General features: G+C 48.4%; 2 protein-coding genes across 2 annotated transcripts; one reads left to right on the top strand and one right to left on the bottom strand.

The window, feature by feature from the left end:
• Window positions 1–57,584: 57,584 nt before the first annotated feature.
• On the top strand, window positions 57,585–83,437 carry LOC149325510 (uncharacterized). Its single transcript, XM_089564315.1, has 5 exons — window positions 57,585–57,704; window positions 65,057–65,196; window positions 76,881–76,948; window positions 82,181–82,264; window positions 83,192–83,437. Exons 1-5 carry the CDS (start codon window positions 57,585–57,587, stop codon window positions 83,326–83,328), a joined length of 549 nt encoding a protein of 182 aa, XP_089420441.1. The 3' UTR covers window positions 83,329–83,437.
• Window positions 83,438–93,021: 9,584 nt separating this feature from the next.
• LOC149325509 (uncharacterized) lies at window positions 93,022–96,987 on the bottom strand. The gene is made up of 4 exons (XM_089564314.1): window positions 95,323–96,987; window positions 94,111–94,215; window positions 93,559–93,644; window positions 93,022–93,355 (listed from the first exon to the last, which is right to left on the bottom strand). Exons 1-4 carry the CDS (start codon window positions 96,709–96,711, stop codon window positions 93,022–93,024), a joined length of 1,914 nt encoding a protein of 637 aa, XP_089420440.1. The 5' UTR covers window positions 96,712–96,987.
• Window positions 96,988–139,072: the final 42,085 nt, after the last annotated feature.

The following is a 139,072-nucleotide window of genomic DNA, read 5'->3' as shown; positions in this document are numbered from 1 at the left end:
TTGGAATAACTTGGTTGTGTCACTCTCAGAATCCTAGCATTAACTTCCCGTGGCAACCTGTTTACTCATCCAGATCCTCAATGTGGCTATTCATGTCACCCAACAAAATAATATCGGCACCGTCTCTAAACTGTTTTTATCTTCATTGGACACTTCACTAGATACTTGTTTTCTTGTCAGCATTTCTACCCGGTCCCTAAATAAACTACCTCTAGCCATGTGTTTTTCCGGCTATCGGTGGTGATACCCAGACATGTTCTTTGCTAGTAGATTTTATTCTTTGCGAATTTTTTCCTCGGTATATCGTCATGCCTCCTCCCCATTCTTCTTCGTTGGTGTTCTCGTGTACCCTTCCCAGACGCCCCATCGATAAATAGTAGATATTCTAGGTTCCTAGGAATTGTCTCGAACAGAGTGTACGCACGTATTTCGTCTTCCTTTAACTGCTCAGATCTCTCCTCAAATCCATGTACTAATCTTTCGCTTTTACTGCTGTTCTATTCGTAACAATTTCGCTCTCTTCTCACCCCCTTGCAATTCTATGTACCCAATCCAAGTTATAAACTTCTTTTGTAATGATCTTCCTGGATCTCCTACTGGCCATTTCACTCAGAGAAACTGCATCCCCTAGTGACAGGTGTTGTTCCTGTGTCGGCGTGGAATGAAACAATGCGGAGACGCCGATAAACTAGAACGCACAGAATAGCTGGCAATATACGTGCCTTCAGCTTGACAGCTGTCATGTCAAATACGGCCGCTGTTTAATTAATTCAGCCGCATGGCTCCCACTATCCGGTGAACGAGCAACAGAATATCACAGCATATTGCAGTGATCCAGCGGAACGCAGCTGCCTCCCGCTTGTCAGGCCATTGCCTCCGAGGCTTTAGAAGCCGAATTCACTATGACACGCGCAGTGCTCAGCAGGACAATACTACATGATTGCAAACTAGGTCCTGTAAGTGCTTTCAATAACAAACGCACAACTCCCTCTGATTGCTTCAAATAAAATAAAACTTTTTGTTCGGTCGCATTTATTATTTTGCAGGCCTGGCAAGTGTGTACGCTCAGTGTCTATATTATTTTATCTTTTTTTGTACCTAAAACACACGTATGTATCAGGGTATACGCGTTGTAATGCCTGCTTTCTGCAGCTTGCCCACGGAAACTACAGCACTCCTTTCTTCCTCCAAAATTTCCTATTGGGTGTCTGCAATCGATACCGCACTTGCTTTCGGTCAGTAAAACGCTCCTTAAGGCAACAAGGGCTGCTGTTTAACTGTTATTTTTATTTTGAAGAAATTGAGTTTACGTACGTGTCAGGAATGAAGTCGTTTTCCACTTCACTTCTTTGCACATGTTTTAGGCTAAAACAATCATTGAATAGAATTTGATTGCTTTCACTGTACGTATATAAACCATGGCTGTTCTTTTTTTTTCCCTCATTTTTTCCGTATTGTTCTAGTAAACTAGAACACTATATTAACTTTGCAGCACGTTTGGAGTCACATTTTTAATTTGGAGTTTTAGGAAGAGCCATCTGCTGAATTTAAAAAAAAATATAAGCGTTGATTGTTTTAAATAAACTAATACGGTGCAACGTCCCAATTGAAGTAGAGAATAAGGCATAAGTAATGCGCCAATTAATCATCCTTTACACTGCACTTCACTTAGACAAACACCAAAGCTCTTCGAATATGTCGCCAGAGTGGAATAAACGATAGATCGCAGATTAAAACGGGACAGAGCAAATTAAAATGAGCGAGAGAAAAATACAAGAGATAAGTAATACAAGAATACCATCAGGCTTAAACACCTCTGCGTGTTTTGACAAAAACATGTGTCAGTCATCCATCAAATTCAACGCACTCGATGTGAGTAACTACTACATGCGGTGGCTCAGTGGTTACGGCGCTCGGCTGCTGGCCCGAAAGACGCGGATTCGATCCCGGTCGCGGCGGCCTAATTTCGATGAAGGTGAAATTCTGGAGGCCCGTGTGCTGTGCGATGTCAGTGCGCGTTAAAGAACCCCAAGTGGTCGAAATTTCCGGAGCCCTCCACTACGGTGTCCCCATAGCCTGAGTCGCTTTGGGACGTTAAACCCCATTAAACATAAACATAAACTGCATGCAATGCGGTACCAATTCAAAAAGGATTCATGAACTGTTTGGTCTAACAATTTATTCCAGCTCTACTGCGTCCCGACCTCACGCAGTATGCAAAGATACCGTCATCGCACATTAAAATTTGAAGCTGACTGCTCGATGTACGCAAGCACCACATGGGTGGCCTAGTTGTTCCAGCATCCGTCGAGCATCATGGTTCCAGCATCAAGGTTCGTGGATTTATCCTCAGATACGGCGGGTACACTGTGGTGATAAAGTGTGTGGAAGCTTTTCCTGGGCCTGGTGCTCGTCTTATCTGAGATGAAATGCTTGGAAAATGAGTGTTCGGCCTTACTTGTGCCTAGAACAGCAGTTTGTGCAATAGAGTTCTCTGGCCAAAGCTGTCCTTGCGCAATAAAAATTCAATGTCAGCATGATTGTAGAAGGAATGGATGGCTGTCACAGTGGTACAATTTTGTTTTCATTTAGTGTTGCTGGTGACCACAGAAGAGTTAACGCAGAAGGACAGGTAGGTTACTGGCCTCAAGCGGTTGTAGCCTACCGGCAAAATGATCAATACATGTTCTGGCTAACGACGCCTACGAAAAAGAAGTGAATGTATAATGAGTGAAAATCTCGGCATACCTAAATTGCGTCATACTCGAAAAGCAGAGGACAAACGCCGTCGCACGCATGAAGGACACTCATAACTTCTTAGCAGTGTTAACTCTTCCCTCAATTCAGAAAGGTATGTTTTAGGTGGAAAGATTATAATTTTTCTTGCGCATTGGTAAGTTTCATCACCTTCTTTGCATTCGATGGTTTCCAGCTCTTACTGAGAAGTACAAAACGCAGATTGAATAATTCATATACTGGACAGTAAGTAAATTCTTACCTGCTGAAAAAATTTGGTGAGGATTTACATTCTCGTATTCAAGACGTTATGCTGTGCAGCGCAATACTCAACAGACTGCGTGTGCCCTGCCTTAGAGCCCTGATTGCCTGCAATAGCTGTAGCACTCCTGACCCCAAAGGTGTTCCGGGAGAGGTCAGCTAAAAGAGTAAGACAAATTAATGCCTGTGTTTATGCTTTGCGTTTCGAATGGCAGTGTAATATCGGACGCATTGAAATCGCAGTTCCTTTGTAGTCCATGACAAAAACAAAAGCAAATTTTTCTTCAGGGCACTATGCTGCCTCGAAGCGGCGTTGCGGAGAGATATCTAAAGCTACTCTATTGATCTGGCGTGTGAGTGCCCTCACAGCGGGTGGACTTTAGAGAGCGTTGCGCCGACAGCACGACGAAAGTAGTTCCAAACTGTATTCTACCAATTCAATATGCGCTTGGGTATTTTCATAAAACACCCGAAGGCAGCACCACAGCACTCCGGGACGAAAATTCCTCCTAGTTTTTGCTTGCTTTCAACCATAGCAGTGATGAAACTATTGTTAAGGTTTGTTGTCCGTTTTCAAGTGGACACTGGATGCGAGAGAGATGATGAGAAATATATCTGTGCTTAGTAATCATCGGAAAAGTGTTGCATAGTGTACGCGTCGCCTAAAGACGCCTTGAAAAAGAAGAGTGACGCGTCAGTAAACCACGTGGCCAGTTGTAATTTCATAGAGGTTCCGTTGAAAAACACTCCCTATAGTTCTATGCACGCTGAGAGCTATTACTATCTCGACTGCCACTATTCCGGCGCTGTTAGGCAGTGATAGGTAATTGGAGAGATGCAGCGAAGGCTCACAGGATATAAAATGTAAAGTCGCGAGAAATAAGGGACGGAGAGTGCAGTAAGCGAGGAGTAAGGCATACGATTCACAATGAGCAAGTGAGGAAGTGCTAAGAGGGAACCGTGAAAAAAAAAGGTGCAGCCTATCGGGCAGCGCGAGTTAATATTGGCCTGATATGCATTTCAAGGAAGCATCGCGTGTTCTAGGACGACTCCATGATGGTCTTTCCCGTACACTGATATGGCACTGCCGGCTGCAGGACATGAGGCGCGTTCACCCGTTTCCTCGACGATCTCTGTTAAGATATTTCATTGGATAGACCGGGAAGAAGCTTTTCCTGTTACGGCGGAGGTGGATCGGCGTTTTTAGGGGGAGGGGGCGTTCTCAAGGGACAGATCGAGAGCGAAAGTCGACTGTGTGATCCTCGAGGATGATAAGAGATTAAATGGTTTGGACACTGTCATTGCGTTCGCGATGACGCAAAACGGTAGGGGAAAAAATTGTCTTTTGAAACCAACAGTATGCAGAGGCCGGGTATTTAGCGAGTGAAGCGCATGTCAGTGCCAGGCACTTCCGTCACAGAAAAGTGTGAGTTGTTGTAAAGAGCTTGCAAGGGTGGAGGAGCGGGCTAGTTGGTAGTTCATCTTGGGGGAAAAAGCACAGCGCACTCCTGAGACACGGACAAAGAAAGGCAAGACGATACAGCGCTGACTTCAACTGATTATTTTATTGTGGAGCAACATATATATATACGTTCGAAAAGTGGGCGGGAGGACATAGGTAACAGCTGCTGTGTTTGCACGCGACCGAAAGATACCAAACTAAAATTGCAAAGACACATGAGGACAAGGGTGGCCCTTGGAGGCAACGAAAAATGAAAACTAAACAAGATAAAAAGACAAGTGGAGGGGCGATTAAACGGATTACGCTTAAAAGGATGACGCTTAAAAGGATGACGCGAACAGGCAGTACAAGAGACAAAAAAATACTATGAGACGACAACAAGTGAACAAAATGCACTAAAAGGCCAAAAAGACCATTAAGAAAAAGAAAAGTTTTAAAAGCGATAAAAGAACCAAAAGGGGCGTTAAAAGCAGAAGACAGAAAACAACCTTGTCCAAAAGGTAAAAAAGGCTAACAGAGGTATTTCGGAACCCTACACATTTCAGTTGCTCTGTGCCTGGCTCAAATAATCTAACTCATGTTCCGTTAGCGCTATCGAGGGTGTGCTAACACACTCTTCACCTAGCTTTAGAATGTGGGCGGCTTTTAGTTTGGTATCTTTCGGTCGCGTGCAAACACAGCAGCTGTTACCTATGTCATCCCGCCCACTTTTCGAACGTATATATATGTTGCTCCACAGTAAAATAATCAGTTGAAGTCAGCGCTGTATCGTCTTGCCTTTCTTCGTCCGTGTCTCATTAGTATGCTGTTTTTTCCCTCAAGTTGTAAAGAGGGCAGTTTTGTCGCTGAGAGTGACAAGAGAGTTGTACAAGGAAGGAAGGACATTGAGGACGGTGAATATCTTCGCCCGTGAGGGCTTTAACACTAAGAACAGAAGAAGCAGCGTCCATTAACGAACTGGGCAGCGCCGAGAACCCGACTTTAGCCGAAGCACCATCGGTTATATTGGTATGGAGTGCCGGGAAATCCCAGCCCAAGATTATAGCATCAGACCAGGACGGCAGAACGTCAGACTAATCACATAGAAGTACTGGATCTCGACTCCAGCAGTGCGCGCTGCTACGCCGTTAATGTGCTCAGTGCTGGCTTTGGCAGTGATAGTCTAGCAATTGGCGTCTTTAGTTTTCTTAGCGAGAAAGACGCTTTGCGTTCATTGCGTAAATCAAAGCGCCGGTGTCGTCAAGCGCCCTCAACCTAGACTTCAATAGAATGAGGTAGGGATAGCTGAGGCCTTTAAAAGTTCGACAAGGGGCAGGTTCTCGTGCCACAAACTGCGGAACCTAGTCTTCATCTCCAGTACCAATGGGGCGACTTCGCATCGGATAGATGGAGCGGCGTCGTGCCTATAAGGGGCTGTACGAGGTCGATGGCTCAGGGGATCAAGGACAAGAGAGTGGCGGCTGAGAAGGCGTGCAGTTATTAAGGCGGAATCCTTTCATGTCTCATCGTTGTAAGCAGCAGTTGTCCACAGAAATGGCACGCTTTTATATTGGTCGAAACGGTCGGGACGTCACAGTGCGCGAATTTCAAACGGGGCCAATTGTACTTTGGCTAGTAACCATGCAACCAATTGAAGGGATCGTACAGTGATGCTCCAAGTAAGTGGGACTGATCTTAGTTAAATGCTTAATTACCCAATTAGTTTAATTAACTTTTCTAGTCAGGCTATATAAATAAATAAAACCGATTAGGAAATCGGTCGAGCTCGGGAATCGAACCCCGGTCTTCGGCGTGCGAGACGAGCATGCTATCCACTCCGCCATGCCAGCTCTTTTTTCCTTTATTGCATGGAAGAACTTCCATAGAAAGGAGGAAAACTTCAATCAGACTGGTTCGCCTCTCAAGTTACCGGGCTGCTGAATAGGAGCCCGCCATAGCCCTAACTCAACACTGCATCCCCATCAAAACATCAAAATTCAGGGAGGCACACACATGCATCTAGGCACGGCAGCCAGCTTGGAAATTCTTCGCGTGCAGCGTATACACTCCTCACCAAAGCACACTGTTCACGAAACACGATCTTGGTGGCTGGGCATGTCTGTCCATCATACGGCTTTTCCAAAGACTGAATAGTCCCATCAACATAAACAGATCATAAGGCACAACAGAGATTTTGTCAACGGGCAGAAATCTAATAGTGTATGGTGTAATTTCAATGTCCTTCTTAAGAGTTCGTTGTAGTATGTCCTAAAAGGACATGGCATCACGGCACAGGATGAAGCAATGATCAATTGTCTCAGGCACGTTACACAGACGGCAATTCACATTCCAGGGTACAAACACCCTCTTGTCATTAAGAAATGTCTTGACAGGCAGCGTCGCTGTGTGTAGTTTGAAAAAGAACGTTTTAGCGGCTCCGTGAATGCACATCTGCCTAACACGCTTTAGAACACTGATGTCCAAGGACCCCAGATAAGGCTGCCGATACAATGGTGTAGGGAACAAAGACTCAGTGAGAGCCTGGGTCATCTGTTTTCTCGAGAGGCTATGCAGGTAATCTAAAGAGAAGCGCACAGTGAGGAAATTGAAAGTGTCAGCAACCTCCTTAAGGAATCCCCATAAAGTCCCCTCACGAGCCTGCACAGCCGGTGCGAATAAGTAAGGCAAATGAAAACTAAGCCGCCTAATGAGCACAGCTAGAAGAAACGGGTGGTTTGCCGATTTGAAAAAGAAAAAACGGGAAACAAGTTGATGCACGAACAGGTGAACAAGGCCCACTCCACCACCCTATAAGGGAAGGAACAAGTTGTCACGCCTCATGGGCTCCCATTGAGAGCGCCAAACGAATGTTGCAAATATTCTGTGTATTGCTTGCACCTTCCTCCTCGCACAATGCAGGACTTGAAGGACATACGCGAGCTTTGCAAACAAAAATATGTAAGAGACCTGTGCGCTCGCAAACACTGAGAGTTCCCTACCCATCCAAGCCTGTGTTTGCCGCCGTAAAGTTACAATTTGTGAATCCCAGAAGGCTGTACTGTTGCGAACTTGGTGCAGCGGAACGCCTAGGTACTCAAGAGGGCTACAGTTCCAGCATATGCCACTGTACTGGCTTGGCCTAGTTCCCCAATAACCCAACCAAAAGCCTTTGGATTTCTCTAAATTGAGAGCCGCGCCTGATACATCGCAGAACTTTTTAGTCAAGTTTAGAGCCTCAAGCACACTCTTTTTGTCAGAACAAAAGAGGGCGACATCATCAGCGTAGGCTAAAACTTTAACTTCACATTGAGCCAGAGAGAAACCGCGGATAGCTGCGCTGTTAATTATACTGAGACAGAGGGGTTCCAGATATAGGGCAAACAACAATGGAGACAGTAGACATCCTTGACGAACAGATGCTTCTAGTGGTATTGGTTTCGTTAGCTCCTGATTAACAATAACCCTTGTATAGGAGTTCTTATAGCACAGCCTTATGCCTTTGAGCAAGACGTCACCAATATTTGCATACTCCAAGACCGCGAACAAGAAATCGTGCCGAACTTTATTAAATGCCTTCGCCAAGTCAATTTGAACCAGACCTACTCGGCCTGTCTCATCTGATACTCTCTCTAATACTGAACGTGCAATATGGATATGTGTTTGAATACTGCGGCCTCTAATACCACAGACCTTATGCGAACCTATCAAGTCCATAATGACGAGCTGCAGACGACTGCTAAGAACCTTGGCAAAAATTTTGCAATCAACATTGCAGAGGGAAATTGGACGATATCCCTCAACAGTTTTCAACCGATTAGTGTCGTTGCTTTTGGGAATTAATATTGTGTGCCCAGAATAGAAAGTGGGAGGCAGGACACCCACATCGTAAGATGCTTGGAAAACTTCCATCAAAACAGGCACTAGGCAAGGCGAAAATGCTTTATAGAATTCGCTAGTTATACCATCTGGCCCAGGAGATTTCTGGCTCTGCAGGGCAGAAATGGCTGATTGAATTTCATCCAAAGTGATAGGTCCCTTCACTAAGGCACACTTCTCATCGTCAAGTCAAGGGAAGTTTCCGAGTAAGGAACTGTAATCGAAACCCTGATTTGGATCTTCGCAACTGCCAAACAGCTTCCGATAATAGTCGAAGAAAGCAGCAAGAATACCAGGCGCATCGCTGTATGTGCAATCACCATACTGAATTTCCAATATTTCCTTCGCGAGAGCATTCTCTCTTTCATCACTCAGGGCCCGACGAGAAGGTTGCTCGTCAAGAAACCTTCGGGACCTAGATCGTATCAAGGCCCCCTTATATCTTTCTGTCGCAAATTGTTGAAGCTCTGCTTTTACGTTATTAATCTCTTCGAGATAGGCACCCGGGATTACCCTCTCTAGCTCATGTAGCTCCGTTAGGGTGCGCCCAAGCTCACGAAGGTGGTGTCTCTTCAGGAAAGCGATTCTTGCTGAGGCCTCAATTGCCAAGTTTTTGATCTCCTGTTTAAACAAGTCCCACTTTTGAAAAACGGACAGATCACGGCGTGACCATACGTCCTTCAAACAAGTAATTACAGCACGCTGAAAGATTTCGTCTGAGAGCAGACAGTTATTCATCTTCCACAACTCCCATTGAGGGTGAAGTACATGCCGAGTGTACCTCCCTATCTGAAGAGACACCATACAGTGGTCACTGAAGAAGATGGGCCGCACCCAGTAGCCAAACACTTGCTAACGCGTCTACAGAAACGTAAATTGTGTCAAGGCGAGCATTAGAGGAAAACTGAAAATGAGTGAAATGTATACTGTCGCCTTTTTCCTGTCCGACATCCACAAGACTATATTCAGAAACCAAGTCGGTAAGTAATGCAGCACTAGGGTCGTATCTCTTACATACCACTGATCGGTCCTCATCCCAACAAACACAATTAAAATCTCCCAGATATATAATTTTGCGGTCCGTGCACAAATGTTCAACTAATGACTGAAAGAAAAGCCTTCTATCGCACTGCTTTGTGGGGGCGTAAACACAAATAATCTGCCACTGTACCCCTGAAATTGTGAGATCACAGCATATAAGTCGCCTCTCGTCATCTATGCAATAAGACATGGCTGTCATCTCTAGCGTGTTCGCCAGGAATAGCATACAACCTCCGGATAAGCCTCTCGCATGGCTAACAATAATGTTGTATTCCGACAAAAAAGGCTCGAGAGCAGCTGCTGTCTCTTCATCAGAGGACAACTTTGTTTCCTGGATAGCGGCTACACACACACTCCATTTCTTTAAGAGATGCCGTACCTGTTGCCTCCTACGATTACGCATACCCCTAACGTTAAGGGTAGCGATTTGATATGTTGCGGCGCTCGGCATTTTTGGTGCCAGTCTTAACAAACGCCATCCTCTGGAATGGGGTGGACCGCCTCCAAATTGGCGGCCTCTCGGGCAGACATCGCCTTCCTCTTTAACGCCACCCTTCCCGTGGTCTCTACACATTGTGCCTTGTGGTCAGCGCCATCGATACACACCTCGTCAGCATCTGCTGGACGTTTCAAAGGTGCGGTTCTGTCCATGTCTTCCTCTGAGACAGCCAAGGCCTCGGCCCACGAACCCGAGGGGAGCACATCACTTGCTGCCACACTGACAGCCGACAGAGAATCGGACACGCCAGAGATCGACGCCACACACGGCTCACCGTTACCATCCAACGACGAAGCAGAATCAGCAACAGAGGTGGATCGGCGAGCATCCACTGGCTGTATCGCCTCGACTGACTCCACAGGAGGCATATCCGGATGTTGACCTGTGGCGACGAGGCGTTCCTGTGCAGCAAGCACAGCAGTCTCTGTAGCACTCACGGGGGGGCCCGGGTCCGGCGGTTTTCGTTCTGGAGGCGCGGATGCTAGATGGCCAGTCGCTTCAGATTCCGTGTTGATTTCAGGTGTTGAAGTCTTCTGTCCCCCTCTATTCGATGCTCACGACTTAGTTCTCCGGTCGCGTCGACAACCTCAGACACATCCATGATGTGTTCTGATGCCACGTCATCTTCCCGTGACCACTGGCCTTGACGCAGCCTGTAAGCGTAACTCAAGACACAGTTCTCCGCAGTATGGTCAAAGCGTCGGCACTGGGTGCTTCGAGGCGTGCGACACTGGCGCCGTACATGTCCAACCCGGCTGCATCGGAGGCACTGTGGAGGTCTCCCTGGGATAAGGACTAATGCCTGCACTCCATAAACATTAAGTGTGTGTGGGATTGTGCTTGCTGACACTCCATCCTTGAGTGTGAGAGAGATTTCACGGTTCGCCGTTTCCATATGCTCCGTCCCTGGGCACCGCCACTTTTCACGCTTCACAGACTGAACCGTGCCATAAGACTCTAATGCTTCCACAATCCTCCGGTGTTCCATATAGCGGGGAAGCCAAAGGAGCTTAACCTTGACGTTCTTAGTATCCGGGTCAAACACCATGCACCTCAGTCCTTTGACAGGAAACTCCGCTTTGTTAACAAGCTTCTGTTTGGAAGAACTACTCTCGCAGGTAACCATCCACACCTGGCTCATTTGGTATTGACCAATGCACAAAATTTCCCGGAGATCCAATATCTGTGCGAGTGCGTCACGGAAGTCAGGTGCTCGGTACGGGCGACCCTTAAGGTCAGCATGCAGGAAAACGGTATTAAGGACAACATTACCGGTAGGCAATCGGGGAAGTACAACTTTGTACGAGTCCGTAGTGTCCTGAGACGTCGGTAGACCTCGGCCAACGGCCGATGCGCTGTTTCCAGCAAGGAACATGTTGAAGCACAGCCGCACAGAACTCCGCCATGCCAGCTCGATGGTTTGGTTGGTTTGGTTGGTTTATGGAGTTTAACGTCCCAAAGCGACTAAGGCTATGAGAGACGCCGTAGTGGAGGGCTCCGGAAATTCCGACCACCTAGGGTTCATTAACGTGCACTGACATCGCACAGTACACGGGCCTCTAGAATTTCTCCTCCAAAGAAATTCAACCACCGCGGCCGGGAAGCTCGATCGTTTGAAATGAACAAAGGCGCGTGTAGTGAATACGGTGTCTTCGCTCACTCTCATCCTCCTTCCTTCCCTTCCGGCGAGGTTTAGGTGTCCACCGAGATATGAGAGACAGATACATTTCCTTTCCTCAAAAACCAATTTACCGACGAGTGAGGCGTAGAACCGAATGGGCGATAGCGTTCTATGGACTCCCTGGCAGCGTTGCAAGACGCTGTCGAGTTCCACACTCAGAGGGGAAGCTTAACATCTTAACCACACATCAGTGACCACACTTAAGGTAAAAACAGTGCCCCCCTGAATTTTGACGGGTGTCCACCGAGATATGTGAGACAGTTACTGCGTAATTTTCTTTCCTAAAATACAATTTTCATTTCCTTTATTACGGGCCCTCTTTGTCTTCTTTCACTCCCACTTCCTCTCTTCCTGTACGGTGCGGTTCTGGTGTCTACCGAGACGACGAAGTGTATCCTTGTGGAATCGCTTTCTATCCGTCTCCAGCGTTCTTTAGTGTATTTTGTGTGTGTATTGCGGGGACGCCGCCCCCGTCATAAGGCGATGGATGTGGATCCTCCTGGGCATCCGACCAGACTGCCGGCTCCTTCGTCGAGTTCTTCGAGGAAGCGTTGCAGCCTTCCCAGTGACCCCGACAGCGAGGACACCGTAGAGTACTTCAGCGAAAACAGTACCGAAGTCGAATTTGAGACATACCTCAGCCGCAGGACAAAAAGAAGACTATTAAGAGCCAGCTCCTCATCGAGCCAGTCCAAGGTGAAGACAACTGGCCAAGCATCAAAGCATACTATTCTCATCCTGCCTGCGCATCGATCCCACAACATGAGGCGGCTTAACAGGCAAGCTGTCTCAATGCAACTTGAGGCCCTTGTGCCGAACGAAATTAAAGACGTTCGCGTGAACTCGCGCAAAAACGTTGTTGCTGTTGACGTCCATCATGCGCCAGCACTCGAATCACTGCGGGCCATCACTGAACTCGGAGGCATGTCGGTCCGTACAGTTATCCCGCTCGGCGAGGACGTTTCTTCTGGCGTCATCTATGACGTCGATGAGACGATCACGCAAGAAGATCTGCCCATACTTGTGAAGCCAGGAAATGAAGGCACCGTGATTCTCCGAGTTTCACGTCTTGGGAAATCTCGCTGTGTCAAGATTGTCTTCAAAGGCGACAGCCTTCTGTCACATGTGAAGGTAGGCCTTTTTCGTCACGCAGTACGTCCATTCATACCAAAGTCCCTACAATGCACGAATTGTATGGAACTGGGCCATGTTAGCGGAGTCTGCGGGAACGCGAGTGTGTGTTCCCGGTGTGCCGAGCCTCATGATTCTGAGACATGCACAGCACAAATTCTCAGGTGTTCAAACTGCAACGGTCCACACGACGCCTCATCTAGAGACTGCCCGCGGCTAAAAGAAGAGCGTGCTGTCCTAAGACAAATGGTCCGAGATAACTCGACGCATCTCGAAGCCGCCGCGATCGTTCGCAAGAGACGTGCCCGACGCAAGAGGAAATCCAGACAGGCTGCTGCCAATGACAGCCGCAACGACGCGCTGTTGGCGCCTCCTGCTCACCCTCCTCCACCTCCTGTTCCACCTCGCCCCAGAGTGCTCCGTCCGCCCTCTGTGGACAAGGGTGGCCAGATGTCATCAGGTTCCGATCATTGGCCAGCGCTTCCGCCATTATGTCCTCCTGAGGCCCCTCCACGTAAGCTCCCATCGCTGAGTACGTCGGCCGCTGCAGACGGGCTCCCGGAGCAAGACCGCCAAACCCTCGTGATTATAAAGACCGTGGTCAACGCAATTCGGCCTCTCCTACAGGCTCTGCAATCCCCAACTGCTCGAAGCGTTTTACTAGTGCTGGACTCCCTGGGTTCAGCACTTCAAGGACTTTAATCCATAATGGCTGGCCACCTTCCCTCCTTTCGTGAGGAAGTCAGAGGCGCCACGATCTTCCAATGGAACGCAAGAGGTCTGAGGTTGCGAATGTCAAGTTTTCGTTCTTACGTATTCACTAACTACTTCCCGATATTGGTAATCTGCGAGCCCAAATTATCAGAAGCAATCAGGCTCTCCGGGTACGAATCTTTTTTCGCCCCTACATGCGGGGAGCGCAGCCAAGTCTTGGTATACCTCCGCACTGACATGACGTATGTTTGCTGCTCAGTTCCACCTCACAATGACAATCAATACGCGTGTTTCTTAATCAAGACAAAAACGCTAGAATTCACACTGATTGCCGCATATGTGTCACCCTCCTCTCAATTAGACTGCGAGAGGCTGAAGGCCATCATGGAAGAAACCCGTGCTCCTTGGATCATTACTGGCGATTTTAACGCCCACCATTTGCTATGGGGAAGCACCAGAATTAACGCCAAAGGAAGGCATCTGGCGTTATTTTTCTTCCGACAATGATCTGTATGTTATGAATGACGGCAGTCCGGCATACCTGCGCGGCTGTCACTACAGCAGCTGCCTGGACCTGACATTAGTCTCAAGGCCGTTGCACCGGCGTGTTCGCTGGCTTTGTGATGTGGAGACCCACGGAAGTGACCACATTCCTACCTACCTCAAAATAAACGGCCTTGGTGCGTCCTCCCCAGCCCAACTCGCGCGAATTGACTGGGCAGTATTTCGAAAACATATGGAGGAGACGAGCAAAGAAGCCCTCTCTGGCAGGCTGGAGCACGCTATAGCTAATGCTATGAACGTTGCGAGAAGTCACATCACGTCCTCACGAATACGCAGTGATTTTGATATTGAACTAGAACGCCTGCGTGCTCTTCGGCGGCGAGCAGAAAAGCGATACAGAAGAACCCAGTGCTTAAATGATCTATGGGAGGCGAGACGTACGCAGAAAAAAATCACGCATAGAATCGATCAGCTGGCGAACCAGCGTTGGAGGTCCTTATGTCAGCACTTGGATCCCCGCAAGCCCATGTCCCTCATATGGCGTACTGTGCGGGGCCTCCGTATGCTTCCGCAGCAAAGACAACCCTTCTATGCGTTGGCTGTCTATCAAGATCTCACAGTAGTCTGAGGTAGCAACGAACTACTGCAGGAAAATTGCTGGTGTACCAACTGCTTCGAGCTCCCGGCGTGTTCCTCCTGCCTCACGGGTCTCGGCCATGGATGTCCTTTTTTCTCGCGAGGAACTCGACGCTGCTTTTGCAGGATGTCGGCGTTCGTCTTCACCAGGGCCAGATGGAATCACATATGCTGCGCTGTCCCACCTTGGCCACGACGCGTGAGAAGAGCTCCTCAAACGTTACAACGACTCTTGGCTCGACGGTGCTGTTCCTCAAGAATGGAAATCGAGTCGATTGATACCCCTACTAAAACCTTCACTCGAGCTCTCATCGTATAGGCCAATAGCTTTGGCCAGTTGCGTAGGAAAGGTCATGGAGAAAATAATTTTGTCGCGCCTTGAGTGGTACCTCGAACATTAACAAAATATACCCCGACGCTATGGCCGGCTTCAGGCGGGGTCGCTCTTCTATTGACAATGTCGTTGATCTCGTATCCACGGTTCAACAACAGAAGCGCATGAAACGTTTGTCAGTGGCACTCTTTCTGGATGTAAAAGGTGCCTACGACAACGTGACCCATGAGGCCATCCTTGATGCGCTGGAAACTGTGGGCATCGGTGGTCGGAAGTTTGCGTGGATAGAGAGCCATCTGTCCAAAAGATCATTTTTTATCCAATGTGAAGATGGCCCGACGCCTGCGCATTACACCTACCGTGGCGTGCCCCAGAGTGGTGCCCTTAGCCCTACATTGTTTAATCTGACTCTCATCGCCCTCCCTGAGAACCTCTCCAACACCGTCCAGGTGTGTATGTACGCCGATGACATCTACATTTGGGTCTCCGCTGTGACGCGTCCCCAGGTGCGTGCAAGACTTCAGCGGGCAGCATCGATCACTTCTTCCTATCTCCAGAAGCAAGGTCTCAGCGTTTCACCGGAAAAGTGCGCGCTAGTGGCATTTACACGTAAATGTATGACTCCATATCCGGTACGCATCGACGGTCAAGTCATTTCTTACAGCAAAACTCATCGTTTCCTAGGGATCCTGGTCGAGCGAAATTTATCATGGAGCCCTCATTGCACTCTACGGAAAAAAAAAGCTAACATCTATCGCTCATTTACTCCGATTTCTAGGTGGAAAATCATGGGGCTCGCCGGTCCAGTCTATGCTGGAGTTGTACAGAGCTCTATTTGTCGGATGCTTGCGGTACAGTACACCTGTACTCCCAAACACGTGCAAAACTAACATGTGTGCCCTCCAGTCAGTACAGGGTCAGGCCCTTCGCACATGGCTAGGACTCCCTTGGAGCGCATCAACACTGGGTAGCATTGCACTCGCCAAAGACCACCCGATTTCTACTTATATTGTCCTAGACTGCTTCCGAAGGCACATACGTCATATCTCAAGGATTCCACAGCATCACCTTGCGCCTCTGCCACTGCAGAGACCACATTCTGCATTTGCGCAGGTGATAACGACGCAACAGTCGTCGATCCCACAACAGTTCACCCCGGCAGCACTACCTCCCTCTCCTCTGTGGTGTATGCGGCTCCCATGTGTGCGCCTTGCTATTCCGGGGATAGCGAAGAAGTCAAATTTATCGACGCCAGCCATAAGCAACTGACACTGTCCATGCTCCACTTCGAATATTCGGACCGTACTCACGTCTATACGGATGGATCAGTAACCTCTACTAGTTCCGCTTGCGCTGTGGTCGTTCCTGCGCGACAGACTCAAATTCACCAACAAATTTCGCATCAGACTACCTCTACTAGAGCAGAGTTGGCCGGACTTCTTGCGGCGGTACAGTATATCTCAAAACAATCACCTCAAAAATGGGATGTTTTCTGTGATTCAAAAGCTGCCCTACAATGTCTTCAATCTGCCTTGAGACATAGCGACCATTAGCAACTTACAGCGGAGATACGATATCTGCACCACCAGGCAATCGAACAAGATCATAAAATCATCTTCCAGTGGGTACCAGGCCATAGCGGCATTGTTGGTAACGCCTTAGCTGACGATGCTGCTCGATCGGCTCACGATACAACCAACACTGTCCGCATACCACTGACAAGAGCTGACGCAGCAAGGCACCTTCAACTGCTTGCCCGAAACCTGACTGTAACGTCGTGGTCTGCCCCTGGAGGTTGGACACCCCGCTCGCATCACTTCAACCTCTTGCTCCAACATCATATACCATTCGGACTCCCCCGCGGTGATACTACGCTGCTGTGCCGCCTGTGGCTGGGAGTGGCGTTCACAAACGCCTATTCCCATCTCATCGCAATGGCTGACTCTCCTGCGTGTGACCAGTGCGGTTGTGGCGAAACGATCAGCCACCTCCTCTGTGACTGCCCTCGTTTTCAGCGAGAGCGCGGTTTCCTAAGTCCTTCTCTACTCCGCTTGGACTCGCGTCCTTTAACAGAGTCTAACGCTCTGGGGCCTTGGACACAACCTTCCAGACAACGGAAAGCGGTGAAAGCGCTCCTGACTTTATTAAGGGACACGGGGTTGCATTCCCTCCTATAATAATAATTGAGTAATTACTCATTGGCATCCACCCGAGCGCAGCCATACGGCTACAAAGGAATACTATACAGCTTTCTCAGAAATTTCGTAGTTAAAGAAAAATTCGTCCTGGTACGGGGTTCGAACCCGGGACCACCGCTTCACCGGAGCAGTCGCTCTACCAAATGAGCTAACCGGGATGGCAAGCTTATGGTAGGGCGAGAGCGAATTGATCAATAACTGAGTAATTACTCAATTATTACAAATCTACTCCACCTTGGGGGATTCCCCTAAACATTTGACCAACACTGTTCCCACTTCGAGTTATTGATCAATTCGCTCTCGCCCTACCATAAGCTTGCCATCCCGGTTAGCTCATTTGGTAGAGCGACTGCTCCGGTGAAGCGGTGGTCCCGGGTTCGGACCCCGTACCAGGACGAATTTTTCTTTAACTACGAAATTTCTGAGAAAGCTGTATAGCATTCCTTTGTAGCCGTATGGCTGCGCTCGGGTGGATGCCAATGAGTAATTACTCAATTATTACAAATCTACTCCACCTTGGGGGAATCCCCTAAACATTTGACCGTCCCTCCTATAATCTTCAAGTTTTCATTGCGCGTCCTCTGTCTCTGTGACATAGTGGTCGCTGGACACTTAGACAACTCATTTCCTTGCCGCTCTTTTTCCTTTTTTCCCCTCTGTTCCCCTCCCTAAGTGTAGGGTAGCCAACTGGGCATCGCCTGGTTAACCTCCCTGCCTTTCCGTCCTTTTCTCTCTCTCTCTACTTCGTCATTTCCTTTCCTCAAAAAGCGTTGCGTTCTAAGGGCAAGGCACTGCGCTGAACGGGTGGTGGCATTCCGTGGACACCCTGGCAGCGCTACAACATGCTGTCGGTTCCACTCCTAAAGGCGAAGCTTAAGCGTCATTAATTAGCAGTTAATTAATATTCAGGCATTAATCAGTAATTAACAATTAATTAGTGATTTGTCATCGCTTAGTAATTAGTACTCAATAATATGTGACGCCACCAGTGCCGCAGAAGCAGCCAAAGTGGTGCGGAAAACGCTTTCGCCTCTACGCACCTTAGATAGTCAAAGTGTCCCCTGAATTTTATATTTATTTCTGTACTTCCCAATGAGCCCAGGTTTTCTACACGTTTGTTCTTTTTTTTTCCGGCCTTGTGGCTCAGAGATTATGGCATTCGGCTGCTAACCTGAAAGACGCTGATTCGATCCCGGCTGCGGCAGTCGAATTTCGACGCAGGCAAAATTCTAGAGCCCGTGTCCTGTGCGATGTCAGTGCCCGGTAAAGAACCTCCGGGGGCCGAAATTTCTGGAGCGCATCACTATGGCGCTCCTCATAGCCTCAGTCGGTTAGGGACGTTAAACACCTATAAGCCAAACCTATTCATTTTATATTATTACTGTAAGGAAGCCGCTGCGGTGTGTCCATCCATCCGTCCGTCCGTCCGTCCGTCCGTCCGTCCGTCCATCCATCCATCCATCCATCCATCCATCCATCCATCCATCCATCCATCCATCCATCCATCCATCCATCCACCCACCCATCCACCCATCCACCCATCCACCCATCCACCCACCCACCTATCCATCCATCCATCCATCCATCCATCCATCCATCCATCCATCCATCCATCCATCCATCCATCCATCCATCCATCCATCCATCCATCCATCCATCCATCCATCCATCCATCCATCCATCCATCCATCCATCCATCCATCCATCCATCCATCCATCCATCCATCCATCCATCCATCCATCCATCCATCCATCCATCCATCCATCCATCCATCCATCCATCCATCCATCCATCCATCCATCCATCCATCCATCCATCCATCCATCCATCCATCCATCCATCCATCCATCCATCCATCCATCCATCCATCCATCCATCCATCCATCCATCCATCCATCCATCCATCCATCCATCCATCCATCCATCCATCCATCCATCCATCCATCCATCCATCCATCCATCCATCCATCCATCCATCCATCCATCCATCCATCCATCCATCCATCCATCCATCCATCCATCCATCCATCCATCCATCCATCCATCCATCCATCCATCCATCCATCCATCCATCCATCCATCCATCCATCCATCCATCCATCCATCCATCCATCCATCCATCCATCCATCCATCCATCCATCCATCCATCCATCCATCCATCCATCCATCCATCCATCCATCCATCCATCCATCCATCCATCCATCCATCCATCCATCCATCCATCCATCCATCCATCCATCCATCCATCCATCCATCCATCCATCCATCCATCCATCCATCCATCCATCCATCCATCCATCCATCCATCCATCCATCCATCCATCCATCCATCCATCCATCCATCCATCCATCCATCCATCCATCCATCCATCCATCCATCCATCCATCCATCCATCCATCCATCCATCCATCCATCCATCCATCCATCCATCCATCCATCCATCCATCCATCCATCCATCCATCCATCCATCCATCCATCCATCCATCCATCCATCCATCCATCCATCCATCCATCCATCCATCCATCCATCCATCCATCCATCCATCCATCCATCCATCCATCCATCCATCCATCCATCCATCCATCCATCCATCCATCCATCCATCCATCCATCCATCCATCCATCCATCCATCCATCCATCCATCCATCCATCCATCCATCCATCCATCCATCCATCCATCCATCCATCCATCCATCCATCCATCCATCCATCCATCCATCCATCCATCCATCCATCCATCCATCCATCCATCCATCCATCCATCCATCCATCCATCCATCCATCCATCCATCCATCCATCCATCCATCCATCCATCCATCCATCCATCCATCCATCCATCCATCCATCCATCCATCCATCCATCCATCCATCCATCCATCCATCCATCCATCCATCCATCCATCCATCCATCCATCCATCCATCCATCCATCCATCCATCCATCCATCCATCCATCCATCCATCCATCCATCCATCCATCCATCCATCCATCCATCCATCCATCCATCCATCCATCCATCCATCCATCCATCCATCCATCCATCCATCCATCCATCCATCCATCCATCCATCCATCCATCCATCCATCCATCCATCCATCCATCCATCCATCCATCCATCCATCCATCCATCCATCCATCCATCCATCCATCCATCCATCCATCCATCCATCCATCCATCCATCCATCCATCCATCCATCCATCCATCCATCCATCCATCCATCCATCCATCCATCCATCCATCCATCCATCCATCCATCCATCCATCCATCCATCCATCCATCCATCCATCCATCCATCCATCCATCCATCCATCCATCCATCCATCCATCCATCCATCCATCCATCCATCCATCCATCCATCCATCCATCCATCCATCCATCCATCCATCCATCCATCCATCCATCCATCCATCCATCCATCCATCCATCCATCCATCCATCCATCCATCCATCCATCCATCCATCCATCCATCCATCCATCCATCCATCCATCCATCCATCCATCCATCCATCCATCCATCCATCCATCCATCCATCCATCCATCCATCCATCCATCCATCCATCCATCCATCCATCCATCCATCCATCCATCCATCCATCCATCCATCCATCCATCCATCCATCCATCCATCCATCCATCCATCCATCCATCCATCCATCCATCCATCCATCCATCCATCCATCCATCCATCCATCCATCCATCCATCCATCCATCCATCCATCCATCCATCCATCCATCCATCCATCCATCCATCCATCCATCCATCCATCCATCCATCCATCCATCCATCCATCCATCCATCCATCCATCCATCCATCCATCCATCCATCCATCCATCCATCCATCCATCCATCCATCCATCCATCCATCCATCCATCCATCCATCCATCCATCCATCCATCCATCCATCCATCCATCCATCCATCCATCCATCCATCCATCCATCCATCCATCCATCCATCCATCCATCCATCCATCCATCCATCCATCCATCCATCCATCCATCCATCCATCCATCCATCCATCCATCCATCCATCCATCCATCCATCCATCCATCCATCCATCCATCCATCCATCCATCCATCCATCCATCCATCCATCCATCCATCCATCCATCCATCCATCCATCCATCCATCCATCCATCCATCCATCCATCCATCCATCCATCCATCCATCCATCCATCCATCCATCCATCCATCCATCCATCCATCCATCCATCCATCCATCCATCCATCCATCCATCCATCCATCCATCCATCCATCCATCCATCCATCCATCCATCCATCCATCCATCCATCCATCCATCCATCCATCCATCCATCCATCCATCCATCCATCCATCCATCCATCCATCCATCCATCCATCCATCCATCCATCCATCCATCCATCCATCCATCCATCCATCCATCCATCCATCCATCCATCCATCCATCCATCCATCCATCCATCCATCCATCCATCCATCCATCCATCCATCCATCCATCCATCCATCCATCCATCCATCCATCCATCCATCCATCCATCCATCCATCCATCCATCCATCCATCCATCCATCCATCCATCCATCCATCCATCCATCCATCCATCCATCCATCCATCCATCCATCCATCCATCCATCCATCCATCCATCCATCCATCCATCCATCCATCCATCCATCCATCCATCCATCCATCCATCCATCCATCCATCCATCCATCCATCCATCCATCCATCCATCCATCCATCCATCCATCCATCCATCCATCCATCCATCCATCCATCCATCCATCCATCCATCCATCCATCCATCCATCCATCCATCCATCCATCCATCCATCCATCCATCCATCCATCCATCCATCCATCCATCCATCCATCCATCCATCCATCCATCCATCCATCCATCCATCCATCCATCCATCCATCCATCCATCCATCCATCCATCCATCCATCCATCCATCCATCCATCCATCCATCCATCCATCCATCCATCCATCCATCCATCCATCCATCCATCCATCCATCCATCCATCCATCCATCCATCCATCCATCCATCCATCCATCCATCCATCCATCCATCCATCCATCCATCCATCCATCCATCCATCCATCCATCCATCCATCCATCCATCCATCCATCCATCCATCCATCCATCCATCCATCCATCCATCCATCCATCCATCCATCCATCCATCCATCCATCCATCCATCCATCCATCCATCCATCCATCCATCCATCCATCCATCCATCCATCCATCCATCCATCCATCCATCCATCCATCCATCCATCCATCCATCCATCCATCCATCCATCCATCCATCCATCCATCCATCCATCCATCCATCCATCCATCCATCCATCCATCCATCCATCCATCCATCCATCCATCCATCCATCCATCCATCCATCCATCCATCCATCCATCCATCCATCCATCCATCCATCCATCCATCCATCCATCCATCCATCCATCCATCCATCCATCCATCCATCCATCCATCCATCCATCCATCCATCCATCCATCCATCCATCCATCCATCCATCCATCCATCCATCCATCCATCCATCCATCCATCCATCCATCCATCCATCCATCCATCCATCCATCCATCCATCCATCCATCCATCCATCCATCCATCCATCCATCCATCCATCCATCCATCCATCCATCCATCCATCCATCCATCCATCCATCCATCCATCCATCCATCCATCCATCCATCCATCCATCCATCCATCCATCCATCCATCCATCCATCCATCCATCCATCCATCCATCCATCCATCCATCCATCCATCCATCCATCCATCCATCCATCCATCCATCCATCCATCCATCCATCCATCCATCCATCCATCCATCCATCCATCCATCCATCCATCCATCCATCCATCCATCCATCCATCCATCCATCCATCCATCCATCCATCCATCCATCCATCCATCCATCCATCCATCCATCCATCCATCCATCCATCCATCCATCCATCCATCCATCCATCCATCCATCCATCCATCCATCCATCCATCCATCCATCCATCCATCCATCCATCCATCCATCCATCCATCCATCCATCCATCCATCCATCCATCCATCCATCCATCCATCCATCCATCCATCCATCCATCCATCCATCCATCCATCCATCCATCCATCCATCCATCCATCCATCCATCCATCCGTCCATCCGTCCATCCGTCCATCCGTCCATCCGTCCGTCCGTCCGTCCGTCCGTCCGTCCGTCCGTCCGTCCGTCCGTCCGCCCGCCCGCCCGCTTGCCCACCCACCCACCCACCTACCCACCGACCGACCGACCGACCGACCGACCGACCGACCGACCAGGCTTAACCAAAGCTAAGCCCCTGCCAATTTTTTATTTTTATGTCACTTGGCCCGAAATATTTTGTGCGTCCTTCCGGCCGCAGAACTGGAAGAGCTGATTTCCAATTGCAGAACAAAACTACCTGGGCCCACGAATTGACGGAAAGTTCAGTGCTCTTGTAGTGGGAAAAACTTTGACAGAGATATTTAAGTTACACAGGCCCCAGGGCTCTCGCACGAGCCCACTACACTATAATGTTCATAGCCCGACCTGTGGCAGTCTTCTGCTGGGCTGGGTCCGCAGAGCTTAAGAGGGTCTCCCAGTCCTGTCAGCTGGTGAGGCACTCCAGGCCCGCGGAAGAGGGTCCGCCAGGCATTGGAATAGCATGTGGGGTTGGTAAGCGTTTGATGGTAGCGGGATGTAGTACTAGAGGATGGGAAGGTCCAGCTGGGTGAGGAGTTTTCCGCAGAGGGAGCTAGTAGGAGGGCCCGTAGGGGCGGATTATTTTCGCACCCCCAAAGGACTTGTGCCTGAGTAGCGGGATCTCCTTAAGGTAATGTGGACAATTGGGGTCATTATCTCCCATGAGGATTAGTGATAGCGTGTATTGGCTAAGAATCAGTGCGTGTGTAATCTGTGGATCAGGGTGGCTCGCGCATGGTCGAGGTCAGGGTGAGGAGGCGTGAAACGACTTCTCGTCTCTTGAAGAAAATTGCTGATGTCGGCAAATGTTAGGGGCCTTCCGCGAGGATGCCTGGTTCCCTGGGGCCGGCCGCCCGGATTGTTAATCCTCGGGCAAGTCGGTGGGCCCCTTCGTTTCCTGAGCTTCCCGCGTGGGCGGGTATCCAGTTTGCGGTCGGGACTACAGCCGCGCGGGATTTATGCGGCGGGAAGGCAGAGGCAGCCTGCTGAATAATTAAGGATTGCTCCTACTTAGCCACAGCGGACTGAGCACCTACAGTGGTTAGCCATGGGCAGCGCTATAGCTGTCTCTTCTGCTGCGGTGGGGGAGGGGCGTACACCGCGGAGGTGGAGATAAGGGCAGATTGCAGCGTTGTTGAACAGACTACGTAGGTTTTTGCATCTTGCCTTGCAGCCTCCACGTATGTTGCTTGTTCGTGGCACGATAGGAATCGTCCATTGCGCGGGCTTTGTGCTGACGGCGCGCGTAGTGCCGCCCAAGCAGCATGTTGTTGGGTAGCGGTTCGACAACGAGGCAGCTACACACGCCTATAGGGAGGGAGGCTGCGGGACAGGGATCGCCTATTGGGCTGGACGTTCAGCTGGTCGAGGATGAGATGCCTGTGCTTGTTTCTGGAGAGGCGATGAATTTGGGCGGTCTTGTATGCCTTCACAAGTTCCGTAAGAGTGTTGCAAGTGCGAAGTTATGCGCTGGCGTATTGTTGCAACCCTATGGGAGCCCTTTACACCGATCGGATTGCGGTGTTTACTGCTCCGTCGACTTTTCGGCGAAGATGATAGTAAGGGTAGGAGTATACTATCCTGGGGATGAGATATGCTTGTGTTAGCCGGCAGAGGTCGTCCTCCATGCCTCTACTGTGTGTGGAGATGCGAAGGATAAGGACGATTAATTGGGGAGGTGTGGTGAGGAGACGTTCTATGGCTTCTGAGTTGGCCTGGACGGAAGGTGTCGGTTTTTTAGCGAACCACGAAGGCCACGCCTGATACCGCTTAGGCAGATTACTGAATAAGCGCCGAAGAAGACGAAGCGCCGATGAAAGACGAAGTGCCGCCGCCCTGCACGAGATCGGTTCGCGTGGACTGGCCGTCTTCTGCTCTGCTCGCCGTTCTGCTCGCAGTCTTGTGTCGCCCGCTGTGAACTCCGTCCCTGTCCTACTTGTGCAGAAACCCCCTTTCAATTTATTTATTTATTTATTTTCACATACAGCAGCTCCATTCGGAGCAGTGTCGTAAGTGGGAGGTGTACATAAAAATACCCAAGATAAATTATACAACGCAATGGAACAAACAAGAAAACAGAAGAATGCAACAAAACAGAAAATTTATTTACAATTTAAGAGGTCAATCAAATCGCTTAGTATAAGTGGCAATTGCTTCAATAAATTCATGTTAAGGAAGAGTGCAGAACGAGCAAGGGAGTATATTCACAGCCTGGATGGTACGAGGGAAAAAGCTGTATTTAAATACATTGGTACGAGCATAATAAGGGACGAGGTCAAGTTCATTTAAATATCTTAAATGGGTTAGTGTCGATGTGGAGCGTGATGAGCGCGCGTGCTTCGTTCGCTGGTCGGTGCACTCTCCTCTCAAGGATGAAAAGAAGTTTCCATTTTTTTGGGAGCATGTCAGGCCGTTCGCACCTACGAAGATGTGGAAGCGTCAATAGCTCTGTAGAGAGAGCTCTGGATCTCACCGTCTCAGCCAGAGTTGGTCGAGGGGGTGATATCATCGGCGTATAGGGAGTGTTTTACGTGAGGTATGGCATTTTGAAGCGCGGAAGACCGCCCATGGCGCCGTTAGAGGAAAGTGAAGGGCTCCGGAAATTTCGCCCTGGGGTGAAAGAACCCCAGGTGGTCGAAATTTCTAAAGACCTTGACTAAGTCATCTCATCCTGAGCAGCTTTAGGGCGTTAAACCTCATAAACTAAACCAACCAGCAAAGGGGTGCGCAGGGTGATCTTGTCACTGCTGAGCTCTGTAATGTGGAGGTCTGGGGTACGGTTGTGCTGGAAGCCTGTGATATAATTGTAGGTACGGGGGCCTACATTCATCTCAGCGATATTTGTCAAAGTGGGGGCTTGCGATACGCTGTCAAACGCCTTGCTAACTTCGAGGGCGAGAATAGTCCGTGTGACTCAGGTGGGGCCTGGGTGAAGCATGTTTTGTATTTGCCGCGTGATGTCTTATTGGAGAGTCTGGCTCTTAACCTAGTCATAGTGGGCGGGAATAGGTCTACTGGTTAGGTTTTGTAGTCTGTTCAGGATAAAGTGCTTCATCACCTTTCCAATGTAAGATAGATGGGAGATGGGTCGAAGATTGCCCAGCTCAAGATTTTGCCCGGTTTAGGTGTGTAGATCACTTTGGCACACTTTCAGGTATTAGGAGCGCGACAAGCATGCCAGTGTCTATCAAAAAGTTCGGTGAGTGCCTCGATGGACTTGTCGTCGAGGTTACGGATCATTGTGTTGGTTATATGGTCATCACCGGTGGCTGCGGTGGTCTTGATGTGATTTAGGAGTACGAACTTAAGATGTTGTGACGCTCGTGTTGATGGCGGCGTTCGGAAGTCCCGTGCCCGCGGATGTCCGCGGGGATGGAGATTTCAATCGAGATGCTACTATAGTTGTCTTCCAGAGTTTCGAGTAGCTCCTCGTTTTTGCGTTTAATGGCATTACGGCCTTCTGATAATCTTTGTGAAGGGTAATGTGCTCCGCTTCGAAGCACAATATCTGCATGCTGCTTGTAAGTACGATTGCATAGTTGTTCTTGGGTTAATGTTTCGAGTGAAGGCAATGACGGCATCCTTCGTTGTGGAGCAGTACGTTGTCCTTGCAGAGGCACTGTGTAAGATCTTCCCTGTGGAAGTGGTAAGTGCTAAAATAGCAACATCGTTTACTGGGCCGGCAGTTTCCAGATAAATAATTTTGGGGATGCGGAAGACACCTTAAGAAAGGAATTATAAACAACGCTGCTACATGTTTTCGTGCGTGTGCCAGTTCATTCCGTAGAGGGTGTTGTCAATGTCATCGTATCATTATTTTCACACACAAATTCATGCGCTGAGCGAGTCCACCGAGAACGTCTTCCATCCTTCTTATCTTGCCCTTTGCCTCTGGTGCACTCCCTGCTTGTTCTTCAATTTTCAACTATTTGCGCCACGGCGGGCTTGTGAAATCACAATGTCACGTGACACTGTGATCACAGCGCCCTCGAGGCTACAGCCATCGAGCTTTGTGACTATCGCAGGACTCGCAATCGCAATACACTGCGGTGGCGGGCAGGTGGCAATTGTGTTTAATTAATATCAATGAATTTAGGGGCCATCAGCCGCGGTGAGAAGTTCCTCACAATCAGGTCTCACGTCGCCACCTGACACAGTTGTCAGGTTTTGGTGGCGCCAAAATTTGCGTGATCTATCTGCTCATTCAATGACTCAGTCTAATTCTGTCACTCAGTGTGTGCTATCGCATTAAAACTGCCTGTCTTCTTATCGCATATCTCTCAGAGCAGTATTCCTATCGCCCTTCTTGCCTGATTTAACTAAGGAAGATTTACTTCAGAACTGGTCTGACTAAGGCGTTCAATCTCACTTCTCTGCAATGGTGCTCTCTGTTGTTTGTGGTGTGCGAAAGGATGATATATAGGGAGATGGGAATACTTCTTTGAGCTTTCCATTGCGAAATCCTGCCAGTTGGGTTATCCGCTGGACCTGTAATAGTTCATCTAACATTTGTTTAATCCCACTTCAAGGAAGTGCTCAGCGGTCGTGCACAAGGGAAGCCGAGAGCTGCCTTATAGGCTTTCCGCAGGGAAGTATGTAGTCATTTTATTCGTTTTGTTGATCGTTTGGTATCGAAGACCATAGATGAAGCGCGAGGTTTTTTCTGCAGCTATAAAATCACTGTCTGGAGTGAATTGCCTCTTTGTTGCTAGAACGATGTAGCGTGAGTTAAATACCAGCAGAGGGAGGAGCCCTTACTCCATGGCTCCAAGCGCTTGTGCTGTAAGAGTCACCCGGTGGATCAGCTGAAGCTGGTCTTCCCAGTATGGTCAGCCAGATTTCAGGGTGGGATTTGGGTTGGGAGAGTAGGTGTGCATGTCTGTAGAGAAGTAGAACATTATGCAGCGGCGATGAGCACGTTCGCGATGAGCACGGCCGGATGGATGGATGGATGGATGGATGGATGGATGGATGGATGGATGGATGGATGGATGGATGGATGGATGGATGGACGGACGGACGGACGGACGGACGGACGGACGGACGGACGGACGGACGGACGGACGGACGGACGGACGGACGGATGGATGGATGGATGGATGGATGGATGGATGGATGGATGGATGGATGGATGGATGGATGGATGGATGGATGGATGGATGGATGGATGGATGGATGGATGGATGGATGGATGGATGGATGGATGGATGGATGGATGGACGGACGGACGGACGGACGGACGGACGGATGGACGGACGGATGGACGGATGGACGGATGGACGGATGGACGGATGGATGGATGGATGGATGGATGGATGGATGGATGGATGGATGGATGGATGGATGGATGGATGGATGGATGGATGGATGGATGGATGGATGGATGGATGGATGGATGGATGGATGGATGGGTGGATGGGTGGGTGGATGGCTGGATGGATGGATGGATGGATGGATGGATGGATGGATGGATGGATGGATGGATGGATGGATGGATGGATGGATGGATGGATGGATGGATGGATGGATGGATGGATGGATGGATGGATGGATGGATCGATCGTCCTCTGAAACGGAGTGGTGACAGCTGCCACCCTACTCCGGCTTTTCTCTTCTAATTTCTTTCACTGTGTTATCGTTCTAAAAAATTATCCTATAAATTCGCCATTATCTTTAAATACAATTTAATCAGTAACCTGTAGTCTTAACTCACTTCCCTGATTTTGAGCAGCCAATATTCTGTTTTTTGATCTTGTAATGCATGTTCATTCACATGACCATTGTTATCTCTACAGTTATCTCGTGTACAGTGAATGTGTTCCGAGTGGATACCTACACATTCTAAAATAATATTTTCATTTTTTTTCTACAGATTCACCTCGCACCGCACATGTGTCATCTCGGCTAAATTTCCTTTTGAATCTTCGCGCACCGCGGCACGTTTATCTAGCTTGAATCAATAGGGTACTGTCTCAAGTTATCACAAAACGGTTACATCGTGATCTACTTGATCCAATATCTATAAAGCTCTACAGTCTGCTTCTTTCCTATTTAACTCATCCGTTTTCTGCTTTCTGCGTTTCCGTTCGTTTTATTTACTCCGATTATTCACGTAACACCAGCGTCACAGCCTTAAAGAAACGCGCAGGTCTCCAGGATTTATGTCTCCGCCGTAAAATTGCACGACTATCACTTTTTCATAAACTTTATCATCATCCATCACTTCATAACGACTTTTTTCTTTGCCTCGTTCGATTTTTGACCGCCGCGATCATCCCTTTAAAGTTAGACGTTTCACGTGCAGAATATTTATCTATGCGCATTCATTCTTACCACGCACAATATCTGACTGGAACACTCTGCCTTCACATATCGCAACCACCACTGATCCTGATAAATATTTTGAACTTATATCTTCAATAACTACTGCTTAACTCTTCGCACACATTGTTATTTTATTTGTTCATGGCTTCCTTTTTTGCAGGGTTTGTTACTAAAAAGATTCATTGTATTAGTGTTCTGTTTGTATAATTTTAATACTGCAGTAATCTTCGTTCTTTGCCGCGCTGCCATTCTTTTGATTCTTTTGCTTACTTATATGTCATGCAAAGTGTCTTATTTGTACTTTTGATTGATTCTTTTGCTTACTTATGTCATCCAAACTGTCTTATTTGTGCTTTTGTTGTTTGTTTTATATTTGTGGTTTTTTTTTTATTCTGTTCAATTACCTGTGCCCCCCACCCCCCTATGTAATACCCTCTCGAGGGCCTTTAGGGGTATTCTGTATAAATAAAATAAATAAATATCTGCCTATTAAGGTTTTTTTTTCTGTACTTGTTTTCAATGTACATATTGATTAGTTTCGTGACCCTCTTCCGCCACTCTGAGTCAACACTCTTTCTGTATATAAAAATCAAACAGCTTGGCTCGCCGCCTATTACCTTCCAATTTCCCCAGGAATTCATCATGTAATATTTTACTCTGGCCTTGCCGTGTTTCGAACGATGCGCTGCCCCTTTACTGCCTCGTTTGTGGGTTTGCCGCGGGCACCTAGTGCTAGTCTTTCAACAGCCGTCTGATTTATTCCTAGCACCGACTGACTTCTGCACTTATGCACAAAAGCGCATCCCAAAAACTAAGCGCCGGAACCGCTATTGCTTTACTAACACCTCTCATTACTTTAAAAATTTTAATCCCAAAATGTCCTACGCTAATGCAGGGTCTTGTCGTCCTTTCGCCCTAACTTTCTGCTCGTGCTTTTCCGTATATATTGGTCCTTTGTTTACCCACACCCCGAGATATTTGTATTTTACCACTCTGCGTACTTCATGGAATTGTATTCTAAGTACCTGATCAGTGGAATCAAATGCAGTTTATTTCCGTCAGAAAGAAATCAACGGAGGAGGCTCGAGCAAAAAGTGAAACATGTTCACTTGATTGCGCTCAAGCCCCCTTTTATAAGGCATGCAGTGACGACACACAGGTGGACATTATATAAAACATACTCGTGGAGTATGGAAATGTGGAACAAAGCAAACAAAACGTACAAGGTTAAACAACATAGAGTGGTTTTTCAAAGCTCTCTTGTGGAACTTAAACAATTTTTTATATGTACAGCAAGTACGAAGACAAAAAAGTAAACTGCAGTAATTTACCAACAGAATGGAAAGTGCATACAGGTTTGGTTTGGTTTGGTTTATTGGGGCTTAACGTCCCAAAGCAACTTAGGCTATGAGGGATGCCGTAGTGAAGGTCTCCGGAAATTTGGACCACCTGGGGTTCTTTAACGTGCACTGACATCGCACAGTACACGGGCCTCTAGAATTTCGCCTCCATCGAAATTCGGCCGCCGCGGCCGGGATCGAACCCGCGTCTTTCGGGTCAGCAGTCGAGCGCCGTAACCACTCAGCCACCGCGGCGGGGCTGCATACAGGTACAGTCTTTGTAAAAAGTAACCAGGCTGCATGTTTTGCTTCTAGTTCGTTCAGTGGAGCCCTTACAGCTTCCCTGAGGCTGAAATGGTCGTTGAAGGTAAGGACTGGGGCTCTTCTTACCTTCCAAGAACTTTTGGTCTTTAGGAAACCGACAAGGGCTCCACTATACAAGCTAGAAGCAAACCATGCAGCCTGGTTACTTTTGACAAAGACTGTAAATATTCATAAAGGCAAACGATTTTGCAACAGAATTGCATGTTATTAATTCAGTTGCGTTAATTAGTATGGGTTTTCTGATGCTTGCTCCGACAGCAAAGACCTAATTTTTGAAATACTAATGTGGTTAATGTCAATTCCGTTATGTTCGAGATTGTTTAAAAGTGTTGCTAATGAATGACATAGCATTTGTTGACCATAATTTGTCCGTGAATAAGGAACTTTCCAATGTTCTGAAAAGCGTGTATCACGTACATGTGTTGATCGAGTTAACTGTGCCATATATTTTAATTCTTGCTGGCTGTTACGAAGTTGTTGTTTGTATCTTTTTGCCAATGTATTTAGGTATAGATTATGTACACTTGTTACATTAAGCCGCATAAAATATTCACCTGCGTGGGCTTGCGAGTCGACCCCTACGATATGCCGAATAGATTTTTTTTTGGAGTACGTGCAAACGATTTAGAGTTGTGACCGTTGTTCTCCCCCAAACAAGAAAGCAGTAACTTATATGTGATAGAACCAAGGCATTGTATATGTGCAGTTTAATTGCTTGTGGTAGGAAAGAATGGAACCTCGCTAGTATTCCGACAGATTTAGATATTTTTGTTATAGTATAATTTATGTGAGTGTCCCATAGCATATTTTTGTGCAGATATACGCCAAGTGTTTTAACTAAATCAACAAATTCTATTGGTTCGGATCCTAACGTGATATTTAAGTACTGTGGTGCTTTTGATTGCCTGGGAGTGAACATGACTGCCTTTGCTTTTTTCGTATCAATGTCCAGGGAGTTCGCTTTACTCCATTGGTAGAGATCTTGAAGGATCGTGTTAATACCAGCCTCTAAGGATTGAAAGTTACGCTCGTGGAATAATAAGGTAGTCCATCTGCATAGGATATATAATGTGGAACAGGGCTAACAGATGTGATATCATTTACGTATACGAAGTCTGTTAGAAAAGTATCCGACTTTATTTTTTTTTTGCGAACACCTGATGGATATGAAACAAGCGCGCTTGCATCAGGCGACCTTGAACCTTCATGCGCATGCACAAATTTTTTCCCGCCTGCCGAGAGCGTCAGTCGCTGGGACGCAGCATTTGAGTGAGTCAGTGCGCAATGCTCTCGTCGGTTTTTTATTGCAAGGAAAATGGCGGAGTGAAAGGAGCAGCGCTACTGCATCAAATTTTGCCATAAACTGGGCGACAGCCAAGTGGAAACTATTCTAAATATTCAGACGACTTTCGGTGGCGATGCTATGAGCAGCACGCAGATTAAGCAGTGGTATAATTGGTTTAAAGATGGCCGCACATCGGTGGAGAACGAGCCACGCTCCAATCGGCCATCAACATGCCAAAATGACCAGGTCATTGCCGAACTGAACGCTATGGTGATGCGGGACCGTCGCGTGACTATCCGAGAAATTGAGGAAGAGGTGGACATGAACAATTTCTGCGCACATTCCATTATCACCGAAGATTTGGCCATGGAGAGAGTTGCGGTGAAATTCGTGCCGAAACTGCTCACGGTGGAGCGAAAGCAGCTTCGTGTTGAAGTCTCACAGGACATGCTGGATTCCGCAAACAGTGACCCCTACTTCATCGACATCACAATCACTGGTGACGAGTCTTGGGTGTACAGGTACGACCCAGAAACCAGATCGCAGTCGCCACAGTGGAAGCATTCCACGTCACCAAGACTTAAGAAGGCCCGCCAAGTGCGCAGCAATGTGAAAGTGATGCTGACTGCTTTTTTTGACACCCTCTGTGTGGCAGACCACGAGTACGCCCTCCACAGGGTCAAACAATGACCAAAGAGTACTACAGGGATGTCGTCTGTTGCCTACGTGATGCTGTGCGGCGCAAGAACCCGGAGCTGAGGCCAACAGGAAATTGGCGCACCCATCGCGGCAATGCTCCTGCACATTCCTCGCATTCGATTCCGATTTTTTGGCGAAAAACCAGACTCCTGTAGTTCAACAGACTCCTTACTGTCCTGATATGACCCCTGCGATTTCTGGTTGGTTCCCAAAATCCTAGGGGCCATTGAAAGGAGCGCGATTTCAGAAAAGGAAGAACATTATGGCTGCAACGAGGGCTGAGCTAAACTCCATTCCGAAAGGGGTCTTTTCGGAATACTTCCCACAATGGCAGCACCGCTGGGAGAAGTGAGTGTAGTGTCAAGTAGACTACTTTGAAGGTGACTAGGTTTGCAACGCTCCAGTTATGCAAGTTTTTTTTCTACGACCAAAGGTCGGATACTTTTCTAACACACCTCGTATGTTAAATAGGAGGGGGCCAAGTATGCTTCCTTGAGGTATGCTGGTGGTTACAGGCCTGTATGATGACATGTCATATATTGAAACGCTTTGCCTTCGATGTTGTAGATATGAAGTTATTAGTGCTAGTGATGTTCCCCTTACTCCATATATTTCTAGTTTTTTAGTAATGTTATGTGATTAAGACGATCAAAAGCTTTGGAAAAATCAATGTAGACACCAATTACTGCTTCCTTTTCTTTTACTACGAAAAGTGGATATTGTAGACTCATCGATGTTTTGAATTTTTCTGCTTGGAAGTGATACAGTATTCGTACGTTTAGGTGTTGTTTTACAGAGTAAAACTATTGCCAAGTGGTCGCTGATATTTGATGAAAAATCATTGAAGGTTATCGCACCTTACTGAATCGCCCTAAACGTGAAGCACAGAGAGTCTCCTTCGTGTCCAGAAGAATAAACCAGAGTCCGCAAACCATCCTGGCTATCTGCTAACAGTGCAATATACCGGGTGTTTCTTTTTTTAGAACGTCCAAAATTTTTCAAGAAAAGTGAATTCCTTTGTATTTATTTTAACCCTGGGGCTATACTGAGGGCTACGGCGGACGCCAGGTAAGAGGAAAACTACTTTATTTAGTTCGCTGATTAACTAAATACGTTAATTAACTTTTATAATTTTTATTTTAGGGGTTATGTTGTATTAGCAGAATTGGAGATCGTCTTCCAAACAATCCAGCCAAGAAAAAAAAATTCACGAAAACATTTTTGCGCGCGTTACGAAGCGAGAAAAAGTCACCCTGGTAGGCAGCTTCACACTGTAACACAGCGTCTGTGAGCGCCTGTGACGAAGCTCCCTCCGCCCTGCGCTTTGTGTCAGTGCGTTATTGTTCCAACGCGGCATTCCGTGAGGCCGCGGAGAGAAGCGAAACAAGCAGCGATAGCGCAGGCTGCCCGTCCGGGCTTCAGGTGATATCAGCCGCGTGACGCAAAGCCCAGGGCGGAGCGAACAATATCAGACGCGCTCACCGCCGCTGAGTTACGGTGTGAAGATGCCTACCAGGGTGACTTTCTCGTGCCTCGTAACGTGCGCGAAAAATTTTTAATTGAAATTGTTTTTTCTCGGTTGGACTGTTTGGAGGACGATCTCCAATTCTGCGAATACAACATACCCCCTAAAATAAAAATTATAAAAGTTAATTGACATATTTAGTTAATCAGGGAACTAATTAAAGTAGTTTGCCTCGTACCTGGCACCCGCCGTAGCCCCCAGTATAGCCCCAGTGCGAAAATAAAACAAAAGCAATCTACCTTTTTTAAGAAATTTGTGACCTTCTGAAAAAAAACACCCGGTATTCCGCATGCAATAAAGTGGCGAGCCATTGGTTTACCATCTTTCCGCCAAATCAGTACGACAGATGATAGCCTAGATTGCGCTCTTGTAGCCTTGAATTCATCATTATAACGCATGAACAGCAGATGTGATAGAGGACGACCCCGCCTTATTACTTTACTTACCTTGATATTTGTACTTCTTATCCCTTCTCACCAAATTTCAATGTCATTACCTCGGTTTACTTCTCTTACTATATCAGTCTTCTCGCGACTGACGCCATCTCTCAAAATTTTCGCGATAAATTTGCGGCTAACATTTCGCACAATTTTCATTTTAATAATTTCAGATTTTCTTTTCAGTCCCTTTAATTTTTCTGTCGTTATATGTGTATTCAGTTTGTAAAGTGCTTGTTTGCTACCATTTAGCAGTTTTTCTGCTTAGACAATGAACTGTTGTTCATATTGTTACTGCTTAGATTTCTTAGCTTGTCAATGTCCTTTCCCTGCGCACTTTTTTTACTTTTAACTTTACTGCTTGTATTCAATTTCAAAGCGTTTTTCCTCTAAATGTGTTTTGCAGTTCGTACAGTGGTATCATGAGGTGTAATCCGGTGTGTAGGCATCGTAAGGAGGCATGCTCTCTGTGCATTCATCAGCTTTTCCTCGAGGTCTTTGCGTGCCTCCATTAAACCCTCCTCGTAGCCATGATTTATAATATGGCTAATAACATCCCTACCACTACGTTGTAGTATGCACCGCTTATCTACAGCAAGAGTAAATACATAGATCTGTTTTCCGCCCTAGCGATTCCTATGCACTAGATAACAGGTTGTCCTCCAATCGCCTATTGCTTCTGATGCCGTTCTCAGCTTCTCCGAGTATCTTATTACATTCTATCCACGTCTGTATTTTTCATTTCACGGCGTGCATTGCCAGCCTGTATCTAAAAGCATCTTAGAAAAACGTAGCGCAAACAACGAGACACAGAAAAGGTGAAGACAAGACAGGCTCGTGTCCTGTCCTCACCTTTTCTGTGTCTCGTTGTTTGCGCTACGTTTTTCTAAGATGCAATTGCTCCGAGTAGCCCAGTTTAGCTTACTTGTGTATCTAAAAGATGTTATCGTAACTGGTCTCAAGGATTTTATTTTGGTTTATTGGTTATGTTCGTCCTACCTTATTTTACCGTATGAATTAGAATTCATTCTGCTTGGTCGCCATAGTCCAGAAGTTATTTTTTTTATGTGTAACTCTGTCCAATACTTTCAGCCATGGTTATTTGCTTTTTGGACCATGTCAGTTTGATTGGGGTTTCTTGTAACCCTGCGGTTATGTATTTAGGAATACTTGACTCCACTCTTTGAAGTTAAGAGTGCTCAATTCTACGCTTTTCATTATGCTCTCCTTGGCTGCTTCTTCACTCGCGTATATTAGCCTATCATTGCTCCTAAATAAGTCAGCTATATCTGATGTACTGCATTTCATAGCTTCGTCTCCCTCTAAACATTTTTTCTCGGAACCTTGAATCAATGCCCTCTTTCGTTGAATATTTCTACCCAGACAGCTTATATGGATCGAGAATTTTCTTGGACCACCCCTATAGTTGTGTCGGAAACATCCGTCATGCAGCGGTTAGTGGAGTGCTTTATTATACCCTGGACGAGGACCTTTATTTGCAGTTTCTTTTGTCGATAATATTCCCATTTTTGGTCTACTACCGCGAGAAAACTGCGCCTACGTTGCCCGTTTGCGTTGTTTTGAAGCCACCAGTCGTTGTTCGATGGCTCCCTTACTTTATTTATGCCTCAAGCTCCATCGCTTCCTCTATCCTTTCCAGCGATTTTCCACTTTAAATGTTTTTTTTCGTATTAATAGAGAGTTCTAAATGACTACAATCCAACTTTTTCTTGTGACACTTCTCTCTGGCTTCCTCTACACGTGCTATTATTAGCGCTGTTTCTCTGACGCTCAGTTTTGCGTTCCCTTTCTGTTTTTCCTTAATTTCTATTTGATCAGCGCTCAAAACTTCAGACCATTGAGTTTATGATAACTTCCTAAACTCTGCTTCTCCTCCTCGTCTCGTTTTTATTTTCGCAAGCAAGGAATTGCCACATGATTTTCCCCTCACATTTAGTTTTTCTATTTACAATAACGAGGTAGCGCTGCTCACAGAGTTCAAGCATTAACTATGCTTTACAATCACTGTATCTGTTCTGATACTCATTGATTTCCCAGTGAGCACCGTCTCCAATCTGTTTTGGGTCCTCATCGAGACATTTAACTAGATCATTTTTTCTTGCCTGCATTTGCCACTGTACATAAAAAGACAACCCCTAGTCACTTCACTTTCAGATAATTGTTGCCGATACCAAGAGAAGTTCGTTGCAAGTCAATTGTATTATTTGCCAATTTGTTCATCGATCTATCAGCATACTTACCCCTTCCCCCTTCCTCTCAGTGGGGGTTCTAGTGCACCCTTCACAGACATAGTCATCGATAAAAGGCGGATCTTCTAGATCCCTGAGATGTATTTTGCATAAGGTGCATACACCTATTACATCGTCCTCCAACTGCTATTGTATTAATGCGACAGTGTTAAGCCTCCCGTTCCGCATCATCCCGGAGAAACAACATAGGTGTCTTGACCTTGTGATGTCATCACAGCCCGTCCACTGCATTGTGAGGAAACTGACCACGGCGGCAGGAGCCGGACAATTTCATGATTAAAGCCTCAGCGGTGGCAGGAGCTGCCATCGTAGGGCAATGACGAATCGCTTAGCCGCTGCGCCAGGAGTGGTATGAGGTCTCTGCATTAAGAAAAATAAAGCTGGCTGAAAGAAGGCGCACACCGAAAACTCTGAAGGAGACAGGACAGAGATTGGACAACCAACTGTTTATTTGGCAGATATTGGCTCAAGTATATATGTGCATTAAGTCACATGACCATCGCACAATCGCCATCCCACTGAACTGCCCATCCACGGGTCTATATAGGCCAACGATAGAGCATGTGAGTATCATCAGTCATTCGAAAACGGAAGAATTGAATTTGCTCCTTCCAGTGAAAAGAGTGCAAGTGTGAGCCGGTGCTTTGCGGAATAAAGATTCTGGGCACCAGTAACGGTGAAGTGCTTGAGGCATTTCTGATTTCAAAGAAACGTGACGCACTTCGTAGCGGCGGCTATTTTCCTCTTAGAAGAAAGGGAGTTGCCTTCATCGAATCTATTTTGTAATCACAAGAGCTTGATAGGAAGCAGCCACGTTTGCTTTCGAGGAATGATATTAAGATATGCTCGATGTGGTTTGGTTTATTGGGGTTTAACGCCCAAAAGCGACTCAGGCTATGAGGGGCGCTGTAGTGAAGGGCTCCGAAAACATGGACCACCTGGGGTTATTTACCGTGCACACACATCGCACAGTAAACGAGCCTCTAGAATTTCGCCTCCATCGAAATTCGGCTGCCGCGGCCGTGATCAAACCCGCGTCTTTCCGGTCAGCAGCCTTGCACCGTAACCACTGGGCCACCGCGGCGGGGTTATGCTTGATGTCGTCTTGTTTACTAGGTCGCTGAAAGTAAATCTTGGCTAAGATTTACTGCCCTAACATTAGGCAACAGTAGCTGTGAGACACTTTTTTAGATTTTTTAGATTTGTTCTCCGGGGGATAGTTACGAAGATGGGCGATTGTGTGATCCTTAAGGGTTTATACAATCACACAAGGGATCACACAAGGGAACCGCTGGTCCTTAATGGTAACGGAGTGGATTCCAAGATACTGCAAACGTAGCAGGGGACGGCAGAAAGTTAGGTGGACGGATGAGATTAAGAAGTTTGTGGGGATACAGTGGCCGCAACTAGCAAAGGGCAGGGTTAATTGGAGGGACATGGGAGAGGCCTTTGCCCTGCAGTGGGTGTAGTCAAGCTGATGCTGCTGATGATGATGATGATGTGCCTGCATCTCCTGTACACATTTCACGCGAGATTACTAAAAAAAAAGCAGTTCGTGCTCCAGGCTCTGTTCTGCATTTTGCCAAGCTCCAAGCTTCCTGTTCCCATCTTTTTTTAGTTCGTTTTATTTTTCTTAAGCAGCAATAGGAGCCTTTGGACATTTAATGCATTAACCAGTGTCGCTCGAGCGCTTCCCCATCTACAACCGTTCGAGCGAATAGATAAGGGGAGATGCAGCATTTCTGAGTTGTGTATTGTCTTTCGAAAGATGGAAAGTTTTCGATCGAATCTGAAAATACAATGGCCACTTCTCATTGCCGTCGCCCCTCATTGCCGTCGCATTGATAAGCACTATTATACTGTGACAATGGAGCAAATGTCTTTTCTTAGCACGCGAAAAAATATTCGCATAATTGGTTTGGTTTGGTACTTGGGGGTTGAATGTCCCAAAGCGACTAAAGCTATGAGAGAGGCAGTACTGAAGGGCTCCGGAAATTTCGACCACATAGGCTGCTTAACGTGCACTTACATCGCACTGTACGCGGGCGTATAGAATTTCCCCTGCATCGAAATTGGACCGCCGCGGCCGTGATCGAAACCGCATCTCTCGTGTCAGAAGCCGAGTGCCATAATCACTGAGCCCCCGACTTGAACCAGGCTTGAACGAATAACCTAAAAAACGGTGCCTTTGTCTTCAAAGGACAGTGTGGTAGTCACAAGAGTGCAGGTATTGTCTTATCACGTGAATAAATGCTCGCAGAGATAGTTGAACCAACCTGGAACAATAACCTGCAAACCGCGTATTTTTCATCTACTGCTGCTGTGACTTCTAATCCAATATTACGCTGACACTGCGCAGCCTCTTGCACGCACTCTACCGTGCGTTCAGATATGAGGAGTTCTATTAAGTCCATTTAAGGAGGGCGGAAAGTTGCGAATGTCTGTACACGGAAGAAAGGCCAAACATGACAAACGCTTACTAGCAACGCAAGCGATTTATTTCTACACTGAGAATAAATGAAAGTCAGGACAGAAAGTGAAAAGGGAAAAAAGAAAGCTCCTAGGAACAAGGCAGAAGAAGATGATTAGCCGTTACTATTAAAAATGCATGTTCTTTCCCTGATATGACAGCAGATGGTTCGCTTACACATCCTCCAGTCTTGGCAGTATGGTACACCTCCACTATCTCTGCTGTCCTGTGATCGCGATGCAGAAAGATTATCGTAGTTTCCTCCAGTTGAGCCGGGCAGAATTTGCCGTGTTCGCGGTGTTTTTGTACACGACGTACGACGCACGTGCCTGCGAGGCTGAACCGGAGCAAACTTCGTGCATCAGAGGACAAGAGAGATGGTGGAGGCGTACCGCATCAGTAGAAGACCTTTATTCGGCCATAATTTACAGGCCGAGCACGTCGACCGCCTTGTCGACCAGAAGTTGGTGCTCTTCCTCCCCTTCAGCGCCAAGCCAGTCGAGCCAGGTGGCGATGGATAAAGAACGTAGGGGATAGTAACCCGGCTGCTAAGCAGCCGGGCAATAGAAGAGGCAACGGGCCAAGTCCGCATAGAAACAGGGGCAGTTAAGACAGGAAGGGTCCAATCGACAGCGATAGAGAAAGAGGCGAGACGGGGTGATGACTGCATTCATTTGGATGTGTCGAAGAAGGCGAGGCTCCGGAACGGTCAGTGAGAGTTGAGGGGGAGGGTAAAGGCGTTTGTCGAGGTGGTGCTCGGGGTAGACCTCTTTTATGGTGCGGCGAATGGTGAGTCTCCCAGCGTCCTCCGAGGGCTTGGGCCAGGGGATCAACGGTGTCCGGAGAAGTGTGTCGCGGGCGAGCTGATGGGCCAGCTCATTGCCGTCAATCCCTGAATGCCCAGGGACCTAGCGGAGAAAACCGATGGAGGGCTGCAATGCGGGGACCGCTCGTTCGACCTCCTGTTAGAGAGAAGGGGTTAGGGTGCGTTTTGGTACGTGGTGTATAGCGGCTGGGGAGTCTGAATAAAGTGTGTACTCTTGAAGAGAGGGAAGGACGGCAAATGACTGGAGGGCATGCGCAATGGCGAGGACCTCGAGGGACAATGCATCCGGAGGGCCTAGATACAGCCCGCTGGTGTGGGTTTGAGGAGCGTGGAGGTGGGGACGGCACAGGGCGTAGCCGCAGGAACCTCGAGCAGCCACGAAGGAGGCATCCGTGTAGGCTACACCCTGGGTATCAAAGAGAGGGGAATGGTGTTGCGCGGCTGCATGCCGACGGCCGGCGTGCAGGACGGGGGACATGCTGGTCGGGAGGGGGAGGATACGAAGATGAGGAGCCAGGGTGGGAATGGAAGAGGTAAACGGGGCGATGGGAATGGGCGAGATACACGCTTGAGTCAAAACCACTGAACCTGGCGGGTAAGGGAAAGCCGGGCAAGCTCCGAGTCACGATGGAGAGAGAGAAGAGAACGGAGAGGATGAAAGGGGCCTGTGGCAAAGATCTTAGCGGTAGAGGTAGTGATAGGGAGGTTGAGAGCTGCCTTGTAGAGGCCCACAAGGGCAGTCTCGAGAGCGTTAAGTTGAGTCTGATGGAGGGAAACGTAGGGTGCAAAGTACAAGACCTTGTTGAGGGCCAGTTGCGTGGGCAACTCGGCACGCATGAGCCTCGTGGAGACCTGAGCGCCGAGTGACCACGCGCCGCAAGAGGTGAGTTACCGGGTGGCAGGTGGTGACAGCGTGGTGGAGGGCTTGCACGTTCTTGGCCGCATGTAAAGGAAAGCGCAGAACTTTGCATTGCATGACGACAGGAATGGGAGTGCCAGAAAGGTGGAGGGAGGCGAAGTGGTTGTGTGAGCGCTGGTAGGAGCAATGGTTGAGAAGGAGAAGCTCGGATTTTTCAGAAGCAGGAGAGAGGCCAGCGGTGGTGAGAAAGGAGACAATGAGATCTAGGTCACTTTGCAGGGTGTCCTGCACGTGACCGGGAGAGCCCGACGAACACCACAGAGTGATGTCATCGGCGTAAAACATATGATGCAGGTCGACAAATTCAGCTAGCTGGGAGGCGAGAGAGGCCATAGCAAGATTGAAAAGGGTAGGAAAGAGAACAGCACCTTGAGGAGTGCCACGGGTGAGGTGGTAGGGGTCGGACAGACGGGTGTCTACTCGAAAGCGAGCCACACGTTTAGAGAGGAATGACCGAATGTAAGAGTACATGCGGGAGCCACAGTCTAGGGAGGCGAGTTGGGAAAGGATGTGGTCGTTGCAAACACCGTCGAAGGCCTTGCGGACATCGACGGTCAGAGTGCGTGAATTTGAGTGCGTACCATATTGTCAAAACAAGGGGGATGTGCCAGCGAACCATCTGTTCTGCTATCGGGGAAGGAACTTGTATTTTTGGATAGTAACGGCTAATCGACTTTTTTCTGTCTAGTTCTTTGGCGTTTTTTTTCCTTTTTTTGTTTTTGCTTCTGTGGTTTTTTTCCTTACTTATATTTATCCTGAGCGAGCTAATGTATCGCTTTTGTTGCTAGTAAGCGCTTGTCGTGTGACGCCTTTCTTCCGTGTTCTCGTCGTTGCCTCTTTAGTATCCGTTATGAATCAACTTAAAGCTGTTTTTTTTTGCTGTACGTATACTTATACAGTGTACATACAAATGATGCCTTAATGTAGCGGTTTAAAGTGATTTAATGGAGCTGCCATGTTTAGGTGGAGCCAGCGTTCAGTTTCTATTTAACGGCCATTCTTATGTTCTAACACACCACAAAAAAAGAAAACGGACAGCACGAATTGCTCGCCCCCCATGTTTACATTTAATGACGGGTTGAATTTCCTGCTCTCCCCGGGCCCTCGGACCTTTCGACACAGCTTTTTTATTGTTATCAGGAGCAGGTTAGTATCGTTTGGTCTTGTAAAGAAATAAAAATGTGTAATAGACTGTCGCACCAAAGAACTATCAGGCATAATAAACATTTTACCCGCAAATGTTGCGCAATTCGCGCTCCAAGAATATACAGGAAGTTGGCGACTCGGTGGTGAATGAAACGTGAACAGTGCCATTTTCGAGAATAAAGCAATCATTTTTGTGAGCTGCCGGAAAACTGTTTTGAACCGTTCACTTTATTTCCAGCATGTTTCAGTACCTCTGGCTTCAGTCCTAGCGGGCTGGGGTAAATTGAACTGTCACGAAAAAATTCGAATCGCACTGAACCGGCGGCTGTTTACGGGATCGCGGTTTTGACGCTTTGATTAAAAGCGATGAGTCACGAGCGATGAAACAATAAGCCAACCGACAATGCCACGTGCTATTCTCGATTCAGCCATATGAAAGCATTCAGTTTTAATTTACCGAGTGTACAGCAGTCTGCATAACAAAGGTTTGCATTTACGCAACACTTGCTTTCACCGTCTTCGACGTGAAATTAAAGCGAGTATATACTACGAAAAACTTACCTTCAGCCTACTAAGTATACTACTACTAAGCTTCTCTGCGATCAATACTGTTCAGCTGCTAGCATCTTTCATGTGCTAGTGGTAAAATGAAAGTGAAAATTCTACTCTACTACTTACCTTACCTCTACCTACTACTTACCTTACCTACTACTTACCTCTACTACTTACCGTTTGCAATTAATTATTAGCACTTGGAATCGCTGTTTCAAGCTCATATGCTTAATTACTAGGTTGGAAGGCCTCCTTCAAAGCAAAAAAACGGAAACCCAAGAACTTCGCGTCTGTTTTCTTTCATTGTCAGCAACGTTTTCCTTCCTTTCGAAGAATGGCCTGAGGGGCGAGTTGGTGCATGATGAAATGAACGGTGGCGCAGCAAGCACACTAACAAGAAAGGGGACACCACATGCGCACACTCCCAACTGTTTATTGCATGGAAAGGTGGCATATTTTAACATACAGCTCAGGCATGACACTCATCGCATTTTCGCTCCTAACCCAAGACGTGGAAAAAAGCTGCAACATCAGGATAACAGACAAGAAAACTTTAACCCCTGCAGGAAAAACTAAGAGATTCTGATAACAGAACTTACAGGGAGCATCTCGTAACAAAAGCAGTGTCAAGCAATCGTAGCAAAAGTAGAGTTTGACTCTGCTTTAGCGCGATATTGAGCTAATATCAGCGCGCAGAGCGGTAAGTCTGTTTGCAGTGTGCCACAGCCTGTAGGATACACACACGCAAACAATCACGCTGGGGGGCACAAAGACGGCAGCAGGAGGAAGACATGAATAAAGATCATGCGAGTAATAGCCGTTAAAGGGAGACGCACTTTTGTAACTCGCGCGGTAATGCTGATGGTGAGCGCTAGCTACAGAGACAAAATCACATGGCAATTCCGTTAGTCATTGCCGATGCCACTTATGCAGGCAGCTCCACTCTTCCAAATTTCGCGTCCAAGGAGCGTCGTAGGTCCGCGATATTCAGCAGGAGGGGTGGAATAAAACAGAGGCAGAGAAGTACAAGGCGCGAAATTCTACTTTCGACTCCCCGCCTGACGCCCCCGTAAAGCCAAGTGGCTACGCGAACTGCTACACTCCCACATGGTGTAAAATAATATGGATAGGCCTTCACTCGAAGTCGGAAGGCGGCGGCCGCTTCCAAGAGCTGAACGTGTCAAAGCGCCGCTGCTCGTTTGCTGGGTCGGTGGGCATTGTCTACTTGTAAGCCTTCGCTCACCAACTGTGCGGAGTTTTTTATGGCTTTCGTTCCCGCTTTTTCGCCATTTCGTTTGTTTTTCGTTTCTTTGCAGTGTGTCTGTGGCTGTTCGTGCGCGCTTCATTTGTTTTATTTGCAACAAAGACTCAGCGACGGAGAGGGCGTATGGTTTCCCGACTTTCGTGTTCGTCTCCTGACTCCAAAAATCCCGTCTTCCCGGGGAACCTTCACCCTAAGAACCAGCCAAAATTCATAACAAGCTGCCCAAGGTACCATTCATGCCATTATCCTCGCCCTCAGAACGAGCCTCTTGCCATCTCTCACCCTCATCTCATCCTGACTTCCCTCCCTCACCCTTGTTCTCACGGAGTCTCATGCGCTGGTCCTCCATCCCACGCACCTCATGGAGTGAAGTCCACATGAGGTGAGGGTGAGGACGCCATCGTGAGGGCTCGCCCTCGGTTTGCTTGTGTGTGTCTACATCGCCAGCCGGCGGTAACTTCTGCGCGCATGCGCTTGCTTCTTATCGCTTGCGTTTCGACAGCATTGCAGGAGTTTGGAATCGGCGTGTTCCTGCTCTCTTCACTCGTGTCTCACACTGTAGCGAGAAAAGCGCGCGCGCTCGCCTTTGAACCCCACAGGGAAAGAAGCTTATTTTGCGCGCACTCTCACGCCCAGAAAAGAAACAGCTTTGATGCGCGGAACTGAGCAAGCAGCGCAAAAGCCCGCTGTTCTCACCAAACCAAATTTTTTGTCGATAGTGACAAACCATTTGGTATATGAAGTGAAAACTGAAGAATTAGAAAAAAAAAAAACAGCGCAACGGAAGACGACACAAGATAAGGAAAAACACTAGGGCTGTTGCGATGTTTTTTCCAATTATCCAGACATGTACCAACCATCCCCTATTTTCACTCTTCTGAAAACTGACATTTAGAGGTACCCTGGGAACAAAACCTGCGGCAGGAATTCGCTTTGCGTTTTTTTTTTCTGTCGTCATACTCTGCTTGCTGAACTCATTGTGTTTGCTTTTAGCGTGCGTCGAGGTCAAATTTTTTTGTTACTTTTTTTCTTGTTGCTTTCGGCGGAGTTTTAATGCCTTTGGTGTTATGCTGCTGAACTCAAGCCCCCAGGTGGAATCTCGGAGCATTTTGATACGTGCGAGATACGAAAACGGATCTCACAATGAACATGCGCGTTAATGAATCTCAGGAGGTTGAAGTTAGAGTTTTAGCACTGCCGTACGGCTGGTACGCACATATGGGGACAAATATCCGTTCCTACCATTGTCGTGCTCGCGTAGCTGCTACGATGTCACCTTTTATCGCACTTATGCGTGCACTGCCAGACACACCTAGATCATCTAGGGTTAGCGGTCTTGGTCTCAAAGCAGATGCCTTCGACTCAGCGTGGCAAGCTCAGCCAGATACCAGCTACCAAGTGAAAAGGGGAGCGGTCGTTTGGTGCCCAGCTTTCGCCAATCGCAAGCCTGTGAATGGGTCAGACCTAAGGTTCACAAACAAAACAAAGTTTACAAACTAAGAGATGGTACAGAGGAATATACAATCATTCATATGAGCATATACAAAGTAATTTCCAATACAGTGCAACCCGTACAATGTAGCACTCGAGAGAGGCTACAGTACAAAAGCAATATTTCTACGAAATGTACTAACACAAGAGAAAAACAAACAAACAAACAAAATACAATTTGTTCACCGGGCACTGCAAGTAAGACTGCCAGATGATCACGAAGGAGCCGTTTAAGGAGCCGCCTACGGCGCACTCCACAACGATAACTGGGAGGTTATCTGTCATTCTTTAAACATTACTGTCGTCTTCCTCAGTTAAAGCTGAAAACCTGTTCTGCAGCGAAAACCTGAAATCCTCTACTTTCCCTATTAACGCTAAATCATTAGTAGCCTTCCGCCTCGCTAGTTTCCTCCATTCTCTCTTCAAACCTAAGCTAATACAAGACCTTACCATTCTGGCGCTGCTACAGCGGACCTTTCCGAGGACCCCCACATCCTCTACGATGCCAGGGTGAGCGCACAGTATGAAGTCTATTTAATTTTTAGTCTCACCATTGGCGCTCTTTCACTTCCACTTCTTATTTGCTCATTTGCAGGAGAAGGTATTCATGAACCATAAACTATTTCTACCTGCCAACTCCACTAATAACTCTCCCCTGCTATTCCTAGAACCCATGCAATAGCACCTACCACCAGGTCTGCAGCCTGCTTCTTGCCTTATCTTCGCAATGAAGTCAGCCATCAGTACAGTGTACGGTGTTTTTACTTTAGTCATTGCCGATTCGACGTCGTCTTAGAAAGCTTTCAGCGATCTGGTTATCGTGGCTTGATGTAGGCGCGTAGGTCTGAACCACCTTCAGCTTGTACCTCTTATTAGGCCTAATTACGATAGCTACCACCCTCTAGTTAATGATATAAAATTCCACTATGTTGCCAGCTATATCCTGATTGATGAGGAATGCCACGCCTAGAACTCGTCTGCCTGCTAATTCACGATAGTGGATTAAGTTTCCATCCTTTAGTACTGTACACACCTCATCTGTCCTCACTAAGCCCTATGACATCCCATTTATTACCAGCTAATTCCACCAACAGGGCTCCTAAGCTAGCCTCAATGGGAAAGGTTCTAGCGTCAAATGTTGCCAGCTTCAGTTTGCAATGTTAAATTGAATTCAGCGCAAAAAAAACCGACAAGGGACAAAGAGAGACACACTGAGACAACACGAGCGCTAACTACCAACTGTTTATTCATGCTGAAGTACAGGCGATATATAGGAAGGGAATGAAGAGCATGCGCGTAGCGAGGTACAGATAATGCACATCCGTCAAGCAAACGAGTTAATCAAAAAACGAATCTAAAAAAGCACATTCAGATGAGTATATGTGTACCGACGTGTCACTGACACAACGTTCGGACAGCTTTCTGATGTAATAAGCTTCTAAAACGAGCCTTGCCTTATCATTACCGCTCTTGCCAAGAATCGTGGTCTTCTCTAATCCCGCCCTACATTTACACGAAGCAAGGTGCCGCACAAGATTCACATTCGTGTCGTTATTTTCTATGTTTTTGGCATGCTCCCGTAGCCGGTCATTAATACAGCGGCCAGTTTGGCCAACGTATGAAGCCCCACATGAGAGGGGGATGCAGTACACCACACCTATTGCACATTTGGCGTAGGCGAACCCATGTTTTTTGTTGCAGCCCCTGCCGGCACAACCAGTAATGCGAGGGCATAGCTTGGACAGCTTGTTTGGAGCTGAGAATACCAAGGGCACGTGGTGCCTGCCAGCCACTTTTTTGAGGTTGTGAGAGAGTTGGTGTACATAAGGGACCACCACCGGCTTAGAAGGAGGGGTTTCATGTCTTTTCTGGGCGCCTTTATGCTTCTGCAGGAGGGTTTCGGCAACAGCTGAAATGACCGGGCCAGGGAAGCCTGCTACTGAAAGTCGCGAAACCTGATCGTTCAAACTCTCTAGCATTTTATGTGGGCAGGATTTTCGAAGCGCAGATTCCAGGCAAAGCGACGCAATAGCTCGCTTTACCACCTTGGAATGAGCGGAATCAAAGCTGAGCAACTCTTTGTTGGCTCGGGGGGAGTACATCCAGCAGGTATGGTCTCGGCAGAACGTGAGCTTAAGGTCTAAAAAACGCAAAGTCTGACTTTCAGGTAGTTCATGGGTAAAAACTAAACCTTTCCCCAGTTGATTAAAAGTAGATAAAACCAGTGAAACAATATGGTCAAGGGATGTAAAGTTCCCTGACCTTAAAATAATTAAAAAGTCATCAACATATCTAAAAACTTTTAAAACTGGCCCCCCTTGAAAAGTCCGTGCAAGAAGGCGGTCAATTGAAGATAAAAATATGTCACATAAAATGGGAGCTACACATGAGCCGATACAAATGCCCTTACGCTGCAGAAAAAACTCGTTGTCATGAGAGATAAAAGTTACCTGCAGGTAGTATTCTAGTAATTTTAAAAAATTGTCTACCGAGATACCAGCTGAGTTCTGAAAAGCCACAGCCCCCGAGCCTTCAATGCTTTCTCTGACCGAAGCTAACAGCTCAGCATGTGGAACAGAATAGAACAAGTCTTGGATGTCAATGGAAAAGGCTAAATCCATCCGATCGTTATTCTGCACAAAATCGGCAACTTCTTGTGACTTCTTTATCAGAAAAGGGTCATCAACAGGAATGTGCTTAAGCTTGGTGAGCAAAAAACGACTGACGTTGTGTTGCCATGAACCCTTCTCGCTAACAATGGCCCTGAATGGCATATCCGGTTTGTGCGTTTTTGCCGCGAAAAAAATATCCAAGGAATTCTTTGAGCTGGCATTGATGGCAGTTGCCAGAGAAGACAACTGTAGGCTGCTACAAAAAGCAATGAATTTAGTTTTCACCCTGGTTTGGCTTCGTTTGACAGGCATAAAATTTTTGTGAACCGCTTGGAGCGCTTTTTCTTTAAAAAGGCCGTTCGGCATGACAACAAACATGCCTTCTTTGTCAGATTGCAATAAGCTTAAACCATGGTCCTTAAAATATTTAACAACGGAAAAGACATCAATGGAACCAGTCTTACAGTACATGGGATGTTTAGCACACCTTTTTAAGCAGTCCACGCCATCCAGTAGGCAACGTTCCTGGTCTTCGTTTATCGCCTTTGAGGCTATAGTCCTGTTGATGGCGAGGAGTTCATGGGCGGGCACCTCAGGTTGAATGCCGAATTTGGGGCCTTTTTCCAGGACGCGTGAAATCCTTTCAGGGAGGCTTGCCCCACCGGTGAAGACCACACGCTCCTTCTCGTGGTTCGGCCTTTTCTTGGAGTGGGTGGTTAGAAGATGGCCTAGGACAGCTCTCCATCGCTGTTCAATAAGGTTCGATGCTTGAAGCTTCGAGTCCATTAGCTTCTTATCTGCCACACCCACAGGGAACAAGCTTTGGCACAAAACCCTCAGCCAGTCTTGGTAAAGCCGGATCTGTCGCCACAATTCTGACCGCATAATCTTAACAAGACGCTTCACATGGCCCCACGACGGCTTCACGGGACCAAAAAGAGCACTCACAATGTCTGGCGTGACCCCTTTCCGGAGGCAGAAGGCTAACTGACGTGCTTGACATGTTGTGCTGACGATGTGCTGAACAAGAAGATCGATGCGTGAAGGGGAAGCAGGTGACACACAAAAAGATGGGCCCGCTGTACTAGAAATGCAGTTCAGGAGAGCAAGCTGCCGGGCTAGTTGGTGAAGCATGTTAAATTGAATTCAGCGCAAAAAAAACCGACAAGGGACAAAGAGAGACACACTGAGACAACACGAGCGCTAACTACCAACTGTTTATTCATGCTGAAGTACAGGCGATATATAGGAAGGGAATGAAGAGCATGCGCGTAGCGAGGTACAGATAATGCACATCCGTCAAGCAAACGAGATAATCAAAAAACGAATCTAAAAAAGCACATTCAGATGAGTATATGTGTACCGACGTGTCACTGACACAACGTTCGGACAGCTTTCTGATGTAATAAGCTTCTAAAACGAGCCTTGCCTTATCATTACCGCTCTTGCCAAGAATCGTGGTCTTCTCTAATCCCGCCCTACATTTACACGAAGCAAGGTGCCGCACAAGATTCACATTCGTGTCGTTATTTTCTATGTTTTTGGCATGCTCCCGTAGCCGGTCATTAATACAGCGGCCAGTTTGGCCAACGTATGAAGCCCCACATGAGAGGGGGATGCAGTACACCACACCTATTGCACATTTGGCGTAGGCGAACCCATGTTTTTTGTTGCAGCCCCTGCCGGCACAACCAGTAATGCGAGGGCATAGCTTGGACAGCTTGTTTGGAGCTGAGAATACCAAGGGCACGTGGTGCCTGCCAGCCACTTTTTTGAGGTTGTGAGAGAGTTGGTGTACATAAGGGACCACCACCGGCTTAGAAGGAGGGGTTTCATGTCTTTTCTGGGCGCCTTTATGCTTCTGCAGGAGGGTTTCGGCAACAGCTGAAATGACCGGGCCAGGGAAGCCTGCTACTGAAAGTCGCGAAACCTGATCGTTCAAACTCTCTAGCATTTTATGTGGGCAGGATTTTCGAAGCGCAGATTCCAGGCAAAGCGACGCAATAGCTCGCTTTACCAACTTGGAATGAGCGGAATCAAAGCTGAGCAACTCTTTGTTGGCTCGGGGGGAGTACATCCAGCAGGTATGGTCTCGGCAGAACGTGAGTAGCAGGCTTCCCTGGCCCGGTCATTTCAGCTGTTGCCGAAACCCTCCTGCAGAAGCATAAAGGCGCCCAGAAAAGACATGAAACCCCTCCTTCTAAGCCGGTGGTGGTCCCTTATGTACACCAACTCTCTCACAACCTCAAAAAAGTGGCTGGCAGGCACCACGTGCCCTTGGTATTCTCAGCTCCAAACAAGCTGTCCAAGCTATGCCCTCGCATTACTGGTTGTGCCGGCAGGGGCTGCAACAAAAAACATGGGTTCGCCTACGCCAAATGTGCAATAGGTGTGGTGTACTGCATCCCCCTCTCATGTGGGGCTTCATACGTTGGCCAAACTGGCCGCTGTATTAATGACCGGCTACGGGAGCATGCCAAAAACATAGAAAATAACGACACGAATGTGAATCTTGTGCGGCACCTTGCTTCGTGTAAATGTAGGGCGGGATTAGAGAAGACCACGATTCTTGGCAAGAGCGGTAATGATAAGGCAAGGCTCGTTTTAGAAGCTTATTACATCAGAAAGCTGTCCGAACGTTGTGTCAGTGACACGTCGGTACACATATACTCATTTGAATGTGCTTTTTTAGATTCGTTTTTTGATTAACTCGTTTGCTTGACGGATGTGCATTATCTGTACCTCGCTACGCGCATGCTCTTCATTCCCTTCCTATATATCGCCTGTACTTCAGCATGAATAAACAGTTGGTAGTTAGCGCTCGTGTTGTCTCAGTGTGTCTCTCTTTGTCCCTTGTCGGTTTTTTTTGCGCTGAATTCAATTTAACATGCTTCACCAACTAGCCCGGCAGCTTGCTCTCCTGATCAGTTTGCAATGGTGGCCTGTACGGAGCCAGCGATTCGTAGCCCCCTCAGCTGCGTTATAGGTATGACCACCGCGTTAGTGAGCTGCTCCGCAGCTGATGGGGACGGAGGGCCGAGGGTTAATTGGTTTGCTCATCCAAAGTTGCGGCCAAGTACTACACTAGGGTGGCCAAATCTTCTTCTGGTGAGGAAGTACGTGGTCGGTTCTGGTCACCGAGGTCAGGCCTCACCACAGGCCTGGTTATGCAATCCCATCGCACACGGAGTTTTTTTTAAAGAAAAACAAACCCCGTGGAGTCTTCGTGGCACCGGGAATAGAAACCCCGGTGCTCTTGCATGCCAGGCGGATGCCATATACTTTCCACGAGGCGGAAAAACACACACGGCAGTAAGCAAATGAGTCATTTCAGGGGAGCCCACGAGACAAGCAAGACAGTTGCCCACCACTAGTCAACCACGGTGACGCTTCGGTCATCGCAAATTTGCCCGCTGACGAATGTTATCGGCGCACAGTGCAGCCATCGGATACCTGCTCCCCCACCGCGACGAGGCGGGCGGAAGAAGCGTGGGCAGCACGCGGAGAGAAAGAGCGCGCAGAACGCAAACACAGTTAAAGCGCAGCGGCATCGTCGTACCCGATCAACGCCTCATGATTTCGCCGTGAGGGGAGGACGTGGTGCTGTCATCGCGCTGCAAACTTAAGGTAGGGGGTACTATATAAGAAGCTCGTTTTCCGGCCCCAATTATCCCGTGCTGCGGTTCCAGCTTCGGAGAAGTATTTACGCACGTTTCCCAGGCCAACACCTTTCCCCCAGGCACGGCTAGGAAAGAAAGAGCACTCTGGTTTTTGAGACGGCCCATCGTGATAGTCAGGTCGTGATATTGTCGCAGTGCCCTGTACATTGTTTTTGTTCTCTTTCGGTTGCCTCTCTGGTGTATTAGTCCAAAGTTGTTTGCTAGATTTTTCTTTGCACAGTAGCCCCTCTTTATTTGTGCTTTGCTTGCATTGTATGTTTTCTAGATAAACCTCAATGGTTCATACTAGCGATTAGAAACTTTTGTATTGTGTCTTTGGCGAATGAAGCTTGTGCTTGTGAACCTTTAACTCCGACCCATTCTCTGGCTAGCGACCGCCTGGGAATCAAACCAGCGCCCCCATTCTCATTTCGTGGCTGATTTCTGGCTGGGCTAGCGCTGCTTAGTAGACGCCATCTACTAAGCCTGCTCAACACGCTTTGAGAGTGCCTGAGAGCGCAAATCAGGCAACTTATTTGCATGTGACAATCAACCGGAAGCGGAGGCTGAACCTTTGTTGCAAAAAAAATTCTAAGGATGGTTACGGCACTCCCTAATATAAAATTTCAGTGCACCTCTGTGGGTGTGTTGATTTTTCGATATATTGAGGTAAAGAATGTGAGGTATACGTGTATATATAAACATTTACAAATACTCTGATTTTCACGGGAACTCTTCAAGTAACACTCCTCTGCTTTGTGGTAGGAGAAATAAATGCAGATAAGTTCAACCTACTGCTCCAATTATTGCTTAACAAGCACGTTTTAACAAAGGCGAGGCTCTGACTGGTGTGTCCATCGCGGACAATTTATCGCGTGCACCACATTTCACACCACCGCCCTTCAATAGAGCAGAGAGTGGCGCGACGGCGAGGAGGCAGCACTTGGGTGCATGTGCCGCCGGCACAAGCCTGCACTCCCCTAGCCGCCCTACCGTCGCACATGCAGTGGTGGTGGATGTTGGCGCGTACGGCGGGCACCACTCTGGCCCTATCTATGAGAGAGCGGCGGTACTTTTCTTTGCTAGACACAACAGGCTCAACGAAGGCGAGCGCGCTCCCCTTGCTCTCCTGCCCTCCGTTCACTGCCCTCGCAGTCGGTTACACCGACGACGACAGCGACGCGGTTTAACCCACAAACAGGCGCATGAACTGCGCTCTGAAACGTTTACTTCATTGTGTTTATTCCTTAGATTCGCGAAGTGTAGTAAAATAGGCACTCTTAGCTGTTGCCTTCTCCAGAGTCTGCATTAGGAATGTTTACGGAGCGCTCTAAAACTGCTTCGTGGTATGCTTTTCCGTGGCATTATAGAGATTCGCTTCCGGGAACAAAAATCAGTGGACTGCTAGGCCCTTACACATTGCTTAGAAATGGACCAGCGGAAATCAACGTTAGACGCAAGGACAGAGGTACCACCGTGTCTCAGCGACTATACATCATTGTGCTGCTCTCGCACTCTGAATCAAAATAACCGGAAAATCGGCGCAAAGCATACAGTTAGTAACAGCTCTAATTATGCCTGCAGCACAGCTGTGCATAATGCACTAGGCGTTACCAAGATACATTTATATCCAAATATCACCATCTAGATCGTGTTCAGGCGTAAAATTGCCACGTCTTTTGATCCCCAATATTCACGGAATGAGTGCTTTATCAAATATGTATTGTACTAAGAATTTCTGAAAATCACACGGAAAAGCGAGCCTTCATTCCGAGCTCGCAGCATACCTAAGAAAGTCTTCAGATTTAAAAAATGGTGCTCAACTGCAAGAGGAAAGCGTATTGCTGGTAGGCATAGCGCACTCTGAATAAAACCATTGACATTATTGTGTACATAATCGGTACATAACGTCTTGTGGTGTTAACATAAAAATATAAATTAATTCTACTGAATGCGGCATACCACCCACGCGCAATGCATTTGCCGCCCGACTGACCTATAAGCTACACGCAGCGACGGCCGCTATTAGGAAACGGCTCCTCATTGAGGTAGGCCTGCGGTGGAACCGCTAAGGCGAATTTGTGAAGTGGGCTATGAACAATCAGTTCACCAACAGCCTATACGACTACCTCCCACACCTTCTTTCAGCTTTCTATATCCTGCATTCACACTCCCCCTTTCTCTACTTATGCCTCATGGCAGACATCTCGAAAAAAAAACTTGATTCCGCAAGGGAGGTAGAGCGATCCCGCATGCCTATCGAGGTAACGGTTCAGTCATCTTTGGAGCGGTTTCCTCTAGCTGTCTAGCGGAAGCCTTTTTCATCCGGTCATTGCGTTTAACATCCACTCGTAGAAGCTCAGTGGGAGTTTTTGCAAGTGACCTCCTGTTAAGTATGGTTTGCGAGTTCCGGCTATGAACCAGTTTTGCATCAACCTAGTGGTACTGAGCGAAGGCTGTGCGCTACCCAGCGAACAAGCCGAAAGTCATAACCACAGGGTTTTATATAGAGTTTAAAAGCAAGTTCTCTTCTTTTTGAAGAATTCCTGCCTATTACAGTTGTCGCTGAATTATCGGCAGTCTCTAATCTGAAGATTTCCTCACTCATGGGCCATGGGTACTTTAGGCCGTCTGGTGACAGTATAAATTCAAAGCTGGAATTTAGTATCAGAGTTCATACACTCCTAAGACACCGATTCAGTCGGTCTTACCTAGTTAAAGAAGCTGCCAGTTTATTGAAATCCTTCTAGATTCCTGGCACCAACATATTATGGGACGATTTGGTTTGTCTAGGTGCATTTCGTTACAGTGGCTGATAAGCCTTGCAGACTGCCAAGAGATGAGTAAAGAAGGCGTCAGTCTCATAATGAATAACTGAATTTGTTTTATAAAACGAAGGCCACAAGCGGTTTGTTATTGGCACGGGATGGGGGCCCAGGATTAGTAACGATTCTCCTTTCGTGTTCCTCCGTCGTTCCATGTCGCGTAGGGTGCGGTTATTGAGGTGGAAGTACGAGGAGGTCGATGGGCGTGTGGGTGTGTCAGCGTATTTTACGAAGGAAATGCCGAATTTTCTTAGTACTTCTGACATAAAGTGTGGTGTCGTGTCGTGCGCAAAATGGGAAGAACCCAACACAAGGTGTATACAGCGAATAGTAAGTAGAGGGTTATTCCAGTTAAAAGCGAATAACATTTATTTTCATCTGAAACAATCAACTTCCGGGCTGTTTATAAGGCATCCAACCGACTAAAGGGATGGCGTTTCGCTAATTGTTGAACTCACTTTTTCATAGATCGAGTTTCCCTTCAGGCACTTCACTATCTTATCTCCACGCTGCCTGTCTTCTCATGAATCTTCTTTTTTGAAACTGCAATTTACAGACGGACATCCGGTGCATAAAGACAGATTTTATTTACCCATTGGCTGCGAATATTTTTCCCTCTGAAGCTTGATGGACAGTGTTTCCTCACACTACAATGATATTTCTAACAAAAGTCAAAATTTTAGTCTTCCAGATGCGCTATAAAAGTTCTGTCTGTAAGTGGAGAGTGAACTTTTGGCCCTTGTTTCCTTAACACGAGTAATTTGCGTCCTGTTTGTAACCCGAAAGAGAGCCCTTTCTTTTAATTGCTGATAGACGCAGTGAAAAATGATCTTTAGCGTACAGCGAAGCTTGTATAAGTTCTGTCATGTTAGTAAAGAAAAAAATCTCTGCCTCTCCCGTAACCGAGAGTAGAGTAAGCATGAAATGTTTACAGGCCTAATGTCATCTCGGTGGACACCCGAACCGCACCGTAAAGCAAGGGAGGAACGCCACCACCCGTTCGGCGCGATGCCTTGCCCTTTGAACGCAGCGCTTCTCCCCCGGGCCCCTGTGCACCTGCGCAGCTTTGCTTCGATGCGCGAAGCCCCTAAGAGATCACGTACGACAACGAAGTGTACGTGGCATTTATGTGCTTTTTACACGCGTTATTAGAAATCGGAAATTATAATTCCGTGCATTATCAAACGCACAGCGCGACTGATATCTTGATAAACATTGAGAAGGCACTGGCAGCAGTTATTTTTTGTGACTCGTTTGGAGACCAACCGTTGCTTGCATGCCGGTCGCGTAGGAGTGCTTAGAGAGTCTCGTTAAATCTCGTTAAGTCTCGTACGGTGCCCGGATGCTCTCGTTTCAGAGCCCGGATGACTGGAATTCAGTGCCCGGATGACTGGAATTCAGTGCCCGGATGACTGGATTTCAGTGCCCGGATGACTGGATTTAAGTGCCCGGATGAGTGGATTTCAGTGCCCGGATGAGTGGATTTCAGTGCCCGGATGAGTGGATTTCAGTGCCCGGATGATGGCTCTCGGTCTCGGCGTGACGTCACCACACTGCCGACAACGGGGGCTAAAAGCATTTGATGCTTAAAAAAACAAGGCGTAACCTTTCTATTGTACAGTAATCCACACACAGCTCTGGAGCGCCCGAACGGCAAGCTCTGCTTTACATTTGTGACGGTCGCCGCTGCCTGGAGATTTGCTATATATTTTATGACATGAGGAGTTAAGCGCGATAAATAGAAATTTGCACTGATGGTAAGGTCTTGTTTTGGGCCCTAGGCCATTTGTCTATGACGCCAGTGTAATGCCCAGTGTGTTGCTCGAATGCCCTACACAGTACTCTGGACGACTGCACAAATATTTTCAATGGAGTGTGTTATGGGAACGGAGCGAAGCGGTTTTTGACCCCTCTATCACAGATATGAGCTGCATGTGGTAACTTTTATCCGTGGAAGCTCTCATGCTTCCAAAGCAAGCTGTGTTCACAGGCTCTTAAATTGAATTTCATTCGTTGCTTATAGAGAGCCTGTATCTGATTGTCGGGAACAGATTGCGTGCCCGTAGTGCTCATAAATCAATAACTGCCACCAATGATAGTGGAATGCTCACACACCGGCAATGCGAGTCCCGCTCTGTCAAAATAAATCAAAGTGTTGCAAGGAAAAAACGTACTTAAAGTCAAATACAATTTCCTATCATCCTCGTCAGACTGCGCGCAACTCTAGTCCCGAAGCTATAATGGGCCATTCCCAACTATTGTGAGCACATCGAGGAGTACTACGCACTTGTACTGTCCGCAGAACCGCCATGCGCGCCATTGTGAAATTGATTCTGCTGCTGATTTCGGGAGGCGCCTATGTGCTCGGCAAGCTAGGGGCACCAGGCGGCCCACTGAAACTGCACCAGGATCCGACGGACAGCTTCTCGGTAAGTTTTTGCGCCCCGGGGGTGTGACACACAGCCGTGCTCTGGTGCTGCCGACAATGCGAAGAGACGTGCATATCGCGGGCGGAGGTCAAACAGCCGCAGGCTGGATCGAGCAGCAAGTAATTGTCGGCATGTGGTGGCTGCGCTTCCATGTGCCTTCCTAAATAAGCCGTTTTTCTCATGCACCAGCCCGACGTAGCCATAAGAGCTTAGTAAGAAGGTAATATTTTGCATATCAGAACACAAGTTGGACCAGCTAGAAATTTGGGATGTATTTAAATGGACACTGAGGGCAAACTGAAGGTGATCTATATTGATGGGTACCCACGTGCTAAGCTCGAAAAGACACGTACCAGCGCAAACGAAACATTTAAAAAATAAATTGTACGAAAAAAGAGTGAAGATGCCACCGCCAGCGGCCGATTTATCATGTAAAATGCGTGAGGGGACGCGCATTTTTCAAATCAGGATCGTGGAGGCTAAGCAACGGCGCCGTTCACTTAAGAAAAATGGAAGCCCGGCCCCTTCTGTAACGACGTCCCTAGTTCTAGTCGCCTGGTGGGAAAGTCTTTGAATCGAATTTATTCGCCGATGAATTCGTCCTTTGCTGCCGGAGAAACGCCAATATATTGCAAAGTAAAGCTGAAAAATAAATTCACTGAATAAAGTACTGAATGCAGTTGACTAGAGCGCCGCTTTCAGTTCTTTGGGTTTGCTTGTTACAAAAATGGGATCAGTTTAAGTACAGGAGTTGTCACCATAAAACCCGAGTTACCTGTTTGCAGCATGCTACATAAAACAAACATCTTGCTACAAATTCTCCAAAAGGTTTTGGATTTTTCATTGGCCGCCCCTATGACCAGATTAAGAACATCACGCCTTTGTCATTCCCCGTAGTTCTCATATCGCAAAGCTGAGCGTTCCGCGGTTCTTGTCTCATACATGCATTATTGATTTAAAAAATACTGGCACAAGTGAATGGTGAGCTCAGGTATAAAATCATGGTAGGGGGAATGGAATATTCTCAGCCAGTGGCAGATATTAAGGATATAAATAAACCCCAAGGAGGTGCAAATATCTGTTTTGTGCATTGCGCGAGACATTAAGTGCCCATGCATGATGAAGTCCAGAACATCGGTGTGTTTACAGAACACAGAGGAAGAAAAGAAGAAGCGTGGTAAACAAAGTAAACGAATTAAAATTGTGGTGGATTGCAACCCTTTCTACAAAACCTGAACTAGCCTGCTATGTTGAGGCTGCCGCAGGGCAAATTCACAGGTTTTCTGGCTACTACGAAAGATGCTGTTGTGTTAATTTTTTGTTCCGCCGCCTGGAGCTATAAAAGAATTCTAAAGGAAAATATAATAACAAAAGTCTTCTGTATTTTGCTACTATCGTGAGCGAATTTCTTGTTTACAACCCTTGGTTGGTTCTCGCTAGGACATGACCCATTTCCCATTTTTCCAGGGGACATGACAGTCTAACTGGAAACTGCACTCTGTAAATTTTAGTACACAACTACTTTTAATACTGCTATGTTTTCGGGACATATAAATAATAATGTGCACAGCAAGCACAGCAGGTTGCAGCATTTTCTCACGCTTCTGATCATGATTTGCGCCAACCATTGCACGATATATCGGAGCGACAGCGACACAACAACTTCAAAATTCCCGGCTTTACTCACGATAGCGGCTGGAGAGGGAAGATATAACAGTTAGATGCGTTTTTAGCCTGAAATGATTAGTACCAGTAGAACCTATAGCTAGAAGCAAGCTCCACTTATCGCATTTTGTCCGTGGATTCGAACTGCTTTCATTTCAAAGGGGGAGTCAGCACAACTCTGTATAAGCTATTAAGAATCATAATCCAACAGTTCGCATTTTCGCAGCGTAGTTTAATTGGCTATTCGAAAAAAAAAACAATTCATTGCTCAGAAATACGATGCTGAGCAACGATATTTTTCCGAGCTCAAGCTTCCAATGTTAATGACGACGTTGGGACTATTAAGATTCTGTGTCTACCAATGCTGACCAGGAACTGCTGAACAATGCCTTAGGACAAGTTGTTGCCTGGTGCAAAGCTTGGCAAATGTCAATTAATTTTCAAAAAACTGTTTTTATGACCATTACACGCAAGAAGCACAAGCTTAAATATCCATATGCAACTAACGACATATTTCTCTCCAAACTAACACAGTACAAGTATCTAGGACTCTGGATCACTAATGATCTCACTTGGACTAAGCACCTTGAATATGTAGTAGCTAATGCTAACCGCAAATTATTCTTCTTGAGGAGGGCTTTGAGACTTTCCACCCCTTCTGCCCGTCTGCTCGCATACAAAAGTGTAATTCTGCCGATACTAGACTCTGCATGTGTAATTTGGGATCCTTTCACCAAGACTAAGATCACCAAGATGGAAATGGTGCAAAGAAAAGCAGTTCGCTTCATATATAATAGCTTTGGACGTACATCAGTAACCGAACTACTAATGAAAGCAAACCTGCCACCATTAACGCAAAGAAACCGTGTATCACGACTAAAATTACTCTTTCAACTTATTAACGGTCATTATAAAACCGACCTCACGGGAATAATTAGTTTTTCATCTGGGTATTCTACAAGGCAGAGACACAGTCGCACAATAACCGCCTTTAGCACCCATAATAACTGTTTTAAGTATTCTTTCTTTCCCTGAACAGTAACTGAATGGAATCTCCTAACCAATGATCAAATTTCAAAATCATCACTAACGGCATTTGTTTTAGGTATTGTTTAGAAACGTGTTTTCTTTAACTGTTTATACGCTCCATGGGTTTAATTTGTATTATATGCTTTGTCTGTGTTATTGTTTTCATTATGTATTCTTTGTAACCCACCCTGCTAAAATCCCCAGAGGGGATTAATAAATAAAGCCAGAAGAATTATTTCGTCTATTCTGAGATCTCAGGAGTTAAAAATTTTGTGCTTCAGATCACCATAGTTTTTTTTTGTAACCCTAGTCAAGGCTGAACATACCTTTAGTCCAGCTTTTGGCTACTTTTCTTCCAACAGACACCCTTCTTTTTTTTTCAAATGAGAAAACTTGCTCTTTAAAAGAGTGCGCCGATTGACCTTTCAAGGCCAGCTAAATTTGTATTCAGTGCTCCTCTAATTGAGCACATCAACGCAGAGGATTTCATGCCAGAAAACCCAGAACCCCGAAACACTGAACATCTTGAGGCATTGCCTTATTCCAGAAGAAACAGCCTTTCCATACACAAATCAGCCGCCGCGGTGGCTCAGTGGCTATGGTGCTCGGCTGCTGTCCCAAAAGACGCGGGTTCGATCCCGGCCGCGGCGGCTGGAATTTCTTTGGAGGAGAAATTCTAGAGGCCCGTGTACTGTGCGATGTCAGTGCACGTTAAAGAACCCCAGGTGGTCGAAATTTCCGGAGCCCTTCACTACGGCGTCTCTCATAGCCTCAGTCGCTTTGGGACGTTAAACCCCATAAACCAAACCAAACCAAACCATACACAAATCAGGGCTTGTGATGCAATAGTCTACACTCTGAATACTGCATTCCTCAATGCCTCGTCGGGGTTTCGATGACTATAGTATCAGCAGTTACAAAGTACTCATGACGTGTAACAAAAGGAAAGTTTCAATTCAGAGGGGTTTATAAGACATTAGGCAAAAGATTCATGCTTCTTTTCAGAACTAAAACAATGCCTTAGAAACCGTCCATTAACATTATACAGCACCAAATAATTTTGATCACCTCTGACACACCTTATGAGGGGAGCCAATAAACTGGCTCATTCACTGTATTCTGTTATGAACACTTGAGCCAAATAATGGACTTCTAGAATCAGCAGAGGACCCGCAATCACGCGCGAAAGTTGTCGAGCCTTTCTGGCGACTGTTTTATGCGCGCACCTTCTTTCGTCGCTCGCACCTAAGTATAGCAGTTCAGAGATGGCTATTGGTTAGATTCTTTCAGACGTCAGGGAGCTACCATGACCGTGATTAGTAAACCGCGTAACTCACGTGACTCAGGAAGCTCCGTCCCCGGTGGTGAGGCCGGCGAAGGCGGCCGGCCTTACAGTGTGCAAAAATTTAGTAGACGAGACGGAAAGGCGCGAAAACACTGAAATTAAAATTCTAACAGGAGATAACCCAGCTTCTACAAAGCATATTAAAAAAATTCTTGCGGGACAATATTCGTGGAGCGACGTCCTTTAACATCCAGGCGTACCGCAACTTTATTAGAGGCCCTTTTACAGCTTTTTAAGGTACCCTGACACTGGCTTCTAGCGTCTCACCTTCATTGAAATGACAAGGCCGCGGCCATGATAGAACCCCTGTCTTTCGGGTCAGCAGCCGAACACGATAACCACTCATATTTCGCTGAGTGGTTATCATTCTCATGTCACATTTCGCTGAACCACATGTTCACGGCTGATTTGTCGAGTGTCGAGGTGTGAGTGAGAACCTTGCTCGCATCTTTTCAGATTATGACATTCATGTGGCCCACGTTCCTTCCTGCAAACTTCGGCAACGACTCTTGCGAGTCAAGGACCCTCTTGACATCGATATCTTTCCCGGTGTGGTCTACGAGATCCCCTGTCGTGATTATGACGCTTCCTATATCAGAGAAACAGGAAAATTCAAGACAAGGCTCAAACAGCACCAAAATGACGTCGCCAAAGGAAAATCTAACTCGAACGCTTTAGCGCAACATCATCAAAAACTGGCCATACCATCGACGGGGGCGCAGCACGTGTAATTGTAAAGGAAAAATCATTACCAAAACGCCTTCTCATACAATCATTGTGCATTCAATCCACGCCAAACACGATTAACCGGACCCGTGGCAATCTCCCAGAGATATACCTGCGCACCCTTCAAAAAACCGCCCATGTATAGCTCACCTTCCCGTCCTTCGCTTCTTTGTGATCAAGGCACCCGTACGGGCGCCGGCCGAAACGTCAATTCTTTTTATTTTCTTTGAACCTTGTCGAGTGTATGTTTTCTTCGACAAATTAGTATGAATTTTCCTCGCCAGACGGGATTTCGTCGAACCCTAGACTTCATGCTCACGGCTATGATTGCTCTGATGGTTGACAACGCATATTCCTTATCCAAATGCAGGGCTGAATGGCTGAACCTAAGGCTACTACACACCGGAAAAGGGCCTTCAAGTAAATAATCAATAAAGTGAACGCAAATACCTGCACCGAAGCGCAGACGTGACTCGATGCTTAGTAGCCACTTTCAGTACAAGAATTTGCCGGAACTCAAATATTCAGTATTAAATTGATGATACCAGCTACACTCTTAGAAAAAAGGGCTAACAGGGGGCGAGAGGTTAGTCTTTTTGAGGACTAACTGACCTGCCACTGGCAATCGTCCTTTTCGGGACTAACTGCAAGGGGTGTAACTGTTGGTCCCCTTGGAAAGGGTGCAACAGTTAGTCCCCGGGAGCAGACATTTAATGAAAAAATGCAAACGACGCGTGATTTCCAGCGTAATTTAGAGCGGGATAGTTTCCGACAGAACTTCACACATATAACAACGATACAGGAAACAGATATAAACATACATGAAAACACCAGGATTCGAAACGACAACCTTTGCATTATGAGACGAGCGCGGATAAGACTAGGCCACCACAGCGGACGGTCCACGGCAGAAAATAAAAGCTTTTTATGCGAAACACATACACTGTCTGTCTGTACCGCTCAAATTGTTATCAAACATACTGCTGTTTAGAGCACAGTGTGGTGATCTTGGTGTCATATGCTTTTGAAACAACCTGCGGTAAGCTTTAATGCGCACGCACAACGGTCTAAATCGCGTTTTGGCCAAAAAAGAAGTGCTGAACTGTGTATACATTACGGCCGGTACTTCACAACCACAACAGTTGTTTTCGTTTCTTTTTTTTGCGTATGAGGTGGTCTTATTCCTTGAAATTGGCAGCTCCACATTAAAGCCTGTTGAAAACAAATGTGGAAGGCGATGGTTCACTTCGTTTTTTGTTACCGGCGGACAGCGGTGGCAGGGAATTGACTGCTTCCACTCACCGATCCGACAAGTGTCACCGATACTTACGCAGCATCACATAAGCTCGTAAACACCAGCAACGGTATGAAACTACGTGTACTTGCTCAACCCTAACCTTTAAAACTCACGTTTGACACGTATTGAAGCTCGTAGTAATTGTTTATGCACTTGTACAGCTGCCAGCTGTTTCAGTGGCACGAAGCCTTTTTCTCACGCAAAAGGGTATCCGCTTCGTCACAGGCAGCGGCAGTGCTCTCACTGGCCTTAGACCACGCGCTGCGCTTCAAATATCGAGTACTATTGCAGTCAGGGTCTTCTAGCGCGATTTTCGCGTGCTGCTATGCTGCGATTCGTCCCCGTTAGTCTCTTTCTCGGCAGTTAGTCCGTTGAGTTTGCGCACGGTGCGCATTTTTGGCAAGAAGAGTGTCGTGTGCAAATTTAGGGACTAAAGGGCCCTTTTTAGGACTAAAGTTGTCTTTACTCCCCCCTGGGCCGGTTTTTTTCTTAGAGTGTATGTGTATGCCGGAACTTGGTTCACTGTACGACTAGTCTGTGAGACGTCCTTCGGTTAGAAAACAATATTCTCGTTTTTCTGGCTTGCAGCGCAGAACAGTTCAGGTTAGCGCCTTTAGTTGCGAGCCATCGTTTAGACTCGTTGATTTCTTGTGGCCTTCTTGAGTGATTTGAAATTTCATTAATTAGACGCGTTTTAAAACATGACTTGCTCGCAGCCACAGCAAGGAAATGCTCTTGAGCCCAGTAGCCTGTTCTCAAGGCACCTATTTTCCAGCATCTCTAACATTGTTACGCTGAATAAAAACTTACAGAAAGCAGAAGCGCCCATTTACTTACATATCTTGAGTGTTTAAGCAATTTTGTGCGGTTGTAACAACAAACGAAATGCTTCACCACCGCTGTCCTTACTACCCAAGCCAGTTTTTGCTAAGTAAGTATTCAATAGTTTTCTTTTTGTTTTATTTACAAGATGATGTAGATGCTAATAAAACAAAAGCTACTGACAAATGCTTTATAGGAAATTGCGAATAAGAGAAGAGTAAAAAGAATTGAACGAACCTTTGAATAATGTAATGCAATCCTTAAAAAAAATTACCGAAGCAGGAAAGTACAATATTCCCAAATAAATACGCATCATATGGCAGGCAAGAGCATTCGTAGATTCACCCTTCCGCAAACCGTAAGTACGTGGTTCCAGTGAACCGAAAAAATAAAAGTAATATGCAGTGCTCTCTCTACAGATCAGAGGGCACAGTTTAGTGCATAACCTTTTTTTCCTTCCCAACGCAGGTAATGGAGCAGTTCAAGGACGTTGTAGCCATTTCGGACGCAGACAACGACACCATATTCGAGTGCCTTGCAGCCACCCAAACGGACATCGACCCTGATTCACAAGCAGCGACGTACAATTTTATCTTCTCCGCATCTGGGTAAGCTCGCAGGGGAAAATGCAAATTATATTCGGTATAATTTGGGCATTCATGAAAAAGGTAACGTATCAAAGGTGAAGTAAACAGCTCGAACGTGACTTCATCTCATCCCTAACGACAGTGAGGTAGTCTTCCGAGTCCGGTTACACCGACATGGCGAAGACCAAAATATAGCCGCCAGGCTTTTTCCTTAAATGTGGTAGCAATCGGTCCCGTCATTATGACTCTGATATAATTTCACTCCTCGTGAATGCAAGTAAAATTTAGGCAAATGAAGAGGACAATGGTAAGGATAACAATATTTGATGGCTAGAGACATCAGGAATAACGTTCTGATAAGAAAGGGTGTCAGGCAGCGAGACACGGTCTCGCCAATGTTCTTCACCGCCTGTTTAGAGGAGGTATTTGGAGGCTTAGATTTGGAACATTAGGGAGTGTCTCGGCATAAGGGTTCATCGAGAATACCTTAGTAATCTGCAATACGCTGATGTCATTGCCTTGCTAAGTGACTCAGGAGATGAATTGCAAAGCATGATCAATGAGCCAGACAAGCAGAGTACAAAGGTGGATACAAAAATTTTTACACAGAAAACTAAAGTTATGCTCAACAGTCTCGGAAGGGGTCAGAGTTTACAGTTGATATTTAGGTGTTGGAAGTGGTAACAGTATACGTCTACTCAAGGCAGGCAGTGATAGCTGATCCAGGTCATGAGACAGAAATAAGAATAAGAATTCGGTGGAGTGCATTTTGCGGGTTGCCTCAGATCATGAACGGCAGTTTACGATTATCTCTATAGATAAAAGTATATAACATCTATATTGTCACGGACGCCGGTAGAACGTTCTATCCCTGGCAGAACAGTACCTGGCGAGCACACTGGGCAGAGTGCAGCCGGCAGGCCCTAGCACCGAGCAGAAGAGGACGAAGTCCGGCGCGCGACAAAGGTCGAAGTAGACCGCACGGGGGCGCCGGTAGAGTGATGTCTAAACAAAGTGCGACATTGCCCCTCCCCTCTGGAAAGGCATCGATTCGATGCCTGAAAGTGAGGGGGAGCCACGTGTGGGCGTTACCAGAATCTCAGGCACTGAACGTGGTGAGAGTTGTCCTAGCGGGCATGGAATGGCTTGAGTCTTGCGACGTGCACAATTTCGGATGTCGGCGGGCGTCTGGAAGAACGAACACTCCCTTGCGGGCGCACTTCATACGTAACGTCGCTGAGTTTGCGGAGTACCTCGTAGGGGCCGAAGTAACGGCGCAAAAGCTTCTCGGAGCGACCGCGCAGACGGATGGGGCTCTAAACCCACACTTGATCGCCAGGCTGGAAAATGACTTCGCGGTGACGAAGGTTATAGCGGTGAGCTTAGACTTCTTGCCGCACGGAGGTTCGTTGCTGAGCCAGCCGGCGGGCAGCCTCTGCATGGCGAACGAATGCATCAGCGTCGGCAACGGATGGGCGAACAAATATCGGGCAACAACATCGTGTCCAACATAGTCACGACTTCACGACCGTGTACCAAACGAAATGGCGTGAACCCCGTCGTCTCTTGAAGGGCAGTATTATAGGCAAACGTGACGTACGGAAGTATTTCGTCCGAGTTCTTATGGTCATCGTCGACGTACATAGAAATCATATCAGCGATAGTCTTATTGAGACGCACGGTTAGGCCGTTGGTTTGAGGATGGTAAGCTGTGGTCTTACGATGACTTGTGCCACTGAGCCGCATAACTTACTGAGTAAGCGTGGACGTGAACGCTGTGGCTCGGTCAGTTAAAACAAAATAAGGGGCGCCATAGCGGAGGACTATGCTGATGATGAAAAAGTTAGCAATTTCAGCAGCAGTTCCGCGGGGAAGGGCTTTCGTCTCACAATACCGAGTGAGGTAGTCGGTGGCAACCACAATATACAGGTTACCCAATGATGATGTGGGAAATGGGCCCAGTAAGTCCATGCCGACTTGGTGGAAAGGAATTCTCGGCGGAGCAATGGGTTGGAGCAAGCCAGCCGGCTTGAAAGGTGGTTTTTTCCGACGTTGACACTCGCGGCAAGTGCGTACATAACGCTTGACAGCCGCAGAAAGCCTGGGCCAGTAATAACCGTGACGAACTCGTGCCATCATTCGAGAAAATCCGAGGTGGCCGGAAGGAAGCTCGTCGTGGCATGCCTGCAAAACGTCAGTGCGGAGCGCCGTTGGAACCACGAGCAGGTAACCAGAGTTTGTCGGGCCGTAATTTCGTTTGTAGAGGACGTCATCTCGCAAGCACAACGACGACAAACCACGCGCGAATAGACGAGGCGGTAACGAGGCGGTACTCTCAAGATAATCGATGAGTGGCCGCAATTCCGTGTCGTCCCTCTGTTGTTGAACGAGGGCGGACGTGGTCAGAGCCCCAATAAATAGAGGGTCATCTTCGTGGTCATCAGAGCCGGACAGGATAGGAGCACGGGACAAGCAGTCTGCATCGCTGTGTTTGTTGCCCGACTTGTAAGACAATTGTTACATCAAATTCTTGCAAGCGAAGGCTCCAACGAGCTAGCCGGCCCGAGGGGTCTTTAAGATTCGCGAGCCAACACAGTGAGTGGTGGTCACTCACGACCCGAAATGGGCGACCATACAAGTATGGCCGGAACTTCGTTATCGCCCACACAACTGCTAGGCACTCCTCTTCAGTGGTTGAGTAATTCGCCTCGGACCGAGACAGCGTGCGGCTGCCGTAAGCAATCACGCGCTCAACACCATCTTGCCACTGGACGAGGACGGCACCGAGGCCAATATTGCTGGCATCGGTGTGAAGTTCTGTGTCCGCCTCCTCGTCAAAATGGGCAAGAATGGTTTGTAGGCGTTTGCGGAGCTTTTCGAAGGCGTCCTGCTGTTCCTGTGCCCAGACGAAAGGCTGATCGTCTTTTGTCAGCAGTGTGAGAGGCTCAGCCAGCCTGGAGAAGTCTTGCACGAACCGTCTGTAATATGCGAAGAGGCCAAGAAACCGGCGCACAGCTCGCTTATCAGTGGGAGTCGGAAACGCAGCTACGGCGGCCGTCTTGTCGGGGTCGGAGCTGACGCCCTCAGGTGTCACAAGATGGCCCAAAAACTTCAGCCGTTTGCACGTGAAGTGTCATTTTTCGTGTTTTAGAGATAGACCGGCTGATCGGATTGCCGTCAATACTGCACTCAAGCGTTTGAGATGTTCTTCGTAGGTCGCAGCGAAAATAACCACATCATCAAGATAGACGAGACACGATTGCCATTTGAGGCCAACCAGGACAATGTCCATCATTCTTCGAAAGGTGGCAGGAGCGGTACACAGGCCAAAGGGGAGCACCTTGAACTCGTACAAATCGTCGGGGGTTATGAACGCGGTCTTTTAAGGGTCACGTTAATCGACTTCGATCTGCCAGTACCCACTGCGTAGATCAAGAGAGGAAAAGTATCGGGCATGACGCAGGCGATCGAACGAGTCATCGATTCGGGGCAACGGATAAACGTCGTTTTCAGTAATCTTGTTGAGGCGACGATAGTCGACGCAGAATCGGAGAGTGCCATCCTTCTTGGCGACCAGCACAACGGGCGAAACCCACGGGCTTGTTGACGGTTGGATAACCTCGTCGTGGAGGATTTCCTCAACCTGCCTCCGAATCACCTCCCGTTCTTTCGCAGACACTCTATAGGCGTGGTGTTGTATAGGCCTCTCGCCTTCATCCACTACAATGCGGTGTTTAGCGACCAATGTTTGCCGAACTTTAGAAGTGGTCGCAAAGCAGTCACGAAAAGAGTCGAGGGCCATGTGGAGGTGGTGTTTCTGATCGGCGGTTAGGTCGGGGTTCACGTCAGTCATAACGGGGGCATCAGACGTCGATGCAATGGGTATCGTTGAGGCACAAGGCGCAGTGGGAGACTGAGTCACTAATTTCATCGAAATAGGCTATGGCGGTTGCTTGCGGCAAGTGGCGGTATTCGGCGCTAAAGTTGGTAACAAAAAGCTGCGTTCGAAGTCAGCGGAGGGAAATAACACCCCGCGCAACGCAGACTTGTTGACTCAGCAGTAACGACAGGTTCCCTTCCTCAACCCCGTGAGGCTTGCGTAGGTTGGAGCATTCCACCGTAATAAACAAACTGGAGCGTGGTGGTAGCGTGACATTGTCATCACACACGCAAAAACAGGCCTGTCGCGCTCGCTGCTGTCGGCTATGGCACAATGAGGTGAGAACGTCACGACAAGTTCGCGGAGGTTGATTATCGCACCGTGTTCCCGAAGAAAATCAAACCCGAGGATGAGGTCCTTCGAGCAATGAGCCAACACAGCGAAGCAGGCAGTGAAGGTGACACCGCGAATCTCCATTCTAGCGGTGCAGACGCCAAGCGCTGTCACCAGATGGCCTCCAGCTGTCCGGATGTGCGTTCCAGGCCAAGGTGTCAGTACTTTCCTCAGGACAAGCGCCACACCACGACTCATGACGGAGAAATCGGCGCCGGTATCTACGAGAGCAGTCACGCGGCGGCCATCAACGATGACCGGGATTTCAGCCGAAGCTTGGTCACCTTCAGAAAAACGCTTTGTGGGGGATGTCGGACTAGGGGATCGTTCTCGCGGTCGGGTTGGGGCGTCAAGCGGAGGCGTTTCTGTTCGTCGAAAAGTCGTCGGACTTAAGGGTCGTTCAGATTGTCCAATTGAGGCGTCAAGCGAAGGCGTCTCTGGGCGTTGAAAGGCCGTCGCGGCGTGGGGTCGGAGGTCGTGCGGCGTATTTCGTCACGGACAGCATCAGAGATGGCGCTGACACTAGGAGGCTGCTCCACAGAGCGAAGCTTCTGCAGCTCTTCGCGAACGATGCTCCTGATGAGCTCTCGAAGGGAGGTGTTCTCATCCCCGGGCCTCGGCATGTGGCACTCCACAGCAGTGATGTTTGATGTACGGCCGTAGTGGGCAAACCGCTGTTGCAGGGCGCGCTCCATGCCTGCCGCTTCCTTTGCAAAATCGGCGACTGTAGCCGGGGGATCGCGCACGAGCCCAGCGAACAATTGCTCCTTCACTCCCCGCATCAAATAGCGCACCTTCTTGGCTTCCGACATCGAAGGATCAGCGCGGTTGAAAAGCCGGGTCATGTCCTCCACGAACATCGCCACGCTCTCGTTTGGCTGCTGCGCTCTCGATTGCAGGGCCAATTGAGCACGCTCCCTCCGTTCGTTGCTGCTGAACGTATCCAGCAACTGCCGCCGGAAGTCTTTCCAGGTGTGGATGGCGGACTCGTGGTTTTCGAACCATGTCTTGGCGGCGTCCTGGAGGGCAAAGTAGACGTTCCGAAGCTTGCGGTCCTCGTCCCACAGATTAAATTCAGCGACCCTGTCATACCCGCCCAACCAGTCCTCCACATCCTCAAACTTGTCACCATGAAACGACGCGGGCGTACGAGGCGTATGAAGAAGCAGCGGTGGCGAACTGACAGATTGCTGGAAGGTCTGGCTGGCCACCGTAGAGGTCATCTTGCGGGATGGCGTGGTGAGGGGATTGTACTCGGGGGCTAAGCCTTTCAAGCGGCGGCTTGACTTGTGGACAGGTGTCGTGTCCAGGCGGTGTGACGGAGCGCTTGAGGTTCCTGGGATCTCTTCGTACATAGATCGCACCCAGCACCTCCACCAAAAATGTCACCGACGCCGGTAGAACGTTCTATCCCTGGCAGAACAGTACCTGGCGAGCACACTGGGCAGAGCGCAGCCGGCAGGCCCTAGCACCGAGCAGAAGAGGACGAAGTCCGGCGCGCGACAAAGGTCGAAGCAAGACCGCACGGGGGCGCCGGTAGAGTGATGTCTAAACTAAGTGCGGCAATATTTTACTCGTACTCACGGTCAGGAAAGATATATGTACGATAACAAAAAGAGTTCAACTTAAGGGCAACGCAGCCAACAATGGAAAGGGAGATGGTAGGTGTAATGTTAAAAGACAGCAACCAGACACAGTAGCTAAGGAAAAAAACCTTGGGATAGTCACTTCCTACTCCAAATCAACAGGAAGAAATGGGCTTGGGCAGGGCATGTAATGCGAAGGCAAAATAATCCACTGTCCTTGAGGGCAACATAGTGGTTGCAAGATCAGCAAAGCGTAGCCGGGTTCGGCAGAAAGTTAAATAGGCCGATGAGATTAGGACGTTTGCGGGGTTAGGTTGGCCGCATCTCACACAGGACAGGGTTTATTGGAGAGATATGGGAAAGGAATTAGCCCTGCAGTGGGCGTAGTCAGGTTGCTGGGGCTGCTGGGGCTGATTCTGATTCACCTCTTCAACATATCGCAGCGCTCCTTGCTTAATCTTAGGTGCATAATCATCATCAGAGATATAGGAGAGTCCTTTGTGGCGCAGTGGTTCTTCGCTTCATCAAAGTTCAAAGACAATTTGTCCTTCCCAAGGGCTAAAGCTTTTTTTCGGAAAAAAGTACTTCCGTCATAAAGAGGAAGCATTTCCTTTCAACCGCAGGAACAACTCTCTGATATTTTCAGCACAGGAATTTTAAGATCTGTTGAACAGGTTATTTGTGGGAAGCATAAAAATTTGCTGCTGGTTCAGGGATGCTAAACACAAAGTATTTTGCGAAAGCAGTTTTTTCGAAATATGCTAAACATCGCCACATACCTGAAAGCTCGATTGAGGTTTTCGTTGACCAAGGGAGTCAGTTGTGCGCGTCTCCAACTTTTTATTGTCAATGCTAATTCGCCTAAAGCACGCCGGCGGCCTATGCTCCAGTTCCGCGTTCCTGCACCGATTTTGTCAACGACAATGCATATTACTCTAGCGCCTTGTTTCTGCCACAACGTTGTCCCCGTTAGCGCATGCAACGCACATCTCTCTGTGGCTTCCGTCTCATTGCACAAAGCCCGAAACTTAGTTTCGTAGCAGTATTAGTGGTCGAAGAATAGGATGTGCAATCCACAGCGCAACAGTATGCTGCAATTTATCCCGAGGTAGTTCTGCAGGCGCAATAGCATAGTACTCCTAGCGCTGTCGTCTTCATTGCCCTTTCGTAGTGCATCGTTGCTTAGGTGCGCTGTATTATGATGTAGCAGTGACGCGCCGTTTTGCGCATTTTCTGATACTTGGTTTAGGTGTATCGTATTATGCAGACTGCTGATTAGCGATTGTGTTCTTCACGGTTTGTACATAGTTCATGTACTTAAAACATGCACGCCACCGCGGTGGCTCAGTGGTTATGATGCTCTGCTGCTGACCCGAAAGACGCGGGCTCTATCCCGGCTGCGGCCCGGGATAGAGCCCTAGAGCCCCGTGTGCTGTGCGATGTCAGTGCACGCAAAAGAACTCCAGGTGGTCGAAATTTCCGGAGCCCTACATTGAGACGTCTCTCATAGCCGGGCGTCGCTTTGGGTCGTTAAACCCCATAAACCAAACCAATGCTTCACCGTAATAACTGCCATGTTAAAAATAAAAGTGGTGACAGTGTAGTAGTCTCGCCCAGCAGCCTGTGAAGCTGAGCTGTTCGCGCTTCCGGTGGTCGACTCCCTGCTTGGGGTGTTTTTCTATTTATTTTTATTTATTGATTTCCCTTGATAGAAACCCGGATGAGATTAAGAAAGTTTGAGGGGATATGTTGGCCGCAGCTGCCATAGGGCAGGGTTAAAAGGAAAGGTATGGGAGAGGCCTTTGGCTTGCAATGGACGTAGGTCGGCTGTTCAAGATGACACCCGACTCAATGGTCTGCTCGTTTGCAGGCGGAGCGTTGAAGAGCACTGCGACCGAGATGAACAAGCTGGCATGCCACGTGGTATTTTTGTGTTCAGCATGCTTCTGCATTGATAGGGAGAAAAACTAACAAGATCGAAAGTTAAAACTGTTCAAAAAGACCTTTGCCAGAGCGTTCTACATCTTTCTGATTAGAAGGTTTGCCTAACTCCGTTGCTGGCGAAGTTAGTTAACCTCGACTAATTATGTAATTGAGCAGAATATAAAATTAGTCTGATTTGCTCCATACCAGAGTGATTTGACACACACGCACACACACACACACACGCACGCACGCACGCACGCACACACGCGCACACACACACACGCGCACACACACACACACGCGCACACACACACACACGCGCACACACACACACACGCGCACGCACGCACGCACGCACGCACACACACGCACGCACGCACGCACGCACTCACACACACACACACACACACACACACACACGCACGCACGCACAGAGACGGGGTGTTACAGGGAAGACTAAGTATTTTAACAAATAGGTTAAAAGTAGAAGGTAAAATTGTTTTTCTTCTGCGAAGTGATAAAACTGGTTCCAAACGCTATTCAGGGTAATAATTAACTAAAATTTGTTAGCTACATTTTTAACCTCTTTACATGCTCCGTTAAGCACTGTATAGTTTGATACCACTCCAAATGTTCACTATTGTTTAGGTGGCCGACAATCTGTGTACTAATGGCATCACTCACTGGTCCGACTTGAATGACCTTGTGTTACATACTAGGTCATACGCAGGTCGCGGCGTCACTGGGAGCTCGTGATGACAACTCACATTTTGGGTGGGCGAGGAGGCTCCTGCGGACGATGAACACGACGCCGCTAGCAGCTGTTCGGGCCGCAGATAAAGCGCGGCGTGCGTGTGACGTGTTCAACTGTGAGTGAAGTTAACACGGGGACGTGACTTTACGGCGCTCAGCTGCCGCACGGAGCCCGCTTCGCGCCTCTGGAGAGCGGAGATTCTCCGGTGTAGTTCTGCGCTCAACTGCATTTTCGTAAATCTAAAGACGGGTATCGGGTTGACTGATCCTCTGGTCTACCATTTTCTAATTGCAGAAAATAATTGCAGAGAAATTTTAAATTTCTAACTGCAATAACTAAATAGCTAACAAATTTCAGTTAATTATTCTCCTGAATAACAGTTGGAACCCGGTTTATAGCGCCTGCTACGGCTCCTGGTCACATCGCTTCCCTGTACTTAGTCTTCCCTTACTTCCCTTATGTACTTAGTCTTCCCTGTAACACCTTGTGTGTGTGTGTGTGTGCGTGCGTGTGTGTGCGCGTCTGTGTGTGCGTGCGTGCGTGTGTGTGTGTGTGTGTGTGTGTGTGTGTGTGCGTCCGTGCGTGCGTGCGTGGGTGTGTACGTGTGTGCGTGTGTGTGTCGCATCCATCTTATTTGCCAAGGTGTTTGGTTTGGTTTGGTTTGGTTTATTGGGGTTTAACGCCCGAAAGCAACTCAAGCTATGAGGGACGCCGTAGTGAAGAGCTCTGGAAGTTTCGACTACCTGGGGTTCCTTAACGTGCACTGACATCGCACAGTACACGGGCCCCTAGAATTTCGCCTCCCTCGAAATTCGACCGCCGCGGCCGGGATCGAACCCGAGTCTGCCGGACTAGCAGCCGAGCGCCGTAACCACTGAGCCACTGCGGCGGGGCATGGTTGCCAAGGTGTGGCGCTGGCCAGTATTGTCAGTACAAAGTGTGCTTAAAGTAAGGCGAACAAACACACTTGTGATTTACGATCAGCCTGGTCTTTTAACACCATGGTATCGCCCAAGCCTAACAATTTTCCTCTAAACTTCATAACAACAAGTTCATGGCAATGTAATTGTACTATATTGAAGCTCCAGATCCAAACCTAGATATTGATGAAAGCTTTTTCTATATAGTTTATTTTTTGTTATATCTCTGTTGTGTGAGTGTAATGTAAAAGAAACAGACTGCAGTGTTGACAGTACAATGCTCTCGGCAGGTGGAGGCCCAGTGATCCGCAGCACGTCTTTTTTTGCAAACGACATCATTTCGGAAATAGGAGAGTGCTGCAATGTTTACAGGCGTTGGTAGGAAAAAAAATGGAGAGGCCATTTTAGCTCCGCCTTAACGGTATAACGCGATAGCTGCAATGTGTTAGGCCCATAGATGAAGAACAGATCGTAATATACTTAGCATTCATAGATTCCTGGGATCCTCATGTACAACTCCTGGTCCTGTAGTGCAGGGGTTAAGCGAAGCGCCACTGCCCTGCGATGGCAGGTGCTGCCACCGGTGGGGATTGTGCGACTAAGGTTGCTCTTCCCGAACAAGCTCACGCGATCAATCACTGTTTTAACTGCCCCCTCTCAAAGCGTGCAGTTTGCTTACAATCCGATGGGCAGGTTGCGAAAACGCCATAAGATTACCTGAATTACGTGACCCACCTGCCTCCTATGTTGCTCTTGGGAATTTTTGTGGTTTTTTCACTGATCCTAAACTACAACGACACCGGATTTCCTGAGGCACTAGCTCCCTTAATGCTGTGTCGTTAAAACGCTTGCAGTATTTTTACTGACGTGAATGTAGTCGGATCTCCTAAATTCAGAGCAACCTAAATCTTACGAGCTCTGTGCAGATAATCCGGATTTTACGCGTGAGAACGTGTTTTTTTGCGCTAGCACTTACAGTGGCTATTCCTCGCGTTTGGGCGTAGTGTGTTTGTTTGTCTGAAGCCGGTTCTGTGGCAGGTTGCTCACCTGCCGACGGGGTGGGGGCTACCTGTGCACCGTGTCAGCCGGCAGCCTATTTAACCGTGAGGGGCTGCTCGGGAAGACCCATCTTGGTCGCAACCCAAGTCCTACCAATGGCGACATCTGCCATAGCACCTATCTTGTGACACAGCGCCAGTGTTCACCTGCTCACAGGCTATATTGTGGCAATTATGCCAGGCCTACTTTCACTTTTTTCACGAAAGAAAACACAACAACAGTTACCTTAACCTAACAGAGCGGCGCAGCACCGAAACACATTACGCTAACGCGCATAACCGTTTTGCCCTAATTACCCAAATGAACTGATATTTTTTTCCTAGATCTGACCATCAATGAAGCTATATGGTTTTAAGATTTTAGTGCAGTACGCTAATAGCGCATTCTTGCAAAAACCCGATGTCTAAAAGACAATTTTTGCGCACGTCCGCGGGGGAGAGGAGGAGCGCAGCTGCGGCACAGATGAGCCAAGCAGGAGCGCACTCCATTATTGACGCCTCAACCCGCGTGCGTAATTAGAGAACGCTTGCCCCGCAGGGGACGCCAGAGGCTGCTCTGCCACAGCTGCCGCCCTGGGCGTAGAGGGGAAGCCCTGGAATATCGCAAAGCAGCACAAGGAAAAGAATCTCGCCACGTTACGCATCCGCAACTAGGCGTGTTTGAACACGTTCTCCTGTGGCGCTGCTTCTAGGGTCAGCATGGATGCTGACCCGGGCCCGTCCGGGCTTTCTTATTAAAAGTATCGTAATATGCGGCGGCGAGAGCAGCAAAGGGCAAGACGGCAGCAGCAGCGGCAGGGAACGGAGGGCAATGTCGTAACTAAGAGATAGAAAGAATTGGAAGTACACCGGAAGTATGCAGAGACGTCCGTAAGAAACCGATGGAGAACAGCAGTTTTGATTGGGTGCAATGGCAGCTTACCGAAAGCCAAAAATCGGATGAACGTCTGTCCGAAAACATGACGGAAAATCTTTACCCGCAAATTTTCGGAAAACATGTTTGGGCATTCCTGCTTTGTAACAAACTTTTGCATCAACGTGACTTGGAAACTATGACGCTAGTCTTTATTCATTGAGAAACAGCAAGCATAACAATGTGAAAACGAAGTGCTACTGAAAGGTATTCGGCGATTAACAAACTAAATTCTCTGTAACTTCTTTATATGTACAGTGGCTTTCTTTTCACAGGCTGACCCTTCCGTTCCGCATTTCACGGGGAGAGGAACTTGGGACTGTCACCTTCACCGTAGCTGGAGGTAAACTCTCTTTTTTTTAAACACGTACTCACACTGCACTTCACTGCAATTACTTTGGCCTAGACACATATTTCAGTGCTCGAACTTTACACATCCTGGACAACATTCATATTGTCACCTGCTGTGCTCAGGTGGCGCATGAAACTAACGACGTTGAAGTGTACCGCACTGGCTAGCTCCCATATTTTGCCTGTCAGTGACCTGTCGCCCTATCCTTCCTGATGTAATTTAGTGTTGGCGCCGGGTGAAGATCCCTGCATATGTCCCATGCTCCTCCGGATAACCTGGTCCCTAGTCCTTCACTAGCCGGCACCCCTTTGCGCCGTGCTAGGCGAAAAAACCAAGGCCTACCTCTCGAGTATGGGTCTTTGGAGTCAGTCAGGCCACCCGCCCATTCACCTGTAATGCAAGTTGCGGCCAAATACACTTTTTAGAATCCGCGACTGCCCAAACCATTCAACGGCAGTGAGCTCGAAGACGTCGAAGACTGGCTTGTCGAGTTTGAACGGGTAGCCTCGTTCAACCAGTGGACGGCGCCGCCAAGCTTCGAAACATCTTCTTTAGACCGGAGGGTGGCGCACGTACCTGGTACGAGAACCGAGATGACGCCTTAACATCATGGCTGGAGTTCCGCCGATGCCTGCTGGAGACACATCAGCACGACTCGTCGAGAACGGGCTGAACGGGCTTTGCAGTCTCGCATTCAGATGCTGAACGAGACTGTAACCATTTGCGTAGAGGACATGACCCGGCTCTTCGGGCGAGCTCAACCGGCCATGCCCGAAAAAAAAAGGCGCGCCACCTCATGCGTGGCGTCAAAGAGCAACTATTCGCTGGCCTCGTGCGCAATTCACCAGGGTCTGTTGCTCAGTTCTTTACGGAAGTGGTCACCACGGAGAAGATGCCACTTCGGCGGGTACCACCTACGACGGGCTGGTACTCGCAGCTTTGGCTACAGAGCCATTTCCTGCCTTCGCGGCTAACCCTGATCTTCTCCGGGAGTTGATTATCTCCGTTGAGCGCGATGAGCTCCAGACGCTTTTCGGTGCTCATCAGCCGACGGCCGGCTCTCTCGCTGGCCTCATCCTCGAAGATGTTCAAGCATTTAGGCCTTCGTTATTGTCCGTTGACCCGCCGCCTTTTCCCACGGAGTACCGTCGTTCAACATATGGTGAAGCGTTGCGACGTGCAGCGCCTTCTTTGGCGCGGTTACCTCTGCCCAGTCAAGGCTTACTGTTTTCTGCAAACCCCGACACACACATCGACAATCAACTACCACCCAAGCGGAAGACGGAGCTGTGGCGTGCCCCAAATCCGTGTCATCTGTGCTTTCACTGCGGGGAACCCGCTCATCTGCATCTACAGTGTCCCTACCGACAACTGGGCTGCAGGGGTTTACCGTTGACATGCCCTGCCCATCATTAGGTCAACTACCCCGGGAGATCGAGGACTACGTGGCCCAGCGGCTCGTGGCGACTATTCCGCAGCAGCAGTCTCGATCTCCGACCATCGCCACAGCTCCAAGGCTCGTCCTGGATGGCGCAGAGACGGTCGCCAAACCCCCGCCAAGAAAACTAACGAGAGCGACCTCCGGAGGTTAGGCAGCAGGCAGTCTACGCGAAGAAGGCCCCCCGACAACGCGAACAGCCGCCGACCGCGACTTAAAGGCAAAGACTGCAGTTCCTGAACTTGGAGATTGTTCCTCGCTGGATATACCCGTGCTTCTCTACGGGTATAAGGCTTACCGTATTGGTGGACCCTAGCACTGATATCTCGATTTGAAGCGGAAAGCTAGCGGAGCTTCTTAAAAAGCCAATGATACCATGGTCTGGGACGCACATTCGAACGGCTGGCGGGAATGTTGTAACTCTGATTGGCCTGTGCACGGCAAAAGTCCAAATTCGCAGCTCCACATTTGTTGTCAGCTGCCTAGTTCTACCTGACAGCTACCGTGACTGTATCCTTGGCGTTGATTTTCTTCTGGAGTATGGAGCTATTATCGACCTCCGAAAGCGCACTCTCACATTTTTGACCGAGAAACTGAGGTTTATTAAGAGGACCGTGAACGCCGCACCGACCTTCGATTTTCCGCCTAGAGCGTTTGGATTCCGCCACGCGCCAGTGTTTTGCTGACTGTTCACGGCGATGTACCGCATGAAGGGACAGCGGTCGCAGAAGGCAACCTGTCCCTTTTGCTCACCCATGGCATGTGCTCAGTGCGAAGCCTCATCCACCTCCGCGACGGCTGGTCTGAGCTCGTGGTTACTTACGTCACTAACGAGCCCCGGAATCTTTTAGGGCGAAAGCCTTCAATAATTAGTTAATTAATTATAGGCAAAAATGTCGAAACCACGTCAAAATAGCGCGGACGTCAATTTAGCCACGGGAACGATGTGACGTCACATCAACAAGAAGTCTTCATGGCATAGTGAAAATTGTCACAGAATGATCAGAAAAACGCCCGTTTTTTGTCAAATTAAAAAGAAAAATGTCTAATTAAGCGCAATTAAGACTTAAGATCCCCGAAAGATTTATAATATTGGTATCGATATAGCCACGGGAACGGCATGACGTCATATTCACCGGAAGTCGTCACGGCATAGTGTCCTCGGCTTTCGCCTCGCAAGGAAGCGAATTGTTAGGTGAAGAAGCGAATTTTTTAGGCATCGATGTGTGGTAGCAAACAGCAGCTATGTAAAAATTAGGTTTTTAAATTTTCAACACATTTAGCGTGTCTAAATGCCAAATCAAATCGAGCAACATTTGTCAGTTAGGCCTGCCTTCCTAGTTATGAGGTAAGCGTGATGTGACTCGACGTCGATCTATTATGGAACTGAAACATAATAATAATAATAACCTTTATTTTCTATCAAAACAGAGTACTGGAGGAGGTGAGAAAAAAAGCGACTGGCGCTGGAACTACGCTGTCATCCAGCTTACAGTGGGCAGCCGCAGGGTTCGGCGGGCCTCGTATTATGCACGCTACACAATTAAAAGAAGGGAATAAAGGATATGATGATACATAGAACATGTGTATAAGATGATACTGGACAGCAGCATTAGCGGTGCGCGAGAGAACAAATGTTTATTCAGTGGCTATGATAACATGTGCCAGACAGGGATCGTAGCTTGTAACGAGCAAATATCGAGTAAGAGAATTATTGATATTATTAATGCTATTGTCGAAGTCCGCGAATTTACTTAGGATCGCCGGTGGCTTATAACGTACCATTTGGTGACCGTAGTTTGTCCTCGCTGTAGGAATAGCGCAGTATGATCTGTGGCGATGGGGATAATGTTGTTTCTACTCTCGCGGCGGGAAGGATACGGTGTTTCGAAATGAAGGACACCTTTTGTTTTCAAGTTTGAAGCGATACAGTAACCTGTATGAGTATAGTTTGAAAACACTGATGATTTCGAACTTTGAAAACAAATGATTTGTTCTGTGTCGGTCGGGTGGATTGTATACTCCTGACCAGGACAAATTTTTATTTAACTACGAAGTTTCTGTGAAAGCTGTATAGCTTTCCTTTGTAGCCGTATGGCTGCACACGGGTGGATGTCAATGAGTAAATCTTGCCTTATTAAAATTAGGTATCTGTTGTCATTTTCACACTTTCGTTCGCCCTAGTTTCTTTTTTGGAGCCATTGGGTGCCATTTTGATGCTTCCAAATTTCAGAACTCTTGCGTCATGCCGTAAGAACCAGAAAAAAATGAGAATACATCAATCTGAATTCGAACCAGAGGCGCATTAGGATTTTCAATGCCTTGGAGCACTCGGCCATTGCAGCAGCCTCTCGCTCTCCTTGTTCTAACTGGTAGCCTCTCTCGCTCTGCTTTGGAAGTCGTCATCGCCGCGAATGTTAGCTATGGGCGCTGAAGAGCAAGCGAGGGCTATGAGCGAAATCAAGTGAGAGACGCCATGCATGCGGTCTATAGCAGTTGAAGAAAGGAGCCAAGGAAATCGAACATAGCTAGCAAGGAAGAAAAGGTAAACTACCCGAGACATTTGACCGTAGAGCGCATGCCCGGGCTAGTCTATCTCTCAGTTGCCGAGATTCTTCTGACATACACGTAAACAAAAAAAGGTCACGGCAGCCAAGCAAGCAAGAACTACATAACCACTTGTTCTGCCGTATGCACCGTGAAAGCAACGCTGTTCCTCAAAGAATGAGGCTGCCCTGTTTCTTAATGCACCTGTGAAACGAGCACTCGCTAACTGCACAGTTCGCTGCCGCATGTGTTGTGATTTACCGTTACCGGTTATGGCAATGATATTTCACCTCTTCAGCAGCGCTGCACGACACTCCGCTGTGCTGTTTTGTTGTCGTGCTGTTTTTTTTTCCTGCGGTCTTCTGTCGTCGTGCTGTTTTTTTCACTGTGCTGTTGTATGGCGGTGCCATTTTGTACGGCGTGCTGTTTTGACGCTGCTTTTTCCCTGTGCTGTTTTGTTGCTGTGCTCTTTTTTTTCATGCTGTTTTTTGCGGGTTCCTTTGTGGATGCTGTTATGACGTGTGCGGTTCTTTTGTGTCCCCATGTTTTTTTTTCTTATTTTTGACGCCACAAAAAAAAGCCAGAAAAAGAAACTTTTTTCTTTCAAAATTATTTTTGTATCCCTCACGTCACTAGTAAACGGCAAGAAATCACGTGCGAGAAGCCTTTGGCGCCATGTCAGTGTGCGATATTAAAATGTTTCTCAAGATTATGTTACCTGAAGGAAACATTGCTGATATAATATACAATCTTCGCATTCAGTACAATACCGCACTATTTATAGTATTCTAGTATGTACAGTATTTGGTTTGGTTTGGTTTGGTTTATGGGGTTTAACGTCCCAAAGCGACTAAGGCTATGAGAGACGCCGTAGTGGAGGGCTCCAGAAATTTCGACCACCTGGGGTTCTTTAACGTGCACTGACATCGCACAGTACACGGGCCTCTAGAATTTCTCCTCCAAAGAAATTCTAGCCGCCGCGGCCGGGATCGAACCCGCGTCTTTCGGGTCAGCAGCCGAGCACCATAGCCACTGAGCCACCGCGGCGGCTGTACAGTATTTAGTAATATTTTTCCTTTTAGCATTTTTATGACGGCAAGTATTGGCGACAATAACACTGCCCTCAAAAGCCTGCTTAATTTAATATTCGCCCACGTAACTGCACGTTGCACATCGCTGTTTACACAGAGTGTAAGCTAAGCGCACTCGATGTCTCAAGAAGCTTTCCTCTTCCGCAGACATTATGCCGCTGGAAGGGCAGGTCTACTACACGGATTTTGAAAACTGCGTAGTAGTGGCTGCGGAGTTCTACGACCAGGACCGTAAGGCTCTTTAAATATTAATGGCAAGGTCATGTTCGTTGGAAGTGCCTGAATGTGAGTTGTAGTGTTGAGAAATATTAAAATTCCTTGCTGTAAAAGTTCGGGAATGCGTGATGACTTTCCATCCATATCAGGTGATTTCAGCCACAGGATGTGGTTTTATCCAAACTGCCACCATAATTCCCGCCTCGCTTTTTTATGAAGAAGAAGAAGTTTATTCACATCACATTACATCATGCAGGAAGCCTGCAGAAAAAGCTGCCAGAAGCCAGCTTGACAGGGCCGCAGGCCCCTTTTCATTGGCAGTTGGCGGAATGTCGTAAAAAAAAGTTTATACACAGCATATTTTATCACAACATGTAAAGAAAAAAGTGAAAATGCAAGATATTACAAGATACGCTAAAACATATATTCTGTTACCACATTTCAGTGTAGCACGTACTCACATTTTTAATACATTCATGAGGAAATATTATAGACACAAAATCACATTTACTTCGTTGTGAAAAGATCGCGCAGTGCTTTGAAAGTTACATTGTCGAGTTTGATGTTTTTAGCTTGCAAACTGTTTAGTAATCGGGGTAACTTGTTTGGAGCATTTGTAGACCGCATGTAGTTCTACTTGTGTTAACCTTCCATTGTTCACAATGACGCGTCTGGTACGAATCTACATTATTTTCTAGCTGAGCTATGTTCTGCATAGTACAATTGTTACATTTAGTTTCTTGTTTGAACAACTTGCAAAGCCGGTGGATAAGGAAGTGGATAATAATCATTAGCAAGGAAGTAGATAATAATCATTTAAAGACTGAATAAAACTGAATAAACTAAAATATATTTTTATTAGCAAATTTTAGTTCTCGAAGGAAGTTTGAAAATTCTTGAATAGCAAAAGATTCACCCCTCTGTTCTTCACTCTTTCTCCAGGGTGCATACTGTGGACTCGCAGAGAAGTGAAAGACGCAGTGCCGCAGGACTGCATCGACCACTTCGTGGACACTTGCGGCGTCATAGTCCCTCAGCACAGTAGAGACCTCTGTCCCGATGGGGAAGGTGACTACTAAGCTCGAATAATGCATCGCTCTATTCGGGCTTGGCACAAAACATTGAAGTAGTTGATCCACACTATGGTGAATAGCGAGAACGCCACTTAGGGCTGCAAATCTTTTTCTAACACGCGGTTACACGACAAATGACAAATTAAAATGAGCGCTCGTTACTCAGCTTTTATGTAAGGCCCATGCATGTGCAGATTTATGCGCTTCGAACGCTCTCATTTTCTGTACGGCGGTTTCTAGCTGCCTTTATATCAGATTCTTATTTCTGCTCCACGCTTAACCGCGAAGGCAGCATTTTTTAAATTTGCCCTAGTAGGCGCAGATACCACATGAAAGCGCACTTCGGCGCAAAATCGGTTTCCAGCATTCCTCAGAGGAATCATCCTTTTTTCTGTTTACATGAACAAAAGAGCATTAAAAATCAAAATAAGCTCGTTTTTATCAAAAACTACAGGGTTTGTTGTTCTTATACTGGACTAAACCAGACCGGTGTGTTGCGAGTTGCTATTGAGGCGCGGTGGAGTGAAGCGATAGCCAACTTTATCTACTCGGAACATGAGAGAGCCCCAAACTTCAGGAAGCAAGAGAGAAAGCAGCAGCCAATACTAATACGCTAATATCACCACTGCAATCACTAATGACTGTCGCTCTTACTAGATTTGTTGAATGCTCTGCCTCATCGTTTGCCTTAGTGAAGCTGACGGTAGATATTTGGCTCATTTCTCTATTACCCCTTATTTGCAATTTCATTTGTCGTGCATATTTCACGTAATAAAGTTGTGTGAACAGAGTGATGTCTGTGTACTGTTTGATATTGATCTCGCAGTGCGTTTCACTTCAGTTGGATACTATATGGAGTGAACTGGAGCCGAACTGAACATTGGGCTCGCATTCGCAGCACCGCATTTGGGAGGTGCTGGGTTCGATCTCCAGTGCCACCGGGTACCCACCAGCTTTCTAACGGATGGAAGATTTCCTCCGGCTTGGTGCTCGGCTTTTCAGGGGTGAAATACTTGGGAAGACTGTCTTGGACGAAACCGTTGCTTTAATGGGCCGAGATTTGTTCCGCCGTGAAGCAACCCTAAATCCGCCTCAGTAAAATCCCACAAGTGTGAGGGAACGCAACAGGTTCATTTCCTAGACACACCAACTAAAGAAATTTTATAGCGAAATACCTTTGTGCAATTACGTGTATAGCTGGCGTACGAGGGAGTCAAGACTGTTCGGATTTCCGCTCCTCAGGCCAAACCTAAGGTGCAATAGATATCAAATTAGGCAGCTGAATTTGCCGCATGCCGTGCCTTTGCTTTCGGCGCTCCCTGAAGTAGCCTGTTTTCAGAAAAATTGATGAACTGTTGTGTATGTCGTTAAAACGCATTCAATCACAGTGCTGTCAGGCAATGCGCTTCTTGAGTCCCTCCACAAAGGAAACAGTCGTTAAGTGAACTCGTGCATTGCAGATGTTTGGCGGAAGTATTAAGTAAATCAAGTAAATCGGGAGCTAGGCTATGAGAGACGCCGTAGAGAAGGGCTCCGGAAATTTTGACTATCTTGGGTTCTTAATCGTGCACTGACATCGCACAGTACACGGACCTCTAGAATTTCTCCTCCAAAGAAATTGGACCGCCGCGGCGGGTTCGATCCTGGCCGCGGTGGTTGAATTTCTTTGCAGGAGAAATTCTAGAGCCCCGTGTACTGTGCGATGTCAGTGCACAATAAAGAAACCGAGGTGGTCGAAATTTCCGGAGCCCTCCACTACGGTGTCTCTCATAGCCTTAGTCGCTTCGGGACGTTAAACCCCATAAACCAAACCAAACCAAGCCAATCAATCGGGAGTTATGTGGCACGTCAACGGTGCAATGTAAAACTAAGTACAGAAGTCAAAAAGAGTGAAACAGAACTCAGTTGCCAGGACATTGCCGGCTCATAGGAAGATAACGTGCCGCTGCTACATTATAGCGTGCAACCAACAACGACAATGCAGCGCCCGTTTACTTGCATTTAGAAGCAAAGGAGCGGCTGGGCAACCGAATATAAATAATCCGACTGCTTAACAGAGGACCGTCACATGCCATCGCCGAAAAAATTGGAAATATGCGCCATGCCCTAATTGTTTTCAGTGCAGCCGCAAAAGACCCACCGCCCGGAGACATGGAGGCCACCTTTCAGAGTAACACATTTCTGCTTCGGCAGAAAGTGAGAAAGTGACTCGGGACCCTATTTTGAAGCGAAAAGCTTCAGTAGGCTAGTCAACACGGATGCTAGCGTGGGCCCCGTCGTCAGAAAGAGCCACAGGTGCGCATGCGCGAACTGAGTGACGTCACGGTGGACATCCGAACCGCGCCGTAAGGGAAGGAAAATGAAAATAAAATTGGTTTTAGGGAAAGGAAACGACGCCTGTCTCTCTCATATCTCGGTGGATACCTTGAACCGCGCCGTAAGGGCCTTAAGGTAAAGGAAAATGAAATGAAATGAAAACTGGTTTTAAGGAAAGGAAATGCCTTTCTCTCATATGTTGGCGTACACCCGAAAGGAATGGACACCAGTGAGTGAGTGAGTAAGTGAACAACTTTATTAAGCTCCAGATTTGCTTTTTTTTTGTGGCTGTCAGATTTCTTTGTCCATCTGCATCTACAAAGGTCGACTGCCCTTAGTCCAGGGCTCCGCTGGAAGCTGCATCCAGATGTGCTCCCCGAATCAGACCTTCTTGGTCGACTCGGCGATCGCTGGAGAGCACACCCTCCCATTGCTCCGCACTCGGGTTTGTTATAACTGGTACTACGCTGGTACCACGCTGGTACCAGACTCGGGGTTCATTACTGATTGTGCGTTTCTAGATTTTTCCAAGGACTTTGATAAGATTAATCATCAACTTCTTATACTAAAACTCAGTCACCTTAGCATCGATCCTGTAGTACTTGACTGGATAATTGGATTTCTTTCAAACCGCACCCAGTATGTCACAGCTAACGAGACTGACTCCCTTGAGGTACCCGTCCAATCAGGAGTGCCTCAGGGATCTGTCTTGGCTCCATTGATTTTTCTTATTTATATTAATGACTTACCCAACTGCGTATCTAGCTCTATTTGTATTTTCGCTGATGACTGTGTAATTTACCGTAAAATAACTAACGCTTCTCATGTGACTTTACTCCAGACTGACTTAAATAATATCGCTTCTTGGTGCTCCCTTTGGCAGATGAAACTGAATGCTGCAAAATGCAAAACAATGCGAATTTCCCGCAGTCAATCATCCTGTCCAAGCTACTGTATTAATGATTCTCCACTCGACTCCGTTTCAACTTATAAGTACCTTGGAGTACACATTGCGAATAACCTTTCGTGGAAGTTTCATATTAACTACACAACAGCCAAAGCCAATCGCATGCTTGGGTATTTGAAACGTAACTTTTCACTAGCTCCGTCTTCACTTAAAAAACAGCTATATACTACCTATGTACGACCCAATCTCGAGTACGCTTCACCCATACGGGACCCTGGCCATGTATCACTGAATAAAACCTTGGAGAACGCACAAAATCGCTCTGCTCGTTTTATTCTCAATAATTACCACCGCACAGCAAGCGTCACTAACATGAAACTAATTCTAAATTTGCCCCCTCTCACTGTCCGTCGTAAGATTTCTCGTATGTGCCTCTTCCATAAAATTTATCATCATAACCATCAACTCAGGACGCGCCTGATCACAGATGCTGCGCATGTTTCTGCCCGTGTAGATCACTGCTACAAAGTCGCCATACCTCGCCACAACACCATGACATATGCACATTCATTTCTACCAAAAACATCCCGTGACTGGAACCATCTACCTGCTGACCTGGTCGCTATCACCGACAACCACCGATTTCGTACTTGCCTTACTAACATATTTTGAAGCCCTTTTTTATTTTCTTTTTAAAACTTGCACTGGCGCATATGATCTGTATGACTGGTCCTTCATTTTATTTTATTTTATTTTTACGTTGATGCTGTACTCTGCTGCATTCTATTCAACCAAACTATTGCACATTTGTAACCGACCCGTGTGCTTTGAATACGTGCCGTTTTTGTTCTTTTTTCGTCGTTGTTGTTGTTGTCTTTATATTTTTTTTCTCTTTCCATTTATTAACCAAATTGCATAGTGTCCCTTGTATTTCTGCCCCTCCCCTCTACAATGCTTTTGTAAGCCCTGAGGGTAAAATAAATAAATAAATAAATAAATAAATATCCTCTGGCATGCCCACGTTATGTGGTACAGCGTGGGTGGTTCTTGGCACCAAGGGCATTTGTCAGTGTATTGTGAGGGATACATTTTGTTGAGTACGTGTAGGTTCGGGTACGAGCCCGTTTGTAGCTGCCTCCACGCGACAGAGTCTTCTCTGCTAATGGAGTTGTGTGGTGATGGATACCGCTTTCTGCAGCCCTTGTACTAATTTAGTATCGCCGTATAATCTTGGGGTACAGGATCGTTCTGCTGGAGGTCGGCTACTTTGGATGCTCGGTAATAAGTGTACCCTTGAGCTATCCTGTCCGCCTCTTGGTTCCCTGTTACTCCCGCGTGTCCCGGCGTCCATACTATCGTATGCCTGATTGGTTCTTCGTTTGGTTGTCGTTGTGTTATGTGGCCCCCAGAGCGGAGTATGCGGAGCGCTCTGTGCCCTATTCTGCCGCGTAGGTAGTTGCGGCATGCTGTTTGTGAATCTGTAAGGATTGTTAGAGACCGTTTAGATCGACAGCCCTCCGCTGCCGCTAGAGCGACGGCCGCTTCTTCAGCCTCGACTATCGTAGTGTTCTAGTGATGCGCTGGTGATCTCGCGTAGGGTCGAGTCAATCACTCTTGTTACCGCATTGCTGTTGTGCTGCCCCGCTGTTCTGCTGTATGTGGCTGCGTCCACGTATACCGTCGTTTCTTGGGGTGCTAATGTCTTTTGTAGGTATTCAGCCCTTGCCTCTCTGCGTGCTTTGTGGAAGTTGGGATCCATGTTCCTGGGTATGGGCGTTACTTTTAGTGTTTTGCGATATTCGTCCGGGATTGTTTCTGTCCTCTGTATCTCTTGAATTTGATCGGCGCGGCCCAGTTTCGTTAGGAGCTCCCTGCCAGGTGGGGTCTGCTGTAGTCTGCGCAGTTGGGAGACTAGTTGTGCCTCTCTCAATTCATCGAAAGTGTTGTGTAGTCCTAGGGCTAGGAGCTTTTCGGTTGAAGTGCTGTGAGGAAGGTGGAGTGCGGTTTTGTAGGCTTTGCGTAGGATCACGTCCGCCTGCTGTACCTCACTCTTGATGGGATTGTAGTAGGGGAGGCTGTATGTCACTCGGCTGACTACCAGGCTTCTAACCAGCTTGAGTGTGTCCTGCTCTCGCATGCCATGACGTTTGTCTGAGACGCGCTTGATCATGCAGGCCACTTGTAGAGTGGATGCTTTGAGTAGTGCGAGGGTGTGGGTGCAGCGTTGGTTTGACTGTATTCACATCCCCAAGATTCTGATGAATGTCTTTTAGGGTATCGACTTCCCCTCGAGGTATACTTTTAACTTTAAGTCGTCGCTAGTGGGGACTGTGCGATTTTGTTTTCCTCTCCAAAATCTCAGGAGCTCGGATTTCTCGGTGGAGCATGCTAGCCCTCTTTCTCTGACGTAGTTCTGTACGCAGGTGGCTGCCTTTTGTAATTTCTCCTCTTTCTCTCCAAGCGAGCCTGTGTTGACCCAGATGGTGATGTCGTCTGCATACATGGCATGGTGTATGCCGTCGATTACTTTTAACTGTTTTGCTAAGCCAATCATGGCTATAATAAATTTCAGGTTCTTCTACTCTCCTTGCACCAGGGGTGCCCCGACGGAGACGGTTGGTTCCAACTGGAAGACTGAAGCTCTTCGCACCAGGGGTGCCCCGTCAGAGACGGTCTTGTGTTCAGTTGAGACGCAGGGGTACGGCGAACACTTCAAATTTTATGTACATTATTTACAATAGATACAAGTTAAGGCACTAGAGACAAATTAGAACAGCAAAGGACAAACAACAAAAAGGTGGAACTGGCTAATACTAGGGGAGGCCCCTACTCGGCTTGGCCGAAGATGCGTAGCATCTCACCTTAAAACGCAGAACCCCGCTTCCGGCTCCGGGGTCCGGTTTTAAAGACATAAAGGCCCGGCCCACATTTCGTAGCAACCAATCATGTTACACTCTTAACATGGTTGGTTCATCCAGGGCATGGCCAGCCCTCCAGCTTCCGTAAGGTAGAGCGCTCTCTCCACCACAAAATAAAACAAAAACACAAATAAACATTCGTGCCAGAAAGTGCGCGAATCGGTTCCGCGGGGCGGGTGGACACCCGTACTTCCCGGCGCGTTCGCGAGCGGCCGCGTTCCAAGAAAGGAGACGCTCAGCTTTGAGTGCCCCCAGCCGCGTTCCAATGACCCCCGCGAACACTATCCGATCCCTTACAGCTATGTTGAAGAGCGTAGGGGAGATGACCGATCCTTGAGGTGTTCCTTCGTTTGGAGTAAGGAATTTGTCTGATCTGAGCTCCCCCAGGCCAATCGTTGCCGTTCTGTTTAAGAGGAAGGCTTTGACGTAGCCGTAGACTCTCCTCCCGCAGTTCAGGTCGTTCATGCCCGTAAGGAGAGCCTCGTGACTGACATTGTTAAAAGCCCCCTTGATGTCCAATGCCATTATATGTTCTCTCCGCTCTTGGGGACGTTCCCGAGTACCTCTTCTTTGATTTGAAGGAGTACATCTTGGGTCGATAGTTTTGCTCTGAAACCGAACATGGTGTGGGGATATAGTTCGTTGTCCTCCTTGTACTGTTGTAATCCCAGCGTCACCACTCGTTCGTACAGTTTTCCTAGGCACGATGTGAGCGAGATCGGTCTGAGGTTCTCAATTGTAGTTTCTTGCCCGGTTTAGGAATTATGACTACCTCCGCCAGCAAACAACCAGAAGACGCCACGGCCTCCCCCTGGCAAGACAGCAACGGTACCGCCACCACCCGGAGCAGCGGAGTTCCCAGCTCTCAGCGCTTCATCTGGCGGCGCCGCCTGCAACCAACCCAAGGTAGGCAGCTGGGCGAGGGTCGCCTCCTCTCCTTCCCCTCCTCCCTCCTCCCCCACCAGCACCGCCGAGACGCAGGAACTCAAGCGCGAGCTCGCCCTCTTGCGCGCTCAAAACGAAAAACTAGCCAGCGAGCTTAACTCGCTCAAAGCCCAATTCCCTACTCCGCCCACGTCGAGCGGCGAGGAAGAAAACATCACAGACAGGGAAATTCCTACTCCTGTGGAGAGTCGCGCCGCGGCCCTGGAGACCCGGGTGACCGCGATTGAAACACAATTGGCTGACCTCCCCAAAATTATCCACGATACCATTGCGTGTCAGGTGGAGAGTGTCATCGCACAGGTGACACAAGCCGTAACTCACATTATCCTAAAATGGATAAAAGACAATCCGCGCGTCCTTAAACGCGTAGGGCCAATCAGGGACGCTAACCGCCCCTCCAAATTCAACAGAGTTATTCCCGATGAATTTGACCTCTCGGAAGACTCCTGCACGTCTGCGCCGGGCACTAGCGGACTGGGGAGTCTTAACAACGTAACCCCACCCTCCGCCTCCGACCATGGCCCCCAACCCTAAGTCGCGAGCAAGAACAACTCAGCCGCTTACACTAATGCAGTGGAACTGCCGTGGTCTCAAGAATCGCACGAAGCGGACTCATCTCCGCCTCTATCTTGAGACCTTTGAGTTCCTCGTTGCCGTGGTTGCCCTTCAGGAACCCGGTGCCGGGGCCAAACTAACAAACTACACTACATTTCAACACAACCCGCAGACATGTATACTTGTTCACAAGCAGTATACTGCGCAGGAGGTCACGCTCCCCACAACACCGCCTTTCCCATACACGATGGTGTCAGTGCTGCCCCTAAAGCGGTCTGACCCACCTGTACACATTCTAAACATTTACTGCCCACCTAAACTTAAGAACGTCACGTTCAATGAAATTTTCACCCAAGCTATGCAGGTGGCTGGAAGGGATCCCCTTCTGATCGTCGGGGATTTCAACGCCCCGAGCAGGCTATGGGGGTACCCCCGGGAGGACAGACGTGGGAGGAAGCTTGCGGAACTTCTTTCCACACTTGGCCTCACTTTACACACTGACCCCGCCAACCCAACACGTGTCGGCAATTCGATTCAACGAGATACTTGCCCGGACCTCACATTTACACGCAACATACGCCATGCCGACTGGCTGAATACAGAGGACACTCTGGGTAGTGATCACTGTATAATCAACACAACCATTTACATGCGTCCCCTGAAACGTCCACTAACACAAGCTCGTGTCCCGGACTGGACGACTTTCCGCACCTCTCTACCCATCGTAGACCCCCTCCAGTCGGGATACGACGCATGGTCCAAATCGCTCACGTCTACACTCACACAACACGAAAAGCTGATACAGCTCACAGGAACACAAACGGACGTGGACAACCACTTGCTCCACCTTTGGGAGGCCCGCCGCAGCCTCACCAAACGATGGAAGAAACAGAAGCATAACAGACGCCTAAAGAAACGCATCCTCGAACTCACACAACGGGCAGCAGAATATGCTACTCAGCTAGCCGACACTAACTGGGTGGACCGGTGCAACGCGGCTGCGCGCCAGATGTCTGGCCGCAACACGTGGCGCCTATTCCGCGCTCTCATTGATCCAATACAAACACGCACGGAAACCCAACGCCACTTACATAGGGCCTTGCACAACTTTAAAGGATCGACAACACAACTAGCGCACACGCTCAGGGATCGATACCTGTGCACCACTAAGGACCCCCGGCTGGCGGCGTACTCTTATGCAGGCGAAGAGAACATGGAGCTGGACACTCCGTTCCAGCTCCACGACCTCCGGGCGGCCTTAAGCAAGATGAAGCGGGGCACTGCACCCGGGCGCGACAAGGTTACGGTCAAGCTCTTGGCCAACCTTCCCGACGCAGCCTACGCCGCGCTCCTCAAATACATCAATAGCATTTGGGACGGAGAGACTCCTCTCCCTCTCGATTGGAAATCGGCTCTCGTGACCTTCATTCCGAAGGCCGGCAAACCTATTGATGTGGAGAACCTTCGCCCCATCTCCCTCACGTCTTGTGTCGGCAAGCTGATGGAGACGATGGTGCGTGACAGACTCTCCGATTATCTCGAAACACAGCACATTTTCGCGGACACTATGTTCGGTTTTCGTCCTCACAAGTCAGCACAGGATATACTTCTGCAGCTCCACCACGACATTTTAGATCCTGTAGAATGTCCCCACTGTTTCGTCTCGTTGTCCAGTGAAGTGACGCATGCCAGTGTGAAGGGAACAATGCCGTGCTGTTTATTCAGCGAGCATATTTAAAGAGAAATAGTGGCAAGGGGGTTAAGAAAGAGGGGACACAATATCAAGTCAGGGCGAGGGCACAGCGCTATCTTGCGCACGCAGGTTGCGATACGATACATCCTCCTCCGTCACAGTTTTTCGCAGCACATTTAACGCTGGTGGCTGATTTGCTTGAAGTTCTCGTCGTAATGAAGGCGGTCAAGCGGCTTTCTCACACGTGCGGACCGGCGGGGTTGCTGGGGCGCCGGACTGGTGTCTCTGGTCGGCATAACCGGAGCCGCTGGTGCCGGTGGTAGGGTTGACGACTCTTCCCGGGCTAAAATGCTGTCATCGCTAGATTAATCGCTGTCTGAGGCCTCAGTGTCAAACTTCTCCTTTGTTGCCAGTAAATGTTGTCGATTGCGCCGCAACGTCTTGCCATCATTGGTTTGCACGTAGTAGGAGCGAGGAGCTGCCGCTGCAGTTACCTTGGCCTTGCGATCCCACGTTGTCCCCTTAATGCGCACGACGTCGTCTTTTTGAAGTGGGGCCAGGCATCGGGTGGCGTGACTCGCCTGCTCATGTTTCTTGACCCGTGTAACAGCCTGACGTCGAAAGTCTGGCAAAGTCGTGCGCAGGGTCCTCCCTTGGAGCAGTTCGCCGGGCGACCGGCCGTCTTCCAATGGGCTTGATCTGTAATTGAGCATACCAAGCCAAAAGTTTTCATTCGCCTCTGTGGTTTTCTTGAGGATACGCTTTACTACTTGCACTCCCTTTTCGGCCAGCCCATTGGACCGAGGAAACATCGGGCTTGACGTAACATGTTTGAAGTCGTACAGCTCAGCGAAAAGAGCGAACTCATGGCTGGAGAACTGTGGGCCATTATCTGTGCATACCTCCATCGGGATTCCGAATCGTGAAAACATGGCCCCAAGTTTTTCGATGACGCCGGATGCCGTTTGGTCGCAGAGCTCCTCGACATCTGGAAAATTCGACATGGCATCGTAAGCAATGAGGTAGTATTTTCCGCCATATTGAAATATGTCGACACCAACGCGGTACCAGGCTTGGGTTGGAGTGGCGCGGAGCATCAGTGGCTCTGATGGTTGGTTATAAGCATACTTTCTGCAGGTTGAACAACCCTCAATCATCGATGCAACGTCACTGTTGATGTTTGGCCAGTACACCAGCTGCCTTGCCCTTGCTCTGCACTTCGCAATGCCAAGATGCCCAGCATGAATGCGTTTCAATGTCTCGGCCCGCATGCTTCGAGGTATAACGACCTTCGTTCCTTTAAACAGTATTCCACCCACTACTGAAAGTTCAGCAGCCACAGATTTGAGCGGACCTTCAACCGTGACCCCGTCTGCGAGGTTCTGCATCACCACTTTGAGATAGGTATCAGCTCCCGTCTCACGCGCAAGTAGTGCAGCTGTTCTGTCACTCACCAGTGCAGACAAAATGCTGATGGCATGGACTTCAACATCTTCTGTCTCCGAGTGGCTGATGTCAGCAGGACCCGCCGACCTTGAGAGCATGTCTGCCAACTGCATCTGTTTACCCGGAACAAATGTTAGAGCGTAATCATATTTCAACAGTCTCAGGAAAAACCGCTGCAATCTCGGCGGCATGTCTGCTATGGCCTTTTTTGATATATTTATTAGCGGCTGATGGTCACTTTCAAGCAAGACTGGGCGACCGTATGTGAAGTGGTCAAACTTCTCACAGCCAAATACGAGAGCCATCGCTTCTTTTTCGATCTGTGAATAGCGCTCTTCACACTCTGTCAGTGTTTTCGACGCGTAAGCGACTGGCCTCCAATTTACGCCGTGCCGCTGTAGCAGAGCTGAACCGATGCCGTTCTGTGACGCGTCTGACGTCACTTTTGTTTCTTTCTGTGGGTCAAAAATTGCGAGTAATGGTGCCTTGGTGAGCGCGTCGCATATATCTTTCCACTCTCTCTCGTGATTGGCCGTCCATTCGAATAAAACATTTTTCTTTAGAAGAGAGCGGAGAATTGGTGTTCGCAGAGCTAGGGATGGCAATTACTTGCTGAAGTAATTTACCACCCCGAGCAACCTGTGTACTGCCTGTTTGTTTTGTGGTTTTGGCATGTTCCTTACGCTTTCGACCAGGGCCGGACTAGGGCTTATTCCTTCGCTGCTGATCACGTCGCCTAAAAATGCTATTTTTTCGGCGCCAAACTCGCATTTTGCAACATTGAATGTCAGGCCTGCAGCTTCAGCTGCTTTTAGTGCACATCTTAGTCGTTCATCGTGCTCTTCTCTGGTAGTGCCCCAAATGAGAACGTCATCCACGTACACCCGTACTCCAGGAACACCGTCAAAGACTTCATTCAGCGCCTTTTGAAACACCTCGCTGGCGGACGCGAGCCCGAAAGGAAGCCGGAGAAAGCAGTACCGGCCGAAGGGCGTTGCGAACGTACAAAGTTTCGACGACCGCTCCTCAAGCGGGATCTGGTGAAAGCCCGCATTTGCGTCTAGACGAGAAAAGAACTTAGCTCCCGCTAACTCCGCCTCGATATCTTCCCGACGCGGCATCTGGTAGTGCTTTCTTTTCAGGCTGTCGTTGATCCTTCTCGGATCCATGCACACCCTCATTTTTCCGTCTTTCTTGCGTGTAATGACTAGTGGGCTTACCCAGTCGGTTGGGTCGCTGACCTTTCTGATGATTCCTTCTTTCTCCATTCGCTGTAGCTCAGTACGCAATGGCTCCTGTAAGGCAATGGGCACCCTCCGAGCAGCTTGAACGACGGGCACAGCGTCCTTGCGCAGCAGTATCCTGTATTCACGTTGTAAGCACCCAGTTCCTTGAAAGAGCCCAGGGTACTCCCTAGCCACTTCATGAGAAGAGGTCGAGGTGACGGTGTCCACTGTGCGGCGAAGTAGACCTAGCAGCTCGCTGGCTTGAAGTCCCAAGATGGCCTGGTGGTTTTTCTTGACTATGAAGAATTCAGTGCAAATTTTTCGTTCACCTACTTGCACCGGCGCTGAGCACGTGCCGCAGTGTTTGATGATACCACCTCCGTACGACCGCAGAACGGCACCACTGGGCTTCAGTGCACCTGCATTTAACGTCCGAAAGAGTGACATAGGTACAAGATTCGCCTGGGAGCCAGTGTCGACCTTGAACGTCACCTCCTTGCCGCCAAATTTGGCCTTCACACACCAGTCGCGGTTGCTTATGACACTGCCAATGGCTATGTCCAGAACGTCAAAATCGTCACCTTCGTGCTGTACTTCTTGAACGTGGGCATTCGCTCTGCAGCACGATGCGAAGTGGTTGGGCCTGCTGCACGAATAGCAAGTCTTGCCATAGGCAGGGCACTGTCGTGGGGCGTGAGTGCGGTCGCATCGACTGCACCTGGAAACTCGCCTCGAGAGCTGTTGTAGCTTCACTCCGGTTCTACTCGAAGAGACAGCGTTGATCTCGGACAGTTTCTTTGTTCGACTCCAGAACTCGTTCTGACGTGCTGATGTTTCTGCCGCCTTGCACAAATCTACGGCTTTTCCCAGAGTTAGCTTCTTTTCCCGCAGCATTTTTTCTCGCAGTTTTGGAGAGTTCGTGCCGAATACAATTTGGTCGCGAACCATATCGTCTGCACTTGTCCCAAAGTTGCAATTCATGGCCTGCTTTTTTAGGTCGCGAAGGAACTGTTCGAATGGCTCTGCTTCGCCTTGGATCCGTGAACGAAACACATACCGTTCGTGTACTTCGTTCTGTTGCTCGACGCAGTATTCCTCGAACTTCGCAATGACGGTGGCGTAGTCTTCTCTGTCTTCCCCGTCGGCAAACAAAAAATTATTGAACACTTCAATTGCATCCTCACCGGCCACGCTAAGGAAGAGTGCAGTTTTTGCTGCTTCTGATGCTGGCTTGCTGGCAGTGGTTTTTTCTGCTTCTGATGCTGGCTTGCTGGAACTGGACGTTGCTTGCAAAAAGAGTTCAAATTTCTGTTTGAACAACTTCCAACTTCGACCGCCGTCTCCTGTTAGACGCAGTGGTTCTGGCGGCCTTAGGCGCTCCATTTCTTGCTTCCAGCAGCACGCCGCCGGCAGCCGTTCCAGGTCCTAGGTGCAGGGGCGTTCCTTAGGCCGAGCCTTATCCCACTTCTGACACCATGTTTCGTCTCGTTGTCCAGTGAAGTGACGCATGCCAGTGTGAAGGGAACAATGCCGTGCTGTTTATTCAGCGAGCATATTTAAAGAGAAATAGTGGCAAGGGGGTTAAGAAAGAGGGGACACAATATCAAGTCAGGGCGAGGGCACAGCGCTATCTTGCGCACGCAGGTTGCGATACGATACACCCACAACGACAAGGTGGTCCTGGCCTTGGATCTTAAAGGCGCATTCGACAACGTCAAACATGAAGTAATCCTGGACCACCTCAGTAACACCAACTGTGGCCACAAAACATTCCATTACATAAGACAATTTCTTACAGACCGTCAAGCCTATATACGCATACAAGATGCGGAACACGGGCCATACACCATCGGCTCGAGGGGAACACCTCAAGGCGCGGTCCTGTCTCCCCTGCTCTTCAGTTTGGCAATGCTTCGTCTTCCCTCCAAATTGTCTTCTCTGCCCGGGATACATCACGCTCTTTATGCGGATGACATTACAATCTGGGCCACGCAAGGTAACCTGGGCCACATGGAGTCCTGCCTGCAAGCAGCGGCAACCCTAGTCGACGACTACGCGGCCTACTGCGGACTCCAGTGCGCCCCAGCTAAATCAGAATTTGTGCACTTACGTCCCTCCCCTCGGGACACAACACCGCTTCGCATCAGTCTCCCCTCGGGACCGATCCGGGAGGCCAAGGAGATCCGCGTCCTTGGCCTCTTCATACACCACCAACGCAGAGTCGACACCACCCTAGCCAAACTTCGCACGGTGGGAGACCAGGTGGGCCGCATGGTCCGCCGGGTCTCCAACAAGCGGGGCGGATTACGCAGCAAGGATGCACTGCGGCTTGCCCATGCTTTCGTAACGAGTAGAATCCTCTACTCAACTCCCTACTTGCACCTGCGCAAACACGATGATGACCAACTGGAGGTCATCCTGCGGAAAGTCATCAAGCGGTCTCTCGATCTCCCGGTCACCACGTCCAACCAGAGGCTTCTGGCTTTGGGCGTGGTGAACACATTTAGGGAGCTTCGAGAAGCCCACTTAGTCAACCAATACACGCGTCTTTCACAGACCACGTCCGGTCGCCGCCTCTTGGACCGGCTACACATCAAACATGACTACCACATTGAGGAAAGGGAGAGAGTGCCAGAACCCTGGAGACGCGCCCTCCGGGTCCGACCCCTTCCCCGCAACATGTCCAGAGAAGACCATAGCGGTCGTCGCCAGGCGCGCGCGGAAGCGTTGGCGCGATACTATGGTAACCAAGAACACGTGTATTACGTGGACGTTACCGGCCCACACCACGGGGGGTGGTACACGGCCGCAGTCGTACACAACACAAACACAGTTAACGGGCTCACTTTCAAAGCCTACAACGCAACACACGCGGAGGAGATTGCCATTGCTCTGGCTCTCACGAATCCCAAGTCAAAACACATCATCACCGACTCGCGAGGGGCCTGTCGGAACTACGAGTTGGGCTGGGCTCCCCCGCTTGCCTGGCGCATACTGGAATATAGCTGTCGATGCGAAGATCCAACTCCACGCAACCTGATTTGGGCCCCCGGTCACCAGGGACTCCAGGGAAACGAACAGGCCGATCAGGCCGCCCGCGCACTCTCTCCCCGGGCTATCTCCCTGTCCTTAGAAGGGTACTCCCAATCAGACAATCTGGCCCTTACATTCAAACAAATCACCGATTACTACAAGGAGGAGCACCGGCGCTACCCGGCCCCTTGTAAGGGTCTGGATCGCGCTGACGAGCGCCTCCTCATCAAAATTCTTACTAACACTGTGCTGTGCCCGGCGGTGCTTAAACACTTCAATACATCCTTTGATGGCGCGTGCCAGTTCTGTGGGGAGGTGGCTGACACCTTCCACATGGTTTGGGCGTGTCAGTCAAACCCATCTATCCCCCCCAACCTCAACCCCACCAGAGAGGACTGGGAGGCGGCCCTGCTCGGCTGTCAAGACCTAAAAAGCCAACAGGCTTTGGTTCAACGGACGCGGGCGGCGTTGCTTGCCAATGGGGCACCGGAATAGGGGCTCCACCCAGTATTGTAAGGGGAAAGGGCCAATAGGGTCCTACCCCAATCATCTTTCTGTAAAAAACTTAATTTCCCATAAATGTTTTTCACCACCACCTCCGCATGCTTCCACTCCTCAGGGACGGTCTCCGCTTCCCAGTGTTTGTTGAGAAAGTCGGTGAATTCTGCGACTAGCTCATCACTGAGGTTGCGGATGAGTGCATTATTGATCTTGTCTGCACCCGCGGCCGTGGTTCTGGTTGTGTTTCGAATCGCTGCGTAGACCTCTTCTTGCGTGATGGGTCTGTCCAGGGTATCGTTCTCTCTTATCCGGTAGCGCTCTGCGCAAGGTGCTGGATTTGTGTCGTCGAAGCACTTAACGCGTACTTTCTCCAGAAGTTCTGAGTCTAGTCCCTCGAACTGGTGAATTAACCGGTAGATGGCTTTGTTGTTTTCTGCCTTGGTCTTGGTTGGATCTATGAGAGCCTTGAGGATATGCCACGTCATCGCTGTGCTCAAAGTTCCAATGAGGGAGTCACTGAATTGTTGCCAATTTTGCCTTGCCAATTGCGCCGCGTTCTCCTGTGCTTTCGCTGTGACTTCTACGATCTTAAGTTTTAGTTTTATGTTGTACTTTTGTTTCTTCCACCTCTTGGTGAGCCCGCGTCTAGCTTCCCAAAGCTTGAGCAGCCTGGCATCTACCTCAGGTGTCTGCGTCGTTCGCGCGATTTCTTTAGTGTACTTGCGCTGTTTTTCTTTGAGCATGTTTCCCCACTCTTCTATCGATAGGATCCCGTTCGCGGCGAGATTCCCGTCGCATGCCTCTCGAAAAGGGCTCCAATCCGTAATTTTTGCCGATCCCAGGTGGCGCTTTAGCCCGTCTTAGGTTACTTGCGTTTTGAGTATGTAGTGGTCACTCCCGAGATTTTCTAACAGATTCTCCCACACTGCCTGTTCCGCTCCCCGTATGAATGTGAGGTCGCGGCACGTGTCTATACTGACGCTGTTTCCAATTCTGGTTGGAGTGTCCGAGTCGGTTAGGAGGTTGCAGTCAGTGTTTTCTGCTGCCTCTGCTAGCGGTTTACCTTTCGGGTTAGCTGTTTGGTATCCCCAGGTTTTGTCCATGGCATTGAAGTCTCCTAGTATGCTTAGTGTTGTTTCTTGCTAGTTTGCGTGCGCCGTGGAAAAGTTCGTGAAATTTTGCTTTCCTCTGTTTTGGAGGGTTGTATGCATTCACAATGAAGATGCTGCCCCTCTTTCTTTTCTTCTTTGGTATAATTTCTACTATCACGTGTTCTACATCGGTGTCGGCTATCCTGTCGTGGTTTATGGCGATGAGCGCCTTACTGACTAGGGTTGCCGTTCTTCCTTTTTCCTGAGTCTCGTAGCATGTATATCTTGCGAGCGCTATGATGTCGGGCGGTCTTTGTTGTGTATAGATGTGTTGTTGGAGTAGGTCCTGCTTCTTGCAGTAGCCTCTGCAGTTCCATTGCCATATGTCTAAAGTTTCTTGCTTGCTTAAGTTTTTGTTGGCCATATTTAAGCTTCAGTGTTGTTTGTGGGCGAGTTGGCGAGGGCTGCCAGCGCGGGGCTTTGGTAGGCCTTTTTTCTAATGTTCTCGGCGAATTTCTGCTTGCGAATGCTACTCCGGTGATCTGTGACTTGCAGTTGCACTTACTGCATGATCTGCTGCATCATCTGCTGCATCATGTGCTGCATCATTTGCTGGATTTCTGCCTTAAATGTAGTGAGATCCTCGTTGCCTGTTTGCGACGGGGCTTGGGTTTGTAATGTTTGTGGCTTCGGAGGGCGGTTGAACTTAAGGTCTCGTACTGCCTTTGTGAGCTCTGCTATTTGGCGCTCTAGTTCTGTCTGCCTAGCGCGTGATAGTTCTAATTCGCGTCTGAATGCTGTTTTCTCCGCGTCCTCCTGTCTATGTTGTTCGCGGTTGCTTTTTGTGTTCTGTTCTGTTTGTTAGTTATCCCTCCCGAGTGCGGAGCAAACCAGGGGCTTTCGGCTCCCCAGCTCACCTTGACGCCGCCGCTCTTTCGGGTCTGCTTCTGCTTGTTCTGCTGCTGCTGCTGCTGTTGCTGGCTCCCTCCCTTGATGGCCGGGCGTGGCAGGGGTGGGAAGGACCGTGACCGGCTCCGTGACACCCGGGATCTCAAGCGACTCTGCGAGGTCTCCCCCTCCGAGCTGAACCACCTAGGTTTCTCGCCACGGCCGTTCCGGCTGCGGCGTCTGCTCTCGCGTCCTCCGCCGTTGTTGGCGCTGTTGGCCTTGCCTCGCGGCTCCCTGGCTTTCTTTAGTCGGTCTTGGCACTCCTTCGATCCGGTAGCGTGGCCGCCTCCGCAGATCAGGCATCTCGGGGTACACTGGTGGTATTTTGGCGGGTTTTGCATCCCGCACTGTTTGCAAGCCTTGGCGTCCGGTGTGGGGCACACGTCGGAGCGGTGACCTTGTTGGCAGCAAACGTAGCAGATTTGTCTTGTCGGCCGGTACGGGTAGCACTTGTACTCGGCTCCGCAGTAGATGGCGTGTTTCGGTGTGATGGGACCGTCAAAAGTGATGACGGCTGTCTTGGTCTTGCCTAGTCTTCGGGCGCTGTGGATGGTAACACCCTGTGTGCGCGTCCACAAGTCGGCTTTCAGTTCCTCCGGTGTAGCTCCGGGGTCCACTCCGGGGACGCCACGCCGGGGGGGGGGGGGGGGGGGGGGGGAGGTCCGAGGACGTCACGCCAGGTGTCGTCCGGTGTGGCCACGTAAGCGTTCACGTCGTATGAGCGTTCCTCGATCTTCAGGCTAGTGATGCGTCTCGCGAGCTGGGCGGCCTCTTCGTTCGGCGTGCTCACGATTATAACATTGGATCCTGTACGGAGTCTGGTGATCAAGTCTCTTCCTTCGAACTTGTTGTTGCATGCCGCGGCGACGGCCCGGGCCACTTCGAATTGCTGGAGTGACTTGAGTACAAGTCCCTTCGGTCGAAAAATAATCTTGGAATCATCCCTGGGGAGCGGGAGCAGCCTTCGCCTGGGCTGCCGTTGCGTTCCTTTCCCGTCTCTTTTTCAGCGCGCCGGCAGCTGGAACGCCAGCTGTCGGCGTAGAGGCCAGGGTTACCATTTCGAGGCCACCTTGAGCGGCCGGGAAAATTGCGGCGTTCCGGCGGCGTTCCGTCGGCGTTCCGTCCGTTTCTTCTGTGTCGCTTCTTTTGGCGTTTGGTCAGGGCCAATTCCCAATTTGCCTGGTCTTCTTTTTGGGTGTCTTGCTGCTCCTGCATGGCAGATTTCTCGATTCCCCCGCCTGCCGAATTCCCGGAGTCGGAGATGTCGAGGAACGCGTCGTCCATCTCCTGTGCTTCTAGCAAATTCTGGGCTATTCTACTCGTTGAGGACTCAAAATTTGGGTATTCTGCGGTGCGGGAGGCGGTTCCAGGCTGCATCGCGGTCGCTCAGAGGGCCTGGCTGCCCGCGAACGCCCGTAGTCATGCTAAGCCTAAGTAGGCTTAGTGGCGAGCGTTTCCCTCCAAGAAGTCGCCCGAGCCACGCGGGGCTTAAAAGTCCGGTAAAATCGCCAAAAATGGTCCCACCGTCTTGAAGGCGGTGTCCGGGTGATCCAGCTTGTGAGTTCTTTCAGATCCAACAAAAAGTTGGTGGCCCAGTGGGTCGAGATAGTCCGTGGGGGTTGAAATCTCCGGAACCCATGCGACGCACGTCCGCACTCCTCCGCTACCAAGGAGAGAAAGCCTGGACACCACAGTACATGTCTCTAAAGCAACCTTCTAAGACAGCACCGTATTCACTACACGCGCGGCTCCTCCTCCGCCTTGCCGCAGCTTTTTGCTTCGAAATATCCAGGCTTAACGTTAGCTAAGTCACAGCCATTTATACAGAAAAAGGTTGTAGCGCCGAAGCAGACGACAAGCAGAAAGCTAGACGGGACAGGCGCCTGTCCCGTCTAGCTTTCGACGTGTAACGCGGGTGCTAGGCCTCGTCAGGAGACATCTTAGTCTCCTTTAGCCTCTCCCCGCGGACACCATGTATTGTTGCCCACAATAAATAAATAAATAAAATTTAAGGGGTGGCACCTCCAGTTTTATTACAGCTACCACTACGTGAATGTGACGTCCAATTTCAGCATTTGGTGGATGCATGCCTGGTTGCACCAAATGCCAACTGAAGGTCAAGGCATGTTTAAAAATCCAGGGGGCACTTTGTTGACCTAAAGTGCGGTGAGGCAAAAGCCTTAAGTGTGGTGCTGCTGCTTGTGTCACTGATGCGTTCTTAAGATGTTAGGTTTCGCCTCTAAGAGTGGAACGCGACAGCGTCTTGCAACGCTGCCATGAGTCCATAGAAGGCCATCGCCCGTTCGGTTGTACGCCTTGCTCGTCGGTAAATTGGTTTTTTAGGAAAGGAAACTATCTGTCTCGCATATCAGGGTGTACACCTAAACCTCCCCGTAACGGGAAGGGATGAAGATGGGAGTGAACGAAGACACCCTATTCACCATCGTTTATAGATCCTTTTCAGTTCCGCATCTCCTCGCCGCGCCAACGGGGAGCATGCGGCCCGTCGCCGCGCCCGCCACCGCGGCGCTGCTGTCGATGTTTGCGCCAAGGAAGTGCGTCGTCTGCTACAGACGCGTACCGTTCCGCTGTCCTCCCGCAGGGTTTAATCGAAGATATTGCTCACGCTTCCTGGCGTCATTATCTGCGCTATACAAGTTTAAGGAGTTAAACTACGTGTGCGTAGAAGCGACCAGTGCTTTAGAAAGATGGGCCTCAGTGATTACGTTTCGTCTTGGGCAGAATAGTCGCTTTCGTGCGTCTGTAGAATGCGGGGTTTCCAGCGCATTGCGCTTGAACGGGGACCTTACCCCTCTGTATCAATCCCATTGGTCGCGAGTAATTTTTACTCTTGCTTTAGAATTGCGAAATTGATCAAGACCGGATTTACCAATAAGTTTGGTTTATTGGTTTATTGGGGTTTAACGTCCCAAAGCAACTCGAGCTATGAGAGACGCCGTAGTGAAGGGCTCAGGAAATTTCGACCACCTGGAGTTCTTTAACGTGCACTGACATCGCACGTTAAAGAACCCCAGGTGGTAGAAATTTCTGCAGCCCTTCATTGAAGTTGCAAAGCCTGAACGTCTGCCCCGAGTTTATTAAATATTAGAAGAACCCTCGAGACTAGTCTCCAGAGGTGCCACAAAGCGAGTTCTTAGTTTTCAAGGAACATATAGAGAGCTGCCCCATAGATATCATGTTGACATTTTTCTGCTGCCTCTGGCAAATACTAATAGAATAAAAAAAATCAAAATCACACACACGTCTTTAGTGGAGTTGCATTAGCATCTTACATCGTGAAACTTGGGAGAAAAAAACCACCTAGGCGCAAATAATTTCACAAGGACACAAAAAGAGACGAGGACACAACGGACAGGCGCCAACTTCCAACTGTTCTGGGCAAGAGCAATTTCTCTGCGCAAGATTCTGGGCAATTCTGGGCAAGAGCAAATTCAAGCAGGCGAGGCTTTTATTCGAAGCCTTTCACAGAAAGAAAAAGGCAGCCTTTTGCGTGAGCGACACTTCAGTTAAGTTGTATGCGGCAGAGTACGATTTTCTGAGCAATAATGTTCGTGCTAGGCGGTAAGTCACGGCTGCGATAAGGCACGTGGTGTGTAAATGTGGGCGTTGCCTGAGACTATAAATGCATGTGTTTTTTCGAGCAATAAACAGTTGAAAGTTGGCGCCTGTCCTTTGTCTCCTCGTCTCTTTTTGTGTCCTTGTGAAATTATTTGCGCCTAGGTGGGTTTTTCCCAAGTTTCAAAAAGCAAAACCAACTAGCCCGTCAGCATGCCTTACGTAGCATATTATAGTTTATTAAAACTCCTCACACACTTTCAGGCATCTTCCTTTTCACTTCGTTCACCATTTACACAAGCTTTGCTTTTTTACGTTCCCTCCAAGCTCTATTGGCACAGTCGTTCTCTTGGCTCTTCTTTCGGGAAAAAAAGTACATTCGTGTGACCAAATAGAAGTTTGCAATCTGTGCTGTAAAATCACATCTATGCTCTGGGCAACCGATACAGTTTGTTTATTCCAGAAAAGGTCCCTAAAGGCATCTTTTTTTTATGCTTGCACAATGGTCTCTGCTGTGCTTTTCACGCATGCTGCCTGTATGACCATCATCTATGCTCTGGGAAACCGATACAGTTTGTTTATTCCAGAAAAGGTCCCTAAAGGCATCTTTTTTTTATGCTTGCACAATGGTCTCTGCTATGCTTTTCACGCATGCTGCCTGTATGACCATCTCTAGTGCTTCTGGCAGGTCTTGTGTCACTTCACCTAGACTTGTTGAAAACGCTTTCTTCAGTTTTTCACTGAGTTGGCTAATTTCTTTCTTCTTTTGCTCCTGAGCAGCAGCGGTGCGAATGAGCCTCTTCCTCAAAATAGGTGCTGCAAGGCACAACTTTTTCTTGGGTTTCAGTCCACTTCTTCTTTTGAGGTCCTTGGTCATTTTCGCACACTTTATACGGACTCTTTTTTCTGCCTCAGACAGAACTCTGCATTGCTTGTGGTATGCAGTTCCTCGCCCGCTAGAGGTGCAACCATGAGAGGCTTGCATAGTTTGTACAACCTGCACAGTTGCCTCTACATCTTCTAAAGAAGTGATTTCCAAATCCATAGGCAGCATCGGCACGTTTTCCGCAGGCAGATACAACATAACTCATGTCTTCGCGAACTACGACACTCTGAGTACTGAATATGCATCTGCCTCCAAACCTGCGTTATAAAAAACAGTTTGTGATCGGTGCCCGTTTTCATCTTCAAGAGCTTCCGATCTCCACTGACGAGGTAACCTCAAAGAAGCGCTCTTCTCCACCAGCTCATTAACATGCAAGCAGCTGACTTGCACGGGCTCTGGTTGCTCTCGCTCGATATCCATATCGTCTGCAGCGTCGCTCTGCGTTGCCACTGCGTTTCTTGAGACGGTTGCTCTCTTTTTTGGAGATTTTCGCCGTTTACGATTTGAGGATAAGTACAGCGGGAGATCAGGATGGTAGGAGATGGTAGGAATTGCATCACTCCTTAGAGACCATACACCGCGCTCGATTTCAATCACTTATCTGTTGATTACATGCTTATATGACTTCACAATATCCCCTTCTTGAAAGTGGGCGTCGCACACTTTGGATGTTTACCCCAATAGCTTGTCTGCACGAGGTATCACTCTCGGCCATTTTTCAAGAACTGGATCGGTCGACGGAGAAAAAAAGTGCCTCTTCTCCGTGTTGCGCCGGTACCCGCTGGTACATCCCGGCACGAAACACGTTGGCATTTGGTTGCCAGTCCTAGCTCATTCTAAAGAAGATTAATGACGCACACTACCTACCCTCTGACAGCGAAAAAATCCAGAACCTGGCGTTCGAGAACATTCGGCAGCCCGCGCTACTTGCACGCTGGGCCCACACCATGAGCGTCCACACCCGACTACACACCGAAAGCTGCTGAAGCGTAGTGCACAAACACTCAACTCATAACGAAAGGATCACTTGATAGCAAGAAAACGCGACGCAAATGCGTACGGCTACCGCAGCGTCAGCAGCGTTGCTGCACCGCAGCGTGGCTAGCTAGCGTCGAGCGTGGCGCAAACTTCGACTGCAGCGCCATCTCAGTGGCTGGGCGCAAATCGCGGCCGCTTCGGGTGAAGCAGTTTCGAAACTAAAGAGCTTTATAAACGGTGGTATTCACTAGACGCCCCTTTGTTCATTCCAAACCATCGAGCTGGCATGGTGGAGTGGTAACATGCTCGTCTCGCACTCCGGAGACCGGGGTTCGATTCCCGAGCTCGACCTATTTCCTACTCAGTTTTATTTATTTATTTGGCCTGACTATAAGGGTTTATTAGGCTAATTGGGGTAATTAAGCATCTAACTAAACTCCGTCCCACTTGGACGATCACTATATGATCCCTATAATTGGTTGCATGGGTTACTAGCCAAAGTGCAATTTGCCGCGTTTGAAATTCGCGCACTCTGACGTCACGACCGTTTCGACCAATTGAAAAGCGTGACATTTCTGTGGACAGCTCCTGCTTACAACGATGAGGCATTAAAGGCTTCCGCCTTAACACATAAAGTCACCTATCTCGATTGTCTTACTCAACCGAAGGCCTCTTCTTGGACCGCTCACAGCCGGAAAAAATAGCAGCAGGCCATCTCTCTAGAATATGACAATACTGTTCTTACTCCGTTGCGGAGGGAGTTCTTTGCTTCGAGCTGAGCGTGCTAATTTCCGTGCAGCCCGCTGTACAAGGAATGCTATCGAAACACAATACGTTGACTTTTTTTAAGGCAGCATATGGGATTCATGACATCTTATAGCGCTTGAAAAATATCGGGCACGCCGATCGAGTGCGCCAAAGCTTTCTCGTAATGGCGTTCATGATGACGGCGAATATACATCGGAGATTCTACGTTCAGTGCGCATATGTTCTGCCCCCCATTTTCTTACATGCACCCAAGGCTTAGGTTCCCTCTCATCACTTTAGGAACATGGCTCTCTCATCTGAAGCTTGCTGCTGTGCCTCTATTACTTGATCTTGGTGTGGTTAACACTCTCCTGAAATACTATGGCAGCTGAAGGTGTCTTCTGTTAATTGTTAATTAAAAAACTAGCGCATAAAACTACGACAAAGACAGAGGAGGAGACAGGACGAGCGCTAAACATCAACTGAAGATTTACTACAACAAACAGGTACTTAAAAACACTTCAGTGGCACATGCGTACACTGGGTTAAAAAGAGCGCAAACTAATCAAAATGTGGCAAACTGCTTCGGAGATGCATGGTTTCTTTCATGGTCAATCCAAGTGATGTCGTGCTGACACACTTATCACCTTGGTAGAGGTGATAGATAGACATGTAGAGGTGTCCTCTACCTTTCATGTTCATCCCTACACGTCTGACACGCATGCATCGACTATTAGGGTTTCTCAATACAGCTAGAGCGTAAAATAGTGGTGCTGGACTTCATCTTCCACGGAGAGCTGCACGAACGATGGCAAGTCGAGATTTCTCAGCTGGTTTTGGTATTGTTGGGCAACGCGAATTCTCTCGCCCCAAAGAGACCCTCCTACAATATTTTTCATACCAGCAGAGCGTCAAACTCTCACTGTCATTAAATTTATTTGGAGGTGTAAAAAGCTCGATTAAAACAAGATAATTTTTCGCCATTCGCGGCGCGCACATCATCGTTACCGTTTGCCGCGCGGTGCCTCAGTTGTTGGCATGCTCGGCTACTTATCAGCAGTCCCGGTTTCGAACCCAGCCAAGGCGGCCGCATTTAAAGCGCCCGCGTTTAATGCGCATGTGCGGTGTCAGTGCACGTTACAAGTAATCCCCAAGTTGTCGAACCTGTTTCGGAGCCTTCCACCACGGCACCCCTGTCTGTCTTTCCTCTTTCATTTCAATATTCCTCCCTTTCCTCACGGCCCGGCTGAGGTGTCCGGGAAGAAGTGAGACAATTACTGAAAATTAGTTTTGTGGGAAAGGAAATGGCGCAGTAATTGTCTCACACCTCGATGGACCCCCGAACCGCGCCATAAGAGAAAGCAAGATGGAATTGATGGAAAATTCAGGGGGGCACTTTTTTGACCTAAAGTGCGGTGATGGATGGATGGATGGAAAACTTTATTGAGCAAGTGAGTTTGGACCGCACAAGGTCTCAGGGCCACCGCACAGCCCTCACATTACGCGCATGTGTCCAGGCCACGTAGGGCCATGGCACTGGCACCCCGGTTCACACAGCGAAGTTGCGCGTCCGGGTCCTGCGACGCAAGGAGGGCCTCCCATTCCTCCCATGTACCGATGGCGGGCTGTCCCTGCGGGGGAGGATCGGCAGGGCAGCCGAAGAGGATGTGGTCTAGGGTGGCGTGCGGTTCTCCGCAGAGAGTGCACTCGGGGGAAACATGGCGGAAGTGGGATAGAAGCTGAGGGGTAGGAAGAGTTCGGGTCTGGAGTCGCCTCCAGAGGATTTGTTGGAAGTGGGATAGGCGGGGGTGGGGAGGGGGATAGAGTCGACGGGCAAGGCGTGCTTGTTGAGTTAGTTCTGAGAACGTGTGTGCCCGCTCCCTCGAGAAATCCCGGCTGGGGTCGCCATTTGCCCGGCAAATAAGTCCTCGGGCTATGTTATCGGCGGCCTCTAAGATGTTAAGCTTCGCGTCTAAGATTGAAACGCGACAGCGTCTTGCAACGCTGCCAGGGAGTCCACAAAACGCCATCGCCCGTTCGGTTCCACGCCTTGCTCGTCGGTAAATTGGTTTGTAAGGAAAGGAAATGTATCTGTCTCGCATACCTCGGTGGACACCTGAACCTCGCCATAACGGGAAGGGAGGAACATGGGAGTGAACGAAGAGAGAGAGGGAGAGAAAAACTTTAATATAACAGGAATTCGGTGCACGCCCCAGGGTCCCCGCACGACCCCACTGCACTCAAGTGTTTATGTTCCTAAGGTTCATAACACTGGCAGCACGGCCGGTGGCGATGGTCTGCACGGCCGGTTCCTCCGAGCGCAGCAGGGTCTCCCAGTCCTCCCTGGTCTTGAGGTTCTCTAGGTCCCGTGGGGGAGGGTCCGCCGGGCAGAGGTAAAGGATGTGGAGGGAAGAAGCGAAGGGTTCTGGGCATAGGGCGCAAGCAGGAGTGGGGAAGGAGGGATGATAGTGGGTTAGGGTAAGGTGCGAGGGGAGAGTATGTGTTTGTAATCTGCGCCAGAGTGTTGCGTGTCGGCTATCTAGGGAAGGGTGGGGCGGGGGGTAGAGCTGGTGAGAGGCTCTGTATGCCTTTGTCAGCTCACTGAATGAGTGCATGCGATCCTTCGTGAATCCCTGATCCGAGGCCACCTGAGCCCGGTTTAAAGATCGGGGAACTGGTGGAGGCCCACCGACAGGCCCAATACATCAGGCTCACAAAAACGTCCACTGGTCGGTATATCCTGGACTCCCATCAAAATACCGGCCAACGACCCAACCCTCCTCGCCATCCCACGATCCCTTCACCGAGAGCTTCTCATCAGGCCGCTCCCGAGGAATATGCACCCGTCCCACCATGAGCAGCGCCGCAGAGCCCGTGCGAAGGCACTCCATCGAGCGTACGGCCCCGAGCCGGACGCCGTATGGGTGGACGCTGCCTGCACGGGTGATGAAGCGACAGCAGCTGCGGTGGACTCCTCTTCATCCACCCTCCTCACACTACCTCTCCCTCCAGACACGTCCCCAGAGGCTGCAGAGGAAGCCGCCATTGCACTTGCTATAACCCGCACGGAAGCCCCGTATATTTTAACTGACTCTAAAACTTCGATTCTAAATTTTGCTCGAGGCGGAGTACATGTCCCTGCTTTTGACATACTGGACTCGCCCGATGCACCCCCGCCCCGCCAAGTGGAGCTGATATGGGTGCCTGCGCACTCCAGGAATCCTTTTAGCCGCCAACCTTTTAGCCCGAGGAGTGAACGAAAACACCGTATTCACTAGAAGCGCCTTTGTTCATTCCAAACCATCGAGCTGGCATGGCGGAGTGATTAGCATGCTCGTCTCGCACTCCGGAGACCTGGGCTCGATTCCTGAACTGGACCAATTTCCTACTCGGCTTTATTTATTTATCTGGCGTGATTAGAAAGGTTAATTAGGCTAATTAGGTGATTAAGCAATTAATTAAACTCATTCCCACTTACTTGGAGCATCAATTAGGCAAAAGTACAATTGGCCCGTTTGAAACTAGCGCACTGTGACGTCACGACCATTTCGACCAATTGAAAAGCGTGACATTTCTGTCGACAACTGCTTACAACGATGAGGCATTAAAGGCTTCCGCCTTAAAGCTTTGATTTTCAAGCGAGTTTCGACCCTTCAAATGTTTAGGACGACCGCACCGCCCCCACATTACTCGCAGGCGCCCAAGCCGCGTATGGCCATGGCACTTGCACCCCGTTTCACTGAGCGAAGATCGGTGTCCGTGTTCTGCAACGCAAGGAGGGCCTCCCATTCCTGCCATGTTCCGATCGGGAGTGCAGCCGAAGAGGAAGTGATCTAAGGTGGCGGGCGATTCTCCGCAGAGAGCGCAATCTCGGGAAACAGGGGGGAAGTAGGATTGAAGCTTAGGGCAGGAAACAGTTCAGTACTGCAGTCGCCTCTAGAGGATTTGTTAAATTATACGGGGCTCTACTCCGCTTAAAACGATGCGTGATATGCGAAAGCGTGGTGGTGGTCGTGGGAACATTTATTAGTAATGGAGGTATGCTTGGAACAGCCCACAAGGAACCGATCTTTACAAGCACTAGGTAGAGGTCAGGCCGTTAACTGTGTGGCTATTGTGAACTACCGCGGCCGTGTGCCCTCCACTGTGGTGACCGCCGGAGGCGTCACGTAGTATACCCGCCCTGTTTTGTTGGCATAGTGTCGGGCTAGGGCTTCCGCTCGTGCCAGGCGCCAACCATTATGATCTTCGTGTCACATGAAGGCTGGACATGTTGGCACAGTTTGGCAGCAGTGCGCAAACCGTTCGCACATTGCTTATTGCTGCTGCTTTCTTCGCAGCCTCATCTGTGCTGACCGGTTTCTGCTTACCAGCGCGTGGGACCAAGTGGCTGACGCATCGTCGGCTGAAAACTGAACTGTTTGAACTGCCTGTGGCCCTCTACTGGTGACTAAGCGCAACCAGCGTTGGACTTCCGCCCTCCCTGCCTACAAAAGCCGTCCCTGCGAGAGGCTTCCGCACAGTTTGGCAGCAGTGCGCGAACCGTTCGCACATTGCTTATTGCTGCTGCTTTCTTCGCCGCCTCATCTGTGCTGACCGGTTTCTGCCTACCAGCGCGTGGGACCAAGTGGCTGACGCATCGTCGGCTGAAAACTGAACTGTTTGAACTGCCTGTGGCCCTCTACTGGTGACTAAGCGCAACCAGCGTTGGACTTCCGCCCTCCCTGCCTACAAAAGCCGTCCCTGCGAGAGGCTTCCGCACAGTTTGGCAGCAGTGCGCGAACCGTTCGCACATTGCTTATTGCTCCTGCTTTCTTCGCAGCCTCATCTGTGCTGACCGGTTTCTGCCTACCAGCGCGTGGGGCCAAGTGGCTGACGCATCGTCGGCTGAAAACTGAACCGTTGGAACTGCATGTGGCCCTCTACTGGTGACTAAGCGCAACCAGCGTTGGACTTCCGCCCGCCTCTGCCTACAAAAGCCGTCCCTGCGAGAGGCTTCCGCACAGTTTGGCAGCAGTGCGCAAACCGTTCGCACATTGCTTATTGCTGCTGCTTTCTTCGCAGCCTCATCTGTGCTGACCGGTTTCTGCCTACCAGCGCGTGGGACCAAGTGGCTGACGCATCGTCGGCTGAAAACTGAACTGTTGGAACTGCATGTGGCCCTCTACTGGTGACTAAGCGCAACCAGCGTTGGACTTCCGCCCTCCCTGCCTACAAAAGCCGTCCCTGCGAGAGGCTTCCACACAGTTTGGCAGCAGGGCGCAAACCGTTCGCACATTGCTTATTGCTCCTGCTTTCTTCGCAGCCTCATCTGTGCTGACCGGTTTGCGTATTCGCCAACTGCAGCCTGTACAGCCACAAGGCTTGAAACCACGGTGAATCGATCCCGGTGACTGAAGATTGTCACAACGGCTTACCTAAAAGGGATAATAAATCCCTAAATAATGCTTAAAAGTCTATACCAACCTATTGTTATTGACCATGTAATATTTAGTTTAAAATCAAAACTGATATTCCAGCGCTGTGAATAATCTGTATTAAAGTATGCAGAAAATGTTTTGAAAATCTTAAACGGCGTTATATGCCACTAAGCATCACGATTTGCGACCTAGAAGGCAAAAAATAAAAGAAATGAAATAAAAAAAAAAATAAAATTACCGTACAGCGAGGGCAGTCGAACGGCCGACCTTCCATATGCAACACGTGCCCCTAATCCACTGCGCCATAGCGGCGATGTCAAGCCATCGTTCTGAATGAATATTTATAACCAGCCTTAATGTGGCTGCTACCTGCCGGTGGGCGGCGCTGTCATCGCTGGCTGTACCGGCTGCATTTGGCGAACAGGCGACCGGTTTCTGCCTACCAGCGCGTGGGACAAAGTGACTGACGCATCGTCGGCTGAAACCTGAGCTGTTGGAACTGCATATGGCCCTCTACTGGTGACTAAGCGCAACCAGCGTTGGACTTCCGCCCCCCCCCCCCCCCCCCCCCCCCCTGCCTACAATAGCCGTCCCTGCGAGAGGCTTCCGCACAGTTTGGCAGCAGTGCGCAAACCGTTCGCACATTGCTTATTGCTCCTGCTTTCTTCGCAGCCTCATCTGTGCTGACCGGTTTCTGCCTACCAGCACGTGGGACTAAGTGGCTGACGTATCGTCGGCTGAAAACTGAACTGTTGGAACTGCATGTGGCCCTCTACTGGTGACTAAGCGCAACCAGCGTTGGACTTCCGCCCGCTAAACTTCCGCCCGTTTCTGAGGTCAACGCACTCAGGCAACAAATTAGTGAAGTGCTTAAGGTCAACGAAAGTCTGAAAGCGGAAAACGAATGCCTTACGCTCAAAGTGGAGGAGCTTGAGCAATACAGCCTCTCGAACAACTTACAAATAAAAGGTGCGAAAACCATTGATGATCCTGCTGCCATCGTTAAGAAAATCGGCGATATAGTTGGTGAACCGATCACTGACTCAGATATCAACATATTCCACACTGTTAACACGCAAAACTCCGGTGAGCAGAACATTGTAGTTCGTTTTGTCCGTCGTGATAAGCGGCATGCGCTACTGGCAAAAGCTAGGAAGCACAAGTTGACAAACAAAACGCTCGGCTTTTCGGATGACGATGCAGTCTATGTGAATGAGCACTTGACTCCAGCAAACAAGAAGTTTCTCGGCGCGGCCATTGCGCGAAAAAAGCAAATGAAGTGGAAATTTGTGTGGACAAATGGTGGAAAGATTTCTTCAAAGCAGTCTTAAGGCACCAATATCCTCTGGATTCTCCAACATGACGATTTAAACAAAACGAGCTAAGTAAACTTTGTTGTGTACCGACTTTTATATCTGCTGCAATCTTATCATGCAGTCTCATGCAGGGTGCGATTACTACAGCTGTGACGATTTGAATTCTTGAATGAGATTAACTGAAACTTTTTTGCGGCTATGCATGTAAAGTTCGGAGCATGCGAAACAAAGGCGACTCTCTCACCCTCCTACTCTCGTCGCTGCACACTAAGTTTGATGCTGTTCTGTTCACTGGAACCTGGTTGTCCGCACAGGATGAACCTCTTTACCTTGATGGTTATAAGTACAATGGTTTTACAAGGCCTCATGGAAGAGGCGGTGGTCTTGCAATTTAAAAGTGCTACACGCCTACTGTAATTGAAGAGTTTTCGATCATAACTCCCAATTATGATTCGGTTTAGGTTGATGGGGTTTAACGTCTCAAAGCGACTAAGGCTATGAGAGACGCCGTAGTGGAGGGCTCCGGAAATTTCGACCACCTGGGGTTCTTTAACGTGCACTGACATCGCACAGTACACGGGACTCTAGAATTTCTCCTCCAAAGAAATTCAACCGCCTCGGCCGAGATCGCACCCGCGTCTTTCGTGTCAGCAGCCGAGCACCATAACCACTGAGCCACCGCGGCGGGTCGCCAATTATGAGTTCCTTTCTATATCTTTGTCACACCTTATTATTGTTGCAATCTACTGACCACCCAAGGGTAACAAGCAGACTTTTTGTCATTTTCTGGAGTGCCTGTTCGACTATCTAGCTTCTATTAAACTTCCTTTTCTACTTTTGGGCGATGTGAATATAAATATAATGTCCACAGATCCGTATGCATGCGAATTTAAGAACATCTTGTCATCGTATGCTTGCTTCAACTACATAGCTTTGCCTACAAGGGTGACTACAGAAACAGCCACTCTGCTAGATGTATGCATAACCAATCAGATGTCCCCCGAGCCCCTATCGGGCGTGCTAACTGCGGACATTAGCGACCATCTGCCTGTACCCAGCATGGTCCAAACAGCTGCACACACACCTTTTCTCGCATGAAACAAAAACACAGCTCTCAGAGGTGTTCACGGACGTAGATAACCATCTTCAACACCTATGTGAAGCTCGTCGCAGCCTCATCCGCCGTTGGCGACGCCAGAAGCACAATAGAAAGCGTAAATATTGAATTTCTGAGCTCACCCACAAAGCGGCAGACTACGCGACGCAACTCGCCGATCCAACTGGGTGCATAGATGCAACACGGCCGCGCGACAAGTGTCCAGCCACAACACACGGCATCTTTTTCGAGCCCTAATCGACCCAACCCAAACCCTAAGCGAAACACAAAAGCCCATGCACATCGGGACCGGTATCTTTGTGCAGCCCAAGAACCCTCTGGATCTACATATTCTTATGCAGTCAGAGAGAACAAGGAGCTGGATCAATCTTTCCAGCTCCATTATCTGCGGGCGGCACTCCCCAAAACGAAACAGGGCACTGCGCCGGGAAGGAATAAGGTCACCGTGAAGCTTTAGACGAACCTGACTGACTTAGCATACAAGTCCCTCCTCGAATACATAAATGCGATTAGGCGCGGGGGCACGCCAAAGCAGGCAAACCAATTGACATATATAACCCTCTTCCATCTCTCTCACCTCCTGTGTGGGCAAACTAACGGAGACGATGGTCGTCGTCATATTTTAAACGCAAATATATCTTTGTGAGCACCATGTTCGGATTCCACACACACAGATCCACACAACATGTTGTCCTGCAACTCAAACGGGAAGTCCTTGATCCCTAGAATGTCCACATAATGACCGGGTAGTACTCGCCTTAGATCTTAAAGGGCCTTTTGCCGACGTAAAAAACGAGATTGTACTCACTAACCTAAACCAGACGGACTGCGGCCTGAACACATTCCGATACATATGCCAGTTTCTAACGTATCGTCAATCCTACATCCGCATCCAAGGTAAAGAGCTTAGTCCTTACATACTCTGCCCACGGGTAACCCCCCAAGGTTTGGTACGTTGCCTTCTGCTCTTCCACCCGGCTATGATGCACCTGCTGGCCCAGCTGGGTGGTGTCGCCGGCGTGTACCACGCTCTGTACGCCGATGAGATCACCTTGTGGGCCATGCAGGGCAGCGTAGAGGACATTGAAACCAGCCTGCAAACAGCGGCGACGATAGTAGACGGCTACTTCGCCGATGAGGTCTTCAAGTTCTCAAAAATGGGAATTTGTACACCTCCGTCCCTCATAAAAGTGCGGAACTCAAATCTCGCTCTCTCTCGTAAGAATGGTACAATGCGTCAAACTGCCGAGATACGAGTATTATGACTCTACATCGACAAACACCGACGGCCAGACACTACCTTGGCCAAACTTCGTAATGTGGCGACAAGCTGGGCCGCATGGTCCGCCGGGTTTCCAAAAAACGCGCGGGGTTACGAAGTAAGGATGCCCTGCGGCTGGCAAACGCCTTCGTGTCCAGTCGAGTTCTCTGTTCGACTCCTTATCTCCACCAATGGAAACAAGAGAAGGATGCCCTTGTAGTTCTCCTTCGCAAATTATTGAGCGTGCCCTGGACCTCCCCATCACTACTTCAAACAACCGGCTTATGGACCTTGGGGTGGTGAATACTTTCAGAGAGCTCCAGAAGGCGCGCCTTCCAAGCCAGTAGACGCACTTGTCGCGAACGGAGTCGTGTCGCCGCCTTCTTGCTCGACTCTATATACAACACACCTCTCCCATGGAAGACAGATTTCACATCCCAGAACTGAGGTTACGCGCACTACATGTGCGACCTCTTCCTTTTATTTCCTTTATTTCTTCCTTTTCAAGAAAGAGGGAGCTGAGGCAAAAGGCTGTAGTGCCTGACGAGGCCTCAGCTTCCATGTACAGTTTGAAGTACAGTGCAACGGGAGAAAAAAAAATGAACACGTTACAAATCAAACGTCCAATGCATTACAGAGCAAAAAAGAGAAGCGGGCTCACACATTCCATAAATTGTGATCATAGCCGAGCAACAAAAATGACAAAGGCTGACTTCGCTTGCGCTTGGAAAATATAGATGAAACATAAAAGAATTTTTCAGCGTTAAAGTGACACTGAGGAGAAATTGAAGTTGGCTTGCATCGACACATTACCAGCTCCTGATTGCAAAAACGCCACTCATACTGACAACAAAGCTCTTGTAACGTAGAAAAGAGAAAGAACCAAAATGCAGGTATCGCCGCCACAGGCCAAACTCGCAAGTACAAGCGTGATGACGTCATAGGACAAAAGAGTGTTGCTAGAACCAATGGTTCTAACAACACTGGGACACGAGAAGCGACGAATCACTGATGCGCAGCCAATGCATGTGCAAGTCTCTTTGACATCGCCAGATGGCGCCACGTACCCGGCAGCTACGCGCGCGCCTGCAGCACCAGGACCAATCAGCGCCTGCTCACCGGCGCTAGGCGGGCTCCCAGTATTCCGCTAACGGTAACAAGGTACACGGTATGCTAAAGGTGTCCATTTGCGAGAACTTCATTGAAGACTTCGAGAGCGGGATCCATCGTAACGCTGGCAAAACGCCGGTGCAAACGTAAACGAAGCGACGGTAGCGACGGCCGCAATAGCCGATAGATGCCTTCAACGTGCGGCCGGCGATAGCTTACTTTTCGGCTGCTGCTAGGCCGCACTGCTGGCCGCGAGAAATCACGGAGTCTGCATTACGTCATGTGCACGTCATGTTTCACGTCAGTTAGTCCTGTGTCGTCATAAGAGAATCCCAAGTTTTAATCAGAGCGGCGGGAAACTTTTTTAACTTCGAACCAAAATTTCTTAGAAATAAATGCATCTTTCGCTGCCGACCAAGTGGCAACAAAGTCATGAAATGGCGAACTATCGGATTTTGCTTTAAAAAGAATATTGATACAGCTCTCCTCACTGTCCCTTTAATATTACTGCTCGGACACAAAAAGGGGCTGTATTTGTTAGGTAAACTAACTGTGTCAGAAGGTCAGCGCACAGCTGCTGAAGGATTTGACATATCATTTTGCATTAAGCGGCGTTTGATTAATTTGTTAAACTTTTTGAGAGAAACACTAAAATCAAGATCACCCGAGAAATTATTTAGGGCGGTAGATGCTTGATTGTCTGTTTTCCGTAGTTGGTGCGTGTCCTAGGGACTAGTTTCCTATGTGCTCGGAGGCTATACTGTGATGAGGAATTGTCTGTAATGGTATTATACAGCCGGGTTTTGTAGATATGTTGGAACAAACGATAAAAATATACCTGATCTGCTTTAACCAAATTGTGTTTGAGGAAGAGAGGTGCTGCAGCCAAATATTGAGGATGACCGTGATACCCTTCGATTGCTCGTAATGCCTTCTTTGCACAAGTATCAATTTGTTGTAAAGCATTTAGTCGTAGTGCCCCAGAGGAGGCAGCAATAAGACAATTTAGAATACAAAAGTGCATAGTACATAGATAACTTCAACAATTTAGGTAGCAGATGGCTTATTCTATAAAGGCAACCATATTTTTTAGACAGATCGGATGTAAGATGGGCTTGGCAGCACCCCAACGATGACGACCGCTTCTCACCTGCGACGCTTGTTCTTGCTGCAGGTGTCCATCTGCCTTTTACGGTGCGACGCCCACTGCGACGACTGGAAGGATGCCGGAAGGCCCTCATGGATGCCGGCCTGGACGCCGGAACGGCGCGGTGCCGAACATGTGCGGCAGCACTGCATCACGCCCGCCACCCCCACGTCAGCGACAGGGTTGCGCCAGTGCCCGGCACCACCGCCGGATGGAAACGCCCCCAGGCTATCACCGCTACTTCCGATGATGATTCACCAGCGATCAACCTGCTCCCCACCTGACCTTTGTATAAACGCAACACCAGCCACCGCCGCGCTCTATGGGCTTGACAGCACCCCAACGATGACGACCGCTTCTTACCTGCGGCGCTTGTTCTTGCTGCAGGTAAATTCTCAATACGGCTTATTTGCGCGACGCACGCGGTATGCTGGTTCACTGGTGCTGACAGGCCAATGTGTTGCATTCATATTGCCTCTGATTGTTACCATGTCATAAAGCAGTTACTAATCTTATCAGGCGATATTGAGCTAAACCCCCGGTCCCCCCACCCTTCGTTCCGATGAAAGTGGCATTTTCGAAGCACTCGACGAAATCCGACCCGACCGAGCCTCACTTCTCACAGAAATGAAGGCTATCCACCTCAAGCTTTCCCAAAGTGACGAAGCATTTGAAGAAATTAAAAACCGACTGGCAAAAATCGAAGCCGACTGTTCATCGATAACAGCTGTAAAGAAACAAGTGAACGAAGTACAGGCGCTCTCCGAACAGAACTGTGAGCAGATTGCTGCTATTAAAAGCAGACTTGATGATTCGTACGACAGGTCGCGCAGATCAAACCTGTTTTTTTTTGGCCATAAAGATGACGAACGGGAAACATGGGCGCAGTCAGAGGCCCTTATTATCCAACCCTGCAGCGAGCAGTTAGACGCCACTCTTGCTCCCCTAGATATCGAAAGAGCTCACAGGCTGGGAAAGTTTGGGGCGGACCGAAACCGACCAACAATTGTTAAATTTGCGCATTTTAAGGTAAAAGAAAAGGTTCTTTCATGTGCCAAAAAACTCAAAGGCACAAGTACAGTATTTCTAAGGACTACTGCCTAAGTACTCTTGCCTCTAGAAAGCGCCTTGTGGAATTCGAAACGGCACAGGAAGAAACTAAATTCAAACTCAGGCACGACAAACAAACCATCGGAAAGAAAACTTATACTTTTGACCGCAGTAATCAGATGGTTGTCCCCCACCCTTTACACACGTAGGAAACACTTGTCTTAAACCTAGCCGTTCTTACTTATCCTTTATATATACTGATATCAGAAGCCTTTTGCCTAAACTTGATCCTCTCAGCAATATAATGCACACAACAGAGTCTAACGTTGTTGTTCTTACCGAGACATGGCTCACATCATGAATCACCCACTCTGAAATTCTCTCGCTTTCTTCCGAATTAAATATTTTCCGGCGGGATCGAATCGACAAGCGTGGGGGTGGCGTACTGCATAGCAGCCCACCGAAATCCCCAATGCATCGAATTAAAAATATCATCGCCCCTAGAAATCATATTTGTTATTTCCAATGCCTCTTACCCGCCTATAATAAGCGGCGCCTGTTATCGCCCCCCCCGACGCCAACGCTTCTTTTGAAGCGGAATTCTACGCAGTTCTTCAATGCGTAACTGCAACGCACCGCCAGTCACCTATTCTGCTGTTGGGAGACTAACTTTCCTGCTATTACCTGGTCTAATCTCGCCAAAACACTATCAAAGAATAACATTGAAAGTGACTTCGTAAACACGTGTCTAACCTTTGGACTAACGCAAGTAGTCGCCCAACCAACACGTCATAGCAGCAATTCGTCTAATACACTCGATCTGATCCTTACCTCTGACTCCGATAAGCTCTCTTCGCTCACATATTTACCAGGTCTTAGTGACCATTCCATCGTGCATGGTTCGTTTCATTGCCATCTACCGGGTACACAAACAATAATGAAAACAATAACATTATATGACAGAGGAAACTATTCCGCAGTCAATACTGCACTTGAGGAATTTTCCACCTGGCTTCTTGAGGACTTTTCAAAACGTTCCACTGAGACTAACTGGTTACTTTTCAAGGATAAAATGCATGAGCTGATAAAGAAGTACATACCCACTATCACTGTAACCGATAAACAATCATCGCCATGGTTCAACCGCACGCTGAAACGTGTCAACAACAAAAAGAAAAGACTCCTCCGCTCTGCTAAACGAATTAACAATGAATGTTCGTGGAAAAAGTATTACACTGCGGAAAAGGAGTTTGAGTCACTCGCTAACAAAACAAAGCGTATTTTCTATTCATCAGTTTTGTCAACCATGTTAAAAAATGATCCTAAAAAATTTTGGAGTACTCTAAACCCTAAACGCTCACAACCATTACAATTACACGATCCCTGCAATCACCCGATTCCTGCAAGTCAAACAGCCGAAGAACTAAACCGTGTAAACCGTGCATTCAGTTCTGTTTTCACGCAAGAACCTGCTAACCATTTACCAGATTTTCCCCATTACGATCACACAGTTATGCCTGAGATCACTTTTAATCCTCCCGGTATTGTGAACATCATTGACTCATTAAGGCTTTCATCTTGTGCAGGTGTCGATGGCATTAACACCAAGGTACTTAAACATTCGAAAAACACTGTCAGTGTGATTTTATGCCATATTTTCCAGCAATCATTGTCATCAGGAGTGGTGCCGGGTGGCAAGGTTGTTCCTGTGCCGAAAAAAGGTCCTCTATCTTTATATTCTAGTTATCGTCCCATTTCACTAACTAGCGTTTGTTCAAAACTAATGGAGGATGTGCTTTACTCTCGCATAGTAAAATTTCTGATATCTGTCACTTTTTTTCATCCTAATCAACATGTGTTTCACAAAGGGCTATCATGTGATACTCAACTAGCTTTATTCATTAACGACATAAGCTCTAATCTCGATTTAAACATTCCGGTGGACGCTCTCTTTTTGGATTTTGAAAAGGCATTCGACAAGGTTCCCCATCAACGACTTCTACTTAAACTTTCAAGCTTACACATTAACCCCCTTGTATTAGATTGGATACGCAATTTTCTCACTAACCGGAAACAATTTGTGTATGCTAATAAACTTTCGTCATCTTGCTCCCCGGTCCTTTCCGGTGTCCCCCAAGGCACTGTGCTTGGGCCTTTGCTTTTTCTAATCTATATTAACGACCTGCCTAATAATATCACTTCTCATATCCGCCGATTTGCAGACGACTGTGTAATCTACAACCCCATCCATAACACCTCTGACTCTGGCTTACTTCAAGACGACCTTAAACGTGTTGAAGCCTGGTGCAACACTTGGTTAATGTCCTTAAACACTAATAAAACGTCATTGCTTTCTTTCCATCGGCGCCAAATATCAACCCTTCAAGTATGAAATGAGTGCATCTGAAATAGCATCTGTTCAATCGTATAAATATCTCGGCATCACATTTTCTAACACACTTAATTGGTCAGCGCACAAAACAAACATAACAAACGAAGCCAATCGCACTCTTGGCTTCCTCCGTAGGAACTTGCGACTCGCTTCTGCTTCAATTAAAACATTAACACACCTCACATTTGTCCGGCCGAAGTTTGAGTACGCATGCTCAGTCTGGGACCCTCATCAATCTAACCTTTCGAACACTCTCGAATCAGTTCAGAATCGCTCAGCTAGATTTATTTTTTGGACTACTCGTATCACACCAGCGTCACTGCACTTAAATCTGAGGCTAATCTTACTAATATCGATTCCAGACGTTGCATCTTTAGGCTCTGCCTCTTTTATAAATTTTATCACAGCCAACTTGGTGTTTCAGCTATCTTTCCAGCTCATCGCTTATCAAGCCGTACCAACCATCCCAAAGCAGTCTACCCTCCCCCAGCACAGACTACAGCTCATCTTCGCTCATTCTTCGTGAAAACTGCCCGAGACTGGAACAGCCTGCCAATCGACTCCGTGCACCACTCCGATCCACTCCACTTCAAGGCTGCCATCCAATCTCACATTAGTGAAACATTCAGCCCATCCCTCATGTAATACCCCATACCTGGGGCATTTGAGGTATTGATAATAAATAAATAAAAATAAATAAATAAGTAACATGAATATTCCAAGAAAACGTTTCGGAAAACCAGACACCGAGGACTTTCAGACTGCTGACTCTATCTATTATTGTGTTCTCGTACTGAATATTGACTGCGTAGGGTGCGACACTGTTTATGGATCTAAATATAATGTAGGTAGTTTAGGGCCAGACTATTTGCCTGCAACTACATATGTAATCGAGTTAGGTAAATATTAGCCACACGTTCCAGGGCAGGCAGTGAAGAAAAGGTTCGTGTCATCTGCATACATTACAAGATCAGGTGAGTCTAATATTCGTGATATATCATTAATGTAAACTAATAATAGAAGTCCTAGTATAGAACCTTAAGGAACACCCTGGGTTTTGGCAAGCCTGTCAGAAGAATTCTCATTTATTCGAACATATTGTTACGTTGCCCGAAAGGCTAGTCAGAAGCAAGGGCGACCGGAGCGCAGAGCGAACACAGGAGGCACCGAACACTAGCGCGCGCACACCAGTCAGGCACTTCCTTCTCAGCGTCTTCTGTGAATATCCGTTGCATGGCCCCCCGTCCGGAAAAACACCGTCACGGTGTACTGGATGACGTTGAGGGGCATGGCGAGAGGTAGGGTTTCAGGCGAGAGACGTGGACGATATCACGTTGAAGGTGGCGGGAGGAAGCGTGCTGGAAGGCCGGAGCGATCTCGTGACAGCGGTTGCCTGGCGCAGGACACGGTACGGGCCAACATAACGGGAAAGAAGTTTTTCGGAGAGGCCGACGCGGCGAGATGGGGACCAAAGCAAGACGAGGGAGCCAGGAGAGAAAGAGACTGTGCGGTGACGGCGGTTGTAGAACTCCTGCTGGGAGGCCTGCGAGGCGAGAAGTCGGGAGCGTGCAAGTTGACGGGCGTAGTCAGCACGGGCAATGGCGTCTTGGGCGTATTCAGAGGACGGAGCAGCAGGAGTAGGCAGTAGCGTGTCCAAAGGCAATTGGGGCTTGCGGCCGTATAACCGGTAAAAAAGGAAGTAACCGGCAGTATCATGGCGGGAGGAGTTGTATGCGAAGGTAACATACGAGAGAGCGAGGTCCCAGTCGCGGGGATCGGGGGAAACGTACATAGCGAGCATATCGGTCAGAGTGCGGTTGAGACGCTCAGTAAGTCCGTTTGTCTGCTGGTGATAGGCGGTGGTGAGCTTGTGCTTAGTAGAGCAGGACCGAAGAATGTCGTAGACAACCTTGGACAGAAAGTAGCGGCCGCGGTCGGTAAGAAGTTGGCGGGGAGCACCATGGTGCAATATGAGGTCGTATAGCAAAAAGTCCGCAACATCTCTAGCTGTACTGGTTGGCAGTGCCCGCGTGATCGCATAACGGGTGGCGTAGTCCGTGGCAACTGCAACCCATCTGTTGCCGGAGGTGGACTCTGGAAACGGACCCAGAAGATCCAAGCCGACGCGATGGAAAGGTTCTGGGGGCACGTCAATAGGTTGAAGTGTGCCAGCTGGGAGAGTAGCAGGGCGTTTCCGGCGCTGACACTCATCGCAGGCTGAAACATAGCGGCGTACGGAGAGCGGAACAGGCCGGGTCAAAAGAAGCGACGTCGCGCACGGTCGTATGTACGCGATACACCCAAGTGGCCAGCAGTGGGGAGATCATGGAGTTCATGAAGGATAGCAGGTCGAAGGTGCTTGGGGACAACGAGTAGAAGGTTGGGGCCATCCGGATTGAGGCTGCGGCGATACAAGATTCCGTCAGAGAGCACAAAGCGCCGCATCGAGGGATCAGACGGAGTGGAATTGAGGCGGTCGATAATTGATCGCAAATCGTCATCGCGGCGCTGTTCTTCGCCCATGTTGGCAAGGACAGAGATAGAAAACAGGTCGGCTTCGGTGGCAGTGCCAAACAAGTCACACTGGCCAATGGGGGTAACGGGAGAGGCAGTCGGCATCTTGGTGTAACCTGCCAGACTTGTAAGTCACGGTGTAATCATACTCTTGCAGACGCAATGCCCATCTCCCAAGCCGCCCCGTAGGGTCCTTCAGAGAGGAGAGCCAACATAGCGCATGGTGGTCGGTTTTAACCGTAAAAGGGCGGCCGTGTAATTAAGGACGGAATTTGCCAACTGCCCAGACAAGGGCTAAGCACTCACGTTCTGTTATGGAGTAATTGCGCTCGGGCGCAGAAAGAAGGCGGCTGGCATAGGCGATGACACGGTCCAGACCGGATTGTCGCTGAGAAACCACAGCGCTGATGCCGTAGCCACTGGCGTCAGTACGGACTTCGGTGGGGGCCGCAACATCAAAGTGCGCCAAAACTGGTGTGGTGGTCAGCTTGGCGATCAAAGTGGAGAAGGCTCGTTCTTGGTCAGGTCCCCAGACGAAGGTGGCGTCTTTCTTCAATAGGCCGGTGAGGGGACGGGCGAGGTCGGCGAAGCCCTGAATGAATCGACGGAAGTACGAGCAGAGCCCCAAGAAGCTTCGGACATCGTGGCAAGATCGGGGAACGGGAAAGTCTTTCACAGCCCGGATCTTATCGGGATCAGGGTGAACCCCCTGGAAATCAACGATATGGCCAGAAGAGTGATCTGACGTCTCGCGAAATGGCACTTCGAGGAGTTAAGCTGTAGGCCGGCACGACGAAAGAGGGAAAGAATCTGGGAAAGGTCTTCGAGGTGGGATGAAAATGTAGGCGAAAATACAACGACGTCGTCCAGATAACACAGGCACGTGGTCCACTTAAATCCCTGCAAAAGGGCGTCCATCATGCGCTCAAATGTGGCTGGCGCGTTGCATAGGCCAAAAGGCATTACTTTGAACTGATATAGCCCATCAGGGGTCACAAAAGCGGTTTTCTCACGGTCCTTCTCATCGACGGCAATTTGCCAGTAGCCGGAACGAAGATCTATGGAGGAGAAGAATTTGGCTCCGTGTAGGCAGTCAAGGGCGTCGTCAATACGCGGCAGAGGATAGACGTCTTTTTTAGAGGTCTTATTCAGGTGTCGGTAATCAATGCAGAACCGCCAGCAGCCGTCCTTTTTCTTCACTAGTACCACTGGAGAGGCCCAGGGACTGTGGGATGGTTCGATTATGTTCTTGGCAAGCATTTTTGTGACCTCGTTGTTTATGACCTTGCGCTCGGCGTGGGAGACACGGTAGGGCCTGCGGCGAATGGGAGGGGCATCGCCGGTGTCAATGCGGTGCGTCACAGCGAGAGTTTGGCCCAGTGAGGTGTTGTAGAGGTCAAAAATGTCGGAGAACGACTGGAGAAGGTCACGAAGCTGAGAAGTTTGGGCGGGGCGGAGATCGGTGGGCATCATGGTCGTGAATGCGTCCGAGGACAGCGGAGTGGACCGCGGTGGGTCTGGTGGGTCGCGATTAGGAGAGGCATCTAATGGAGCCACATGGCACTGGGCGAGTGGGGACAACGTAGCGACGCACATGCCGGCTGGAAGCAGCTGTGAGGAGAAGCCGAAGTTCAAGAAAGGTAGAGACAGGGTGTTGGCTGTAACGGTGGCGATGGTATGGGGCAGGACAACACTGCGGGTCAGTGCGAGGTCAAGGACTGGCGCAACGATGTAGTCACCATAGAGAACAGGGCGAGAAGGCGTGAGGAAAAGGAAGGTAAGGCTCGAGGGGGCAGGTGGGCATAGTCGGGGCAGGTCAACCGGAGCGACGAGTCGATGGGGTCAGGATCGAGTTGGGGAAGCTCAAGGTGAAGGACACCCTGCGAGCAGTCAATCAGGGCAGAATGATCCGACAAAAAGTCTAAACCGAGAATGAGGTCATGGGCGCATGTGTTAAGGACAGTGAACTGAACCGGCGTACTGTGGTCTCCGATTGTCACGCGAGCGGTGCACAGTCCCTCGACAGCAGGCATGGCACCATCCGCGACGCGCACACGGGACGTTGCAGGCGTAAGGACTTTACGTAGGCGACGGCGGAGGTTAGCACTCATCACGGAAATATGGGCACCAGTGTCAATAAGGGCGCGCACAGGAACACCGTCAACTGTAACGTCTAGCAGATTGGGTCGAGTCGTCAGTAGAGGGTTTGAGGTCCGGGTCGTTGATGCAGCGTCACCTCCGGGAGCTGCATCACTTAGTTTTCCCGATGAGAGGGGCGGTAGGACGCAGCAGTCGAAACACGAGGCGACTGCGGTGAGCGTGAGCGGCGGGCTAGCGGCGAAGGCGAACGGGAGGACTGTCGTGGAGGTTGACCGGCGGCCTCAGACGTCTCGGATGGGCGGCGGGGTGAAAAGCGGCGAGTGTAGTTTGGACGGTAGTAGGAGGTGTCTCGCGGGGGTGACGTCCAGCGACTGCGGCAGTGGCGGGCAATGTGGCCGACCCGAGAGCATTGAAAACAGATTGGGCGGTCGTCTGGCGTGCGCCACTCATTCGGATCGCGGTAACGCCGTGGTGAATAATAGGTGGGACGGAAAGGGATCGGAGGTGGTTGCTGTGGGGACGAGTTTCCGATGGCGCACAAAGCCGGAGGAAGGTTGAGATGGGCGAGTTCTTGCCGCACGACAGCCTGAATAAGCGACACGGAAGGCAGTGTGTCATTAGGTGTGGTCGATGATGTTACCACAGGGGCTAGGGCTTCGAGTTCATGGCGAACAATTCTTGTCACTGTGTCGGTGACAGGAGGAGACTCTGAGGGCACTTGAGTTTGAAGTCGTTGGTCCTGGCAAGAAGATGTAGCGGCTGTGTTTGGAAGTCGGGACAACTGTTGAGAAATGCGACGGCTTTTGACTTGTTCGAATCGACGGCCCTCCTTGATAATGCTGTCAACAGTTGTGCAGTCTTTGCAAACGAGCAGATGAAAGGCATCGTCAGCAGTGCCTTTCAGCACGTGGCCCACCTTGTCGGACTCGGTCATGGTGGCATCGACTTTGTGGCAAAGTGCCAATACGTCCTGTATATAGGCCACGTAACTTTCCGTCGACGACTGCGCACGAGAAGCAAGCTGCTTTTTCGCAGTGATCTGCCTATCGTCAGGTCTTCCGAAGAGTGCTCGCAATTTCTCTTTGAATATATCCGAACTTGTAAGTTCTTCTTCGTTGGTTTCAAACCACACCCTCGCCGTTCTATTCAGACAGAAAACGACGTTAGCAAGCATTAACGTTTGATCCCACCGGTTATATGCGCTTTTTCTGTCGTAAAGGCTTAACTAGTCGTGACATCGGTGCCGTCGTTTCCCGAAAAAGTACCGGGGTCACGGGACGAAGCCATGACCACGAAAGGAGCAGCAGAAGTGGTCGGCGACTCGCTGGGTGGGGCCATGATGGTAGTAGCGCCGGTTTGACGACCGCTTCGGAGCTCCGTGGTACTGGGGACGATACCCGACACGCTCCACCAAAGATTTTACGTTGCCTGAAAGGCTAGTCACAAGCAAAGGCGACCGGAGCGCAGAGCGAACAACACAGGAGGCACCGAACACTAGCGCGCGCACACCAGTCAGGCACTTCCTTCTCAGCGTCTTCTGTGAATATCCGTTGCAATATTGTAAACGGTTTTTTAAATAACTAGTCAGAAGATCCAGGGTTATTCCGCGCACCCCCGCCGCCATGTAACTTACTGAGGAGCATTGTATGCTGCACGGAGTCAAATGTCTTGCGAAAATCAAGAAACAAACCCAAGCTGTACCTTTGCAGCTCCATATTGTAGATAATTTTGTCTTTGATCCTGAGCAGTGCTTGTTCGGTGGACCTGTTTTTTTAAGAATCCGTACTGTGTAGAAGCTATTAGTCTATGTTTGTCAAAAAAGTCCTGCAATCTGCACTTAATCGCAGCCTCGAATACTTTAGATAATAAAGGTAGTACTAAAACAGGCCAATAGTTGGTGATTTCATTCCTGTCATCACCTTTATAGATTGGACACACGCGAGCAATCTTTAAATCGTCTGGGAATACTCTCGTTTCAAACATAAGATTGATAATGTGAGCCAACGCGCCAGATATAGATGAAGAAACATACTTTAACGGTACTGCTGCTACTTGGTCATACCCAGGTGATACGTTATTCCTAATGTTATTGATTAATGCTTCCACTTCATTGGGAGTTGTTGGTGCAAACAATACGGAACTAGGTAATGGTGTAATGAGAATCGAGTAGTCACTGCTAAGTTCGGGTTTATCATTTGCTGTGGTGCCTACTGTCACGAAAAACTCGTTCATTGCGTTTGCCAAGCTGGAACCAGTGAGTGTACCATCTGAAGTTATAATTTCATTCAACTCGTGAACTATGTTTTTATTGCATAGTTTATTTATTTCTTTCCAGACTTTTCCCTGATCATTCTAGACTTTCGAAAACCGCTGGCTGTAGTAGTTAGTCTTAGCAACTTTAAGGTCGGTATTTAGTGCATTTCTAAACTTCTTATATTCATTTAGTAGGGCTATGTCACGGCTCTTAATAAACGTATGGTACATTTTATTACGTGTCCGAATGCGTTGGTACAGTGATTTTGTCATCCAGGGCTTTTTATACTTCTTTCGTTTAAACGTTCTTACACGAAGAGGGAAGGATTCGTTATAACACGCCACAAGGAGTTTGAGGAATGTGGCATAGGCCTCATTTACATCATAAATTGTGTTGATATCCCAAGTTATACTATCAGTTAGAGTTTTAAATCTAAGAAGACTAGAATTATTTATGTCTCTGTAATTGTATGCAGCTTTGTTAAGTGTTCTCTTATTTAGAATAACGGGAAGAAAATAGAATACAGGCAGATGGTCGCTAATGTCCGCAGTTAGCACGCTCGATAGGGGCTCGGGGGACATCTGATTGGTTATGCATACATCTAGCAGAGTGGCGGTTTCCGTAGTCACCCTTGTAGGCAAAGCTATGTAGTTGAAGCAAGCATACGATGACAAGATGTTCTTAAATTCGCATGCATAGGGATCTGTGGACATTAGATTTATATTCACATCGCCCATAAGTATAAAAGGAAGTTTAATAGAAGCTAGGTAGTCGAACAGGCACTCCAGAAAATGACAAAAAGTCTGCTTGTTACCCTTGGGTGGTCAGTAAATTGCAACAATAATAACGTGTGACAAAGATATAGAAAGGAACTCATAATTGGGGACCCGCCACGGTGGCTCAGTGGTTATGGTGCTCGGCTGCTGACCCGAAAGACGCGGGGGCCGAGGCGGTTGAATTTCTTTGGAGGAGAAATTCTAGAGTCCCGTGTACTGTGCGATGTCAGTGCACGTTAAAGAACCCCAGGTGGTCGAAATTTCCGGAGCCCTCCACTACGGCGTCTCTCATAGCCTTAGTCGCTTTGGGACGTTAAACCCCATAAACCTAAACCAAATCATAATTGGGAGTTATGATCGAAAACTCTTCGATTACAGTAGGCGTGTAGCAGTCGTTTAAATAAATTGCAAGACCACCGCCTCTTCCATGAGGCCTTGTCAAACCATTGTACTTATAACCATCAAGGTAAAGAGGTTCATCCTGTCCGGACAACCAGGTTTCAGTGAACAGAACAGCATCAAACTTAGTGTGCAGTGACGAGAGTAGGAGGGTGATAGAGTCGCCTTTGTTTCGCATGCTCCGAACATTTACATGCATAGCCGAAAAAAAGTTTCAGTTAATCTCATTCGAGAATTCAAATCGTCACAGCTGTAGTAATCGCACCCTGAATGAGACTGCATCATAAGATTGCAGCAGATATAAAAGTCGGTGCACAACAAAGTTTACTTAGCTCGTTTTGTTTAAATCGTCATGATCGAGAATCCTGAGGATATTGGTGCCTTAAGACTGCTTTGAAGAAATCTTTCCACCATTTGTCCACACAAATTTTCACTTCATTTCCTTTTTTCGAGCAACGGCCGCGACGAGCAACTTCTTGTTTGCTGGAGTCAAGTGTTCATTCACATAGACTGCATCGTCATCCGAAAAGCCGAGCGTTTTGTTTGTCAACTTGTGCTTCCTAGCTTTTGCCAGTAGCGCATGCCGCTTATCACGACGGACAAAACGAACTACAATGTTCTGCGCACCCGAGTTTTGCGTGTTAACAGTGTGGAATATGTCGATATCTGAGTCAGTGGTCGGTTCACGAACTGTATCGCCGATTTTCTTAACAATGGCAGCAGGATCATCAATGGTTTTCACACCTTTTATTTCTAAGTTGTTCAAGAGGCTGTATTGCTCAAGCTCCTCCACTTTGAGCATAAGGCATTTGTTTTCCACTCTCAGACTTTCGTTGACCTTAAGCACTTCACTAATTTGTTGCCTGAGTGCGTTGATCTCAGAGCTAATGTTTTTTGCTTCGTCACATGTGTCGCTGCAAAACTGTGTGCTATCTTTTAGTGAACGTAGTTCCGCTCTCATTTCTCGCTTGCAGTCTTTGAGGGCCTTCGCAATATCCTTCGTCATGGTAAGGAAACTTCAACAACAAACATACAGCAAATTTACAAGGCAAGTAAAGTTTGGCAGCAGTGCACGGCTGGATAAAAAAAGGGGTAGTAGCAGTATAGTATATTAGCGCTTACCTGCGAAGGAAGCAGGAGCAATAAGCAATGAGCAAACGGTTTGCGCACTGCTGCCAAACTGTGCGGAAGCCTCTCTTAGGGACGTCTTTTGTAGGTAGAGGGGGGGGGGGGGGGGGGGGGGGCGGAAGTCCAGCGCTGGTTGCGCTTAGTCACCAGTAGAAGGCCACATGTAGTTCCAACAGTTCAGTTTTCAGCCGACGATGCGTCAGCCACTTGGTCCCACGCGCTTGTAGGCAGAAACCGGTGAGCACTGATGAGGCTGCGAAGAAAGCAGCAGCAATAATCAATTTGCGAACGGTTTGCGCACTGCTGCCAAACTGTGCCAACATGTCCAGCCTTCATGTGACACAAAGATCATAATGGTCGGCGCCTGACACGAGCGGGAGCCCTAGCCCGACACTATGCCAACAAAACAGGGCGGGTATACTACGTGACGCCTCCGGCGGTCACCACAGTGGAGGGCACACGGCCGCGGTAGTTCACAATAGCCACACAGTTAACGGCCTGACCTCTACCTAGTGCTTGTAAAGATCGGTTCCTTGTGGGCTGTTCCAAGCATACCTCCATTACTAATAAATGTTCCCACCACCACCACCGCGCTTTCGCATGTCACGCATTGTTTTAAGCGGAGTAAAGCCCCGTATAATTTAACAAATCCCCTAGAGGTTACTCCGGTACTGAACTCTTCCCTCCCCTAAGCTTCAATCCTACTTCCGCCTTGTTTCCCCAGATTGCGCTCTCTGCGGAGAATTGCCCGCCACTTTAGATCACTTCCTCTTCGGCTGCCCTCCCGATCGGAACATGGCAGGAATGGGAGGCCCTCCTTGCGTTGTAGAACACGGACACCAATCTTCGCTCAGTGAAACGGGGTGCAAGTGCGGCTTGGGCGCCTGCGCGTTTTGTGGGGGCATGCGGTCGTCCTAAACACTTGAAGGGTCGAAACTCGCTTAAAAATTAAAGTTTTATGGCGGAATCCTTTAATGCCTCATCGTTGTAAGCAGTTGTCGACAGAAATGTCACGCTTTTCAATTGGTCGAAATTGTCGTGACGTCACAGTGCGCTAAATTCAAACGGGCCAATTGTACTTTGGCCTAATTGATGCTCCAAGTAAGTGGGAATGAGTTTAGTTAATTGCTTAATCACCCAATTAGCCTAATTAACCTTTCTAATCACGCCAGATAAATAAATAAAATCGAGTCGGAAATTGGTCGAGTTCAGGAATCGAGCCCCGGACTCCGGAGTGCGAGACGAGCGTGCTAACCACTCCGCCATGGCAGCTCGATGATTTGGAATGAACAAAGGCGCTTCTAGTGAATACGGTCTTTTCGTTCACTCCCATATTCCTCCCTTCCCGTTACGGCGAGGTTCAGGTGTCCACCGAGGTATGCGAGACAGATACATTTCCTTTCCTTAAAAACCAATTTACCGACGAGCAAGGCGTGGAACCGAACGGGCGAGGGCGTTCTGTGGACTCCCTGGCAGCGTTGGAAGACGCTGTCGCGTTTCAATCTTAGACGCGAAGCTTAACATCTTAAAAACACATCAGTGACACAAGCAGCAACACAACGCTTAAGGCTTCCGCCTCACGGCACTTTAGGTAAAAAAAGTGCCCCCCCCCCCCCCCTGAATTTTCAATCCATTACATCTTGCCTTCTCTTATGGTGCGGTTCGGGGATCTATCGAGGTGTGAGACAATTACTGCGCCATTTCCTTTCCCACAAAACTAATTTTCAGTAATTGTCTCACTTCTTCCTGGACACCTCAGCCGGGCCGTGAGGAAAGGGAGGAATATGAAAGAGGAAAGACAGACAGAGGTGCCGTGGTGAAAGGCTCCGAAAGAGATTCGACAACTTGGGGATTACTTGTAACGTGCACTGACACCGTACAGGCGCATTAAACTCGGGCTCTTTAAATGCGGTCGCCTTGGCTGGAGTTCGAAACCGGGACTGCTCATAAGTAGCCGAGCATGCCAACAACTGAGGCACCGCACGGCAAATGGTAACGATAATGTGCCCGCCGCGAATAGCTCGAAATTATTTTCATTTAATTGTGCTTTTTCACCTCGCAAATAAATTCAATGAGAGTGACAGTTCGATGTTCTGCTGGTATGAAAAATATTGTAGGAGTGTCTCTTTGGGGCGAGAGAATTCGCGTTGCCCAACAATACCAAAACCAGCTGAGAAATCTTGACTTCCCGTCGTTCGTGCAGCTCCCCGTGGTAGATGAAGCCCAGCACCGCCATTTTACGCGATAGCTGCATTGAGAAACCCTAATAGTCGATGCATGCGTGTCAGACGTGTAGGGATGAACATGACAGGTAAAGGACACCTCTACCTGTCTATCTATCACCTCTACCAAGGTGATAAGTGTGTCAGCAAATGGTAACGATAATGTGCCCGCCGCGAATAGCTCGAAATTATTTTCATTTAATTGTGCTTTTTCACCTCGCAAATAAATTCAATGAGAGTTACAGTTCGATGTTCTGCTGGTATGAAAAATATTGTAGGAGTGTCTCTTTGGGGCGAGAGAATTCGCGTTGCCCAACAATACCAAAACCAGCTGAGAAATCTTCACTTCCCGTCGTTCGTGCAGCTCCCCGTGGTAGATGAAGCCCAGCACCGCCATTTTACGCGATAGCTGCATTGAGAAACCCTAATAGTCGATGCATGCGTGTCAGACGTGTAGGGATGAACATGGCAGGTAAAGGACACCTCTACCTGTCTATCTATCACCTCTACCAAGGTGATAAGTGTGTCAGCACGACATCACTTGCCCTGACCATGAAAGAAACCATGCATCTCCGAAGAGGTTTGACACATTTTGATTAGCTTGCGCTCTTTTTAACCCAGTGTGCGCATGTGCCACTGAAGTGTTTTTAAGTACCTGTTTGTTGTAGTAAATCTTCAGTTGATGTTTAGCGCTCGTCCTGTCTCCTTCTCTGTCTTTTTCGTAGATTTATGCGCTAGTCTTTTAATTAACAATTATCAGAGGACACCTTCAGTTGCCATAGTAATTCAGGAGAGTGTTAACCACACCAATATTAAGTAATAGAGGCACAGCAGCATGCTTCAGATGACAGTGCCATGTTGCTGAAGTGATGAGAGGGAACCTAAGCCTTGGGTGCATGTAAGAAATTGGGGGGCACAAAATACGCCCACTGAACGTAGAATCTTCAATGTATATTCGTCGTCATCATGAACGGTATTACGAGAATGCTTTGGTGCACTCGATCGGCCTGCCCACTATTTTTCAAGCGCTATAAGATGTCATGAATCCCATATGCTGCCTTAAAAAAAAGTCAATGTACTGTGTTTCGATAGCATTCCTTGTACAGCGGGCTGCCAGGAAATTATAATGCTCACCTCGAAGCAAAGAACTCCCTCCGCAACGGAGTGAGAACGTTATTGTCATATTCCAGAAAGATGGCCTCCTACTATTTTTTCAGGCTATGAGCAGTCGAACAAGAGGCCCTGGGTTCAGCAAGACATATTAGCTAGGTGACTTTGTGTTTAAACATGCCTTGACCTTCAGTTGGCATTCGGCGCAACCAGGCATGCCTCCACAAAACAAATGCTGAAATTGGACGTCACATTCACGTGGTGGTACCTGTAATAAAACTGGACGTGCCACCTTTTAAATTTTATTTATTTATTTATTTCGGGCAACAATATATGGTCTCCGCGGGGAGAGGCTCAAGGAGACTAAGATGTCTCCTGACGAGGCCTAACACCCACATTACACGTCGGTGCAGATGGTACATAGTGACATACCAGTGAGAACAGTGGTACATCAAACACAGCGGGACAGGAATTCAACATAAGCAATTTCGCAAGCACTGGTCAAGCAGAAAATAATACTGAAGAAGTCATCGAAAACGAGCGATAGTAAGTGGCGTAGAAAAGAAAAACACATTCGCACAAAACAAAAGAAACAGTACAGAGCAGTAGGAGTAGCAATGAATGCTGCAGGTATGCATAACAAAATTTCACACGGGGGTGTTCAAAAGATGGCTCATTTTCTTCTTGAATTGGTGAATTCTGACACTCTCCTGGGCACAAGCAATTAATGTTGGATATGTGTTGCATAAAACTGTTATTTGGTGACCTGTAGTCTGGGTGCCGTAATTAGTGCGAGGCTTAGAACCGATCAAAGAAATTGTGTGTGTTATTTGTGATTTATCTATTCAGATAAGAAAGAAAGAAAGATTCAAAGTCATGTTTACTTTTTTGGTAGATTAGGAGTGCTAAGTAGTGCTTGTAGCATAGAAAAAACGGCAAGACCGTGCAATAGGTAAACATGCCATCAGTACTAACAGGATCTCTACCCAAAACGGGCAAGGCTCTTTTTTGTAGAGAGAACAACCTATCCCAGTGAGTTTTATTACATGTTCCCCACACTAAGAGACTATACACAATATGGGAATAAGTATGAGAAAAATATAACTGTTTTTTACTTAGAACCGAAAAAGATAACGAAGTCGTTGAATTAACCCAATTGCACCTGATACTCGCATTCGCAGACTGTTGACGGGATCGGTCCAGCCCAAGTCACTGCGGAAATGAACTCCTAGAAACTTATGACAATTCACTTGCTCAGTTTCTGTGTTACTAAAATATAGTCGGATATTATGATCAAGAGGCTTAGTTTTAGCGCGGAAGAGCACATATTTAGTTTTTTTTTTACGTTTAGTTAAAGCTTACTGGCATCAAGCAATGTCCGTAGTTAATTGAGCCAGGCATTATATCCATATTCAAGCAAGCTAAGGTTGGGACCAGAAAAGAAGACATTGGTGTCATCAGCGTAGAGGACCACATTGAAGTTAAGTGTATATTTACAATATCATTAATATATAAAATGAAAAGTAGAGGGCCGGGGATAGAGCCTTGTGGTACACCGATTTTATTATACCTGTGTCGGATTTAAGCTCTTGCAGCCATGTAGACTGCCTCCGTCCCGTTATATAGCTTCCGAACACTTTGTGTGGAATAACACGAATTCCATATTTTTTTAGTTTCGGTAAAAAGATATTGTGTTTAATTGAATCAAAAGCTCTGCGAAAGCCTAGAAATATTCCAATGGTGAAAAGATTTTGTTCGAAGTTAGAAAGAAGGCGATCTTTTATGGCCAGTATAGCAGTCTGCGTCGATTACCTGTCTGAAATCCATAGTTTTTTGCATATTATGTTTTTATGAAGAAATTTCTGTATTATTTTATGTACTACACGTTCTGCGATTTTAAAAAATAGTGCCAATATCGAGATAGGGCGATAGTTGCTCATATTATTTTTGTCGCCTCCCTTGTGGATTACTGTACCTTGAGCGGATTTCATCTTAACAGGGAAGATTCCAGTCAGGAGCATTCTGTTGCATATGTGTGTTAAAGGTGGGCTAATGTTTCTCATAGCGGCTTTTACTGGTATCGTGCTTATATCGTCATCACCTGGTGAACATTTATTTTTAAGGGAACTAACGATAACTAAGACTTCTTGTTCAGACGCGGGGATTATAAATAGAGACTCACAGCCACTAATTTTCATATAAAGCTCTACGGGTGATGGGCGACACTCACCTGCTGTGATATGACAAGCGCCTGCATTACGAAAATGTTCATTAACTGTATTAGCAAGTGTTACACCAGAGCAAGAAGATCCATCAATCAGTAGCTTGGAAGGCAGACGAGGTTTCTCAATGGATATCATGCCGTTTACAACGTTCCAAACTTGTTTGGGTTTGTCCACTATTCAAGCAAACTTGTTTTCATAATAGGCAGTTATGGCCTTTTTTTAGATCCTGATTCAATTTGTTTCTGAATTTATTAAATTCTTCGAAATCGGTTGGATATCTTGTTTCTAAGAAATGAGCAAATAACGAGTTTTTATATCGAATGCGCTTGAGAAGAACCGGCGTAATTCATACTTTCTTAGCTTTTTTGTGCTTATGGACGGCAACCATAGGAAATGCAATGTTGTAATTGTGTTCTACCTTTTCACAAAATATATGGTACGCTACGGACGGATCTTTTCCAGATATACTTCTGCGCAAGAAGTTTCAGCCATAAGTGAAGAAAAATAGGCAACTATCATCAATCATTGTTCGTCGCTGGTACTTAGGCTTAGCAGAGTGTTGCCTATTTAAAAATAGGCGAAAAAAATGGCATATGATCAATTATGACTGATGAAAAGACACCTGTGGTAATTGTACGCGGGGGAAAAATTTTAAAAACAGTGGTAAATGAGTCTTTCTGTTTGCTGGCACATTCTGGTAGGTAGGTCGATAACGTTTTGGCAACCATGTAAGAACATCAATTCAAGTAGTTTAGTCAGCTTCGGGTTTTTCTTAAGCAAATCACCGTTCATATCACCAAATATATTGACACGCCACCTGTTTTGATTAGCTAAATTGAAAAAACTCTCAGCGAAATCAAAGAATGCATCAGATTACCATGAGGAGGGCGGTATACTAAATGTAAAGCAATGTCGCTATGCAGTAAGCTAACAACTTCAAAGTTTTCTTTACAACACATGAGTCTGTAAGAACGTCATAGGGCAAACGTTCGTGCACATACATAGATATACCACCTCCGCGCTTACCTTGCCAGAACATAAAAAAATTGGCAGAGGCTTAGCTTGGTTAAGCTCGGTAGGTTGCGAAATCAAACAAGGCCTTGGTCGAAACACCTTATATCCGAGCGGGTACCCAAAAGAAACCGGACTAAATTTTTTGGTCGGCAAAGCTTCTATGGTACCGCGTTTTGCCACTAGGAAAGCATAGAACGAACATTCCAGAGTCAGTAAGCCGAGTGCCGTCGTTGAAGGAGGTCAGACTAGTTTCGACAGAGTTTTAGAGTGACGATTGTTTTGTGTGAATGTCGTTTTTGCAATGGCTGATTTTCTGGAACAGCGTGCGCCGGTGAAATTCTGATTTTTGCTCGGAAAAAGTTGAATGGAAACTCTTGAAATATTAAGAAAGACGTACAAGGACGATGCTATGGGCACAACTCAAGTGTTCCTGAATCGAATCCTGAATCAAAGCAACAATCATGCCAATGGAAAAATTCAAATTCACCTCGCCTCAAGAAAGCTCGTCAGGTGAAACCCAACCTCAAAACAATGCTGATTTGTTTTTTCTACGTGAGAGGAGTCGTCCATTGAGAATTTGTTCCGCAGGGTCAGACAGTTAGCCAGGCTTTCTACTTGGATGTTTTGAAAAGATTGGGCAACAGTCTGCGGTGGAAGTGGCCAGATTTGTGGCGGTCGGGTGACTGGTTTTTCCATCATGGCAATGCCCCTGCTCACACAGCCCTGTCTCTACGACAATTTTGGACCAAAAATGGCATGACCCATATTCCTCAACCCTCACCCTCCCGACCTTGCCCCGTGCTACTTTCTTTGTTTCCTAGAATGAAAAAATAGGTGAATGGAAAGCGTTTCGCTGATGTTGCTGAGGAGAAGAAAAAAACGACGGAGGCACTGTCAAGCATCACAAAAGATGAATTTAAGCAATTTTTTGAAAAATGGAATGAAAGATTCGACAAGCGTATCATTGCAAGTGGGGAATACTTTAAAGGAGATTGAAGGTCTGTGCTTAAAATGTGAAGAAATAAGTTCAAACAAAAATAAGTCTGGTTTCCTTTGGGTACCCCCTCGTACACACATCCACACGTAATCTTCTCTCAGAGAGAGGAAGGGAAGGAGAGAGAGAGCAGCAGCGGCGTGGTTACCCTGGGACTGCGGGGACGAGCCGAGCTGGTCTCTAGTTTTCTATCCGCTAGGTGTGACATCACCACAGCGAGAGCCTCCTCGCGGCTGCGGCGCGCAGCAGATGCGCGGCGCGCCGTGGTTACCTTGGGAGCGCGCCGACGAGCCGAGCTGGGGCCCTTTTTTTCGCAGCTGGTATGACCACCACAGCGAGAGCCTCCTCGCGGCTGCGGCGCGCAGCAGATGCGCGGCGCGCCGTGGTTACCCTGGGAGCGCGCTGACGAGCCGAGCTGGGGCCCTTTTTTTCGCA

The sequence above is a fragment of the Amblyomma mixtum genome, chromosome 10 (assembly GCF_055824585.1).
Source record: "Amblyomma mixtum isolate Tamu chromosome 10, ASM5582458v1, whole genome shotgun sequence".
Taxonomy (NCBI): Eukaryota; Metazoa; Arthropoda; class Arachnida; order Ixodida; family Ixodidae; genus Amblyomma; species Amblyomma mixtum.
This window is presented reverse-complemented; position numbering and strand designations above follow the sequence as displayed.

What these genes read in the sequence shown, in the direction of transcription:
- LOC149325510 (XM_089564315.1), top strand. Translation starts at nt 57,585, where the DNA reads ATGCGCGCCATTGTGAAATTGATTCTGCTGCTGATTTCGGGAGGCGCC. An exon ending in TTTATCTTCTCCGCATCTGG is followed by an intron (nt 65,197 to 76,880) that starts GTAAGCTCGCAG and finishes TTCTTTTCACAG; the next exon opens with GCTGACCCTTCCGTTCCGCA. An exon ending in GGAGTTCTACGACCAGGACC is followed by an intron (nt 82,265 to 83,191) that starts GTAAGGCTCTTT and finishes CTCTTTCTCCAG; the next exon opens with GGTGCATACTGTGGACTCGC.
- LOC149325509 (XM_089564314.1), bottom strand. Translation starts at nt 96,711, where the DNA reads ATGGAGCGCCTAAGGCCGCCAGAACCACTGCGTCTAACAGGAGACGGC. An exon ending in TCAGCGACCCAACCGACTGG is followed by an intron (nt 94,216 to 95,322) that starts GTAAGCCCACTA and finishes CCGGGTAAACAG; the next exon opens with ATGCAGTTGGCAGACATGCT. An exon ending in TCAGCATTTTGTCTGCACTG is followed by an intron (nt 93,645 to 94,110) that starts GTGAGTGACAGA and finishes CGAATTTTCCAG; the next exon opens with ATGTCGAGGAGCTCTGCGAC.